Raw genomic sequence first — 121,680 nt, forward strand, 5'->3', positions numbered from 1 at the left:
AGTTGCTCCATTTTACACCAAACATTATGACTATATTACATTGCTTTCACTTGGCAACACCTTCTGTCCAAAATATACCTTTTGCCACACTAGCAGCATGACTCTGGATGATGTATCCTGCTGACTTTAGTTATCCTCTGATGTTTCCTGCCCACATGAGGTTGACTTTTTTTTTTGTTTTATGAAACATCTTGATGACTATTGGATGAATTTGCAATCAAATTTTGTATATGCACTTATAACACCTAAAGGATGAATCTGAATAACTTTGGTGATCCCTCAACCTTTCATCTAGAGCTGTCATCAGATCAAAATGTTAATTTGTTCAATACTTTGGTTTATGACCAAATATTTTGTGTTTGGTGGTAATTATGTTTGAATGCTAAGATGCTAAAACAAGACAGTGAATGTGGTAAATATTATACCTGCTAAACATCAGCATGTAGATAAGGTGTAGATTCTCAGTCTTGTTTCCTATACATATGTACATTGAGAGCAATTTGATATTCAGTGTCTTGATCAAGATTTTTTTGACATGTGGACAACAGGATCCAGGGATTGAACTGCCAACCTTAGATTGATGGCCAACCTGCTCTACCATCTGATCAATTTCCTCTCTGACAAGCACCCAAGGACAGAGAGAGGACAGATGCTTGATTATAGTAAGAATTCTTTATCAACCTTTCACATCTTGCCAAGAGAATAATAAACAACCAAACCACAACCAAAACTGCCCTTAAGCTAAAAACAATCTGTTTTACAGCACCGAACAGGTAGGCACACACCTCGATCAAGTAGATAAACAAACAGCAACACTGTTGTAGGTTTTTTTGTCAGGGAAACAAGACTCAGCAAGAAAAGGAGCTCACGCAGTTTGTATATCGCAGCAGACAGGCACAAATAATGTCTCAGTGATTAAGTAAGAAAGATCTGACACAGGCTGAGCCTCAGTGCTTCCGACTGACAGCAGACATTTCAGTCAGCATGAAACTCTCTTCAAACACCTTGGACAGCTCCCGCACTGCTGACAGCTCCACCATCAGCACCACGGACAGAGACACAGCAATACACCGTCTGTTCTGTCCTCGGCAAAGTGAAATAAAGTCAAAAATCTGTTGACTTATTTCTGACCTCTTCAGCAACATTAAAGTGAAAATTTTTTTCCCCCCATGTGTTTGCAGCAACAAAGACTGTGAAAAAAGTGGGTGAAAAATTAAAACAATGTATAATGTTCTGGTTGGCAGAGTTGGAGGGATTAAAGCTGAAATCCTTATCCAGTGTACAGAGCCAGTTGGGAGCATGCATCAGACCCCATGGAAAGTTTCCTCTTAAGAAAAAAGAAATACTTTGTGCTCTGTGCCTCCTGTTGAGTCTCCAGTTTTGCTTTTTACTCCTGGTGAGAACATAATTCAATACAAGGATTCATTCTCCTTGTAGCATAGAGATTAGGGCTTTTCCAGTCTATGTGATGTTGTAAAAAATAAGTCAGTTCTGTTGAAAAGCAGCAGCGTTCACTACACCTGCATGGATAACTCCATTTTTAAACATCTATGTGGTTACAGCTTGATAATTTATGGCCTCAGAAAACAGTGCTGAAAGGTCGAATTACTCAACCGGAAGACATGTTTGACGTTGACAAGTACTTGAACAAACTGCCAACTCAATTTTATTTGAAAACTTTGAAAGCGCACAAAATCAACCACAACACGTCATATTTTTTAGCCACCTAACAGGTTGGTATCTGAGGTTGTTTATAAATGGGCCATTAATTAGTCATTTGACTGACGTCGAATCACCGTAAATACAAGTTATCCAAGCAGCTATTCTGGAGCTTTCAGTTGTATGACTTGACCTTCCTCAGTTTGTCCAGTTGTTATGAATAAATATGTTATATGTAAATGTTATATATAAATTGTACATGTTCAAATTTCCATTTGTCAGAGGATTTTATGGACTTGGCTTAAAAGTTGACTTCAATCTGCTTTTACTCTTAATAGATAAGATAAGTTTACATGACAAAGTCAAGATAAACGACATTTCAACCAACTTTTATGTCACCTATCAAACTGGAAACAGGTTGCATTTTCCAATACAAAATAGTGTATTCTATACATGTTCAGAACGCAGTATCCTCAAATCTCTTGGATACTTTGCATTTTTGGTGATTTATAAGTCCAGTTAACAACCAGTTGATGTACCGTAAAGAAACTGCAAACAACCTCAGATTCAACGCCAAAAACGTAGAAGAGTTGTGTGACAAGTTTATTTAACAGAAATACAACCACCAATGAAAAAATATGTTGCTTCTGTTGTCACTCTTCCATCAAATATGAGATTGATTTTGAATTTACCAAAAGCTAAATGGATGGATGGATAGATAGATAGATACTTTATTGATACCCAAAGGGGAAACTACAATAATCACCACATGCCAACACAAATACGAGGTAAAAACATAAAACAAACACAATCAAAGCCAAGATAAAACAGTTAAAACAGTCTGAAAGACAACAGAGAACAACAGAGAGCAACTCAACCCTCCACAAGCACGTCAGGTCTGGCCGCACTGCTTCACTGTGACCAAACTGTGTACCTGTTTTGCTTTCTCTGCTTTCTCAGATTCATTTTGGTTAGTTATAAGTAAACTACACTCATAATATTTATAGGAACAGAGTCCCCAGAGTATCTTAAATACCACCTTCGTAGGGTTGGGAGAACTCATGATGACCAGCAGAAAGCTAGTGTTGCTGACTTGTGCTTATTGAAGTTTAAAAGTAATAGTTTGTTATTTTGGGAAATATGCTTATTCACTTTCTTGGCAAGAGTTGGATGAGAAAATTAATATCAAGAGTCAAGTCACTAAATGCCCCATGCTATCAAACACGGGGTGGTTCTGATCACCTAGTAGTAGGGAGCAAAAAATGCTCAGATCAAAGGTAACTGTGTAGGGACGAAAAGAACAACAATTCATCAGTTTGCCGGAAGTTGACAAGCCTGATTACCCATCAGTCATTGCGCTTCGTTGGTGCGCCACAAACAAATAATGGAGCAAATAATGGAGAAGACAACAAGGTGCATGAGACCTGGCATTAATTTTGAGCATCGTTCATAATGATAAAGGATGACATAACATTAATATTACATTATATTAATCTGTAAGTAATCTACATAATATTTATCTCTTTAGGAATGACATTATACATCTTGTAAATGAATCAAATCACATTTATTCATAAGTTACAAACATTTTAATAGATGTTTTGTGGACTCCTGTTTTGAAGCCTCAAGTTTTGCATTTTGACCGTTGCTATCTTGGATTTTTGTGACCATATTTGGACAAGAGGGTGGAGCGGACCCTAATGCTAGCTGCTAGCTCGGTTAGCATGGTGCATTTACAGTCTATGGTTAACTGTGATAATGCTAATGCTAACTTTGGCTAATGAAAAACAGGCTTAAAACAAAATGTACTTACCGGAATAGAAGACCAAAATGTTAGAATTAACTTTCATGAACTGAAAACACACTAAAAAAGTGACAGCTGTTGTTGCCATGGTGGCGGCTTGTCAATCACAAGGTAGCCACGCCCTAAAGCATAGCCTGCTTTATCATCTTTTACTGTAAACAGGACCATAATTTATAAAATAAACATCACGTGATTGAGACCATAAATGTTTATTGAGGTAATAAATCAAATGAGAAGCAGACTTCCATACAATCAGTCTTCTTTTTGCAACTAGTGGAGTCGCCCCCTGCTGGCCATTAGAAGGATGCAGGTTTCAGGCACTTCTGCATCGGCTTCACTTTTCAGACCTGGAGCTTGCCACTTGCTTTATAAATACTAAGGTAATAATAAAGGCAACACACTCCTTATTTGGACTCCTTATCTGGCTCCAAACGGAAAAGATATCACTGACTGTAAGCTGTTACTCTGGGCTTCAAAGCAACTCCAATGCAAACCAATGGGTGACGTCACACTTCACTACATTGATCATTATGTAAAATCTATGGCTTCAGTCCATATAGGATTTTACTGGGATGTTCAATGCCCTGTTCATAAGATAGAGCAACAACACCACACTACTCCACAAAGTCTTCGAGCCAGAACCAGGAGGTGATTAGCTTAGCTTAGCATAAAAACTGGTATTAGGAGGAATCAGAATCAGGTTTATGGCCAAGTAGGTTTGCACATACAAGGAATTTGCTTTGGTGTTGTGGTGCATAACAGTCAAAACGTAGAAGGTAGAGAAAAGACAAGTACCTTTACAAAGTAAGAGAAAAAAAGAAAAAAGACAGGGGATATAAATAAAATTTACAATCAAAAATAATATATAGTAAATTTGGTAAAAATATATTCTAAGTGAAAAGAGCTGTTGAATGTGCGAATGTCCACAGTATAAAACAGTAAAAACGATACATGTGATGTACGAATGTAATGTGTGATTGTTCAATGTGATGGTTTCACAGCTGTGCAGATGATGACATTTTTATGTTAATACAATGTGTCCATGGGCGTGAGAGAGTGCATGTCAGTGGGGGTCCCCGAAAAGTGACTTCTAGGAGCTAAAGTGGGTCGCCAGGCAACCAGTGGAGACCCTGTACTGGACAATTGGACGAACTGTAGAAGAAATACTCAAAGCCTCTAAAACCATAAACTGTCAGTTTAACATTTCTTTTTGTGTAAGAATTAAACATACGAGATACAAGATGTTAATTAATGAGTTTTAGAGGTGCTGGTAGGACGATTTTTTAACTTTGGACAGAGGCAGGCCTTGCTGTTTTTCCCCCTTCATCCAGTATTTATCACCTCCTGGCTCTGGCTCTATACTCAATGTACAGATAAAAGACTGCTTTCAATCTACTCCTCTAACTCTTAGAAAGAAAGAGGATAAGTGTATTTCCCAGAATGTTCCTTGAAAAGGAACACAGGTACTTGTTTCATTCAGGTTCTGTGCTGCCTTTGCACAATGAAAAAGGTCAAATTATGGCTTTTGGGAAACTTGAATGTGAAAGCTTTTAATCTAAGTAAAATATGTATGTAATTTCTTATCATTTAGGTTTTTTTATGCTTGATTTCTTATTTCTCATTTCTCTCTTTCTCATAATGTCCCCATCCTCTCTCCCTAACTGTTGGTAACTTACTGTAAATGAGAAGTTATAGAGAGATTTACCTTCTCTGGCCTGCAAATTACTCCCAAAACTTTGATTTTACTCTGCAAGCAGATGACAAGAACACTAAATATTATTGTTGCTTGGTCACGCTGATCACTCACAAGGTCAGTAATGTTGTAAACAGGATTTTTTAAAGAGATGAAACTGCCAGTAATTTATAGTAAGAGCTCTGACAAATGACTGTTCCCAGGAAGGTAATGAGTAAAGCAACAGCATTTAAAATTAATGCCATCTTTTACAACAAGTAATGACTAATATATTACTTTTTATGGGTGACAAACTCAATTCTATCCATAAAAAATACACAAAAACAACAAATACAATGAAGCCTCCGTGTCCTCTGAATGTTGGAACATGGTTTTCCTTCATTTTAGCTGCATACGTGCACAAGCTGCCCTCGTTTGTGTGTCGTGGGGCGTTATGGTTGGGGGAGGTGGGTGATGCTGAGGGGACGATGCCCAGCGGCGAGTACTCCCCCCCGAGGGAGGGCTGAGTGCCTCGCTCTCTCCCGCCTGAAGCTTCATCATTTATAGAGGAGACAAAATAAAACAAACACAACAAAACAGCGTGAAGTCTGAGAGCTGCGGCTCTCACATATACACGCGCTCACATGTAGAGAGGGTAGCTGGAGATACTCACTGAGCAGAGTTTGTCCAACTCCTTGTTCCTGCCTCCCAGCATCCCTCACCTAGCAGCAGTCAGGTGGAAAGCCTCTATTAGAATAACAACAATGCTGCACACTGTGTATGTGTGCGTCAGACTGGATGTAACATTTACGGTGTGATTAGCCAGGTTATTAAAGCTAAATTTACTCTAAATGCTCTGCGTCTATTTCCGCACCTGGAAGTACCCTGATTAGCATACAGCTATTAGCATAAGCATAGCCTGGCAGAACTATCAATGTGTGTGTGAGCAAGAGAGAAGGAGAGGAGGTGAAGCAAGGACTAGTTGCCATCAGTCACACATGACATCTTTCCACTGTGCTCTTATTTGAGATTTATAGCTTTCTACAGGGGAAGCCTTGTTGCTTTGGTTGATCAAACTGAGCTGACTGACAGAGACTGTGGTGTCAATCAAACATCAGCTATCAGCCTTCACTAAAGCCCAAAGTCCACCATCAGAGCTGTGAAAGGAGCCATTTATCCCAGATATTAAAAGGCGCTCCAGTGATTTAGTACTGCACTTATATAAAGTTGGAAGACCTACGAGACACAGATTTTTCAAAGAAGATGGTCAAATTTGATGTAGAAGATATAAACGTCAAGTTGAAAAAGTGCTGAGTCCTACAATCTCCATCATACAACTCAGTAGTTTATTTCATTAGATCCAAAGCTTATGTCTTTCAAACTACACACCCTCAGTAATCCAGACTTTCTGTAAAAAAAATTGAACTCTAAAACCCACGTCTGGTGACATTATCAGGGTTATTTTCTCAGCTCTAGACGTTATAAAACTGCTTAGTAGTACTCCTCATGACAAATTAACTGACTTTCATGTGTAAAACTGGTGGTGGACTGCCAGTTTAGCAGCTTACTGCAGAAAGCGAGAAACCTAAAACTTCACCACTTTAATAAGCCATCGAGTCTGGAGTTATAAATGTTACTAAATCATCCGTTTAAAAATGTGTCTAATCCCTAAAGTATCAACAAATATCTATTAAAGCTGCACTGATCAATATTTTAATCTTAGCAATGAATCAAATGACTTTGTGTAATGTGACAAACCCACAGAATTATCACCTGACTCTGCAGTTCTCCTCAGCTTTACTGGAGCGTTTTTGCTTCTTTCAGCTCATTGTTTTGGTTTTCCAGCTCACAACTGTACTGTTTTGATTCAGTCTCTAAAAATCCTCTGTACACCACCTGCTCAGCACCAAACTGCAGACAGACACAGTGAGCGACTAGCTGGTGAACATAGTGAAGCATAAAGCAGAGAGGCAGATATTTCCTTCAGGAGTTGGTAGAGACCAAAAACAGAGCTATAAGAGAGTGAATATTGGACTCATCACTCCAAGTAAATGCTAATGTTGCACTGTGTCTGCTGGATGTTTAAATAGGAAACTGTTTGCTAACATGTCTGTTCACTATAACAACTTTGTAAGGCAATAATATGTCAATCTTGTGTTTACAGCTTGTTCCGATTCCCCTAAGTTGCCAGAAACACAACTCGTTTAAACCTGCATTAATCAGTTTTTGGCCACTTGGGGGCAGCGAAAACAAGTTGTGAACTCAACACTGACATATCATCACCGTTTAAACATATAACTTGCTTATTTACACATCCAGCAGTTACGGAGCAACATTATCATTCATTTGGACTCTTGTTTCTGTCCATCTGGTGAATGCAAGTCCCATATTCACTCTCTTTTAGCTCTGTTTTTGGTCTCCACCATCTCCTGAGGGACATATTTGTCTCTTTAGCTGCTAAATGCTCCACTGTGTTCACCAGCTAATCACTAACTGTGTCAGTTTGAAAACAGCTGCCTGCTGCAACCAAAAACATAGTGAAAGTGCTGAGAGTGAACCAAAACAGTAAAGTTGCAGCTGGACAGCTAAACAATGAATTAAAACTCGCTATAAAGCTTAGAGCTGCAGAGTCGGGTGATAATTCTCTGTGGGTTCATCACTATACGAGCGACTCCTCTCACATTACAAATTGTCATTTGATAGTCTGCCTTTTGGCACTTGTGGATGTGAAAAAAAGATATATTTGGCTGCTGTTTATCCACCTCCGGCATAACTTGCTATGCTTTTTTGGATTATTTTTTGGCATATTTGCATTCATTTGACAGCTTAAATTGCAGAGAGACACTCTCTTTAATTTATCAGGTGGACAGTAGCAGAGCACCTGAACATGAAGCCATCAAATCTGCTGTTAAATGTAAATAAGTCACTAAAAAGCTCATTATTATGTACTGTAGGTTAGATAGATAGACTGTGTATAAGGCTGTAGTGTCAATCAAACGTCATCTGTCAATGTTTGTAAAGCCTGCAGAAAGTCCACCATCAGAGCTGTGAAAGGAGCCGTTTCGCCCTGATTCAGACGCCCATAACAAGATGTCTTTTTTTGACTATACTGTATATCAGTCCTGAAGGCAAAATCAAAATCAAAACTGCCCGTCCCTCCCACCCTTCCTCCCTGGTGGATGGATGACTTTGACGGTAAAAGGCTGTCAATCCCCATCAAATCAGTATGAACACACACACAGACACACACACAGAGGCTTGAATGTCAACATGTTGAGAAAAATTGGGTTTCGAAACTGTTTTTTTTTTTTTTTTTCCTTTCCTCTAGCTCATGATATCCAGGGAAACACACACACACACACACACACGCACACACACAAAGCGAGAGTTGACCGCTGGAGGCTGAGAATAGATGTTCCAAGTTGGATGCAGTTGATGGAACTATTATTTCTCCTCTCTTTCTGCTCTACTCTCCCCTGGTTCATGTTACAGCTATCTCGTCTTCTCTCCCTCCTCCTCCTCTGCTGCTGCTGCTGCTCTCTCATTTCTCTCTATTCATCTCCTCTCTCTCACTCTTCTTCTTCCCCTTTCCTCTCCTCTGACTAGGCTCAACTCACTCCAGTATTTTTAGTATTTGTGAGTAGGCGTCGCCAGGTCCTTATGAATTTTCATGGGTTTGTTTAGTGTGTAGGCTGACACGCTGCTCTCTCTCTCTCTCTCTCTTTCCCCTCTCTCTCTTCTATCTTGCTCTCTCTCTCTCTCTCTCTCTCACACACACACACACACACACACATACAACCACAACAGTTTAAGAACACAAGTGTACATGCAAACACACACATGTGTTAAGTGTGTAGGCTGACTGCTGGTTAATGAGGATGTTTGGAGTCTTGGGAAGAGCCAACAGCCTACAGCAGGCCTGTCAAAGTCAGCCCTATCACCCTCATCGTCCTCCATCATCCTCTCTTCTTCTCTCTGACTTATGTCTCTTGTTTTCCCTCTGTCTCCTCTCCAGCCGCGGGGTTGCTCAGATGGAGACGTTCTTAATCCAGGAAATTAATTATCCTCATTTATCTGCTTCATCTCACACCCCTACAGTGTGTCTATATGTGGCCCAATCTGATGTGTGTGTGTGTGCGCAGCCTTGAGATTGCGTCTGTGTATCAGGGGGGAACGTGCACATGTATGTATGAGTGTGTTGTGTGCTGTACGTTCCTGCAGGGGTACAAGGAACATGTATTCTGCTCCTGTGTGTTACAGTAATTGCATTATAGCCTGACATGTGGGGCGGCTCAATTCTATTAATTAAATAAGAGGCAGAGTGTCTGAGTGTGTGTTGTTGCTCCGTCCATTAGATACGAGCATATGGATCATGTCAGGAAGAATTAGGCCGCTGTGGTCCTCACACCCTGTCTCAGAGGAAGCGACACACACATACACACACACACATGCGCATCATCACACACTCTTGTATGCAGAAACAGAAGTAAAGGCCCGTGTAGATGTTCACTTCATGTGTTTTGTGATGTTTTCCACGCAAGCCATATGTGTGTGTGTGTTTAGATCAGTGTTCTGGTAAAAAGCTTTATTTTTATATTTGTGTCTCCCTCAGGAGACGGACGCTCTAATCTGGGCTGAAGTGGGACAGGAGAGGGGAGCAGAGAGGAGCACACACACACACACACACATACATACACACACACATACACTTATACATGCTGCAAATCAGCACACACAGAGGCTGGAGGATCTGTCACAAGCCGTAGACCAGCTATAGTCAGGGAGGAAGGAGGAAGGAGGTGAGGGGAGAACAAAGACACAAGGAGTCCCGCTCCAGCCATCCAGACTTTCTTTACACAAACACACACTCGTACACATATTGCACTAACACACACACACACTCATGCTAAGGGTGCGTTATGAAAGCCTACGGAGAGTGAAGCAGAGAGAGTCCTTTTGCAGCAGAATCCCAAAAAGCCTTTTTCTCTGAGTAGTCAGCAAACTGCAGAGATGGAAGGAGAAAGATAAAGATAGATAGGACGCAGAATCTGATGGGCCACCAAATACGCTGTAACACCGGCAGTCACTGAGCTCAAACTCTGGAGCAACGGGCCTTCGGAGCAGTGGGCTTTTGTTTTTGGGATAACGGGCCATCGGACTACGGGCTTTCAGTCCAATGAGAAATTTTTTGAACTATTGGGGTTTCGTAATAATGTGCCTTCGGATGAAAGGGCGTGTGAGCGAGTGACGAGCTAATTGAGCTAAGCTAGCAGCTACTAGCTGACAAAATAATGTGTATTTTCTAACCAATTATAACATCACAGATCATTAAACAAAAGCAATCTACATGCACCAATTCAAACATGACTTTCTCTCTATTACTAAGATGTAAGTTATGTGTAAACATACTTGCACATTGATTTCCTGTCATCTCCATGGACTTCAAAACTCCCTCTCTCACATTTACTAACTGTGGATGTTGCCAAGCTGTCACTCTGATCGAGACTGGCCAATAGAGATGTGTCTTACATCTTTCAGCGTAGGTCCAGTCCACGAGAGTCAGCTCAACAGCAAACAAAACTTTTCGATTCGCAAACAAAAGTTTTTGATTTGCATTTTAATTGCAAATTTATTTTACTTGCAGTAAAACGTTTTTTGATTTGCAGTGTCAGTTTTGCTCTCAAATCTATTTTTTGATTGCAAACCTGTTTTGTTTGCATAATAAAGACACAAATGTACCTTCATATTGACAGCACTTCTAAAGGACACTGACCGAATCACAAAGGTGCAGCTGAAAATTAGATCATGTTGATAAAATTAATCAAAATCTCCTGACTCTCTGTGTCCTGTCATAAACTCATAAACTCGAACAACGGTTAACATTTACAAAATTCTACCAATTGCAATCATTTAATTAAACTAAGTCACGGACACGGACCGCTAATGTTAGCTAACCCCCTACTAGCTAGCTACAACCCCACAAAACATACTTTTCAATCAGTAAGTCAAGAACACCCACCTAGTCTGCAGCCTTTGTGCCTTTTACAGAATGAAACTTGATATGAAGGTTGAGAATTTTTAGTCTTCTCTTTTCTTCTGTTGAGTTCCCTCTTGGTCTCGATGCTTCTACGCGCTCTCCACACAGTAACTACTCGCGCCTGCGCAGTGTGTTTATGCAATGTTGACTGATCTATGGCGTTACTGCCCCCTATCGACAAAAATACAAACTGCTGTTATTTAAATAATAATAATGCTGGAATATCCAAAAACACATGGCAGGGCATCTTTTTTGCATTTAAAAATGTTTTTAATGATGTCGATATAAAAATATGGAGTTTAGTTGCTTGGTCTAAATGTGGACTATAGTTTTACGGACAGTCTGTCTATGCCCAGCTCTCATCTAGCCCACAATCTGTAACTATAGCCAAATTCTAAACCAATCAATTAATTAATTCATATTTGTGCATCTCTGGACTTTAAAAGTTGTTTAGGTGATACTAGATATGTAATAATGTTTGAGTTAAGGTGGACCATATCTAATCTTCACATAGCTGGACAGATTCAGAACCATCAAGAAATGCCAATTAAAATTATTTTAGCAATATATGAACTTCAGTTATGCATTTCACACTTATTTGTGTGATATATAAATATGTAATGAATGATTTGAACTGCTTGGGCTAAAAGGGATTTACATTTTGTCCGACATATTCTGCGCTAGATGAGAGCTACGACATAACCGCAACATTGAAATGGGGTCTAGTGCTCACCGGGATACATCAGTTATCGGCCATTAATAACAGCTTTGTTTTGGATGCCAGATTGTGAAAAATCCTTTCAGGCTGTTGTTTGTGTTCCTCCGACATAACCTGCTTTGTCTCTTTTCTTAGCGCTTTAATAAGACCCCCTCCAGTGGATCTTTTGACCACCTACCTTCTGAAAAAGAGCTGCAGAACATCTGGACCAAAAACAGTTTAAAAAGTGAGAAACCTTTGACTTACCAGTGAATCATCCAATCTGCTGTTATATATGTTACTAAGTCAAAAGTGGAGTGTGAAAGCTCATTTTGACCTTATAATGTATAATCTAATACACAATATAATATAATGTAATGTAATGTAATGTAATTATCCTGACTCAAGGTCTACTTACCTGCTTCTTCCATACATTTTCTCTCTCTGCCATATACGACCATCTGTTATCACATGACTGAGGAAAGTATATCCCCTGATGAAGACCTTGAGATGCAGTTTAAAGCTCCAGAAAAAAGCTTGTACTGTAAGGGAGCTTGAGCCAGGATTATTTCAAACGACCTCACAATTGTCAATGGCTTATTAGTGATCCATAAAGCATTCATAAATTCTTTGTAAACAATCAATAAATTTGTTACAACTCATAAGATCTTACCATAAACAATTCATATTAAGTTATATTTCTGTGTATTATGTTATATACAGTATATGTAAGTAATGGCAGTATTAATGTTTTATAGATCAGTAATAAGATATTAATGACAAATTTGTAAAAAAAATTTCTTCGTAACTTGCTTCATGTTTTATAAATTATCTTCTTAAATTAGTCAGAAAGAAGCTTCCAGCTTAGAGAGTTTCACCACTTTAAGAAAGAAGCTGCAGAGGATCTTTAACAACTTCTTAGAAGGTGAGAAACCGATTGTGTAGCCTTCGTCTAATAAGCATCAAGTCACTTATAAAAGACACCCTGGGAAATACACTCATTTGCTTTCTTGCTGAGAGTTAAATGAGAAGATCGATACCGCTCTCATACAACAGCGGTATCGATCTTCTCATCTATCTTTCGCCAACAACGAGAGTAAATGTTGAACTGGCCCCAAAGTTGTCCTTATTATTGATCTATTACTAACCTACAAAGCATTAATAACTGTTTTATGAACCATTTAATGCATTGGTACTGAACTTGAAAGCTCATTATTATGTATTATTGTATAGATAGATAGATAGATAGATAGGTAGATAGAGAGGCAGATGGATAAAAAGACTGAACAACAAGACCCAGACAAGTAGAAAAATGTAACCTTTACTTATTTACAGATTGTACAGAGGTACTGAGTGACAAGGTAGTATTTACAACACAACTAGTAGCTTAGAAACCCCTGAACTTATACACAAGTGAGATACACAGCAGGACCCACAGGACTACACGCCAACGCGCACCTTCCACCCAGCACTGTATGTATATGAGCACACCTGGACCAAACTAAGAGCTGTGCTGAGCCCGGGAACATTTTCCACGCGTTCCTCAGTGGCTGCTGGCGTTGTGCGGGGCCAGCTGGGTACCATATTGGTGACATCACAGGCCGGGAGCCTGGGGAGGCAGGGTTGGGAGTGGAGGGAGGATGGGGGGGGAGGGTCCAGAGCTCCGGTCAGATGTGGTGCCCTAACCAAGGGTGGAGGGGGAACATCGACGCATGTAGCCCAGCAGGTCAACTCAGGGAGAACTCAGGTGTTGCAGCAAAATAGGTACCACCAGAAACACGAGCACGTCATGCAATTTAAAAAATCCAAAATAAAACAAAAGGTTGGTGTAAAAATCTGTGTGATGGTGAACATACAAAACTCATTCTACATGCTCTCTTCACCACAACAGTACAGACGCAACATGTGTGTATGTGTGTGTGTTTGTGTGTGTGTGTAACTGTATTTGTGTTATATGAGTAAGAGCCAGGTCAAATGTTACGTGTGGGACGAAGGGAAGAGAGTACAGAAAAGTACACACACACACACACACACACACACACACACTCACACACACACACACCACAAACAAACTCTCAATACACATATCATCCTCTGTCTTATATAAATGCCTGCACGGTGTAAAACACACACATACACACACACACACACACTCGCTCACACTCAGAGGTGAAACAGCACAGACTCGTAGTGGAAGAGAACTATGTGGGTGGAGGGGGTTCGTAACCACACAGGCTGGACTATCATTATTCATTGAGTGATTCAGATGAGAGACCCAGCGACGTGGAGCTAGTTTACTGGTTAGCTGACCAGGTGAGTGTGTTTGTTAACCCAGCAGTGAGGACTGTACAGTGAGGTCCCAACCAACAACACACCAGAGGAAAAAAAAAAAAAAAAAGAATCAGTTTCACACAAGAATCTAAAACATGCCAGTCTTTTTTTTTTTTTTTTTTTTTAAAGAAGCAGAATAAAAAGCCACGTTGTTATTGAAATGAATTCAACACGTAATACCATTCAAATCAAACAAATGAAATCAATTTCTAACATTTAAAACAAACAAAAAAAAAATCTCTGTACATAAGTATAATATTGCAACCTGATATTGTGCATATAACTCACACACCAAACCTGTTAAGTTTACCAAAGAGGGGCAGCGTTCACCGTTCAAAGGTGCGGTTTTTTGTTTCAAACTGTCTTGCATTCTTTGCAGCCAATATATATATATATATTTATATGTGTGTGTGTGTGTGTGTATGTGTGTGTGTGTGTGTGTGTGACAGGGAGAAAGAAAGAGAATAGAGATAGACACTCAGCTAATGGGAAATCAAGTCCTTTTTCCATCAAAATCCTTGTGCTCAAAAATCAATGCCCTTACTCAGTAGATTATGGATTTCTAGAACACTCATACACACATTGCCAGCTTGTCGAGTGTGTGTTTGTGTGTGTGCGCGCGCGCATGTGTGTGTGTGAGTATTGCCTCTGTAACGAGTCACTTTGCAAACTCTCTGCTTTGCCATGTGACTCTCTGCTGAAACATAGCGCTGTGTTCTCGCCAACAGAGAGCCGCAGAAGTACCAGCTATTCTCGCCAGGAGTATTAATTTGATGAGTAAATCTGCAACAGTGATGCACTCAGCCTCTTAATTCACTACGGATACATTAAACCGGGCCTAAAGTTCCTTTGTTCAACATAGAAAGTTATTAGAAAAAAGTACTGTATCCTACGAGAGCTGATGTTGAATTTGATGAACTCTTACGACTACTGATATTAAGTGATTTCCAACAATATGCTGAATTTTTTTTAAAACACCACGACTGAACTTTATTCTTCTGATACGCAATCTACTCTATAGAAGGAAGCATAGGGAAGGAAGTGATAGAGAGAATAAACAAAAACAAGCCGATGAAGGAATTAAGAAAGGCTAGAAGGAAGAGTGAGCAAAGCTAAAGTAAAAAAAAAAAAATAAAAAAAAAAGAAGAGAGAGATTAAAGAGTTGGTGTTGTGTATACTGTATGAAGCTGTGCCCATTATCTAACACTGTAAAACTTCTGACCTCACAATGAAAACCGACAGCGCTTTGCCTCAACGGTGCCCTAAAAACCCAGTGTCAAAGAGAAATAAGAGAAAAAAGAAAACATCTATCCAGCGAATGATCGAGAATATTCATATTGTTCAGTATAAAAGTGTTTTTGGTCAAACGTCTGTGTTAGGTGGCAGGGTATAAAATCTACAAAGTGCACAAAGAGAGGCTATCTCGTAACCTCGACACACACACCCACCCTAAACTACTACCCTAGACTACTGCGTGTGTGTGTGTGTGTGTGTGTGTGTGTGTGTGTGTGTGTGTGTATGTGTGTGTGTGCATATATGACCCTGTATAGGAGTTTAACTGTTACACAGGGCAGTAGGAAGCATGCAGTATGACCTGAAGGCTAGCTAAGAGAGGAAGCAAGAATGCTATACTGTGTGTCTCTAGATCTAGAAACACTAGAACACACACTCTCATCCTGAGAGGCTTTTACGGGCGGCCATGTTTGGTCCACTTTTTTTTTGGAATGTTCAATTAACTGACATCAACAATAACAAACAGTCGGTAGCTTTTACTTCCCCTAAAAAACAGACAAAGTATGTGTGTGTTCGAGTGTTTGTACGTCTGCGGACAGCAGCTGATACACTTCTCAGACCTGTGTCCTGACCAGCTGCCCGCCTCCCAGTCTAGTCTATTACATAGATAGTAATTTCCATTCAAGTCAAGGATTACTCTAGTGTAGTTTACTAATCTTTAAGCCATGCTGGCAGTGCAGTTTGGAGGCTCAGACAACATACGGGTTGACTGTAGAAATCATAGTGCAACAGGAAAGTCCTGGAGAGGGGCGGCTGTGTTTAGGTGAAATGTGTGTATTCTCCGAAAGAAAGGGAAGAAGGGGGGGGGGGCGCGCGAGGGGGGGGAGGTTGTGTCCCCTCCATCTCCAAGAGGCTGGTGAGAGGGCGGGACAGGTCGGCTCGTCTCAGTATCTTCCATCAGATCCCACTGTGGGTGTTTGACTCCATGTACAGTGTCCCTCTTATTCCGCCAGGAATTTGATCTGTCTGGTCAGACGTATTTGTCAGTTTTTAGCCTCGTTGCCCACAGCTTGAGGCTAGTACACACACTGACACTCACACACACTCTTCATCTTGTATTGTGCCTCCAGGTGTCCCTGTGGCCCCCAACCCTGCCCTATAGAGGGTGTGATAAAGAAACAATGATCTATTTATTTATTCAGCATCACCATTAACCTTTTAGTCCAGAGCAGACCTTCCTGTAGCTCACCTGTGTGTGTGTGTGTGTGTGTATGTGTGTGTGTGTGTGTGTGTGTGTGTGTGTGTGTATGTCTGTGTGCATGTTTCTGTATATGTGCTTAGAATCAGAGCTGCCTGGTCCGGTCACACACTTTCTTTCTTGCATGCGTGTGTTTCAGTGAGAGTAAGTGAGTGTGTGTGTGTGCGCGCGTGTGTGACTCTCAGACGTCAGACTCGATGCTGGGCATGCGGCGGTAGAGCCGGGGCCGGTTGCTGCCTGCGCTCGAGGCTCGCGGTGCTGTCACATAGCTCATTGGCTGAGAGGCAGCAGGTGGGACCATGTAGGCCACCACAGGGGGCTCCTGCTGAGGGTAGAACACCTGTTGGTCAACATGGCCGCCATGCTGGTTGAATTGATGGCTGCCATGGTTACCGAGGGTAAGCGACACTGGCATCCGCTGCTTATAGAGCTCGTGGGCAGAACTTCTCTGCGGCATGCGTGTGACAGCCTGGGAGGCGGGGTCTCGTTGTGTCGTGCCAGGAGCTGACTGGAGGAAAGGGTTGTGAGAGGGGCGATCAGGGAAGAGACTCTTTGAGCGCCGGGGGAGAGGCATTGGGGCGTCCAGGCTGTGGTGGTGGGAGGGTGATGGAGAGGGGGGGCTGCGGCTGCTGAACGGACGATCAGAGCGCATTGTGAGAACGTTAGCATAGGCCCCCTCGTCCAGGGTCAGCTCCCTCTCCCTATCTCTGTCAGGCAGACTCAGCCCCCGCAGGTGGGTGTGCGACTGCGACTGCCGCTCGGGAACGCCGTCCGGAAGCACGTTCTCATAGGAGGGCTGGCGACTCAGCTGGAGGTGCTGGGCCGACGAGGAGGTGGGAAGAGGAGATGGGGAGGTAGGGGAGGGCTCGAAGTGGCTGACTAGCCCGTCCCCTTCGCCCACCAGGCCCAGCTCGTTCTGGGGAAGGTAGTGTGTAAACATGTCCCCGCTGTGTGGGTGAGTGTGTGTGTGGGAGTAGTGTGAGTGCAGGTGGTCTTCGCTGATGTCGTACAGGTTTCCCAGGTGGGCGCAGGCATCACAGCGAGCCTGTGGCGAGCGGACAGTGTAAAGGCCGGAGTAACCAGTCAGCTTGGTCAGGCAGGAGCGACAGTGGCCGGGCCTGGCGCTCTGTGTCCCCGAACCCGCAACTGGGGCATCGAATGAACCTCCAGCCTTCTCCTTCACACTGGAGGGAGAGAAGATGACACTTATTACTCAAAAAAAACCAACAACAGCACTTACAACACGGTTTTACGTTTATTTCCTAATGAATATGATACCTGCTGTGTGTGTAGGTGCTGTATTTCTTGTCCTTCAGGGAGTGCAGGTCGGCCTCAGCGCTGTGACTGTGGTGCAGCAGGCTGGCACTCAGCTGTAAAATGGGTGCGTCCGCCTGGTGGGAGTGTGTGTGACTGTGTGAGTATGTGCTTTCAGGTGGAAACAGGTCAGGGGGGTAACTGTGGTCATCACCTCCCCCTTGGCTGTCCCGCTGGTATGGAGGAGCAGACTGGAGACTGGCCTGGTCTGAGTCAATGGAGTAAATCTTGGATCCTCCGCCCCCACTTCCCCCTCCTCCTCCTCCCCCACCCCTTTTCCTCAGCTGATTGATTGGCTTGAATCCGCCCCTCGCCGCCATGGAGTCAGAATCTTTGTGTGATGGCGGCCGGCTGGAGCACTCTGATATGTCAGAGTGCGGCGGCTCTTCAGGAAGGTAGCGCTGGCTCTTCATTTGTGGAGGTCCAGGTCCAGATGCCGGGGTGGGGCTTGGGCCGTGGCCTGGAGATACGACAGTGGGCTGGGTCTTCAGGGTCTCCACGCTTTTCTTCCAAAGGGCTCGAGGCTTTGATGCAGGGCAGGCCGGCCCGGGAAGGCGGGTCTTGCCGTTGTCGTTGGTGATTGACAGCTGGGGCTTGTTGGGGCTGGTCTGGAGAGCAGGGGCTTTTTGTTGCCCGGGAAATGGCGCAGCATTGTTAAGGAGGTTTTTGTGTCGCCCGGACAATGACAGGAAACTCTGTGGACCAGCGGCGTTGCTATAGAGACCAGGACCCTTCGGAGGCAGACTATGGAGGGAGTTACCTAGGAGACAAGGAGAGATGGACCTCAGACAGCTGATACAATAGATGGATGTTTGGATGGATGCTCAGCCAGTTTGCTGATACATTATCTATTGCCCTGGCGAGCGGTGTACGCCATCTAATGTGTTTTTTAATCATGGGGCTAGCTTGTACTTGACAGTCAATGCGATTAAAGTCTGGAGTCCACAACAAGGTGAAGCGAGTCACCTTTACTTATGCATACGTAGACTGTATAGAAAAGGCAGGGTAACCTCTGTATGTAGGCATGTTTGCCTGCTCTGTGACGGTAGAGTCTATTCATTTTGACCTCTATATCTTCAAAATATACACTATATGGTGTACTGTGTATAACAGGAGGACAGTACCTTTCCCTGACACCATATCTAGGATGCTAGGCTGCAAGAGGACTGTGTTGCGTTTGGGAGAAGACAAAGCCATGGACTTGGCGGACTTGAGCAGGTGCAGCATGTTGGCTTGAGGACTGAAGTCAAGCTCAGGAGCCTTCTTCTTCATATCTATATGAACTCCATGGATACAGCTCCATATACCCTGAGAGGAGAGGAGAGGAGAGGAGGAGAGGAGAGGAGATGAGAGGAGAGGAGAGGAGAGGAGAGGAGAGGCAGGCAGGAGGGAGATAAGAGAGATTATAGAGTTAAAAAGAGTTAATTCCCAACCCAGTGACTTCACCGAAAAAAAAGGATCAAACATGCATAAGACTAATTTCCTTGCAAGGTAAATTAGGAAAGACCTCTGCATCCTTCTCTCAAGCCTGTTCACTGCAAACCTTAAAGGGACAGTTCACCCCAAAACAAAAAATACATATTTTTCCTCTTTTACCTTTAGTGCTATTTATCCATGTAGATCGTTTTGGTGTGAGTTGACGAGCTTTGGAGATATCGACCATAGAGATGTTTACCTTCTCTTGAATACAATGGAACTGGATGACACTCAGTTTGTGATGCTCAAAGCACTAAAAAATACATTTGAAAGACTCAACAGCAATGTCGCTTTCCAGAAATCATGACCCGTTTACTCAAGATAATCCACGGACCTTGTTGTGAGCAGTTTCATGTAGGAACAATTTTCTTTCTACAAAACTACACCCACCAACCATGAGTAGATGCACGCTTCCTTCTGCGCAGTGAGATGGTTGGTGGGTGTATTTCGGTAGAGGTCTGTGGATTATCTTGAGTAGCAGGGTCATGATTTCTGGAAACAGAAACATTTTTTTGGCGCCTTGAGCACCACAAGCCGAGTGCCATCCAGGTCCATTGTATTCAAAAGAAAGCAGGCATCTCTGCAAACCTTGGCAACTTACACCAAAACGATCAAAATGGATAAATAGCGCTACAGGTAAGAGGGAAAATATGTGTTTTTGGTGGGGGTGAACTGTCCCTTTAACCGCATTTTGTTTTGTAATGTGGCAAGGAGAGATAATCGCCACTTTTTTAGATGAACTGCCCGCAGAGGCGCCAAGAAAATTTAATTCAGGTGATGATGTCACTGGAGGGGGGCTTTGAGTGCAAGTAGATGTTCTTCTTAAAGCCACTTAACCTCCAGCATCGCTGCTCTAATGGCATGCGCACACCGAGTGGCGGACACACACACAGCAAACACGTCGCACTCTTTTTGTAAAACACTCAATGTGTGAAATGCAGCTCGTCTGGAATAAAAGCCCTGCCTAACACAGAGACATGACACATGAATAATGAAAGCGTGGTCCGTCTGGGTGGGCCCATTTATGTTTTGTGTATGTACATTTAGGTTTATGTGTGTGCATCTGTCTATCTGTCTGTCTGCGTGTGCGAGCGTGGTCAAGTCACGTCGCCGCACCTGCATGTGTGTAACCATTTTTAACTTTGTCCGACCAGACTTGTGTGTGCGTGTGTGTGTGGGAGAGTGAAAGAGAGAGAGAGAGCAAGAGAGAGAGAGCTTTGTGTATATGTATATGAGTGTGTGTCCACATCATCCTCTTAGCTGTTTGATTCCTCTATCCTGCCGTCCATATGCACGGCAGTAAATTCAGCTCTGCCTCAGCTGGGCTCTATAATCATACTATCCCCCGTCTTTCCTCTTTTATCAGACACACACATAGAGAGATTCCTTCTATATCTTAACAGTAACTATTGTACATGTTTCAGATATATGATTCACAAATACACACGCATGCCCGCAGATTTTCCCTTAACTGTGACAATCGTGTAAGTTTCAGACTCATTTCAGACATTCACACAACAAAAAGGCCCTTTTGCGCCTTCCTGTTTGCATTTTCACCGCATCTGAAGAACCGTGAAGATTAGGCAAATTAGACAGATAAAGGATTAAAAAATCAACAGCTTTGTTTGAGATGCAATTTTGGGAGGCAGCAAGACAACAGCTACAGAGTAATCGTTTTTGTAATTTATATATTATTTGAGTGGATGTCGTTAAACACCGGAAAGGCTTGACGCCTGTCTTCAAAGACGCAACAATCTGCTGAGAGTTTTTTTTTTTCCTTCTATTTTTCTGCTTTACTATGTAAATGTATTGAAACAATTAGAAAATATAATTAAGTTTTGTTTCTCTTGCTGATCCTTTGTGTGTTTTGCCCACTCTACCCCTTCATCCCATTCTCTTTTACAGCAGTCTTAAAGACAGCTTTATTTTTTAAACATCAATAACATTAAAAGAATTCCCCATCCCAAATCTTGATATTGATATTGCAGCCAGTGCTTGCTGTACATCAGCTTTTGCACTCTTGAGGATGGTGTTTGATCAGTAAGTGGAGAAATTTTGGAAACACTGGAAGATTTTAACAGCAGCAACTGAAAGTACTACTACAGAAGCAAAGGGGGCGAAAACTGCTATCTAGGAACCAAAACTGGGCCTGGTTTCTGATGTCAAAATGCAGTTAAAGTTCCTAATTTACCAAAAAAGGGTTATTGGATACATTTCCTTCTCCTCACCCTGCTGATAGTGAAGAGCAAACCCGGCCTTCCAGAACAGACACCAGTGAAGCAGTATCTCAGCCTCCAGTAGAAAAGGTGCTCAGAGATAAAGGTGAGGATGGAGAGGCCCATGGCTGTGGCCAGCATGTAGAAGACCCCTGCCATGTTGTCCACATCCAGTTGGCTGGACATCACCTCGTTCTTCTCATTGTGGCAGATCCCGGTGAGCCACTGCGCTTCTAGCTCCTCCATTTCACCTGTTGGAAAGGTAAGGAGAGAGGGAAAGTGAGAGGAGAAGGTTTAAAGATGGCAGAGGGAGGTAGAGGCGAGGAACGAAGGAAAAAGAAATTGAAAAAGGGAGGAAATAAAGTAAAGCGCCAAGCAAGAGCGGAAGGGTTGGAGGGGATGGGCGCTGGAGGGAAATAGAGAGGTGTGGTGGGAAAAAGGGGTATCATCACGAGGGAGGATGGAGAGGGGAAGGGAGGAGGGGAGAGAGGTGAAGTAGCAAATAGATCGTAATGAAAAAGGAGACAGGAGGTGGAGTGAAAAAGGGGTTGTAGGGGGAGGGGGAGGAATTGATGGTGATTGAGTGATAAGGACAGATGGGAGACTGAGTGTGTTTGTGTGTCTGCGCGCATGCGTGCGTGTGTGCTCGCGCATGCGGGTGCTTGCCCTGAATAAAAAGGCCGGGTGTGAAGCGAAGCGCTTTAGTGGTTTCAGCAGTTTGATTTCTTTCTGGCTCATTTTCTGTCTTCCATTCGCACCATCTCACAGCTTATTATACAGAACAATCTGGAGGAGTAAACATAACAGGACACGGTGGACACACACTCACACACTCACTCACACACACACACACGCACACATTCACACACAAACCCACACAGAGTAATGATGATGAAATGGTGTGTTAAGACTAACCCCTGATAGCTCTCTGGCAGAGGGAGAGAGGAGAGAGGGAGAGTGTTGGAGGAGGGGGAAGACGGAAGAAAAGCTGAGCAGCGGCACATCTGTAATAACACTAAAGACCTGGAACAACTTAGCAACTTAAGCTTCACTGTAGTGTGAATGAGATGATGCGGGATGCGTGCGAGCGCCTCACCATCTCCTATGATGCCCAGTATAGCCAGATCAACGAGACGTTTCCAGTAGGAGCCTTTCTGCAGGGCGATGCCATAACCTGTGGTGGCAAAGATGTAACCGCTGCCGATGGTAACCAGCTTACAGCCGTCATCTCTGCCAGCCATGTAGTTCAACACCGCAGCATCGTAGATGAAAGCATCCAGCTTTCTGTAAGAGAAGCACATGTTCTGGATTTACTATTAAGCCCGGTGCTCATGAAATGATTAATAGGAAAATATAGAAGACACACATTTAACATAGCATATTATAAACATATTATATAACATATTTCTGCTACACAAATTTAGGTTTATTACTTCTCACTTTTCTGAAATCCTAAATATTTTTACCTTTTCTTTTTACCAAAAAACTATTCAGCTGAAACATTACTGATAGAAACAGAAACATGCGACGAGAACATTTTGAGAAATAAGCTTATTTAATTTCTTGTCTGTTAAATATGAGGCCCGAATAACGGACCGAAAATTGCCTATTCAGTCCAATAAGAACTGCTCAGCTGGTGCATACGCCACAAAAGTTTCTAGCTTCTGGGTTTACTTCTGGGGGTATGCGGCCCACTGAATACGCCCAGTAGAGTTTCTCCCGTTGGCCCCGCCCACGAGTTCCTGCTTCGCCCATAGACTTTATATTGTGATGACGTGACAGATTTTTAAATCACTTTTTTTGGCTTGAAGAAAGTTCTAAAAATATAAAAACTCCATGGATCAAAGATTCACAATAGAAAGAGTCATAATTAACCTTGTTTGCAATTCAAGATGTCTTGTCAACAGTTTTACAGACGTCTCTTTTACAGTGGTGGTTTATGGGGAAAATGCTTTTTGGGCTGCAGGGGGGATTTTTGGCTGCAATACTGTGAGTGGCCACTGGGAAAAACTGGCTGCAAGGCAGCGCCGTATCCAGCTCTTATGATACATCCATGATGGGGCTACAGCCAACTTCTTAACACAGTGAGGTTGCCAGGCAACCAGGGGAAACTCCAGCAATTTACTGCACCCAGCCAAGAAATAGTCCTGCACATAATCCCCTGTTGAACTACAAATTGTAATTTTTACACTCTGATTTTTGTATGGATTTAGATTAAACAAACAAGACATAACGTGTTGAGTTGTCAGCTTAAGAGGTGGTAGGCAGATTTTTTTTATTTTTGGACAGAGCCAGTCTTGCTCCTCCCTCCTGTTTCCAGTCTTTATGCTAAGATAACTAGCTGCTGTGCTGTAGCTTCCTATTAATCATGCAGACGTGAGAGTGGTATGAATCTTCTCATCTAACTCTCGGTAAGAAAGTGATTAAGCACTTCCAAAAATGTCAAAATATTTTAAGTAGTGGCTCCAAAGAAGTGTGAAGTTAAATCGGAGGGGTCACACGAATATTATAGAAATAAGAAAAAGAATATTTCTGTTAAAAAAATGACTGTACACTATCATCAGGCTTCAGCAGTGAAGACCTCAACACTACTGAGTCTTCACTGCCAAATAGTGACTGTAACAATGTTCCTCTGATCCACGAACAAACCAGATGGATTACCCACAAGGCTTTTTTTTCTTGGAGCTATAATTTCTCACGCAAATCAGATTTGGACTCAGGCAGTGACTGAGAGTATTCTCCAGTGTGCATGCTGGTACAGTAAATGTTCACGTCCACGAGGATGCCTTTGTTCGCAGTGAGCCACACTCTTTACTTGCAGGTTTTGTCATTATTCTGACATGACAGGTTGAATTCAAACTAAAGGGCCACAATTTATATCTGACGCAACAATCCCCCTTTGTAGGCCCGATATGTCTAAGCTCAGCAAAAACAGAAGTTTGATGTATGACTGTTAACCAAACACAATGTAACCTGGAGCCAATATCACCAGCCTTTATAACAGCAGAACCTTGTTTTTAACTTCAAAAAAGCATAAAAGTGTTTTTATATAACACAATGAATAGAGCATAGTGTTAATAAATCCCCCCTGGGGCCCTCCATGTTAAATATGTATGCATAAATATAAAGCTCTCTGAATTTAACTATTCACCAAAGGGCATATGTTAAATGAAAACATGGAGTAGCTGTTGTTGCTATAGTTGGATTTTTTTTCTGCGCATAGAATTTCAGACTAATATTCTTTCATTTAAGTGTACACAGCATTTGAGAACAATATAAATCCATTAAAAAAATATGGAGCATTTTAAATATGTATTTTGTGTTACGGCCTATCTTATGACTTGAGTGAGATTTCGACTAGAATTCCAAAGCGTTTATATTTTATGCCGTCTGAACGACTAGTTTTCCTGAAGAATTCAATTAAACACTGATGACTCTGCTGAACACGTTCATTATAAAGTTTTGATGTTGTAAAAACAAAACATATTATATGAGAAACAAACCTTATCTATTTGATATGCAGTATCAATAAAGTAATTGCAGAAAGGAAATAGCAAAAAGTAAAATTATGTTTGGAGAAAATACCCCAAAGATCAAAGCACACAAAATTAATGAACACTGCAGTCATCCTTGCATTAGTGTGTTTAGGAAGGAGAATAAAGGTAGCGAACTCCAGAACAAATTACACTCTCCCTGTTTTGGCAGCTCCAGTAGCAACAAGACTCCATAATGAGCACATACAGACGGCATCTGCATTTTACCGTTAGTGACAGAAACACTCAGTAAAGTTACAGTACTGCAGCATTATACCATGAGCTGCTGCTAGGCCCCGTGGGGCTGGGATTGTGTGATGAAATGTCTTTTTTTTTTGTTTGTTTTCACACATTCTTAAGCATATATGCTGTCTGCAAACAGAATTATCCTCTCAGGTATAATAAATCTCAACTTGATGTGAGTTGGCTTGACAAGTTTACAGTACCCAGTCTTGAGGCTGACCAGCGCATCCTGGACTCCACTCTGATGGTATTTGGTCATGTACTGATGCATATCTGGATAGTTCTTCCTGATGTTGCGCTCTGTGCTGCCGTTGGGAACCGTCCCAAAGCGAAAAGGAGGGGAATACGAGTATGGACTCTGGAACTGGAGGGAGAGAGAAAGGGCAAGGCAGAGCGAGACAGATTGTTTAAAAAGGGTAGTGACAGGAGCACAAAAAAAAAAGGAAAACAGAGGTTCAAAGACAAAGAGAAGAAGGAGTGAGAGACGGTGGGAGGAATAAAAGACAAAGTGGAAAAGACAAAGAGGAAGTGAAGAAAGGGAGTCAAAGCGAGAGAGGGAGAAAAAGAGTGAAAATGAACGGGAGACAAAGGCAGAGGAGAGAGGAGGATGATTGGAGAGTGACAAGAAGAGACAGAGGAGATAGGAGGAGGGAGAAACAGTGAACTGGACTCATCAGTCATCATCATTGTGTGTCCAGTCTAGCGTAAGACTGGCTGAGGTTCTGCTGACACTGCCAGGCTCTGCGAACCACACACACATACACACACACACACACACACATCCAAATACAAACACACACACACACACGTCTTTGATCTGTGCAGCCTGTGTGTGTGTGCGCCCCTGGGTCTGCTGTGCTGGCAGTGTTAGTGTGGTGACAGCTACGGCCAGAGGGTTTAGGCTGTTGAAGCCCAAGGGCGCTCCCTGGAGAGTCCTGTCTGGCCGCAGGGCTGGCATCCATTACAAGAGCAACCCTGACTGTGAATGCGTTTAGTTTCTTCTGTGTGTGTGTGGGTGTTTCTGCGTGTCCATATATGTGTAATCCCACCTTCTTGTCAGACAATCCAGTGACTTGGTCCACAAACTCCTCCTGGATCATGAAGGCAGCCAGGTTGGCAGTATAGGAGGCCAGGAAGATCACGGCAAAGAAGGCCCACACTGATACGATGAACTTACTGGTGGTTCCCTTTGGGTTCTGCACCGGTACAGAGTTGTTGAACACCAGACCCCACAGCAGCCAGATGGCCTTACCAATGGTGAAGGATGGACCATGTGGGTCTGAGAGAGAGAGAGAGAGAGAGAGAGAGAGAGAGAGAGAGAGAGAGAGAGAGAGAGAGAGGCAGGGGAGCAGAAAAAAAGCAGTAAAAAATGATGTGCTGGAGAAAAAAAAAAACCTGGAGGGCAAGTACAGTGGTAACCTTATATCTCACATTTTCAGCTAAAGGTCTGATGCATATTATGGAGTAAAAAAACAGGCAGCCACGTAATAATTTACATTATAATACATGTTTTTTTTTTCCTGCTGCCTGCTGTACTGTTGCCTACTAGCAGCTGAATGCTAGAAAGCTGAAAAGTGACAATTACAAGTTTTGCAAATTATCGTACATCATTCCAAAAAAGTTCAAAACTCAGTTCAATTCAAACTGAGTTGTGATGCATTTGTTATTAAACTGGCACTGTAACATGTAGCTGGACATAATGTGAAGAGGGAGGAAAAAAAAGGATAATTAACTTTATAGGAGGATAACTGAATGATACTGAGGAACGTGACCCTATTATTTAGTTAAATATATATACATTTATATACATCTTTAGCCCACATCACAAATTTTGAGATGTTCATTGTGAAGATCAAAAAATACAATGCTGCTGTTAACTGAGAGCATTGTAGCAAGTAAATCACTGTCCACAGACTGTTCTGGTTCTCCAACTGAATCTAAAATGATGTGTTTCAGGCTTATGTTTGATAGTGAAAAAGAACAAAAAAAAAGGCGAGATTTAGGGTTGTTACTGTGAGACATTTGTGGCTGAAATGCACCACGAACAGCAAGTCAGGCTGTTTATTTCAGGTTGTGCCATGATTGTCTAGGTACATTGCTGCAACTGCAAGAAAAAAAAAGCACTACAAGTTGAAGTGAACTCTAAATGGGATTCAATAATGTGTGATGCTTGTGGCTTATAATGCATTTTAGCTGCAAATGTCTGCACTCAGGGTAAAACCATGAGGTAACTATTAAAGGAATAGTTCAACATCTTGAGAAATACTCTTATTTGCTTTCCTGCCGAGTGTTAGATGAGAAAATTCCACTCTCATGTCTGTACAGTAAATATGAAGCAACAGCCAGCAGCCGGTTAGCTAAATTTAACTTAGACTGGAAGACTGGAAATAGGGGGAAACAGCTAGCTTGGTTGGTTGAATGACAACCTCACAGTGACGACAGAACTACCAGAAAGTTGCTGCTCCCGGCTAAGAAACAGTCCAGCACATAACCCCCCATAACACTGTAACAAGACGTTTTTACACTTTGGTTTTTGTACGGATTAAACAAGTGAGATATAACATGTTAATTAGTGAGCTAGAGGTGCTGGAGGGCACATTTTGTTATGTATGGAAAGATCCAGGCCAGCGGTTTCCTGCTGTTTCCAGTCTTTATGCTAAGCTAAGCCACTCCTGGATCCAGCTTCATATTTGCCATACAGATACAAGGGTGATATCAATCTTCTCATCTACTTCTCAGTGAGAAAGCAAATATGAATATTTCTCAAAATCTGAATTAATGAGATAATTATCTCAGAATTCGGAAAAAAGTTTTCATGAAAAAAAAAATCTGCTCTGCTTTTCTGAATTAATGACATACTTCGAAATCCTGACTGAGATAATTATCTCATTAATTCAGAAAAACTATCTTAAGTAAATGCATTACGCTTCTGTAAGAATTCAGTCAGTGTGTAAGATTAAAAAATAGCTAATTAAACTTTGGATTTATTGAACTGTGTTCAGATGCACTTAAAGGGAAATCAAAGAAAAACGTGATTCACTAGCACTAGCTATATCTGGACTGGGTTTCATCTCATTTAAAGGTTAAATTAAGCTAAAAATCTAAGCTAAAATTCCTGCTTTATTCGACAGTGACAGTATAGATAGACGGGGGGACGGGGGAGAGAGCGGGGATGGCATGCAGCGGGGGGTGTGGGTCAGGATTGAACCTGTGCTGCTGCGGTAATGATACTCTATACAGTGAGCTGCCGGAGCGCCCCAAGGTTCAGCTTTTTGATGATGCCTCAGATTGCAGTTTTGGCGAGTAGCTTTGGGAGAGAATTGTTAATGCTCTCCAACATTAACTGAACTGTCCAAAGTTTGAGTTATAATAGGTCACCTCTTTTGCTTCTGGGGAAGCTTGTATTTGTGCTTTTTGCTCTGGGGCGAGACGATTGTTGTGATGTTCCTGACTGTGTGTGTGTGTGTGTGTTTGTGTGCATGTGTGTGTGTGTATATGTGTGTAAGCCTACCTTTGCCTTGGGCCAAGTTGCGGTTGAAACCCAGCGGGCTGACAAACTCAAAGAGGAAGACGGCGATGGCTGTGACAATGAGCAGCATCACAAACATCATCACCCAAACTGATGCACTGAAGGGCTCTGAGAGGAGAGAGAGAGAGAGAGAGAGAGAGAGAAAGTTAAAGAGAAATCAAGTACATGAGACAGAGAGACACTGTGAATGGGGAGAAAGAGGATACAGACTCTGAGAAATAAAGAGGGGGAAGCAAAAAAGCGAACGGGGATGAGGGGGAGATAAAGTGAGGAAAACATAATAGGGAAGACACAGAGAGGGGAGGAAGAGAGACAGGCGGAGTGGGAAAGAAGTGAGGGAGGGATGGACGAAGAGGGAGAGTTAGTCACAGAGAGTTTGACGGAGCACATTTCCATATTTCTCATTATTCCCTTGGATGAGAGCTGAGAGAGGGAGAGGCCTGGGGCGTGGGAGATGGTAGAGGAAGGGGGGAGAGAGAGAAAGAGAGGGAGAGAGAAGGAGGGTGAGAGAGGGAGAAGAATCAAACTCTGAGCGATCTGATGAGCCCTGCTGTGGGCATGTGTATGTGATCTACTTGTGTATGATCTGTGCATGGGTGTGTGTGTGTGAGAGAGTGAGTCGGCATGTGTTTGGTGCGTAGCAGGGCAGGAGTTCAGAGAGCGGGATGAGTGCCAGAGACGCTGAACCCAGACAAATTGTATGTGTGTGCGTGTGTCACTGTATGTGTAAGTATGTGACTGCCAGGGTTAGCCAACCTTGAGAGATTGTGCGCTGAGGTGCCTCTAATATGAGTGCGAGAGATACTGAACCGTCACTGATACCCAGGCCCAGGCTCAACACACACACCCGCTCACATGCACACATACAGTGCGCCTTCATATAAAAAACGCACACAAAGCATTCACCCTTTAACATACATACGGCCAAAGCACATTCATTCTCCTCACATCCTAGATTCAATACACAAACGTCCTAATATATTCGTGCAGTATCACACACACTTTTTTTTTTTTTTAAACACACACGCATAGTGACACATGGCTTGATACACAGGGACCAACACACGCATGGTACAATACATCCCCTCGCTTCCTGCCTCGCTCCAATGACAATACAAGACATTAGGCAAGCACAGAGGAGCGCTTCAGTTTCTAGTCAGCTGAACAACTGGAGGAGAGGAGAGAAGAAGAGAAGAGAGGAGAGGAGGCGAGTATCAAGAATGCTTTGTCTGAGCTGACTTTTCAAAAACAGCTGGCACGCTCCACTTCCTCTGCTCTGGTAGAAATATTAATGTGCTTAGGGTGTTGAGGCCCAGATAAAGTCAGAGTACAAGTGGAATTTGGCCAGCATATACTGTCTGAATAAAATATTCCATTTTATGTGTGGGGTTTTGCCAACATGTAAGCACCTCCCTTTTTCTGCCCCCACTAGTCAGCTCACTGGGGGACAGACGCAGAAAAAGAAAAAAGGAAAAAAAAAAGGAAATTAGTGTTTGAGGAGGACAAAAAGGAAGAGTATGATAAATTTACCGAGGAAGGCAGAAGGAGAGACGGTCCCATTGCTACGTGAGACCATGACGCTGATTCCAGTCTCCACAAAGGGCACGGAGAAGTCAATGACCTCTGACCTCTCCTCATTGATGGTCAATGAACCAACTGCCATCACTGCCTTCTTATACACCACCTGGCAGACAGAGAGAACAATGGTTACATTGTACATGACTCACTACCTACAGTGACGGAAATAAATACAGTGAGCTCTGTAAATATTTGGACAAGATCATACGATTCGTCTTTATTGTCGAAATATCACAATAACTGAGGGTATAACGCACAATGTCAGCTATAGTTTGAGGGCAATTTCAGCCATATCAGATGAAAAAGTAAAGATTCAGCTGTCTTTTTCATAGTGCCACCGATTCTGTGTGTCTGAATGTAGTCTGACAGACAGAGATTCAGCTCATAAAGATGTCATTTTTAGTAAGTAGTAAAATGTTATTTTTTTCTGATTTTACTGTCCAAAGGCTTCTAGCGGTCTGTTCACATAAACATTACCACAATCTCTGGATCATATTGTCAGGTTCCATTATCAGACGTTTTACGTCTCTATTTCACCCTTCACTGTGACAGCACTTTAATTCAATACATGATTGAATAAATAATTTCCAGAAAAGATAAGTGGCAGCAATCAAGTAGGTATCCTACTCCTGTTGAAGAGCTTCTTGACTTGAATTTAACACACTATACCAAATACAAGTTGATACATAATTTAAAAGCCTATTCAGTTGTATTTTTTGCCATAAAAACTACAGGTATAATCAGGTATGAAATTGTAGGACGCGAGCATTTTTGTGATGGTGAATATCTGATCATAGATAGACACATGAATAGATATAACCAGATTACAAACTCCCAGAACTTTAATATCTTAGATTACTTGCAGTGTAATGTTGGTATGTGTATCAAAAGAACTATCAATCAATTTAAAAGAGATGACAACATCCATTCCTGTATTTTGAAGTTTGGTGGTGGGACAAAATTTGGATCACTGATTGTGGCTTTAAAGGATAAATGTGGTGATATTCTTTAATTTTCTTATTGTCAACAAACCCCACAAAAAAAACAACAATGAAGTTATCCTACTAAGCAAGTAGTCCCTGTGTAGCCAAGCCCTGATCTAGCTTAGTCCTCTGTGCCATAGACCTCTGTTGTCCAAAAACTACTTAAACCTATGGATGAGCCGCACAGTTGCACTGGGTTACATGTTCCGTCATTACCATGAACATGGGAACTGTGGCTTATTTTGAGTCAATCCCACATAATCCATCCTGATGATGTGAATACTCAGTGGTTCACCAAATGTGTGTTAATCTGAGTCCCAAAATAGGTATAAAAACAGTCCCAAACAAAAGGCACCATTTACTCCTGTTTGAGTAACATTTGCTAAAAAAAATACAATGCCCAAAAGATTCAGGAAATTATGTATGTAGCTTTAAAAAAAAAAAAAAAATCCTCATTAGGAACCAATGGGCTTGGGGCTGAGAGCCACTTGCAGGGTAGTAAAGTTGCAAAGTATTGCGAATCAACCTAATGCATTTTTTTTTTTTATTGGATTTACATTTGCATTTATTCATTTGACAGATGTATTTATCCAAAGTGATGTACAAATGAGGTACAATCCAAGCCACAGTAGCTCAAGGAGAAGCCTTCGAGGATAAGTGCCTCAACACTCAGTTCCACATTCCTCGTGTACCACAAGGCTGCAGGTACATGAAGTGACACATAAGTGTGCAGAAAAACGACCTTTTTCTTGTGAGAGGGATAGAGAAAGATCGAGAGATAGAGAGAAAGAGAACATTAAGTGAGTAGGTACTATCAGAGGAGGTTTCCAAGCAATATTTGTTGACAATATGAGAAATATACTGCACAATAACACCAGCTTTATCCTTTAATCTTTACATTTAACAATAAGATTTCAACAGTAGGAGACAGACCAATATGGTAGTGTAGTGGGATATGTAGGTATTACCTCTCCAACCATGCCGTTCCACACGTTGTTGATCTTCTTGCCGTGTTTTCCATTGGTGACCAGATAGAGGTCGTAAGTAAACTTGACGTTCCTGGCTATCTTCTTCAGAATGTCAATGCAGAAACCTTTGCAGCACTGCTTGATGTACGAACCTCCTGATGTGCTGTTACTGCAACACACACACACACACATGTGCAAAAACAATGAGGTCATATTTTTTTATATCAGAGCACATTTCAGTGTTATACAGTGAGTTTGTTGACTGTAACAGTAACTGTACTTTAGCTGCCTGCTCACTTCACATCTGGTGGTTCCATCAAACTGTAAAACTAGAATTATGACAGTGCAGAGTAATACATAAATACTGCTGAAGGGCAGATAACGCTTGTAGAGTGTATGTGTGTGTGTTTCTCTTAGTGCCAGCTAACCAAACCAGATGAAAACACAGGGGTACTGAGCAGATGCTGCCGGGCTTTAAATAGAGCTAGGCTCTGTAGAACAACCAACCCACATGATTAAAATATCAGCTGTCCTTTCCTGCGTCTCTGTCCTCACTCTTCTAGTCTGTCCCTTTCTCCCTTCCTCATCACTGTTCCTCTCTTCCTGTCCATGAGGAGGTACTTCTCCGAAACCCACAGTATACCTACACACTCTGCAGCCTCTCAGACAGGACGCGCAGGATGAAAACGGATGTTTAAGTAAACTTTTCTGACAGCCCTCCCCAAGGACCTCGGAGCAGTGAACTAAACTGAATTGCTGGATCAAATGATTCTCATAATCTATTAAAAGGTATCAGCATTTTCAAAAGCATTTCCATAAAAAGTTAATTCCGTTCCCATGTCAGCCATCTTTGATGTAGCCTATATGGATTGGAACAATAACTCCGTGACCTTTTCACTTGCCATTTTAGCTGACTTCAATTCAAGAGAAAGTTTATAAAGAACTGAGGGATTCACATACCGAGAACACAGAGAACGACTGTCAAAGAACTGCAACATCAAAGGATTAAAAGATTTTTCAACAGCAGTCAACTGTATTGTGGCGCAGCACAATGGTGTGTGTATGTATCTGCGTGTGAATGTGTGCGTGTGTGTGTGTGTGTGTGTGAGAGAGAGAGAGAGAGAGGGTGCATAGTATACTATACATACAGTATGTGTGTGTGAGTCTGTGTATGTACAGTATGTGCCCCAGGTGTTCTAAAGCACACAAACTGTATACATTAGCTCTCCCCAGCTGAGCCCCCTCTGTGTCCTTATGTCACTATGTAAACACACACATATTTACACATAAGCGCACACACACACACACACACACACACATGCACACACACACACACACAAACACACACACACACACGCAGAGCGACAACAACGGACTCCCCGAGGTACACATATAGTACATCTGTTTGATTTACATCATACTTTTATAACAACAAACACACACAAATAAGATGGAAGTAGTGACTGAGAAAATGTAGCACTTATGGATGGTTGGATGTATGTAGGCGTGTATGGACACATGGATGGCTGGACACACAAACAGCAAATGTAACATAATCGCTTTGCATAAAGGTTGAGAAATCTCGGGTCAGGTCACAAGTTAAACTCTCCATGCATGGTGATTCAGCCATCTAATTGTCCGTGCCTACAGTGATGCATTGTCATGACATGTATCAGAAACTCGGTTGTTGTGTTGTATCTCTTCTCTTTATGTCTCCTGTCTGTCTTCTCAAGCCCTTCTGACAGAAAAGTGAGGATTCTGTTTCTTAAAAAAATGAATACATCTTCAAAGAGAGTAATTACAGTTGATGTTTTTGCACTTTTTTGTGGCTCGCAATAACTATCCTGTCCTACCTTATCCGATTCCATCTTATACTAATGATAATCCAGAACAATTTTGATTATTTTCTATTGTCTGGTTGAAATTATGATGTTTATTGAAATTATGGCAGTAATGCTGTCAGTCACAAGTACAATAATTGAGAAAAGATGGATTTTTGTTGTGCTTTTATCCAGTTATAAACCAAAAATACTGAGACAGTGTCAAATCAACCTTCTGAAATTGTAATTAGTGTTTACTCTGAACTAGCCGTATACACACAAGCTCGGTAAATTGTAGAAATTAACGGAGAGAAAAAAACCTGCTTTGTCTTGTCACGCAGGGGACTTTATTGAAGCGTCCATATCGAGCGGATAATTGGAGCAAAACACTAAGATGTCAAAGAATCCGAAGGGAAGTTTCTCTGAGAAAGTTTGAAAACTTACTTTCACTTTCTTACTTTCTGACTATTTGAAAAATATGTCTGCATTGTTTAGACAGGCCTGCAACATATTTCAGCCACTACAAAAATGCCTTTAAAGCTTTTTCAAAGGGAAAAGTCCATTGTATTATTTGACGTGTTGATGATGAAAGGAAGGCACTACAGCTTCCTTTTGGGCTGATTTATAAAAGTTTACCTTACCAGAAAAAAGTTTGGACACAGCTTCCCATTCCCACTTCAATGAGTGTGTCTAAACCTTTGACTGGTAATGTACATCATACATGTAGAAACACACTGAACTGAAATCTTAAAGTATATATCATGTGCCAAAAATCGCAATCAAAAAGTGAAATTATTGAGTAAGTTACATGCCTTGAATCTATATAAATGCTTAATTTGTGGCACAGTGAATTAATATGAAATTTAGTTTAAATGTGATATGAATTCATATTTGTAATTATGTTTTAAGATATTCAGGTCACTGCTATTGTTGCAATAGAGAAAGTGAAATAAGTAAAATGAGAGGCATGAAGAAAAAAATATGCATAAAAAAATACACCTATCATAGCACAACAAAATAAATATGAATTTGTGAAATGTTTCCATTCCATTAGCTGATGCTCTTATCAAGAGCGGCTTACCGTGCTGATAACAGATAACAAAATATTCCTGGGATCGTAAAGCGATCATGTCAGATAAACCATGCTAAAAATAAAAGATAAATCTAAGTAAACAGGTACAAGGGACTTGTTTAGTGTACAATGGGGATATGGGAAATTGGGATATTCAGGGGAGAGAGTTTTCAGCTTACAAAAAAAAGTAGGGACTAATTCTGCTGTCCTGCCTGGAGTAGGAAGGACATTTCACTATTTGGGAGCAGTAGAAAGAGGAGTCAAGGCCAGGTGAAATGATGACGTGCCTGCCGCAGGGAGTTGAGAGCTAAGTGGCCGATTGTAGCGCAGGACAGAGCACAGGCTGGCGTTTACAGCTAGACCATAGCCTGCAGATATGGGTGTGCGACTCCCTCAGGAGCCTCGAACGCCAAGATCAGAATTTTGAATTTGATGTGAACAGCCACCGGCAGCCAGAGGGGAGGGAGCGTGGGGAGATAGAGCGTGGGGGCGGGGGAGTGGTGGGTGACAAAGGAGAGCTGGCTTGGTGGGAGTCAGAGTAGACCAGAGATGACAAAGGTTGGGCAGCATCCCACATGAAACATATTTTTATTCTCAGTCTCCAGGTACAGTTCAGGCTGCAGTTTTTTATTTATTTATTTATTTACTGGTTTGTTTCAAGGTCCTATATTGAGGAAAGGGATTCTCCCTTTCTCTTTTGATTATAAAGCAGGTCTAGGTGCTACATAAATACTGTGAAAGTATCAAAATGCTCAGTCCACAGAAAAATGCACACAATCCATATTCAGAAGATATGCTTTTAAACGAGCCATTTGGACTTTCATAAGTTTGTGATGTCACAACTATACGCTCAGCGTTTGCCTGGAAGGGGACCCCCCACCCCTCCTGAAAGAAACAAAATATGTTTATTTATGTTATTTACCTAATTTATGTACTTGTTTCATTTATCAGTGTGGGAGTCTCGACTGCGTTTTGCTGTCATTTATGGTCGTGCTAGTTTCTCTCCTCTCCTCTGCTCCCTGTGTCTCACCGTGGGCGGGGCTTAGCGCCTACACACACACAGAGCGGAGCGGAGGAGAGACAGACAGCGGAGAAAATGCTGCACAGTTGTGGGATGTCAGGAAGCAAATTTGTCATTGCACAGCCTTCTAAAGGTTGGATAATATTATCCTCAGCGGTGGACATCACAATTTACAGGTGAGTTTTACCCACAGCCCTGGTTTTACCTACAGTAGCTACTGTAGGCTACAATCCATTACCTTTAGTTGGCCTGGGCATGTGTCACACAGAAAACAGCCAATGGAGCCAAGAGAATTGAGCTGACACAAAACAGCCTGTTCTTGCTAGAGCTCCAGAGAGAAGTTTGAGAGAGGAGATGTAAAGCTATATTGAGATGGTTTTTGGTACTTAAAACCACAAAAATATCTTCTTATGACTATCAGAACTTCAAATAAAACACCGGAAAAGTGTAAAAATATAGGACCCTTAACAGTGCACATTCATAGACATTACTGTAACATGCCAGATATAACTAAAAGGCTAGTTTTCATCTGTTGCGGCCAAATTTTAATTTTTTGATGTTTAAAGACAGTATGTACTACAGAGGAAAACAATAAGCAGCATTACTACATGTTACATCTAAAACAACACATGCAACACACTGAATTACTGGCACAATCAAACAAATACCACAATGGACGATGCAATTACAGTGGTGGCAGAAACAAAAATCAAGTACACTGACAGATTGACATTAGCAAGCTTACAGCAACAGAGAGTAATTCATTTTTAATGCTGACAGAACTGATTATCCATAAATCAAATGAGAACTACTTAGCTGGTATGTGATAAGCTCTCTGACAGAAGTTGGGATAGAGTTTTATTCTTGTACAACGCTGACAAAGAACACAAAATAATAAGTAATGTGTTGGGAAATCACTGAAACATCTTGGCTGCCTCAGTTGGCAGGTACAGTAGTTACATGTGTATCTGAAATTTGACTGCCATACAAATTGTTTTCGCTCAAGCCTTAAAGGAGAAGTTGAAGTCGACACCTATAACACTTTGGGCTGCACAGGAGGTGTTTTTCTTTGTGAAAAATATACATACTGTACAGTTTCGACCAAATTGTAACATGGACAATGTTGGAGTCCAGTAGCAACTTGTGTTTCACTACTACCATGTGCACACAGTGCCAGCAACATCCATTTGGATTTGAGTCTGAAGGACTTACAGGTGGTGAGTCATTATTATATAAAGTAAAATGAGTGGGTCCAGTATAGATGTTTGTCAGACAAAGTGGAAATGCATGATTGATTATTATGCTCTCAGACAGATTGAGACCTATTTGAGAGGTGTGATTCTATTCATTTAGGAAAATCTGAAGAAATACAAGTAGATAGATGGGACAGGGCAACTTATTGACAATGTCTATATTTACATCAACCTACATATACTGTACACTATCCGCTGTATACACATAAGTCACTTATTACATTTCACAGTAGATTTTATGATATTTTTTTCACCTACTTGCCTGTGCACAATAGCTATATTTATATGTCTGCTTATCTCTGTCTAGCTTGTTGTTCTAGCTTCATGTCTTCTGTGTTAAAAGCCACTGGAAACCAGAGTCAAATTGGATGCCTCACCCTCTTTAACACCTCCAGTTCAGGGAGTGTGAGCCTTTTCTTAGTGATTTTGTGTGACTTTCAAATGGTTCTTGAGCAGTGGGTAGGTGCTGTGTATGTGTGTACTAACACATTGAGGGTGTAGCTACTTACTCTTTGACATGTTTGCGGCAGGGCACAGAGTTTCTCATGCAGGTGCCAGTAAGGATGTCCACATTGTCAACAATAACAAAAGGTTTCTCCTCCAGAGTGACGATCGAGAGATGGTTTTCATCAGCATCCTCATCTCCGTAGGAGTTATATCTCGGCCACACAGGGAACATCAATGACAACGTCCCGTTCTCCCAGCGGCCCATCTGTATGAGCACAAGAACACAAAATCAGCAACACCGATCTTAATTAATGTGTTTTGACTTTTTAATTTCCTTGATCGTCGGCAAAAATGCTGTGTTCATTTGTTACCTTCTCCCACTTCCTTTCACTATTCAGGACGATGACAACCAATTTGGGGTTGGCCTGGTAACCATCTGGAGTAAAGGATAAGTCTCTGCCCTCATTCCACACATGCATCATGTGTCTGATAAACATGGGAGAAAAAGAGAGGGGAAGGAAGCTGTTATTTTCTCTTGTTTTGCATGTGTTAAGAGTGTTTGTGCACAAGAGCAGATAAGTTTGAAATAACAAGTTAAGCACTCTGTAATCACTGCAAGAGTATCCTCTTCAAATCAATGCTGCGTTCACCCACTGTGTGTGCACACACGGCTGAGTGTCTTTATGTGTGTGTGCATCTATTTGTGTGTAGGAGGGGGAAGAGTCAGAGGCCACATATCTCTCCCATCAACATTCTGCATTGATTTCTCCACAGATATACGCCTGAAAGACAAGCCACTGGTGCAACAAGAATGCCCTCACTCTCTTACTCACTACAGTTATCCTGCATACACAAACAGATCCTTCGCTGAAACATTTACACACTCGCTAAAGTGAAGCAGCAGAGAGAAGTAAATGAAACCGTATCACGCGCAGTGATATGGGATTAAGAATACACTCACTCGCGTAAAACAATTTTCAGAAAGCGAGGATGTTCTGACTGTTAAGACTGGGATAATAGCATGAATTCCCACTGGGAAAAGGAGAGCTGTCTCAGGAAGTTTACTAAAAAGACCAAATCACAAGAGGGACAGCAGCTGTCCAAAACAGACAACACTTATTCTTCAATGCCTTATGTTCTGTGTAATTAGAAATGGTTTGATTCATTTTGACATTGTGTCAAACACGGTTGGTCAGACGACGCTATAAGACTGAAATATCATCTGACTAAAATAGCATATTTCAAAAGCCAAAAATATTCAGCTTTGCATCTGCTTTACAAACATTTATGAATTTGGCACATGATTCAACTTTCATATATACAGAGAATTATTTTCCTTACTTGTGAGTCTTACTATAATTTTATGTAAACACACATTTAATGGATGCATTCAAAAGATGCTCTAGGTATTCATAGTTTTATAGCTTCATTTTTCTAAGAGTTAAAAAAGGAAACAAAAACAACACTTCTGTTTTTTTTTATGTAAGCAGGACATGAAGGATTCATGCATAAACTCAAATATTGAGACAGGAAGTCAAGATGCATAAAGAGAATCATTTGAGTGCTGTTTAGCATGCGCCCTGCAGGTGAAAACCATGATAATTACGCTCGAATTCAAACAGGTGGGATTTTATGTTGTCTCATCTGCAGAAGAGGAATTAGAGTCGACACGTAAATATTGTTGTTGGACAGTGGATTAGAGAGAGGTACATTAATCATCTGTTTTTACAAAGACTTGGAAACAGGCCTGTGCTCTTTCAAAGCGGCTCCACTCACACTGACTAAAGAGTAAATAAAAGGTCCCAGCATCCCTTGCATGCAGGCACTGCAAAAATACCAAAACAGCGCTGCCGTGGGTATACCCTCTCTCACAAACACAAATAATTAAATACAAACCCTCAAAGTTACACATAAGAGACACTTCTGTGCTGTATAATTGAACTTGCCTTTGTGTCATAGATTGCATTGCTTTTAACTGTTATTGACACAAATATATATTTTTGTGTATGTGAAAAATCTTGGTGCAGCAGGTGATGCCCTTGTCACAGTGCATTGCCACGGCTGAATACATATAGCGGAAACACTGTTGCAGTCTATTCTTGGTAACTGCTGTCTCCTCCTGTTTCAGGTTTGATACCATTTCTGGGAAAATGGTGTGTATCTGAGACATGTAAAATAGGTGGCTCACACTTCACATTCATATGCATATTCATGTCATTTTGTGATCCCATGTGATGTTTTTAAAACAAAGTGTACAGCTACATTAAAAAAGGCTTCAATGATTTCTAAATTACTGTGTGCAAAATTATCTGCATTAACTATATCAATTCAATGGGGGGTTTTAATAGCAGCATGAGCTGTATCACAGATACATAAAAATATTTGCTATTATAAATGCCATCTTTAATTTGTGGGGTCCTGCATCTACTATGTGTGTGACATTTTCTATTATTAAAGTACTTGGGTAGCCACTGTGTGAGTAGTTTTCTTAAAGTATGAATAAAGAAGGAAGAGAGGCTCTTCCCAAATTCTGTGTTATGGCAGGGAGCATCTTTTGGAGAAAAAAAAGTGACTGCTTAGGGGTTTGCATGGTACAGTGGTTCCATCAAATAGAATAACCTTTTGAAATTTACTACAAGGACAAACCTCATTAAAACCTGTACCATTGTGGAAACCAAATATGCTGATGTAGAATCTGAGATATTAATTCTTGTCAGGCAAGAATGACAGGGAAATCTAGCTGGGATGATGGTGTCCTTTAAGTGCCAGATTATGTTGTCCTATTCCTCTCCACCTCAAGTTGTTTATATGCACACTGCGGCAAGATTGTATCTAGACTAATGTATGCAGAATTCTGATCACAGCCTCACCACTTCCAAATCAGGGTAGGGAAATCCAACCTGTCAGTTTATTATCACAAAAACTGACTGCAGTTGTTTTGACAAATATGCAAATTATATCTAATAAGTTAGTGAGACAAATGAGGTACCTCTGACAGAAAGAAAAGAAGATTGTTCCGAAAAAGGTTTGAGCTTATTGAGGTCTGAGTAATATTGGATCAACCTGTCAACAACTGCGATATTGTGTGTGCTTTGATATATACTGGAATGCACTAATAAGAGAGAAAAATGGGGATAATAAAGTCATAATAGTGAACATCACACTGTGGGTCTCATTCTAATGAGGCAACTCATAAGTCACCAAAGATATGAAGAGCCTTGCAACCTGGCCTCCATGTTTTCAGTCAGTTTTATATAGATTTTCTGAATTAATAGTTAGATTTTAGCCACTGTATGCTCTACGTTCAGGATGTAGTCACAATATCACACTAAAAAACATGGCAGAAAGCTACTGTGTCTGTGCTTTTAATATGTGTGTATGTTCAGTGTGTATGTGCTTGCTTATGTGTCTGTGTGTGTCCATTTGTCTTCCTGTTAAGTTTAAAGGATTTGACTGTATCTTCATCACAGAGACTTCAGAGGAGAATGCACACACACACACATTCTGGTATGCATATGTGCATGTACACTCACACATACACACCTACCAACATATACGTGCCTCCCACAGAGCCACATAACAAGAAAAAAAGAAAGAGAGAACAAAGCTAGTAAAAGCTGCTTTAATCCTGACTTAATGACAGTGAGTCCAGTCATGTGAAGTCATACTAGGCTTTAGTTAACACAGGGCAGCAACAACACGGAGGTCTGCCTAAAGTTCAACTCTTTGTCTCTCGACTAGGGAGGTAGAGTGAGCTTGTACAAGCGAGCAGCCGTGTACACAACAGCTAATAGTGTTAAATGTCATTCGACATCACTGTGTTTAACACTACTGTCATTCCTGCTTTCTATCTCCCTGCTACCCCTCTCATTAGTACATTAAGAAGAGTTATGTAAGGCTTCTCAACACTCGGATAGAAAGACAAACAGTTATGCAAGTCCCTAGACCTCGATCTCCTCTTACTCTCAAACACGCATGCACATACACACCTGCGTAGGGCACTAGGTGGGAGCTTCCCCGGGCTCCTGTCTGATGCTGTGCTGTAGCAGCTGCTCTGGGCCTCTGGTAGCTCCCCCTTCTCCCGCAGCATGGAGGTGGCTGCAGTGGAAATGATGCCCACTCCATCCCGTACCCGTGTCTCCAGCGGGTACTCCCAGTCATCATAGGACACGGAAATCATACCCAGGGGAAACATCTGAGAGGAAAGGAGAGGAGATCTGAGTAGTGCAACATATGGCGTGTAAGATTCAATTTGACTTTAATTTGACATTTTTCGTCCAATTTTAAACATCCATATGTATCTCTCAAAGGTGCCAGGCAGATGGTTTATTGGTGCTTTACTGAAATAATTCATAGCTGGCTATTAAATAAGTATGGGCAGCCTGTATGTCCACAAAGTAAATTTGCTCATTCAGGTATTGCCCACACTTTCCAGCTGTTGAAATAAAATAATTTTGACAAACTAAATAGCTCGCTAAGTTTATCTCTCTCAACCAGACTGAGCAAACATCAAAAAATGCTGGCACGCTAGTCTGTCAGTCCACCCTATTATATTTTGTTTTCACATTTTAATTTGGCACTAAATGTAGATCTTTGTCTAAGGAGGCTGAAGCATAAAAAAACCCAAATGCAAATAGAAACATTAAGTAGAGGAGAATGATGGACAAGGGAAGGAGGAGAATAAACATTTGAGAAGCTTTTGCGAAAAGGTAAGCAAACACTGGATATGTTTCCATTTTTAATGCAAGGGGAACATTTGAGCTGATTATACTTTGAATTATTTATACACATATCTATATGCTATTTGGATAATAGCTACCTTGCTGTCCTACATTTTGAGACTGAATGTGTATGTAATGCTGTCAAATATCCTATTTAGGGGCTGAGCAAATGTTGTTAGGTACAGAGAGATTGTAAACAAAGCAGTGTGGGAAGTGATTGTTGCAGGATTCTTCAAACTATAGAGATGATGATATGAATTATAGCTTACCAGTCACTGTGATTTGTCTCTATACTGTGACATTTTTGTGAAATATGCTTTTTCGCTTTTTCTGTGGAGAGCTAGATGAGAAGATCAATACCACAGTCATATCAGTCTGTTTAATATGAAGCTACACCAAGCAGCTTGTTAGCTTAGCTTAGCGTAAAAACTGAAAAAAAAAGGGGGAAACAGCTAACGTTAGCCTGGCTCTGTCCAAATGAAATTAAATCCACCTAACACCACATCTAAAGCTTATCCCTCATTTGTTTAAAAAAGGGTTACAGTATGTGACAGAGTATTTCTTGGCTGGGAGCAGTAACTCCCTGGAGTCTCTACTGGTTGACTGGCAACTGCTCCAAGCCAAGAAATAGTCCAGCAAATAACCCCCGTAAATTGCTGAATTTTTGTTTTTACAAACAAACACGATCTAACAGGTTAATTAGTGAGCGTTAGAAGTGCTGGTCGGTACATTTTGTTTCCTTCTGACTGAGCCAGGTTAGCTGTCCCTCTGTTTCTTTATGCTCAGCTAAGCTAACTGTAGCTAAGTGCTTCATATTTAATGGATAGATATGAGTGGTATTGATCTTTCCTGAGAATAAAGGAAAGGACAAATACGGTAAAAATAGCAGATGACCCGAAACAGCCTGGAATCAAAAACGCTGCCTGTCTTGTCACACCACTCAAAAGTGGCCACCTGTTACTACATATGGGAGCCTCATTACCTCAGGGGTAAAGTCTGGGTTGCCAGTGGTGAGACTGGACACGATCCAGATGTAACCAGCTCCTATCAGGCCCAAGGACCGCGCTTCCTCGAGTATATACCTGTCAAGGAGTAGAGACTGAGAGTTAATAAAGATTCACTGCTGAAACCTGGCAGTGTATGACAGAGAGATGGAAACAGCAAAAGAAATTGAGAAGAGCACTCACAAAGCTTCATCCTTGGAGCAGTACAGCAATATAACAGGACTCTGGATCCTCTTGAGGGCAATGTGTGATTTAGAGTTTGGGTCGCCATCTACAGCATCTAGAGTCACCACACTCTGCAGGTCCCAGCGCACAAAGCTGTAACAATACACCATTAAATAATACACGGTACTTAATCTTGTCAGCTGTCGTAAATACAGGATAAGGATGAAAACAGGGTATGTGTGTAGGAGTGTATTCATCACCTGTGATCCACAGTTACCCTCAGTGTACTGATGAATTCCTGGTAACCGGGAAACTTGGAAGTGACGATAGAAAAAACATGCCAGTCATACTCCTCCATGATGGCAAGCATGAGTAGAGCCTCCTGCTGCAGAGCTGCGCCGAACTGGAAGAACGTGGACTTCTCATCCTGCAATGACACACAGGCCAGAGACAATCAGCCGATTTGTCTGAGGAACTGAATTAATTGTGAAAAAAAAAACAAAAAAAACAAGAGCTGGAGTGAGTGAGGACGAATAAGACTCAAAAACCCGATATAATTATAATCATTTTCAATTTTGCAATCAGTGAGTCAGACTGAGATAAGAGAGAGTTTAAGTGTTGTAGAAACGGAGAGGAGGAAAAATGGGAAATAGAGGAAGTGGGAGCGATGCTGAGCGAGCAAGATTCAGTCAACAAGGTGAACTACAGTGCAAGTGAGTGACTGCTGGCAACAGGGGGCCCTAATGGTTAGAGATAACTGCCTCATAACTCACAGGTTTGATTCACTCCAACCCTCAGGAGCCAGTATAACAATAGCCATGCACTGGCTTGAATGCTAATTGAGCCAAATACTGACGCTTTACCTATAAAGTGTTGTATTATTGAATTGGCTCAGTGCACACAGGTGAAGCACTAAAAAAAAAATCACTCATTAATCTTGAATTTCATTTTTCTATAGTACACTAATTGCAAGAGTATGGTGTCAGTTTATAGCTGTCTCATTTGAAGTCAGAGGACAACCTTTGTAAACTGCGACTCCAAATGTTCACAATTTTACAGCATTAATTCACAATGCCATGTACAGTTAAATCATTTAGTCTCAGCATCGGAAGAAAACTCAGTGTGACAGTAAGAGGCAGCAGTAAGCATTACCAAAACCAAAGCAGCTATTAAACAGAATGAGATCCAAAGTGAGTGTGAAATAAGTTGCTAATGATTGCAGAATGTATGTTTGCATTAAGTGTAAGCTGAGTTTCCCCCTTGGGACACAACAAATAGACAGCAACACGGCCTATTCACCAGAGAGCAGAGAGGAAAGGAGAAAGAGGGAGGAGGAGTAGACGGAGAGAAAAGAAAAGGCTGAGGGGAGAACGAGAAGGAGGAAAAATGTTGCGCTCGTCTGAGTGAGATCGAGGTACCTGTTGCAGAGAAAGAGAGAAGGGTGGAAAAGGAGTGAGAGTCTTGGGAGAAAAACTGAGAGAAACACAAATGTCAAATCTCCTCGCAAGGTCCTTCTGTCTCTTTTACACACACACACACACACAAATACACACACACACACACACACTGATCTCATGCACACATACATGCACTAACACCCCTTCCGCAGAGGGCATCAAAGAGCGTGACACATTAAACATCAAAGCCCTCATAAACACACATGGAGAATCAGCTGTCAGCTCCTGTCTTTCTGCCCCCGCCGCCCTCTCCTTCACGTGTGTGTAGGTGAGTGAGTGTGCGTGCGTGTGTGTACGTGTGAATGTGTGTAAACCTTACATTGTGGCTCTAGTTGTGTCCTTTAGTTTAACAAAAACCTCTCAGCTTTGGCCATCACACAAGCAGACCCTGCAGAGATTTAACTCCCCCCCCCCGCCCCCCTCCCGCTGCTACAAAAAAGTGAGAAAAGTGGGAAGGAGAGAGGATGAAATTGTACTTCAAAAAGATATATCTCCCTGTTTCCATCTGTGTGTGTGTGTATGTGTGTGTGTGTGTTTGTGTATCTGACTGTAGGTGTCTGTGACTTTGTACTTTACTCAGGTTTACAGAAGAAAAAAGGAAAAAAAAAAATCCCTCTGTGTGGCAACAGGCACATCCTCACTTACGCCTAGATAACACCAACACACAAGCACAGTTACTAAGATGCACCCAACACCCACATACTGAACACCCTCACAAATGTACAACTGCACACTCACATACAAATCAGTGCTGAAACAGTCATGTTGATTTACCAAAAAATAAAAATTCATTTTTTTTGACTATCTTTGTCATTTTTTTCCTACTGCTTATTGATAAGATTGTACTCATCGCAGTAATTGTGGAGATCTTGGACCACAAACATGAGCAGTCAGCTGATCAGACAGGTTGCAAACATACTGACGGTTAACAACCTTATTTGAAGGTAAAACTGAAGATTAAATGTACAGTACCAGTCAAAAGTTTGGACAAACCTTCCCATTCCCTTCAATGAGAAAGTGTGTCCAAACTTTTGACTGGTCCTGTATATTCATGTATATTTTGACATTCACCTTCGCTTTCTCTTCTCAATAAGTTTGGCTAAGCAGGAAGTCTGTTTACAACCTATATGATCAGTCTTTCTTGCCCTGTCTGCCCTCTTTTCATCATGTCGCTTCATTCCTGGATGTCAGTATTGAGTCCAACATTATCAATAAGAGTGTTACTATGAAAATAGTTGTAAAAACAGTTGTAATAATGGACTATTAAGATGTTTTCATAGCTAAAATTCCTAACCTTTGTATGAGGATTTGTTCATTTCTTGCTGCTATACTTTTAAGTTTTTGATTGTTTTGTTGGATATAACAAGAAACTTAAAGATGTCACCGGGGACTTGATGGATGATGGACATTTTTCACAATTTTCTGGCATTTTATGAATCAAATAAACAAACAAATTATTGATGATGAAAAAGAATCATTAGTTGTACCTCTAGGACACACATACACATTGCGTTACCTTCAGCTAAGAGTAGCAACTCATTAACTCTTCAGTAACCTTAAGTAAAACTAATCAATACAAACACTTTGTGATGTAAGACAAGAGTACATACAACTGAACCTTTATCAATTAAACAAACCCTTCTCATCAAGAACTTCTCTTGGATCTTGAAATAATTGTGAGGAATAATACAGTATACGCACACATATACAGTGGCCCTTATAATAGTGGCATCCTGAAGATACGGAGGCGGTGCTTCATCTAACATGTCATACATGTTCATAACGTCCGTATAACATGTTTAATATTTACACCTATCATCATCGTCTGACTCACACACTTCCTTTTAAATACCCTCATGTTCTGAGGAGGAGAGGAGAGGGAGAGGGGAGGGGAGGAGAGGTGAGGATGGAGGCATGTGGAGAATTTAGAATGAATGAGGAGAAAGTCTTTTTAGAAGACTGAGGGGTGAAAGGGGAAGATGATAGTTGCTGGTGGTTGCTAAATTATAAAGGATAAAGAGAGACGTTGACACAGACCTGCATCTTCTCATCAAATCACACAAGTCCACCAAGAAGCTCACGAATGAATAATGCAAACATATAACGCACACGCACGCACACACACACACACACATACCACACAAATGTATTTCTACATTATAACCCACATACCTAGAGATTTACTGATGACATCGTGCATCAATTATACAAATACAGTGAACTTCATGTGCAGTTTCACATCCACCCACATGCATGCACACAGCACATATACATGTGCACATGCACAAAGGGCCCTCAAAATATAGCTTTACTCAGGAGCCAGCATACCAATAAATAATACACCACCAAAACCAAGACAGTATCTCTCACTTATTCTCTCTCCCCCTCACACACACACACAGACACATGTAATTTCATGTCAAATTTAATTTTTGTTTACAGCAATCAGATTAAGAAAATATGAAAGTGTGGAGAGAGCTGTACAGATCTAGGCTAATGAGAGACAAAGTGACACATTTCTAGAAATTATTGGGAGAGGATGTCATGCGGGCTACAGCAAGAGGAGCTGAGTCCTACAAGTAGTGAAGGTGGACGGAGAGAGAGCCGTGCACCAAAAGATAAGGAACGCTAATTGAAAGGCTCGAAGAAGAGTATATGACATGGGGCGACAAAAGAAAATGATGGAGAAATGCAGAATAATAAGAAATAGATGGGGTAAGGAGGAGGATGGTGATGAGGCCAGCAATGTGCTGTATTAATATTTAATGCAGTAGGTCAGTCAGGATGGAGCAGCTACATTAAGTTGGCCTGACAAAGTATGGCCCCCAGATGCTGCTAAGTACCATCCCACTTAACTCTGCACAAAAGTGCAAACAAACTAGCATGGCTAAATAAGTCCTGTGTCAACAAAGTGAAGCTTGCAGCAGCTTCACGGGTCACAGGCAAAATGCAATTTATGTCAAACACAAAAACACCTGCACAAAAAAAAACAGTTTTTTTGGCAGTAAGATGTGAACCTGCCCAGGTTCAAGTTGAGTCAAGCTGGAGAAATATTAAAATACATCCCCACATTATTCTGGCCACCGCATAAGAGTGACGTCAATATGTTTCTCCGAGATTAACAGAAAATAACACAATTCTAAACATCCAAGTAAATACATTTGTGGAGAGTTCTGGGGTTGAAGATTCTCAGTCATCCAGGTCATGATATCAGACATAGATTTTCTCATGAAATGTATGTTTAGCAGAAATTGAAGCTTTTTAAGGTGTTTTGCAATAACTAAGTGTTCCATTAAGATACAGCATGTAAGAAACAAAGAATGTACAGTTTTAAAAATGTTATCAGTAGGATGAGAGAATTCCCGCGCACCGTCCTTTTACTTGCAATAAACCTTATTGAAGATATGTTTCGGTCCTTAGACCTTTATAACCTTTATTACCTTTATAAAACTTTTTTTACCTGATGAAGGACAGTGTGCAGGAAATCTCTCTTCTCTTGCCTATTTTCTCCTACACACCTGCCTACAAGAAACTCAAGGTGTGCATGAGCCTTCACAATTTAAAAAACACTATCAAAGAAATATTTGAATTGTGGTTTATAAGAGTTTGACCGGCGAGTGTGTGAGTTCAGGACTGAAAAACAGAATGAAGAAATGCCTTTTACGAGAGATATTATTCATCTTAAGTTTTTTGGTAATCACCAAACAGCTGAATCTACCGCTAATTGCAGATTATCTTAGATCTCTTCCCCAGACAGAATAGATTATAAAGTTGGTGTACGTGCCTACCTTTTTTATTCAAAACATTTCATATCTCAAGCAAATCTTTTTCCACAACCAGGTGTTGCAAACAAATGAGTGCCCTTGTAACCAATGTTTTTGTCTTATTCATTCTATATTAAGATTAACAGGCAGGCAAACCAGAGGTGTAATTAATAACATTAATTATTGTAGCCACTTCTGTCTGCTATGATGAGAGAAAATGACTGCTGCTAAAAAGGCGTGTTTATTCAAACCACTGCCATAATACACAGCGCCACTGAAACAGAAACTGAATATAATTAAAGTAGCAAAGCATGTGATGTTATATTTAATACATGCCCTGAAGAAAAATAAGTGCACATGAGGTGCTACATAGCTTATAATCCAGTGTTGAAAAACATGTAAAAACAAGCAAAGAAAGGTGGCCTTAGGTATTACTGTCGATATTTTTTATAAGCTAACCTGTAATGTTGGACCTTATCAGTGTAATTAGGATTAATTAAACAATGCAGGTTAGTATGTTAGGAGGGTGAAAACAAGACATATTAAACAAGGGCCTGTAAAACATTTAAACTGCACCAAAGAGCTTCACTGGTAGACAAGACACACATTTTCCATCACAGTCTAATTCTCTGTAAATGCTCAGCAGATGTGCTGCAAACCCAACTGCTAACAAACACCGTTTGTTAAATCCATCTGCCAACAAAGAATTAGCTCAGGAAAGCCACTTACAAACAAACACCTAGGGTAGCTTCAGAGAGGAAGCTGTTGTCACTTGACCGGCGTCAAGTAACACAGCCGAAGACAATCCATCCGCAGTGAGCTGTTCATATTATGAAAGCTTTGAGATATCTATAATAGCACTTCACGCTCAAAAAGTAGTCTACGCATTAATATTAATTTCTTGGTGTTTGAACTATGCTATGACAAGTAACCGTTTTATCAAATATATATGCAGCATAATTGTCAAAAATGTAACATTTAAACATCATTCTTCCAACATGCTGAAAGCTGTGAATGGGGACAGCAGCTAGTCAGCCTCTATAGAGGAGACATAGCATAAAAAAATCTCTTGACACTAACTGAATGTAAAGGCAGGTCCCTCAATAGCTAACGAGCAGCGGTCCCCGAAGCACTGAAAGCTCTTCAGTTTTAGAACACAGAGACAGGTCCCAAAGCCCACATCCACTAACCGAGCATAGACTTTTTACATTCCCAGGATTGACAGAGAACTATAGCATTTAGCTTGCAGACACTGGCTCCCAATGCTAACAAAGACTACTTTAGTATTTAACAAGAGGTAAGTCCCACTGCTTGGGTCTACTGTAGTATTTAACAGCCTCACACTCCCCAGGCAAACACAGAATAGCATTTAACACAGCACAGAGCCCCCAAGCTAGCATAGCCTAGCTCAGACTGGAGAACCATTAGGTCTCACCGCTAACTCAGACAAGCATGTAATGGACAGCGCGGCCCTGGACTGACAAAGCGCAAAGCATTACGGCAGCAAAACCTCAGAATTTAATATGGGGCTGGAATACAGAATGTCTCCTGGCACTTGAAAACACATTTTCCTCCTCCGACCTGACACTTACTTTTTCCTCACAAAAATTTAAATGGCCTGATGTTATTTTACTACCGGATAACCCGGTGCTCTCAGTCAAAGTGTACCTACTGTAGAGTCCTGTATTTTTAAGTACAGAAGAAAAGTAAGGCTGTAATAATATGAATTAATCTGCGGTAGAACAGACTGTATTAGTTTCTGACTGTGACAAATACAGTGATGGATTAAGAGTTTTCATGGCCATTAATGACAACAGGAAAAAAAGAGGTATTTCCACTGGTATTACACTGAAATGTTTTGCACAAAAAAAATCACAAGGGAGCACATCCCAGACACAAATTAAGTGTGTGGATGTGAGTTAAACTGCTTCTCTATGGAGGTAAAAAGGGCCATAAGGATTTGAATAAGCCACTGAACTGAAGCAATGTCAAATTGAACGTCTACTGAATACTTGATACTGAAATTTAAATACTACTGAACTAACCCTAACCCTAACTAACTTACATCACCCGCCTCTTCTTTTGAAATGGGTAATTCCAAGTTGTGCAGTTTCAAAAACAAGTTTTTGTTGTTTTTTTTAATGGTTTTCACAAATTCAGATTTGAGACTTCAGTAATTCAAGTGTGCACAGTTTCGGTCTGATCAGTTCCATTCAAGCTCAAATGCTTATCCTTGATAGCCCAAATGTTCAAGTTTGATGCAAATATTACAAATTAAATTTGAGCAACTTGAAAATACAGTAGTTTTTGAATTTTGGAAATTACTTATTGGGGGGAAATTCAAACCTCATATATTCACATAGATGGTTCTCAAAGTAATAATTACTATAAATCAATTTGTATTAAATTTCAACATTAAGTATTTAGTGTAGTTTATTGAAATTGTTCAGTTCCTCATGAGATTCAAATCCTTACGGCCTTTTTTTCTTTTTGCTTCCATAGAGGCAGCACACGTCTCATTTGTGTCTGGGATGTGCTGCCCTGAGCATATTATGTGCAAAACTTTTAAGTGCAATACCAGTGTAATTTTACTTTCTTCCCATTGTCATTAAGGGCCATAAAAACCCTCAACCCAACCCTGTATTTGCCACAGTCGGAAACTAATACAGTCTGTTCTACTGCAGGTTTACATTCATTATCTCAGGGAAGTCATAAGCTCACATTTGTTTTCAAAAATCCATTAAAAACAGCTCGCAGACACATCGCTGCCTTGAAGAACGTACAATAATCCATCTTCCCCATGTAATATATTTCTTTCCTGTCAACTGTCAGTCGAGATTTTTTTTAATAGTTTTGTTAGGATTTTGGGGGTAGCAAAACAAATGACAAATTACCAATACATGATGAGATTAGCAAGAGATTAGTGGTTTATTAATCCAGTGTCACACTCCTGGTAGTGTGCCAGAAACATACCTACAGCAACTGAATCATGTAGATATCTCTTCCCCAGACATCAACATGGCCTTTTATTTACTGTGTCTGTGGGTTTATTATAGATAATAATGTATATATTGTGGCTGCTAATATATTGAGTTTTTCATAAATTTTACCATCTGACACCTGAGACCTATCTTAACCATAAATTGTGTCATTTTTTGATGTTTGATGAATATTATGGAGTAGTTAAGTAACAACGAGCATGATGATTGGATAATTTCTTTCTGAACTATTGCTATTTCATCAAATTGGTATATTCTGGTAAAAAAAAAGTGGGTGCAAAAAATATATTTGCTGGTGGATATTCAATAATTACTGTACTAAAAGGGAGCTGTTGGATAAAAAGAGAGCTGTTGTCAGACAGTGACAAATAAGAAGTAGAATTATGCAGACCAAACAGCCTACTTTTTAGTGTGTTTGTGTGAAATTTAATTAGCAAAACTTTCCAATGCAGATGTTCTTAGTATGAGTATTATTCCTAATTGGGACTGCAAAGCAAGCTGAGTGGTTGTTTTCTTTATATACTGCAGATTAATCAAAATGTAATCCTCTTGATCTTTCACTAATGTCCGAATACCTGCTCAGGTTGATTGATTTGATACTGTAAATCGTTGATAAATACCACACGCATAAGGAGTCATGCTTTTCAGCTTCCTTAAAAAATAATCAGTGTGTTCTCAGGGACGATCCATCAACCCTCCTCTATAAATCAAAAACACTCTGCCTGCGTTGGCTCTATCAGATATGGTGCTGCATCAGCGTGCAAAGAGTCAACTAGAATATTGTAAAGAAATGACATAATTATTTGGCTGAGGAAAAATTAATTTACAGCAGAACTTCAACAAAGCTCATTGTATTAGGTGGAAGAGGTGCGCTTGCCAAGCTCGGTCGGTTAAATCTGTCTCCTGAGTGGTAGCCGATGGTTGTGTGCATGGTTGGCCTCGCCTATCCAAGTGTCAGAATGCTCACGGCAGAGGCTAATCACAACACCTGTTTAGGAGAGATTACAGCAGGATCCGCCAGAGTGCTGAAAGGCCTCTGCTTTATTAAAACTGAAGTGTCTGTTCAGGCTGTGACATCCACATACACACACACACGCTCTCCGTGCATCTGTGTGGCAGAAAAATAATAGGATGTGTGCCTATATATGGTATGTGTGTGTGTGTGCTGTTGTTTGAGTAATAATAACTGTCTGAGTTATAGAGCTTCAGAGAGAAAGAGATGTTAACGTTATTTCATCCCCCTACATGGAAAATAAATGACACAGTCAACCCTATTCCTCCCTCAGTTTCTCTCTTCCCTCATCGGTGAATGAATTTAAAACAGTTCAAGAACTGAGCAAGACCCTACATCCTCCTCCCTCCTCTGGCAGTCTTCATTGGCAAATCAAAGAATTGCCAGTTTGATATTTATAGCGGAAGTGCCTTTGGGTAAAAAAAAAAAAAAAAAATCCCACTCTCTCTCTTTCTCTCTTACTCTCTCTCTCTCTCGCTCCCAGCCCACTGATGGTGACTCTGTTGGACTTTAGAAACCTTAGGCCTGGTGTAAAAATGGCAGCAAGCTGTGAGTCAGCCCATCCCGGCTGACTATCTCAGCGTTGATTGCTGGACCATGCTAAGCAGGCCAAATGCCGCAGGTATGAGAACAGGACAGCCAGTCGGGGTTGGGGTCAGGGCACTTGTCCAGCGCCGATGCAAAACAAAAGGATCTGGCTGGTGTAGGAATACCACAAGCCAGATGATTAATTAGACAATTCACAGTGTGTTAGTCTTTCTGCTTTTAGAGAAGAGCTGCAGGCCCTGCTGAATACTAAAACATTGGTTTATCTCCGTTTTGGTTAAAATTACATTAGCCCGGTGTTTCTTAAGTGAGTTGTTGACAGCTGAGGCATTATGTTTACTAAACACCACCAGAGTAAGTTTATGCAGTGACACAGCCTTCCAGGGGGCATGTCTGTTGGGCGAAGGGTGGATTCTGGGAGGAATGCTGGAAAGTGGTGAAGGGGTTTTGCAGAGATTGTTTGCGGGAAGAGGAGGGGTGGTGGTGGGGGGGTGGGGTTAGACAAATCACTAATTCTGCAGAGGAAAGAAAAAGAGCTGAAGGGGGATTCATTCATTATATATAAGCCTTACTCAGGTCTGTGTAAGCCTTTTTATACCAAAAACACTCCCACAACACTATTGTACGCAAGCTCTCGCTTCCCCAAATACACACACAAAAAAAGTCTTGTTGCTACATTTAGTTAAACCAGCAACAGGCTAATCCTCTCTCTTCCAGCCTTTGCTCAGTTTGTCCCTGTGTGAGTCATTTCATCCAAGTTCGCACCACTGGTCTGGTCTCCTCTATTCCCCAGATCTTACCCCTCTTTCCCTCCTTCCCTCTCCAATCCAGCTACTTGTTCTCATCGCTTTGTTCACACGACAGTCACCATCCACTGTTACCATGGCAAATCAATGGTCAGTCTACAGATGGGAGCAGATTCATTTCTCCCTAGCACACACACACACACACACACACACACACACACACACACACATGCCTGAACACACGATGTGTTTGCTTCCCGCTCTGGCATTCCACTACAATGGTAATGGATAGGTGTCGATGTGCTGTGTGGTTGAGCGCACACAATCAGATGTGTGTATGTAAGTGTGTTGTGCATGTGTGGCCAATGTGTCAAAGATCAGATAAGTAAATCTATTTCCTTTACTAATTAAGGGAAGGCAGTGCTCCCCAAGGAAAAGAGAGCATACCGAATGTCAGGGCATGGTGTGTTAGATGTGATAACCGCAAACACACACACAACACAAAGTATACACACACACACACACACACACACACACAAACGCACTTCTGCGTGCACCCACACGTGCACAGACACACTCACATATGCGCAAATTACTTTTGGCGGTGTGTATATTATCTTTGCTGTGCATCTGTGGGGGTGGGTTGTACATGTGTATATGTGTGTGTCTATTGGTGTATGCGCTGAGTTGCTAAGTGTCCATTGGGGGAGTTAGAGCTGCTACATGGCAGATGCTTAAAGCCACTGGCTATTAGACAGCAGAGCAGAGATAATAGGCTACGGCTGCCATTACCTACTACGCCCTATTAGCCAGTACCCAACCTGGAGACAAACAGACAGACACACAAACGGGGCAAATCTGTACTTCTGCGTATGTATTTTTATGTCTCTATCTGTGGGTGTGCATGAGTGCGCTCTATTGGGCAACGCACGCTTGGAGAGATAGATGAGAGAAGAAGGGAGGAGACAGGAGCGAAAGAGAGGAAGGATAGAAGGGCTAATTTACCAGGCCTCCTATTAGTGAGACAGATCTTTTCCAGATGGGGAGGGAGGGGTGGAGAGGTAAGGGAAGACTCGGAGAACAGGAAGAAGTAGATGAAGTGCTAACATTCAGAAAACAAAAGTGCATCATACAGTCCATATAAGCAAGAAGATGAGCTGAGAGTTGACAGGGAGAGCTGAGGGGAGGGGACGCAGAGGGAGAGAGAGAGAGAGTGACAGAGAGAGACAGAAAGAATGGAAGAGAGAGAGAGAGAGAGATGCGAAAAAACCCACTCCGCGTGGCATTCAATAAAAAGAAACAAGAGAGAAACCTCAGTCAATATCTGACTGTCTGCGGCTGACGTTTCCTTGTGTGCATGTGTGTGCTGAGGAGAGTGCGAGTATGACACACATCACATGCTGGCTCTCTATATCCATCTGTCTATCCATCCAGCCCTCCTTCCATCGTTTTGTCACCAGCCAGTTTGATGCTGCAGCTCTTGATGCAGACTCTGCCAGCGCGGTTGCTCCTGCTCGATTGAAAAGCTGTGCAGATCAGGCAAGGATGAGGCTCTGCTGCTGCTGACTAGGGGGGGTTACTCTACTACTCTCACTGTGTGTGTGTGTGTGTGTGTGTGTGTGTGTGTGTGTGTGTGTTGGTGATGACGAAAACAATGATGATGATGATAATGATGATCAGGCACTGTTCACTTTCACATCCTCCTCTCCCTCCCCCCCATCTTCCCTCCTCTCTGTCTCTCTCTCTCTCTCTCTCTCGCTCTACCCCCCTCTTTCTCTCTTCCTGCTCAACACACTTTACAGAAGTTTGAGCCACTGGGAGATCATTAGCACAGGATCAAACCCTAACACTCACTGTCCACACACACACACACTCTCTCTCTCTCTCTCACACACACACACACACACACACACACACACACACACAACACACACTCACACAGAAACACACAGGCTGACAAAAACACACACTTAGAGAAAGAGTACACAGACCACACACAAAAACAAGAAATGGGGGCACACAGAAGAGAAGTGCAGCACAGTGAGGGAGACACTGTGTTACTGTGCGTATATGAGTGTGTGTGTGTGTGTGTGTTTGTGTGTGTGTGTAGTTGGGGGAGGGACATTGACATCCAGCCTGGTGAAATGGGCTGAAAGAGAGGATTGATTGAGCACACTTTTTGAAGAGAGAAGAACAAAGACTAACTGAAGCACCTAATCTGTGATACAGAAGATACACATTTACTTCAACAGACTTGACAGACGTGTGTGCACACTTTGCCACATGCACAAAAACTGAGCAACCACCCACATATCACAAGCCCATTCAATGACTCCACGCAGCCTATCTCTCTCCTACACTCTTTCTAGCACACCGATAAAGAAAAAGTTGTATTCACACACACATGCACACTCATATTCTCTCTCACGCTCTCTAGACAAATGCAGTCACGCACGCACGTACATGCACACATGCACCGGAGCAACCAGACATGCAGACACACGAACACACACACACGCACAGTCACAGTCTCTCCATCAGGAGTGTTTTGAATAATTCAGTCTAAGGGAAGTACACAAGACTGTTAGGAGTGTATTCAGCGCTGGCCTGAGGGCCGGCCTCTGCTCTAAAAGCATGATGTCACCGCAAGCTTTCTCCTCCTGTCCCTTTTCTCCTTCTTTTTATCCGCTGCTTTTTCCACCCTCTCCCCCTCACTTTCGTCTCACTGGTTAAATTTGGCTTTGATGGAATATTTTATGCTTAATTGGGTCCAAAAATCACGATGCGTTTATCCAACCAAGCATGTGTGCACAAAAATTAGAATGAGAAAAGAAAATATTCAACAGTATTAGGAGTTAATATCCTATAAAAAAGTTTATTTCAACAATGTGTTTGGAGTCAGAGTAACCACATTTTTCTTTTCTACTACATTCATTTCTGTCTCTCCTAATTTCTCCCTCATTTGTTCCATCTCATCCTCTATTTCAACCCGATCCACACCTCCTCCTTTTCTGACAGTCCTCCCTTCCTTCTGCAGGTTTGCCAGATGTTCTGCTGATCCACCGAAGCCTCTCTCAGATGTAGGTCACTCTCTCAATTAAGGCAATTAGCAGCAGCCGGGCGAGACTGAGAACGAGCCGCTCTCATTACAGCAACAGGAGCCATAGGCCTGCATCACATGGCTAGCACTTAACACTCCACTTGGCACCTGCATTAGCCTTGCCTAGCGCCAATCTGCCAGTATTTACTTCTACCAGCACTGAATTGGCCCCTGCAGAAGAACCAAGCCAAGTTGTCAAACTGTAACACTATTCAAACTTACTCTGTGTGTAATTTCACGGATCATTCATACAGAAAAATGTATCTCTGCTCTCATAACCCCGATGTAAAATGTCCTGGTGGCTTCTGGTCCGTCAAAAAAGCACACCTTTAAAAAGAAAACCCATAAAATTCAGTCCTGCATGAGAGAGGAGACACTTACACCTAGCGGGAATAATGCTTTTTTTTTCTTTCTTTCTTTTTTTTTGAGGTCAAAAATCTCACCGCCTCTAGTATATGTGTAATGACAATCTGCTGGCTACCACACAGGAAATCCATTATCAAGATTATGGTGGTGTCACTTCAGACGATTGCTATAATCAGATGACATTTGAGATGGTTGATGCATGTGTTTTTTTAAACATAAAACATAAAAAGTCAAGACAAGGAGACCGCAAGATGCTATTGAACGCTCCAAAAAATCTAGTAAGTGGAACTTTGAGCTTAGGTTGTTTTATCAATCATACTGTTTATAGAGGTCAGTAATGTACTTCAATGACAAGAATATAATATCCTTACAATACTGATAACAATTGCACGCAAACAGAGCTTAAAATAATCAAAATAATGCTAACAAGACTTGTGATGTAAGCATCTGCAGTGCGCTGATCTGTGCTGTATACAATCTTTTAGAATGTGTCAGGCTCGTAGCACCGCTGGCCATCATTAAGTGGTGATGTAGGCCTCTCTCAGACTACTCCAATCCAAATTTTCTGCTAGCTAGCCTCGCACCAATAACAGCTGATTAGTACTGGTCTGGAGAACAATGTTCTAGGATGCATCACCATCAGCTAGCCTAGCAACACCTCTGGCCATCATTAAATTGCTGTAGCGAGGTAGGCCACTTTGTTCCATATTGCTCATTTCTTACATACACACACACACATGCACACACATACACACACAGACGCATACCGCTGGGGTGCAATTAATAATGGATTTTTTTATTTTTGTTTATGACTTCTCATGTTCATGTAGTATGATGGCTTTTTTCCTCCAAACAAGTTTTTAGAAACACATGACACTTTTACAATTCACTAATCAAGTCTGTTAGAATTTAAATGGTTTATATTATAAACACACAACCAATTACTGACGCTCTATTGTTTAAAACTGAAGAAAAGGTCGGCTATCTTTTTTTTTTGTTTTTGACTTATCGCACTCAGCAGACTAATCCTGCAGGTATGAGAAGCATGGAGAATAATTATGACGGAGGATACACATGAAGCAGATTGGGAAATGCTGTGGTTTAAGGCCTAAAGATAGCCAATTAATACACAATTTAAGTTGTTACAATACAAATAGTTAATTAGACTCCATGTTCCCTGACAGTCCAGATATCAAGAAGGTTGATGAATGTATAAGCCATGTAATTGATGAAAGAAGTTCTTTGAGCCAAACTTTGTGTACTTGGAGTCTAACCAGAGGGCTTATTTGTTACTTCACAGCAATCACTGCTCATTTTTGACAGACCTCTCCAGGAGTGTAGAGAGAAACAAGGGAACTGATATCATGTCTTGCTTTAGAGAGACTTGCATGCCTGGAGTATTTTAGATCATTTCTAACATGCTTTTTTGCTGTATAACCTAATGGGGTTTAATCACTGTGTCACTGTGACTATGCTGACTTAATTGTTTGGAGATCTCGTGGCAGCTATGGTGAGAATTTGGTCACCATGCGGGTGGCGAGCACAGTTCTTATCTACTTGTTATAGATCAATAAAATTGACCTGAACTGAAACGGAACAGAATTATGATTGGGTTATTATTTTCCACTATAGTCATAAAAAGTGAGTGATGTATCTATCCTTTTAACGTCATTTTCAGTTGACACAGTAGCTGCAGTAGCGGTCGCAAGGAGTTAATAACTGTTTTTTATGGCTATTGAAGAAGCTGATTCACGGGTTTCGGTCAACATACAACAACCTGTATAGCTGCATAATTGTTGTTTTGTGAGTTTTTTGGAAAGTCACAATTTCAAACGATTTGAAAACTAACCTGAAAACTATACATTGCTATTTTATGGAGGGTGAGGGAGACGTGTGTGTCAAACTGTACATGTATAATGTATGTTCAATATGTGGAGGTGGGAATTCAAATAGAAATATGATGTGAAAGGAGTTAGCTGTTGTGCATGTAAGCAAAATGATTTGAGATCTGCTGTTTTTGCAGTCATAAGCTGCTGCAGTATCTTTACACTATTAATCATCTTCCCCATGACTAACGCTGATGGTGTCATACAAGTACCGCCTAAGACAGGCCATCTCATGACACCACACACACACACACACACACACACACACACACACACACACACACACACACACACACACACACACCTCTCTCACTCTCTCTTTGAAGGGCTCATACTGTACATCTTCACATCCATTTCTCTCTCACACTTGTTCTTTCTCTCTCTCATCCTCTCAAATCGCCTCATACTTAACTGTTACCATATATGGTTCAATTATTCTACAAGCCCTCTCAATCTCCTCTCTCTCTCTCTCTCTCTCTCCCTGCAGTTCTTTTCTCTTCGCTCTCTCTTCCTCTTGAGCGTCTAATATCACTCTGATCAACTGTGTTTCTCCATCCTTCTTTTTCTGTCTCTCTCTTTCTCCCTCTCTCTCTCTCCCGCTTTGCTTTCCCCATGCGTCCCCCTCTCCTCCCTGTCTCTCTCACCATCTCTTTCTCTTCTGTTATTGCCTCCCTCGTCCTCTCTCTTTCTCTTTCTCTCTCTCTCTCTCTCTCTCTCTCTCTCCCTCTCTGATCTGCTCTGAGAGTGTTATTTATACAGCAACAACCCACGCAGAGTAGAGCAGAGCAGAACAGAGCAGTGAAGGGAGTTTGACTTGCCAAAGTGGGCATCACCTCAGAAACACAACAAAACTCTTCTCCCTTTTACTCCATCTATCCTTACACCACTCAGTTTCTGTCTCTTCATCTTATCACAACTTTGCTGTAGCTACATAGTTTCATATCGAGGCTGTGCACAAAATATTTAATAGTTTAAGAGGGAGCAGCTCAAATGTGGAAGAGAGCATCAGCAGCACCTCCACAGCAATGGAGTGGATAAAAGATGAGCTTTATTTGTTAATATAGAAGGAATTCTCGCAAAATACAATTTCAAACAAAACACAATTCTATTTTTAAGATTATTTTTAATATTACACAGCATCAACAGTATAGCTGTATAGCTGCCATATTCAAAAAATGTTTTTTTAGAATGTTTGTTTAGCACATTTTTCTGATTTGGATATTGAAATACCATATTATGTAAAGTGAGTCAGAGCTCTGCATGGAGGTCAGAGAAGTGGGACTTTGACTCAAAGGTTGCTGGCATGAATTGTTGAGGGAAGGGCAGGGAAATTTTAATGAAAAATAACAAGCATACTCACTCAGCTTTAACTGGATAAAAACAGAAAAATAAATCCCACTGCCTACCCTGACTCCCCCTGTCTTACCCCCTGTAGAAGTCATATAAATCACCTTTAGTTCTCAAGATGTAGATGCAGCCAATTAACAGAAGATAGATGCTGATGGGACACTAAGTAAGATAAATTGTTATTGAATTAAACTTTAATGAAACCACATTTGAGGCATTTACTAACATTACATTTATTGCAGATAAGTAGCAAGAGCAGTTATCAAGCCTGGAGTTGAAATAACACTGTCATATGCAACTAACACTGAGTTGGAGCAACCGTTTAAAGCTTATTGCCAATATATTGTGTTTCAGTCTCAGCTTTTTGTTTACACCAACAGATCTGCTGTTAAGTGAGCTCACATATAACTACTACTGCTAATGCACAGACTGAGGACAAGCCTTCTGACAATGCAGTTTAGCAATTTGCTGGCTGCTGATCTTATTAAGGGTTGCAGTGAAATTCGATGCAGATATGATGGAGAAGATACATTTTTCCTGGATAACTTCCTCCACTTCCTCCTCAAGGACCTAGTGGCATTTGCAGGCTAGTTGGAAAATATGCACAGAGTCTCTTCCAAGGTGACACCTCTAATAATAGGCACCAAGGACGCTCTGCCAACACATGTAAACCATGTTGGCTGATCTCATACAGCAAGGCCAGAAACCCTCTGGAGGGACCACGATTTCATTCTTTCGGATGAGATCACAACCATAAGTGAGAACAGAGGTGCATGTCAGCCAGTACATTACATACTAGAACATACTTTACCACCTCAACCTAGTATAGATGTACCACAGCAACAGTACCTGGCACCTCTTTCACTCCTTCATGAGTATGACCCCAAACTGTTTTAACTGCTCCATCTGATACAGCTGCTCCCCTCTCATCTGAACACAGCAAGCCACCTTGTTTTGTGAAAGAATCATGACCTCAGATTTGGAGGTGTTAACCCTTTTCCCAGCCACTTTACACTCAGCAGTAAAAAGCTCAAATGCACATCAGAGGTCACAAGCTAATGAGGGCAGAAGGATAGCACCATCTGTGATTTTCAGGGAAGATACTATAATGGCCCTGAACTAGAGTTTTACCACACCACAGCTGTAACTCACTACTCTTCCCATAAAAGTCAAGAACAAGAGAAGGGACAATGCATTTCCTTGATCTGCCTTGAACACGTTCAACTTAATGGAGACACAACTCACTTTCACGTCTGTATAGAAGGACTAAATGACTTGGACCAGAGGCAGTGGTACCCAAAGATCTCTGAAAAGATACGTCTTGCCGACAGCGCCCATTCAACCTCTGTCCAATAACCTGTAGACATTGGACCTCATGCAAGAACATTTTGTATTCTTACTCTGAAACACTTTTTTACGAAGTTTTCAACAAACTCTCTTAACTGCCCAAAACTTGTCATAAATTGCTTGTTTCAGCCTGATGAGCATCATCTATTCACGAGTAGGAACGTGTTTGTGAGATTTGATTATTAGCATAATCAATACCCCTAACATTGCCATATAAGGCTGCAGTTTCCGTTCCACTGGCGGGAAAGTTTCATTATACGACAAATCTGGACTACTCGTAAATTTCGTTTGTAGTAAGAGAAAATTTTCTTAAATCACTAGTATATGCCACTTAGGAACGAATTTGTTCATACAAGTCAGTGTCGCCCCTCCTGAAAGCAACAAAATATGTTTATTTATGTTATTTACCTAATTTATGTGCACGTTACTGCAAGTGCAATAAAAGCTTCACGAGTAAAAAGCCAACAAGAGTAATTTATTAATGTCGTCTGCGCAGTAGATGGACAGACAACAACCCCAAACCTCTGAAATCCAGGCCAAAATAGCGAGTATTAGTCTTCCATTAAGGCGGAAAGTAGCGGGTGCGCAGTCGAGAGAGAGAGAGAGCGTGTGTGACAGTGAGGCTGGTGACCAGAGCAGAGAGTATGAAGTTAGCAGTATAGCTGTGAACTTAGCAGTGCAATGTGTGTACAGTTTAGGCTATTTGTCAGTGAATAAATGCTACAAATCCTCAAGACCCAAGCCAAGTTCCTGTGTCTTGCTTGCCACCTACTGATTAAAGTGAAGGGGGTTAGCCCAACAGTTAGCAACTATGGGTTAGCCTAACCTGACCAGGCTGACTTAAGGTGGACTGACCCCCCCACCCCCAAGCAGTAAACCTAGGGAAAACACTGCGAGTGTTTCTTGCATGAGGCCCATCATTGCCTCTGACTCCAGGTGGTGAGGCCACAGAGCAGGGATTTCTTGCTGCTTCTACTAACTGTACCCAGAGAGGATATGGGGGCTGCTCGAACAACAGCTTGGCTATGAGCTCCACTCTCCACCCTGGATCCAAGAGTGGGAGATAAAATGGTATACACAATAACTGCCACAATTACAGAATATAAATTTTCCCTGATATATTGTATTTATATTATGGAGAAGATTGATTCAACAAGCAAAACTCCATTAAAGAAAATTCCATTAAAGAAGCCCCATTTACACATTTGTTGTTTTTTTTTCATGTAATTATCAGTGATGTCCATTTATTTGCTCTGAAAAGATATTCTACAAATTTGCGTGCTATATAGAGGGAATACAAGATGTAAAACAGACCATATAGCTACAGGAAATACAGATAGATATTTTCCCACCTATTGAATACATCAGGTGATTTCACTAATTAGTTGTACCCTCTCAGCTTGGAGGTAGCTAATCAGTGATCTCAGCTGCTGTGGGGTGACTATCAAATCCCAGAAAGCCAAACTACTGACTTAGTGGGGAAAAATAATCCATAAATCTTCCTGGAGAAAATCATCTTCCCATGAAGACAAGTACAGTGATATTTCCGCACATTTAAAGATAGGCTGTGAGCTGGATATTGTACACTATCACTGACTTGCCATTTCAACTCTCTCTGCACTGTGAGCTACAGACTAAATAAAATGTCATGGGGGACACAAGAGCAAATATTGAGAAAGAGCTCTGTTGTTTAGTTGAACAGAAATGCTGCACATACAGAACTTGGTCCTCCATGGCACATAATTGGACATCACTGCTGTACGTACAGTAGTGTTATGTTAACAAATCTATTACTTTGGGTCTGTTTTTTCTATCTCCTCTGGTACCTGCACTTGCCCCTCTATTATTTCTATTACTCTTTTCTCATTTTTTTCTCTCTTCGCCTCTCTCTCTCTCTCTCTCTCTCTCTCTCTCTCTATCTCTCTCAGGGTCAGTTGGTATATTTTCCCTCTGAGGGAGAGAGAAACTTCTTAACATGGAGGAAGAGGAGTGGAACTGACACCAACATGGTGTGCCTCTGACACAGGCTTCAGTCAAATCTGCTTTCTCTCCAGTCTTTGTCTATTTCCCTGTCCCACCTTCTTTTCCTCTATTCCTCTTCTCTACCTCTACCTTCCTCCCAGTAGAACACGTGAAGCACATGGATGGTGGATGCCTCGAGGCATGTGCCTATGCTCTTAGCACATATGGCTGCCTGTTTTTACACTAGATGGGGGGGGGGGGGGGGGGGGGGGCACTAGTATGCATGTATGCAAGTGTAAGTACTTATTGTATCTGACTATTATGTTGAGAGGCATAATTGCTTATCTGTGTAACTACTTATGTCAATATAATGTATGCTTGTGTAACTGCACATATCATTGAGCTGATTCAGCAATGAACTGATTCTACATATATTACTGTAGCAACATACCACTTTTTAACATATACAATGTACTGATTAGCATGTGTGAGTAAAGATGAGGGTAAAGTGTTACATACAAAACATGATTAAAATTGTTTTTTAAAATAATTGTTAATTATATGTTTATTTGCTATAACATTATTTATACAGGACAGTTAAGCTGAGCACAGTGTACAAGCTCTTTTACAGCAATGCCCAGTACACAACAGTTTGACTGAGAAATAAATGAATAACAAGAAGAGAGAGAATTATGGAGAGCAAGAAAGAAACAGCTCAATTGCATAAAGCAGATACAGGCAGGGGAAGGATGATTATTAAGAACTGTCATAAAAATTAATTGAATTTATTATTCCACCTGCAACTAGCTACAGCATATCGAAAATCATACTCTTTCTCTAAATCTTGCACTTGTTTGCACTCGAGAGATGATTGATGTGAGACAGTGAAGCGGCAAAAGCTACTGGTCCCTCAAGTCCGGTAACTTTGTCAAACAACTCCCTAACTGTGATTGATTGGGTTGTACGCCTGTCGCAGTAATTGGCTTATTAGCCACCTATCTTTTTTCTGGTAGTTACAGAACTTGTCAATACTTGAACCTCCCTGCAGACGGTTTTGTTGCTTAAATGGGCCCCTCGGTTCGGCCTCTGTCTGAAACAGGCCGTTTTTGGACCTGTTTCTTTAAGGCCCCCCCTCTCGACGAGCTCACTCGCTTCTGATTGGCTAGCTCCCTGAAACTGTCCCTCGGCAGACTTCCTGCGGTTCAGGAGGCTATGTAAACTAACAGTAGAAGTAGGATTTCACATGTGTCATGTTCAATCCTCAATCCAATCCAAAATATGCAAGTGGACAACGTGAACAACCCATAGCAACAACCTTAGCGACAAAGACTACAGAACAGGCGGCTATTTGTGGGCATGCACGAATAATCACAACATCATCACAAGGAAGAAGTGTTCAGAGCAGACTGAAGCGCTGGCTTTTGACTTGCAGGGCAGATTTTTACATACATTTTTACAACCCTATGTTTTACATAGACACCCGACACCATACCAGTATAAAATAACAGAAAATCACAAAAAGCATATGACCCCTTTAAAGTATGTTACTACATAAAAAGGAGCAAAGGTATATCCATAATGCATAGAAAAGCCTTACTTCTGATGTTATTTTGAATTCCATCTAGTCATTGTATACAGCAAAATCCTAATGCTTGCTTAGCTGCCTCTCGTGCTTTATTGCAGAACAGTAAATGAGTAGCTTGACCCCAAATCCAACACTGCTGCTGCTTGCTGCTGTTAGTTGTGGGCCTATCCGTCACGAAACATTAAGCAACCAGTGATCTGACTGTAAATATTATCTGATACAAGTAGTAGTAACCATAACACGACTGTTACTATTGAGTTAGTTAACCAACCATCTCACCCATATAGACAAAAGCTTTGCAAAACCTCGCCCACCCTATAATCATTATAATAACAAACCAGCAAGCAGTTGTGTAATTGAATCAAAACTGACTCACTGATGTATCACTCTGCCGCAGAATCATTGCGTTCAGATGCAGACCTCTTGTTGGGGTGTCATGGTGACTCAGTGGTCAGCACTCACAGTTATAAGAACCTTAGTTCAATTCTTGGTGCAGGTCCAAATTGTGTGGGTTTTGTACGTCTTCCCCATGTTCAAATGAATTTTACCTAAGTGCTCCAGTTTTGTTTCACAAGCCAAGTACAAATCATGTAGATTGCAGTGTAAAATGACAGGTAAGATTGTGAGTATCTGCATTAAATCTACAATTAGGATGTTAGAAGAAATGAATGGAAGACAAATTGTATTATGAATAGGTATTCACTATGGATTCACGTTGTTGGTTTGTCTTGATTTTAATTTCCATGAAAATCCCACATCACTGTCAAAACAACTTACTTGGAAAATGTATTGTCCCAATAGTGATGCTGTGGGTAATGCTGTTTTTCATCTGCAGTACTGAGTACATGTTAACACAAAGACATATGTTTCTTGAATGGAATCACAGCAAGTATATTCAGACAGTAACACTGAATTAAAACAAATTCTACATGATTATATTTTGGATGATAATCAGACAATGCAAACACTGGAGTGAACAGCTTTGTTTTTCAGGGAAGAGCCACTTTAATTATACAGCAGATGTTTACATTATTAATGTAGATGCTATTTTTCTGTATCTATGTTTACTTTTCATCAGTATGTTTCCATATAATATAAATATTGCATGGAGACATATACAATCCTTTTTTAATAAAAATCTAATTACAAACAACTACCTCCATGCTACTATGATAACTATCACATCCCTTTTCCCACCATCAAAGATAAAAAGGGCTCTCTGGTCTTCAAAGGAACTCAACTACTCATCATATTCAAGCATTCATATTGTCATCGGTGTTATTATCATTGTCATCAAAGTCATTATCATCTTTGACATCACTATCATTATCATCACAATCAACAACTGAGACTCAGAAATATGAGATAATCCATATGTCCAAGAGTTGGCTGAGATTGTGACATAAAAGGCTATTAGGTTTTTTGTTCTGATCGGCAGTGTCAGTAGTATGTAATCAGCAAAGCTCTAGAGGAATTCTTCTCCTGCTGTCTCAGTAGATAAACTAAATTCCCAAATATTACAGGAGTTTTCAATAATCTACACAAAGCAACAGTAAAGGTGTATAATCCATGAGTTTGGAAAATCAAAGGGCCCCATGTAACATGAACTAAGGCCTAAGGTCTAAGGGAAGAAAAAACCCTTCAGAGACTCAATAACAAACAGAGTGTAGTCTTGCAATGCCAGACCTTACACACCACATTTGTGCAGTGGCAGTGCAGGAGAGAGATGAAGACAAGCCAACAGGGGAATGTGGTCTACCTCTCTGGATGCATTTGTAAGCCTGGCAGTGATGTACTATTCTGGCTGCACGCAGGACATGGAAGAGAGACTGATCCATATGTGCAAGGAGTTACAGTAATCTGGTGGAGATAGAAGGCACTGGCCTCAGAACTGCAACTGGGTCTTAGATGTTGTGCTGTAGCTGCCCGCTGCTCCTAGAAAGTTTGAAATGGGTCAAACGCAGAAGATGCAAAGTATAAACTCAAGAAATGCAGGTCCTCCAAATTTAACGAAAAAAAAATATAACGGCCTTCCAGAACAACACTATGGGCAGGACAACATACTTTGTCAGTGCCTTCAAAAACTGTTACAAATCACCGTTGCAAAGATAAAACCATTTTCTGGTTTGACACAGCTAGCAAACAACCGAGCAGTTGTTTCCTGTATCAAAGTCTGATGTTTTGTTCATCCATCCAACCACAATGACCTCTGCAGATTCTTTTGGCTCATAGAGAGCTACAACGTCACATTATTTCCTCATTTCCCAACCAATAAGAGTCATAATTCATCCTGCTATTAGAGGCTGAAGTCACTTGAACATGGCTTTTGTTTAAAAACAACTGATACTGTAATTTTTCTCGAGAAGACAGTCTCTTCTCCTTACTTTTTTTAGCGCTGTTTTTATTGAACTTGGAAAACACAACTTTCTACACAAGGTGCCATATAAAACATGAAATTTAAAATGATACATTTATAATAAACAATATATGTCATACAATTCAATTCAAATATACAATACATGGAGAGATTTTAAGCCATATCAACAGAGAAAAAGAAAACAATGAATCTAAAAAAAAGGTAAATAATAATACTGAATAAAATAAAAAATATAATAAAATGAAAAGTACAAACTAAATAAATAAAAAGGGGTGGATGTCATATCCTTTGTCAAATTGGTGTATCTATAGAAGGTCGGTCTGTATTCTGTTTCTATAATCAAGAGGAATTAATGAGAGAAAAAGGGTAATTAGTAGTAAATATGGCAGTAATTATATTTATTAATATTTCAGTCTCTCGTCTGGTTAAAGTGATTAATAAAAGTCGACTATATCCACTAGAATTTACCCTCCTGTCCTTTTAATGAAATTTTTATTTTCTCTAAATCTAAATGCATCATCACTTCTCTCATCCAACTTGCATGAGTAGAGGCTCCTGCCTGCTTCCAGTTGAGTAATATTAATCTACGCGCCAGCGGACTGACAAATGTTATCTCTCTTTACTTTTTTAAACGTAAAGCTGGTATCCCTAAAGTTTTAAAATAAATCTATTTTATTACATATATTCATCTGTATGTGTTTAGGCAGCACAGTGGCTCAGTAGTAACTCTGTTGCCTCACAGTAAAGCTGGATTCATACTTGACACAAGATATTACTACAGTACAGCATAGTCCTGCATCAGACTCAACCAAAAAACTAAACAGGTGTATCATATGTGATCAGGTCGTATTGTGCGTTATTTATATGCCCCACAATAACTGCGTTTACATTCCCTTGTTCACCCTGTAATATGAGCTTCGTAGTCGGGAAGGTCCGACTTGTTTCATTACCGAATAGGAGACTGCTGCCGTGCGGTTACTGTTTCATTCACTTTGATAGAGAACGGGGGTCGCGGGGAGCAGAAGGTTTGCAATGGAAGAGTCTTTGTTTGGTGTGTTACTGAAAAGGAGAAGATAACTGGGACTTTTTTCAATGTTATATTCACTCTGATCATCTCTACTGACATCAGAAACATGTAGGAGAAAACACAGCTCATGCAGTCCCGACATGGTATCCGACGTGTAGTTACATTTTTGAGGAGGCACACGTTACACACACAGAATAGGTATGGCGTAACCCCTTAACACAGAAGTATAAATCCAGCTTTAGAAGGTCCTGAGTTCAAACTCCTTTTTGTTTAGTGTTTGCATGTTTTTGCATGGTTTTCCTGTATTTGCCTCCCACCCCAACAATATTCATGTATTAGAAATACTTTAACCACAAGCCGTGGTCTCTAGGCGCTGCACTGTGGCTGCCCATTCCGCCTTTATAGTTAAGGGTCAAATACAGAGGCTGAATTTCCCTGTGGGGTTTGCTAAAGTATGACTTTAATTAACTTAGTTGGACACTCTCTCCATACTCTTAAACTTTTAAGCTGAGTATGGAGAGATGCATTTTCCAAGTTTTTCAGTGGCTGATTAAATAAAAGCCTTCCACAAAACTTTCTATAAAAACACCACGGTCTTTGTTGTAGTTCAAACATCATCTCAGTTCCCTCTTGACACCAGAGAGGGCGACAACATGTGGAAAGTTATAGATTTCAATTAAGGATTTTAGCACAACTTGCGCTCAAAGTTATTTTTAGATGAAAAACTAAGGTATATTTGAGGGATGCAAAACCCTCCGTATCTTATTTGTCTGGAGCATTTACATATTTTCATAAAGACAGTTTTTAAATTGCACTGATCAATGGGTTTCAGCAGGACATAAGGCTGAGTGTCTACAGAACAGTGAAAGAAAATGTAAATTTCCATAATATTACTCAGTGGTGGAGCACACAAATGGAGAAAAGAAATTTATTCAAAATTGGGTCCTGAGATGCTGTATAAGGCAGATGAAAAATTGCCTCAATGGTTCTGCTCCTTAGTTATGACATGAGCAAAGCCAGGGCAGGGCAGTTTACACTGGCCCCATGCTCAAGACAGTCATGATTTATCATAGTGAAGGCAGCATTGAAGTCTATGAGGAAAAGAACAGCACAGTTAGAAACAGCTGTTAGAGAAACTTTTCAAAAGAATGACCAGACAGATTTCCATATATGTTGTTACCACACAAAAAGAACAATTTAGACAGACAGCACTGCGTATGAAAACAGCAATTTAGACATGGTTCTCAAAAACTGCAGAAAACTGTATAATTTTTACAAGAATCAGACCCATTGCATGTATTGAACAGGACAGAACAGCCCCGGTGGCCATGAAGCAATTTACAGAGTGGAGATGACACTTGGGCTGACAATATCAAGAAAACCCTCGGGGATAATATCAAAAGGCAGGCCATAGAGAAACAGTCTTGTAGGAAACGGTCTCTATTAAGAAAGACAGGGCTCAAAACAGTTCAGGACAGCACCAGTTTTCTGGTGAAACAAAAAGGCTGGGGACAGGTGTAGGGCACACACCGGTGCCAGTATGAGGAAGGAGAGCACGACACATTTATTAGTGTGGAACAGGACTCATGAGACTGTCCACTCCAGAGAACAACAGCACTGGTCATTTGTTTACACAGCTTAAAACAACCTACGAACTGTATGTTTATGCAGCATGGTGGAATACAACCAAGTGCAAGTACTGTATTTAAGTACAACTTTAAGGTACTTTACTTAAGTATTTCCATTTTATGCTACTTTATAGCACTACTCCACTACATTTCAGAGGTAAACATTATACTTTTCTACATATATCTGACAGCTGGAGTTACAAGTTACTTAACACATGAATAATTTACAGGTAGCTGCATCTCAGGTGATATAGCAGGTTGTCCTTTGAGCAAGACACTGACCTCCAACTTCCTCCCAATGTGTGTATATAGGGGGGAGGGTATATACAGGGTATATTTACCTTGTGGCATCTGGTAAATGAATGTAATGTAATATAAAAAGCATAATGCATTACCAGCATATAAAATATGATTCAATTTGACATATGTAACAGTGTGTGAAGTGGTTTAAACTAGTTCCAACTTGACCAGCTATAACAGTATAATGTTAATCAGTAATAATAATCCAATATTATGATATTTAATGTATTATATTATTCTGATGTTTGCTAACACGTTCACCATATTAACATGTCAATGTTGTGTTTACAGCTTGTTCCACTTCCTAAGTGGCTGAAAAAATCTATTCATTTATTTCTCATAATCTCTAACCTTATCAAAGCAGTTTTAACTGAGTAAACCTGACGGCACCGTAAACCCCAGAGGCGGCAGATCATCCAACAAACTATTTTGTTCTTCAGCTCTTGTTGAGATCCGTGTTGATTTTTTTTTTTTTTACCCTTATCAGAGGTGAGGTTAGAAAAGCATATTTCTGTCATGACCTTGACTGTCTCCTGATCTGTTTCAGCAGGCCATAAAATAAGTGAAAATGTTTCCTTTTTCACACCTTCTTCCCTCCTAGGAGTCCAGGTGCAGGCACTGAGTCCACACTGGCTTCTCTGTTCATGATTTATAAGATTAAAAGGGGCAATCAACTCGAAAATGGAAGACCAAGTGCCACTGAGTAGGGAGAATAGCTCCTCTGTGCCAGTAAGAGATTTACATATGATGAAAGACAAGAGATCAGACAGTTCAGGACTGGAGATATTATATTGCCGTGGCAATAATGAGCATGCAATATACTTTGAGCCAGGTTTACTGCCAGGTTTATTGTCTGTTTATTGTCTGGAGATCCTGCCTGTTTTATTAACATGACATCAGCTGTGCTTTTAAATATTGAACTTGACTTCTTTCCTTGATATTCTAACATTTCTGTAACCCAGCAGACAGGAAAATGTGCAGGTGAGGGTTGGGAATAGCCCTTGAAAATAATAATACTGAACAAATCCCAAACTAAATTTAAATTCAAAACAGTGCAGTCAGGGGGGACTTTTGTTTTCAAGCTATACATATCTGCTATATCAAAATAGGTTTTAAATTAATGTTTTTATGAATTCTGACATGAACCATAAAACTGCTAATAGTTGTGTGATCAACTGGTCTGACAGAAAAATAAACACACACACACATACACGCAAACATACCTATACGCTCCTTCATTCACTCCTTCTTTCTTCCCAAACACTCAGTACACAGTACATGGACAAGCTTTCCCCTTGAAGCTTCTTTGAAAAGGTTTATAGAATCTTAAAATAGCAGTATGGTCTGTGAGCACAGGGATTAAAAAAGAGAGAGCTACTATAGAGCTTCTGTAGTGTGACATCACACAGACAAACACACGCACACACACACACACACACACACACACACACACACACCACAACCCTGCCATTGCCATCTCATTGTACTCCCCAACTGGGGCGTGAGAGAAGGAGGAGAGCAGGGAGGATGACAAGAGAAAAGGAAAGGGGATAAGGTTGGCAGGAGGTGACGTGAAGAAAAGGAGCAACTAAAAGACATGGAGGATGACTGAAAAATAAAAGGATATAAGAGAGTGATGCAGGGGAAAAAGCTGGTAAGCGTAGAGTGTACGAGGGAGAGCGTGTGAGAGATGACATTGGTGAAGGAAAAATAAAGTAAGCAAGAGAAAAAAATGAAGGCATATAATCATACAGATGGCAGGTTTGAGTCGGACCATTGCTGTAATGTGGTGTGTTTGAAGCTGAGTGGGAATGACTGCTGACAGATCTGAGTGATTCGTGAACACTCATCCACAGAAGCACTTTTTCATAAACATGTACACACACCAACACAGGTGCACAAACAGCAGGTCCAGCTAAGGTAATTCTCTCGTTGTGTGTCTGACAGAGGGACCTGTTGGCACACACAGCACAGCGCAGACAGACAACAGGACCCACCAACACAGCCTGTGATGTATGCTAAACAGCTGCAGCGGCTCTGCTGACGAGAGATTGACATCTCCAGCAGCCGTTTCCAACAAGCAAACAACAATCACTGAGACTCGCTGCTTACAGACAGATAAACAGAATGCAGAGACACATGAACAGACAGTTACACAAGTGCTGTTACACTGTTAAGAATGTTTTCCAAAGAAATTTAAGTCGGAGATGTGTTGCTTTACCTTGCAATCACTATGTTTAGACAAAACATACCCAAATAGAGTCTCAAATTAAGTTAGACATGGATTTATGTGATATCAACTGGTTTGATATGTGAACTGAAGTTTGTTTTAGTTGAATTTGATTGGGATCTCATCATGAATCTGATCTCTCTCTTCCATCTTGTAAAAATCTGAAAATAAGTCAGTACCAGACAATTTCACTTTCACTCCTGACTGTCAGGATATTTCAAGTAAATCAATAATCCTCTCGTTTCTTCCATGGGTGCACACCTTGTCATTGATAATCCCGCAGCAGAATTCAGTATTAACCTTCTCTGCTGTTCTTTTTGAGATTGGTCTGTCTCTGATTTAGAGCTCCGTTGACACCAGAATAATTGATTAGTGACACATAGCTCACCAGACTGCAGCTGAAATAAGACAAGTCAATTTACTTATACACTAGAGCACATTTAAAACAACAAATGTGACACAATAATAAACAAGCAAATGACAATAAACGACTTAATAAAAGTGTGAGCATCCATAATTTTATAAAACAAAAGGCGTATTCCACAGAGAACCAATAAATGATAAAAACAGAGTATGACATCTTCATGATGGCTATCAGAAAGGTAAAGGAAGGAGATGAGTCTTAAGAGAGGTTTAAAATGGACAAAGAAGATCTAATTGTGAGAGGAAAACTATTCCACAGTTTAGGGGCAAATGCTCAATCACCCATGGATGAATTAATTGGTAGTGTGGAATAATAACGAAAACTCTCGTCAACTCTTAAAAATGCAATAATGGAGAAGTTACAACACTTAGCATAACCTGTCACAAAGTATTTAAGTTTTATAGTGACAGTCTGTTGCAGAGCAGATGGGGGGTAGAGGGGGGTGGCTGTCCTGGGTCAACGGTGCTCTCCAGTTACAAACAGGCCCACTTGCGCCCAATCTGCCTGACTGAACATGCATTTTTGTTGTTTAGTTGAATATTTTGAATAAAGTTTGTTTGTGTATCTTGATTGTGGCAAAAAAATAAAAAGTCAGATTCAGACCACGTCTGTCTCTTCTGCAGAGCAGAGATGAGCCAAAACCACAGCCAAGGGTTTTCGTCTTAGGCTGTATTTGTATGTAGACTAAATCAGGCAGTGCGGCGAAAATGCCAGTCCTCCCATTTATCTGAATTGGAGTAGTGCGTTTCGGCTGCAGTGGCCAATCACAGCCAGAGATCAGACTGATCACAGCTGTAAACTCTGCCATGGGGGAGTACAAAGATGTTACTAGGATGAGGGGAGGACATTTCTCTTCGTTTGATAACGGTAAAAGTAAAGTAATTAAGTAAGTAAGTAAAGTTAGACTTTGCAGTCAGCTTCACGACTCATTTTAAAAAAGACAAGAGAAAGAGAGACGGAGAGAGAGAGCAGCTGTGGTCGAGCGAGCAGGAGAATGAATGAAGAGAGGGAGCGCTGGTACTGAGAAAGCTGGTGAATCAGATCAATAAAACGTTATTTTCTAGTTGTTTCACAGCGGTTACGTTCTAGAGCACAAATAAACACGCCCACACCCCCACACACGTCTGCTCAACCCTGTGGTGGTGGGCCGCACCGACTGATTTGATCTGAATACGGCTTTATGCAGCAAACAGCACCAGCGGGGGCACTGTGGCCTGTTTGAACTGTCGTGAGTCCACCCCCCTAGTACCACCTAAATCGGGCCCCCGCCACTCTATTTGGCTGCCAGGAGTTTTAAAAGCTAGCAGCCTATGTATCTGTGAATGCGTCATGTTGTCACATGCTGTCAAGTTAACGATCAAGGTGATGTGTTTTTTTTAATCTAGCTAGGAGGTAAAATGGAGAGAAAATACAAATCAGCTGCATTAAAACACAAGAGACAAGAGTGTAAGAAAACTCAAGCTCACGTTACTGCTAGCACTACTAGCCTGACAGTGGCCAGACTATCCAACCTCACTGTGCTGTGTGTTGAGCGGGACATAAACATTGACAAAGATAAAGTGGTTGGCAGGTTTGCCAACATGATGGAGAGGATGATGAAGTTTTAAAAAGGGACTGTGATATGTACAAGGTTGGTTAACCTGTTCAGATTATTTTGTTCTACGGATGATGGTGGAATTCATAAATGGACTACATTAAATTACAGCACGCTGAGCAGGGACAACGACTGGTGAGTGAAACATGTAACTTCCATAACTTATAGAAGTTATATTATGTACTGGATCTTGTACTGGGACTGACAAGCCCGCCGAGAATTTGAATAAGGTAGATTTTCCCATGTTTTGCATTTATAAGTAGTTCAGCGTGGTTTGAGAATGAGCCTGTGCAGAAGCTCTGTCTGTTTGTTGCTTGTGAGAATTCATTCATGCATATAGAAAACATGAGTGAGTAAGTTGTGTATTTGATACATGCAGTGATACTTTTTGACATGAACAAAAATCATATGTGCACTGTTTCTTTTTGATGAGAACAGAAATATGCTGTCTAAATACCAGCCTAGACTCTGTAATTGAATGTAATGTGGTTTCTTGTATCACACCACTATGAAACACTCTAAATTTGTTAACTGTTTTGATAAAATGACATGTTATTCCTACTTAATACCTTATTTCTTTATAACGACCTGTCTGACTTGGCTTCTGACCACACCACTGTTATTATTATAAGTGTTTAATTTCAGACTTGATTTAGCTAACCTTGATAAATGTGTGGAGTCACAAGAAAAAAAAACATTGAAAAAAAGCAATTTCTGTTAATTTTATCAGACTTTTCTCTAATTGCACTGCTCTTTTCTTGGAAAATACTGGGCTTTTTGGCCTTTTCAGGTTACCTTCCCTGTCAGAACTTAAACATTTTGATGATTTTCAACTTTATTGCTATATTTAAGTCAATAGGGTGACACATCTTTTGCCTGTTATCACTGTGGCCAGATGTAGCTTGTAGGAATGGTTCAAATCCAGTTACATATTTGGACTTCAGTGGATGGTGAAAGAACTGCAGGGGGAAGCTTTTTGAGATAACATTCGTTTTCTTCCCTCTAGCTCTGATGAACTAAGGGCACTCGAGTTGGCATTTCGGACAACCAAAATGACTTTCCACTATAGGCACACAGATGACGCTATGGATTATTTCACATTTAATAACGTGTAGTCAGCAGTGTCTTGCAGTGGCAGTTTTCAGGGACATGGACAAAAAAAGCCCAAACTCTAACTCAACTGTGCCGGAAAAGGTCATGCCCTATGAAAGAGCTAGGGCAGGGCCTGAAAAGTTTTGATTGCCAGTTGAAAAGGGCAATTTGCACCCAAGAGGAAAAAGGGCAACCCATTCCTGCCCCCATGAACGCCACTGGTTGTCAGTGTCAAAGCTCTGACTTGTGTGAGCCACAGTCACCACTTACTGCAGGAATAAAGCAGAGGCTTAGGCTGTTGTGACTGGGCAGCAGCACCGCTAGCCAGGGCCATAAAGACTGAGCGATTGGATAACAGCTGTGACTGACAATATTTTTGCTCCAGTTGCCCACTACTGCCAACAGAAACAAGCTCACTGTGATGCTGAGAGTTTCACCAAAGGCTGTTTTTGTTAGATTGTGATTCCAACACCACTGCGTAGGAAGAGCGGTTGTCTGTAACAATGTGTGACATAAAACTTTCTTCAAAGATTAACTAGAAGAAACAAAAAATAACAAGAACAATTAAGGCCTGGCGACAGTAGAAAGTGACAGCTAATTCTCAAGAAAAATCTTCAAGAAACATATGGCTCTAGATGCTTGGTGACTTAGTGACTACTTGTGGGCCTAGTTGGCAAACTACTGTGGTTAGAGGGTTAAGAGCTAACATACTAGCAAGCTAGTAACATGCTAGTGCTAGTCAGTCACAAGCTCTCTGAGCTTCTTTCTATTTTCTCTGTACAGCATAGGCCGCAATTCTCAACATTCAAGATAATTTCATTCAATTTAGACTTATTGATAAGAAAAATAAACTCTCCGCACTGGCTAGCTTGCTAACTGACAACTAGTAAGCTCGTTAGCTTGGTCAATACTGTGTGATAAGTTAACATAGTTTGTTCAAAACACATATTTATACCAGCAACTAACTGTCTGCAAACATCATGTTTGTGGAGCAGTTTACTCTCCAACAGAGGACGGTTAAATAAAAGCGGATGGTACAGCACACCTAATAAGCTATAATGGCTTTCTCCATTTTAGACTCTCTGGTTCTCTGTTCAAAGTTCAAAGGTCAGCTCTGTCCCGACAGCTTGCTATTGGTCAATCGTGTAAATTCGCATGTCAAAGTTTATCAATGTTGAGACAGATTTACTGCCAATCCAAAGATCACAGCAGATTCATTGGAATGAAATGATATCGCCATGAAAATTATTTTAAAGGCTTGTGTGACTGGGCCTTAAAGCAGCTGACTACACAATACTGTAATGCTGTGCATGTTTCTGGAACCCTAACAATGTTTATATATGGCCAGAAACATAATTGGTAATTTAATAAGGATGCCACTGCTACTGTAAAAATGGCTAATGCACATCTGACCCTTCCCCAGCAAACAAAAAGTGGCCATTGTTTGGTTGCTGCACATGGCTGCAGTGCATGCATTACCAATTGTGTTTGCGTAATTGCCATGCAAGCGTAATGCATGGCATTCTGTCTATAGGTGGACATGAATAGGAGCTTAATCTGAGAGATAGGTAAATACACAATACACTCATTCTCCAAATTGGCCTCGTCTTGATAATCTCACCCACCATAAATACTGCTACACTTAGGGACTGAAAGACAGGCTCTTTGTGCAGGTAAACTGTGATTTCTCTGGCAGTATGAATAGCACCAAAGTGGTAACAACTCTAATGGATTGTGTTGACCCCTCAGACTGGATGTCCACATTGTAAGATGCAAATTTTTTTCCCTTAAAGCAATAATGTGCTAAAGGGTATATGCAGAGTAGGAGGAGTGGTGTAATTTTGCCTGCAGCATTTTTTTAAGTGCATGAAAACATTGCTGTTATCACATCCTCCAAGACAATGATCCATTCACCAGCACTCAGATATAATGCAAAACAGTTTTAAAAATTCTATCTATGTCTACGATTTTCCCAGAACAAAAAAATGTTCAAAAAAAAAAAAAAGCTGGGTATCTCATTGTTGCCTGGGCAAGGTCTGCACAGACACGTCTCCACTTTTTTTTTCCAATCACAACATTTCAGTAATAGCTATAGTACTATAAAAATGGAAACCACTTCAGTGATAGCAGCAAAGAAGATTACAGCAAATGAATGTGTCTTAAGTGCTCTTAACAGAAGCTCTTCATCCAGCCACAACACAAACCAAAAGAGCAGATAATTGTATTCTTTTTCACAAGGGTTTTTGTCATCTTAATGCTGTCCCTAAGTTGCCTTCTACTTGAATTAGTATTTTTTTGGCAGTGAAATATGATGGAATCAGCAAATAATATATGTATAATACTAGATATTGTTTATCTTTGCAGAGTGGTAATCTAAGTAAAGGTGATACACAAATAATGTATTTTAATTCGGTGTGTTTAAGTATTTCAAGAATCAAAAATCTCCCAGATTGAACTTGAACAAATCTTGTCAATCACCTGTCTGTTGGTTGAAGGCTTATCCAACAGCTTGTAACGTCTATTGAGCCTCCGAAAACCACAACGTGCTGTGACAGCGACCAAGGCTGATGAGAAAGATGAAAGGGAAACCAACAGAGTTCCAACCTCATCAACAGAAAATCTCAAGGATAAAGAAAGAAAACTGTGCGCTAAAAAATTAAAATGATCGTCTCCATGCCAAAAGTAGACTGAACATCAGCATCCAAAGATGAAAAGCACTCAAAGTTAAAAAGGGATGATGAGGAGCAATTGTCTCCAAGCCAAACTACAGCAAATATTTCAATTGCCCTCCAAAGATGAAAACAACTCCCAGACAAGACAACGTGATGAGGAGTGAGACTGCAGCTCTTTTTCCTTCAGGAACGGTGAGCTCCACACAGCAGCGTAGCGTCATAGCCAAATCAAATACAAATCTTCTAAACACAAGCAAGTAAGGTGTTGATTATCTTCTGTTACATGTTTTCCTTTAGTTTTTTTTTCTTTCTGTTTCACTAATTTGACTGGAACTGCAAATTAAAACGTGTGTGTTTGTGTGTATTTTCAGGGGTTCTCGCCACATTCACCAAGGCTCCATTTACACCGACTGGTAAAAGTGACCTAATTATTTGCTCCTACATAACATATATATTTATTAACATATCAACAAAAACAAATGAAAAAACACATGGAATCAGATATTTTAATATCCTTCTTGTTCCTTTTGTTTTTTGTTTTTTTTCCCTGTTTTTTATATAGCCAGTATTTATGATGCAACTTTCATTGTTGATATTAGAAACAGTAATATGGGACACATTCAAACATCTGACAAACACATTTTCTGCTTGATCTGTCAATTATCTGTTTCCTTTAACCTACTCTGATCACTCATCTTAAATGTCAATATAACCAATCACTCAATATAGGTGTTGCCATTAAAATGACTGATTTGATCGACATCCCAGCACACAGTGCCTGGTTAAGAGTAGCATTTCTGACCTGCAATCAAATCAATATTTTTTGCTCATTTACCTGTCTGACAACAGAGACAGAATAATATGTAAATACAAGCAACTAAATTGTGATTTTGGCTGTATTGTAACACAGTAAAGGTGATCAGGGGGAGGCAGAACACTGGTCCAACTGGCTTAGACTCATTAGAACTGGGCTGTGTCTTTCCCACTCATCACCAGATGTTTGCCATGAAGTACAGTTTGCCAAAATAGGACGAAGAAGACATTTACCATTTTCTTGTTGTTCAGACATTTTAGTTTGAACAGAGATCTTCATTAAAATGATCTTGACACGTTAGTCATTTTCACAGGTAAACAACGTTTACAGAATTATCTGACTTATTGTGGATATAGTTTTTAAGTCACTAGTGCAGTGAGAAGGACGTGATCTCTCACCAGCTTCACTTCGACAGCCAGTTATGTTCTATGTGGTGCCCAGCCAAGCTGGAAGTAACTGGGCATCAAGACCTGTGGTATAAATGCAGCCAGAGAGCCTCAGAGCAGAACAGAACTAAATGCTGTAGTCGGGTTTAGTCACCATAGTAACTATATTAATCCAGCTACTTTCTCCCCCTCCCTCTCTTTCTTTCACACAGACACACAAATGCATCACCCAGTCTTGCTACACAGGAGTTCAAGGATAGCAAGATTTCCCAAAGCCTTCTAACATAGCTGGCTGTTCTTCTCACACCCCGAGAATAAAAACCGTGGATGCGAGAGCGGAGAGACATGAGAAGACTGAGAGACACGGCAAAATGAAAAGACAGAAAAGAAGGATGCGGTGGCAGTGGAGATGGTAGGGGAGAGACAGGAAACAGACACAGGAGAGGAAGACAGAGAGACTGAGCTGGATGACACAGGGAGACACCATGGAAGTAAAAGCAAGAGAGCAGGTGAAGAAATTAGAGGTTAAAGTGGGGAAGGACTTAGTGAGCGAATGACACAGCAGTGGATCTTCTGCGAGTGACAGCAGGTGAGGGGAGCAGGTGTTAAATATTAAAGGGACTCAGCAGAGAACCTGGGCAAATGGCCCCTACTGATATGGGACATCCCAAGCTGGGACCCACACAGTCAAGCGCACACACATACACATACACTCACGTACACATATGCGCGCACAAATACGCAGACACCAAGAGTAGCATCCCACCACAGTGGCAGAGCAAAGCAGAAAGAACATGCATGTTTAATTTACAACTTTCCATTTCAGCATGTTCGTGTTCTTATGCTACACACTGTGACCCCCAACCCCCACCCTCTATCCCCCACACACCGGGTAGGAAGTCAAAAGAAGAGATGAACAAGACTGGCAGAGTATGAGTGAGCACATATGGGGGTGAGGTAAAGCCAACAACATTTCTTATTTCCCAAAGTGGCTCCTCTGTAATGGAAGTACAACATTCAAAACTAATCCTGTTCCTCTCCTGGGCTTACACATGCCCTTTCTCCGCATCAATTCCGTGTTCACCCAACGTGTCTCCCTTCTCACAGCATACCATCCAAATTCCTATAGATTATTCCTGAGTGCTCCACACTGACATGCATTATATGGGGATGATGAGGAGGTAGAGACTGGGAAAGAGTGGGGAGGGAAACAGGGAGGGAGACAGGGAGAGAGAGACCCTTACATATCGGACAGCGGACCTGTTGTGACATTGATCCATTTGTTTTCATTTTTGAAAATATGGGCTTGGCAAACAAAAAATGGATGATTCTTTGATTTGTTTGGGCTGGCTTATCCAACTGGGGTGGAATTTATTTTGAACATTGCCCATTCTGGCAGAAGTACAAGCAGAAGTACAGTGTAGGCAAAAACAAACACTGTATTGCTAAAACAGTATTGGTGTCAGGAAGATTTCCAGGGTTCATCCCAGACCAATAGATTAATCTTTCATTTTAAATCACATACAATAAACCTCTTATGTATCTTTAACTTTAAATTTGTTTTCTTTGATTAATTTATTACTTATGTATTACTAATAATAATATGTGGATGCGCATATGTGTGAGAGTATGTGTGTCTGGGAACATTTCCACACTGAGCTTGAAAGAAGGTTTTTTTTCATCCAACATTGTTAACACTAAACATCTGTGAAAGCCGTTTATATGGGGGTCTTGGGTCTAGTTGATGTTCGGTCTACAGCAGGCACGGGCTGAGTGGGACTTAATTTCAGCCCAGATCCACCAGGTGTGAAGCTGTTTCTTCTATGGTGTATATTAATTAGTTGCAATTATTTTGGAATATTACAAAACTGATATTGGTGGTTTTGATATAGTGGGGAAATTAGTGGGCAGTTAAGAAAAGCACCTCGAAGCAAAAATCTCGACTACAGCAACAAAAACGCTGTCCTGCCATAATTGGAAACACACAACTAAGCAATAAAACCCTTTGTTTGACACTACTCCAAACCAAAACCTTCATCCCCAATTGAGAAGCAGCTAAAAAGGATTCTTGTATGTGGGAGAAAACTCACACAAATTGTAAGTGAGCTCTGAGGTCTGTAAACAAAATCATGACAAATAAAAACTGTGCTTTTACAAACATGAGGAGTCATAGCAGTAAGTTACTGGCCTCCATAATCTTGTTTACCACCAGTTTCAACAGTTTTCAGAGATGCCTGGAATGCCTGCTCCTGTATTTGTGATGCAGTATGATGGCTATGCAGCCAGCTACTGATAAGATGACAACTGGGGAAAGTCTCTACTTGAAATGTGACATAATCATGACAGTTATAGTTTGCATTTTGACAGCTTAACACTGCTTTAACACCTCAGTATTTCACACTTGCACTGCCCACCTTCACGTATATCTATTATTTTAGAGCACTTGCCTGCTGAAGTTTTTTTTTTTTATGCTTCTTCTTTCTGTATTTCCCTGGCACCATCTCCTTCCTTCTGTGTTTTACTCTCCATCTAAAACATGATGTGTAGAATACTACTTAACTCAGCCAGGATACCCAAGGTACCGTGGTTTGAGCGGCTCAGTTTTTACTCCTCTTCTAAAGCCTTGATTGCGACATTACCAGACAGCATGTGTGTGTATGTAGAGACAGAGAGCGCAAGGCTCTACCAGCTCAGCCTGCAGAAAGCACAATATTTTTTGTTAGCCCACAGTAATCAAGCTGAATTGTTACCAGCCCACTGGGATTTCTTTTGATCCTCCAGATTACCACTACACTACTGACAGCAGGTATCAAAGCTACTGTCCACAGACAAGAGGTCTTACATAAAGCCAGGATTTTTCATAAAATAATATATTTGTTAGGGTTTTTACTACCCTAAATACTCACATGGTTACAGATTATATGTGTATCATATAGTGAAATCATTAAGAGGGGCTAATACTGCTGAGAAAAGCACTGGATTCAATTTATCAAGCAAGAATGCCAAACATTTGCTGGTTGCAGCTTCTCAGATATCACAGTGTGTTTGTGCAATTTGTCTTAAGCGGTTTTATAAAAAAAAAAAAACTGAGGGAAAATGCACACCTATTCTAGTGAGGTGGTAGCTTACAGGCAGACATAAAAAATATTGGAAAGCTGCACGCTCGTTTCTACTAATGAAGATCATTTCGGCAAACTGCGTTCTTCAGGAAAAAGGAATTAATTGGTTTTATATCATTATACATTTTAGGTCTTTGGGTTTTGAAGGGTTTCTTTCATCCTCTTATTGAGACTCTGAGTAATCCTTCCATCCACTATATGTATCCAGTCAAAAACAAACACACAAACACAGCGGGTATGACGGTGCAGTCTTTAAAAATCCAAAATTAAAAGATCTTTCCTGCTATGTATAACAATATTCCAATTAGCTTTGCATCATGGTTGCATTTGCATTGTCCACCTTAGCTAGTAATACACATTGAAGGGGTGATAACATCAAATCATATCAAGGTGATCACTTCATTTCCCTACAAAATTTCTGCATTCTTGGGCATTTTCAAAGCGTGCCCATACATACCAATGCCTGTATTACATTCAATAGATTGAGGAGAGTTAAAGCCCAGCTTGCCTCCCAATAACAGGATATATAATGCAGCCTTTGTAGTATTTCAAACTGTGAAGGTGAATGTATTCCCTACAACTGATTCCCATGTAATAACTTATAATGATTGATGGGCAGTTTTCAACATTTTCTGACATTTAGACTACACAATTAATCAATTCATCCAAAACATAATCAGCAGATAATGAAAACATTATTCAAATCTAGAGCCAGGATGCTGGAGAAGAAAACCATCTCGGTCTCCTCACACTCTTGTCACAAATATTTAAATACGATGTCCTTTGGGTAGTTGCTGCAGATTATTGAGCTCTACAACAACCACACACACATCATCAAAGCTACAGAACAGAAAAGATACCAATCAACCGAACAATTCTTCTACAGTCATTTGCTGACTCACTGCACTTCTATACCTGCCTGCCAGTGGGCTGCTAATTTAAACCAAGCAGCAAGACTTTCTTATTTACAGCACTGGCCTGCAGGAACAGTTGCAGGGGGGCTGGTTAGTTACAGGCTTCACGCACTCACGCTCACACCTGGGAGCTGCCAAGAATGACCGTAGTCTTGTACTTTTGGCCACTGAGCAGTTCAATTAGAGCAGTTGGGGGTTAAGTACCTCATTTAATGGCACATCAACAGCAGCGAGTGAAGGCAGGAAAAACACAATTCATTTATTTCCCTATCATTATATAGTCAGTGTGGGTTTTAAGACATTGACCTTCATGTTGCAGTTTCACTCCCCTAACCTTTCAGCCAACTCTGACTGTCTCTTTTACCTTCTTCGTCTTTTTTTTCCCATCTTTTCTCACATACACACACACACACACACACACTGCATCCCCAGTCAAGCAGTACTTCAAAAGGCTGCTGTATTGCAGCAGTTGTTGGTTCCTCTGTTTTGGCTGCTGTGCCCTGAGAGATTTAAAAGCTAAAGAACCAGTTGTGTTTTTATCAAAGCTTCTTCAGTCTGTCTGTCAGTCAGCAAGGTCTACAGAGTCAGTACCAGAGAGAGAATTCAGCTAAGAAAGAGATGTACATCCCTAACTTTGCACTGAGCATCACACCAAAATAAAACAAAAATCCAATCTTAAAGAATTTTTTTTTTTTTTTTTTTTTTAAAGCAATGAATCAGTTTTTTCTGGCAACCCGCTGAGCACTAGACGTGATACAGCTACATACAGCCCAGGATTTAAAATTTTTCTCTTTTTTTGGCTTTGCATAGCCCAGTTTTATACCAAGCAGAAAGTACATTATTACATATTTAAACAATGCATGAACATCTTTTAAAACACGAATGATGTACCAGACAATGCTGTATTTTCAATGCAGATTTCTACTGACCATATGAATACTGTACATTAAAATGTGGCCAAAACATGGCTAATTAACATAAAACTGCAGCCCAAAGGCTTAATTTAAACAAAAATAATTTGACAGATAATAATCTGACAGCCCTGACAGCCCAAAACAAGCTTCCAGAAACCTCTGTGTCATTTTTAAATCTACAACATGGTGACTGCAACATCCGAGGATGGTTTATATATGACATAAGGGAACCATTTTTAACTCAAACAACCATCAGAGCTTAAAGTAGCTCACAGGAAGCAAAATATAGTATTTATCAAAGGCTGTGGTATACCATTTTTTCATTTTCCCACCAGCTGAGGACAAACACTGTATTTCTAAAATGGGCACTTTACACAAATATATATTTTAGGTAGTTTAAGGGGCTTGTTATTTTTCATGCTGTAGCCTTGTGGATTATGTTGAATTGTGAGCTGCATTTCAGGTGGAGTGAGTCTCTAAATGCCAAGTTTCTCAATGAAATACGTTTCTGGCCTAATTGCTAACGTGCCAGGACATCTGAAAAAGGTGTAGGTTGAAAAGCATTTTCCTTCAACATTTAGAGCTAGCTCAAAGCAGGGATTACAACTCCCTAATCCCACTTCCAAAACACAAACATTGTGTATCCAAAGGCGTAGGAGTATGTGCTGTACGTGCGTGCGTGCCCGTGTGTGTGTGTATGTGTGTGTTCCTGTCCGTGCTTGTGTGTGTCAAGGGTACTCACCTTGTCAGCCATAATCATAGAGGAGCCTCCGTGGACTCCCAGGACTGGAAGTTGTGTCTGAACAGAGAGGAAGTCAAGGATCTGGGCAATGGCCTCCTGATCGGTGCCATCGGCAAACACAATGCCATGGAGACGAGTGCGTGACAGAAGCTCACACACCTTGGGACACAATGAAACAAGCTCAAGTGTCATACAAGGTGTTTGTGTGCGATGAGTCAAACAGATAGTGTCGAATGTGTCACTTTTCCTCACCTGTGTGATCACAGACTTTGGGTCTGTCTGGTTGATCCTCAGTATTACCACAGAGACGTCGAGGGCATCGTCAGGGCGACGCGGTGGGCGGAGCTCCTGATCAGAAACAGGGCGCGTCTGGCCCATGATCACACCCACGCTGAGCCCTGGAGGCTTCTGGGACGCCACAGGCACCATGATCTGGGAGAGTAGGAGCAACATCCAGCCCACTACACCCATCATACCCTAAAAACACACAAACACCAAAAATGGTCTAATCAAGAGAGTTAAACAAAAAATAGCTTGTGACCGTTTGCGTCACAAAACCAAAACAAATCAATCTCAATCCTGAACTGATATTACCAAGCTCATATTCTAAAGCTGTAACAACATTTCTTTACCTTGACAGTTTCTGCCAGTTGAAAGTACAAGTGAAACATATGCTGTCAGTTGGTTATACGTTAGCGCTGTAAAAAGACCTGACCATTTTCTCAAAGATTGGCTTGTATTTACCTTTGAGAAAAACAGTGTGGCTCAAATATGTGATTCCAATGCAATAATGAGAAATGATAGGAACAAACTGGGGCTGGGAGTTTACTTTCCGTCCTCCACTGTTCAAGATTTACTTAATTCAGTCTCAGTTTCAAAGCGACCATTAGAAGACCACAGTTAAACTTAACTTTATTTCTGCTAAACCGCTAATCTGGCTTCAAGAGATGCCCTAAATCTCTCTTCCACTGTCCGCCTTTATTTGAACACAATCTATGCCTGTAGGCAATGTTCACAGTAAAGTGCCAGCTATTAATGGATAAAATAACCCTGAAATAAATGCGATCAGATTTTACTCCATTCATGGGGGTATGAGGGGAAACATTCTAAATCGCTAAAGGCACATAAATGTCTGCATCAATCAATAACATTCACTGAGAGGAAAAATAACATTTCTTTAAACTCTATATCTTAATCAAGTTTCAGTCTAATACAGAGGAGTCTAAGCTCCATGTTCCCAGTTTAAGCTCAGTCTGTGTTACCTTTTCCCGTAATATGAGCAGATCTAAGAGAAGCAGATGAGTAGAGGAAATGCAGTGTGAAATGCCCTGGGCTGAATGAGAACTAATGAAACCATGATGTGAATGCTACGTTGCATCTTAGCCAATTTCTTACACCACCACAGTCCAGCAGAGCTGAAAAACACCTCAGGAGGAAACCGTCACATCCAGAAAATTAACCTACTGTCTCTACATCTCTTCATCCTCCCCTGTCCTCATTTTCTAACTTTGCGTTACTGTCTATTAATCATCTTTATCTCTTCATTTTCTCATAATGTATTTCATTTTTTTGAAATCTTTCTCTAATTCTGCCAATCTGTCTTTCCGGCTGGGTTAGTGTGTGTATCTGATCCATGTCATCTCACACCCGGTCTAATCAGGCCAGTTAGTCAAGTCAGTACTTTCCCAGCTTGCTCTCTCTGCCCTGGTGCCCACAGACTAGCCTGCAGCTCCAGCAGCACTTAGCATACGCCGCTAAATCACACACCGCTACACTCCTGTCCCAGGGAATTAGCGTCAGCTCCGACCAATGGGACAAGATTACACTAACTTTCCCTGGAGTTAGCATCAGAGCTAACATAACTAGGAGGAGTGTGCTGTGCCACAGCTTCCAAAATGGTCAACGTAGCTGGAAAACTTTGGGTCACTGAGTGTTCTTGCTGTCTTATAGGATTTGCATTTGTGCTTAAAATCATATCCACTGACTCCTGTAATTAGCTTCCAAAAGAGACGTCATGAGGGGTTACTGTATCCCCCTCTGTGTTAGCATTTATGCTAATATTTCCACGATACTGAAAAATGCAAAATCTTAATAATGCAACAATATTCAGCAGGCATAATTCTCTGGTATCCTGACAACACTAAAAGGGTTTTCATTCTTTAAAAATATCTTAAAATAGAAAAGGTTTTTTTTAGCTGACTTCCTGGAATAAAATCAACTGAAAATGGACTGAAAGCAGTATTTATTTTTATTTTTGCTCACTCGAACATGTTTCCTAAATAGTACAAATTTGCCTTTAAGCAGCAAATTAGCCTTGTCCAATAATATTTTTATTTTTGTGGGTGAAGTTGAATCTAGACTGTCTCTGTCAAAGCTAGAAACAACACACCCGGTGCTCAAATGGGAGACAGCATTAAGAGGCCCTCAAGCTGCTTCAGTGAAAATGAATCAGAGGACGTCATTGTGCACACTGTAACACAACCCAGAGTGATTTTCCTCGTATATAAGCACATTTTTTGGTTCAACAATGTTACCCCTAACTCCTATTAAATAAAGCTCATGTGGGAGTAATTGCTTAAATCTATCAGTCCACATTCCATTCCTTCATTCATCGCCAATGAAGCAGCTCCATAGTGTCTCTAGATGACAACACAAATTAGACTCTCGCTTATGTGGGTTTTGTTTCCCAAAAATATCTTAAAGCGATACTCCACTCAAAATCTATGTTTGAACATCGCACTTAAACTTAATAGGCTTGAAATAAGGTTGATAACAGTGGCTATTGTCAAACTGAATTCAGGCAGTAACGATAGATTCCAGTGTTGATATATTTTTAGGAAAAAAGTATTAAAACGTCTGATAACGTCTCTAAAACTGCAACATAATCCACTTCACTGTTTTCCATCTGTATGCTCAATAAGTTCAAGTCACTCATTCATTTGCGAAAATGTGGCGAAATTTACAAATCTATCTGGGTGGATTGTAACATCCATCACACGAAGCTTGTTGTTTATAACGAATTTCCAAAAAGTATCTTAATTGGTGACAACCACCTGTGACTGGTCCAATACCGCTGTCTAGTACTGCTTCATATTAAATGTTATTTAATTTGTTTTCCTTTTTCTTATCTTTTCCTACCAATGAACAGATATTCTACCACTAATGATCTGTATAAAACAGAGAGGTGTTCAGTGCAATATGAGAGCTGAATATTGAATTATTTAATTAGATTTTAAAACATCTCTAGATGCTTGTGGCACCATTAAAAAGAACACAAAATAGGCGGTCAGCACTCAGCAATAAATCCAACTGCAGTGGTGAGCTTGTATTTTCATGAGAAAACATTTTGCTCTGAGAGTATGTAGAAGTCATCACTCTTAAATCTAGTTATTAACATTTGCACTTGGGGCAAGTATCTTGAGCAGCAGAAAAAGTCAAACTACAATTTAACATTAAACCCACAAACTTATGCCTATTGCGTTGTATGAGATAACAGCTGACTGTAAGCTCTCTACAGGCTCAGGCTTGAATAATGTAGTACATCATATCATCATTTCTTTTGTGTGCTGCGGCACAGCCACTGGGGTAGCATAAGATAGCAGGAGCCACCCTAAAATAATGTCTTGTCACCCAATTTTCTACCACAGTTTCTACTCTAACTCACATAAAAGCGTTTTTTCTTCATCAAATGTTTTTTCAATTTGGTGTGTTAATCCCCATAATACCCAGTTCCAAACTCTGAGTGTCAGGGCCAGATTTATGTACATATTTGCGCTTGCAATCTGCATGAAATTAGCGTCTGATTTACTGAGGCAGTAGCTAATTATCAGTAACTGGGACTGTCTTTTAGGTGTATTCTGCATGTAAACGAGAACTCAAAAGATGCAGTTCAGTGGTGAAGCAGGGATGAAAATAGGGTACTACAAGATAGAAATCAAACCCAGAGAGAGAAATCAAAATGTCTCATTAAATAAAACTTTAACTTTTCAAACCATTTATGAAGGTCTTGTAAAACTGATGCAGTAGGACCCATTTAACACATAAAATGTTAAGGAAAAAAAAAAAGCCATCTCACCTCAAGTGTCAAGAGTCACCAAAACGCATTAGCTCAGAGGATGTCAACTCACCATCCCATTTTTGTTTTGGTGCTAAAAATGGTGCGATATTGTGTTTCTTTATTATAACTGCACAACTTTTCTTTCTAAGAAGCTGTCACTCCAAATACAAAATAATTAACTGTAGCTCTCCTACACATGTTTCTGCTGTCATGGTGATTTCTACATTTTTATCTTCCCTACTGAAACCTACCTTTAATATTCCGTTTCAAATCTGCACCCGTGTCGCAGAGGCATTGAGTTTTCTTTGTAAAATTGACCCTTGAATGTTGGGTGAGCCTTAATAAATGCACCAGAATATGCAGTCAACCACATTTCTCAAATCTATCCCTGTTATCTGTGCAATTCTCCTTTAAACGCTAAATGCATTTGCATGAAGAAGAGAGGCACACTTCACTGATCGCACGCAAGCTGTGTCTCAGATGACAGGCAAACTGCGCTTCCAGGCCGGTGCCCCTGTTTGATAAATAACATGCACATCAAATGAATTTTATGTCGTCAAGTGCTGTCTGTTGTGTGGCTGCTAAACAATGTAAGTTGACAAGATTGGCAAAGTTAGCAGTCTTGCCCTAAGTAGCTAGCAGCCAGTGTGCAATGCGTGTTTGATTCTCACACAAATGCATAATATGCAAGGATATATCATGTATATAGAGAAATATGCGAATAGTAAATAATGTCTTCCTATTGATGAAATGTTTTATAATCGTTTATGAATTATTTCATATTAGAAAACATACATTGTTTTGATTTTTGTTCGTTTTTTCATCAGTTAACCAGTGAGTGCCATATCAAGGGCCATCCCTCACAGGATTACCAAACATTAATGATTATAATACAATTTCCAGCCAGGCTGTTCACAAATGAAACTAAGTAATGACTCCTCATCCACAACACAATAATAATCACCTCTTAGTGATAAAAGGTTTTCCTTCTGAACTACCATGCATTCGCCAAACAAGTTGCCATTTTAAAGGCGTCTTTTTCAAACATTTTCAGTCGCTGTGAGTCACTCATATCCAGCAACTCACTTGTATCCTTTATGTCATTACACAACATTTACGATACAGTAAAAAAACAAACCCTCCTCACTCATAGTGCGGACTCCTTGTCTCTTTTTAGAGGAGAGAAGTTCACTATAATGGCTGTCAGGCAACATTTGCAGCGTGTATAAGTTAAAAGAAGAGTAGGCCAGCCACCTTTATTGTTTCTTAGTGTTATTTGGCTGCAATAGCATTGTGAGACACTAGCCAAACTAGTCCCATTACCAGGCATTCTGTGATAAGTGGCGTCTGAGTTGCATACTGGGTAAAATTACAACGTTGCAGATGGTGGTGTGATGGCGTCATGGACATATCGGAAAATATTTTAAAGCGTTGAATCCTTGGTTTCTGTGTAATTTTCACTTTTCAAATTGGCAGTAGTTTTACTTTTAATAGAGTCCATCAGCAAATGTATTGAATCTTTTCAACAAAGTTTACAAACTTGTTGTATACTAACTTTACTACCTTAATACGTTTCTAAAGAGATTCAAATTAAGATTATACTTTCGGAAGTTTATGAGAAATATATGAATCCAAGAAGGAAACTTTTCTTTTCCTCGCTGAAAAAATGGAATTTGTGAACATTTGGATGAGATATTTTCTGTCTCATCATTGCACAGACTGACAACCATTGTTGTAGTGTTGTGAGTATACAATATTTACACTGAATATGCTTGTTAGTTTATGATATATAAGCCTTGGAGCAACATGTTTGAAATGTGAGGTTTAGAGAAAGAGGTTTTGGAGAGAAAATTAAACAGACGAACAAATATTGAAGGAAGCCAGACACACACATGTACACACATATACACACACACACACCCCTCATTACAGATACATTTATTGGGTTTGAATAGAGTCGGATACTGACAGCTTAACATTCATCCAGCTGTCATTTAAAATGTAATGAATTTTAACTGATAAAAATATTAAACCAGAAATATTGCACCGGCAGCTGACACATTCTTGCTTATTATCAGCATCAATTACAATTATCTTCTGACAATACAAAACGTATGAAGTGAATATTATATTATTTCACTTCATGTGAATACTTCATGCAGTTCATTTACTTCAGTATAGCTACCTCAGTATATTCATCCTTTGTGTATTTCAAGCATATAAATCTTATTTTCATGACTACAGCTAAAGTTATGTGTGTGAAAGATCTTTTTTTTAAGGAATATGTGTAATGTCAGATTGTGGCCTTATTTTACACTTGGGTTAGACCAAATCTATCTTGTTTGGATCAAAGATGAAGCTCTCTCAGTTACAGTAAATACTTGTGTTGTATTCTTGACAATAACCTATGAAGTGATGCTATGGTTTTAAAATTACTGGGCGAGGTAAATGCCAGACATAGATATCTGGCAGGAAAGGAGCAATAAATTGGACAGGGACAGTCTAAAACTATTAGTCTCTTCCCTGGTCCAATGTCATTTCGACATAGTGTTAGTTAATGGAACTGAGCCCTTAGAAAAACTGTGAAACACAAACTTCAAGTAGCATGAAACAAAGTGGTTAGGGTCCTCCTCAGGTTTGAGCCAAGGAGTCATAATAGTAGGTGTCAGTTCTTACAGCTTCACTGGCTTCCGAGGACCGAGCACATCATATTCAATTAAATATTGTTTGAAGGATTTTACATGTAAGGGCTCCCAGCTACTTTCACAATTATTTTAAGAAGGTGGACAAATACTAGATAGTATTTCCTAATAGAATGTGGATACATTAATATGTTTTTTACGTTTTACTTTTTAATTCATTTGATTTTCAATTTGAACCTCTATATAGAGACATTACTCTCCATTTACTCTGTATTGAGTGACGCTGCCTCCTTGTTACTTCTGTCTACTAGCAAACAACAGAAAAATACCTAAAAGGTGCTGTGTGGTGGGATGCACTACCAACAGGGTAAAGAACCCAAAACTAACTAATAAGCTGCCAAACCGAAAAACTCAGCCTATTAGAAGACAAAAGTGGAAGAAGTTTAAGGGCTATGTGTTGTGCATTGGAAGAGACAGACCTGACCTGAGCTGCATGGACAGCCTGCAAAACCTCCATAAACAAGACACATATACTTGGACACACTGCTAGACAGAGAGAACACAGATGAAAGTAAAAACAGAACAGCTGTTTAATTGAAATGTTTGTGGTGTTCGTAATAGATAAATCACAGAGTAGTTAACCCGCATTCAGCTGAAATGATAACTGTAAAAAGAGCCCAATGATAGCATGTCTGTGCATTTAATTTCTGCGCTTATCTTTCCAAACTGCATTCGCCATATCAGCTGTGCAAAATGTGTGAAAAAGTTTGCTATACAGTTGTGCTATCTCTACTGTAGACATGATGTCAGCCCTTCCATTCATATACTGCATCTTTGCGTATACACTGTAACAGGTTTCAGCTGTAAACTACCTTTTCCTCTCTGGTAGACACAGGGTGCTAAAATAGTGATTTGACATGCTTAAATCTAATGTTTTCAGCTAGTTACAGGCCCTTTGTTAGTGTTTCAGCCCTTGGTTGCATATTATGGCGCCAGTTGTTTTCCCCTCTGGTGACCGTGGTTTTCAGAGTATGACACGTTGCGCTCTGTCACACATTTCTATGATTTCTCTTATGGGTGTCCAATTTTTATCTTGTCTGCTTCTTGAAAAAAAAAAAATATAGCAATTTTCTGTTCATGGTTCAGTTTTATAGTTTTTTAGTTGTCTGACATTATTTTCAAATGTCAGACAATGAATACATGTCCCCATCTTAATGAAGGTTGGTGAACTGTGTCAGCACCAGGGACAACAATGAAAGTAAGTCAATCGCTGACAAATAACTTGTATTTTATAAATGTCTGACAATGTTGTCAACAATCCAAACCAAACCCAAAATATCTGATACTGAATCAAATGACTCCCTGCAGGATTGCTCTGGTAGCCGAATGGTCACTGCGAATGCCACATAACCGCAACACCACTGGTTTGATTCCAGCCAGGGACTTTTGTTGCATGTTATATCAATCTCTCTCTCTCCCCTTGTTTCCTGTCTGCTTCTTCACTGCCCACTATCCAATAAAGGCAAAAAAAAAAGCCAAAACACTAATTAAAAAAATGACTACCTGCACTGTGTATTTTGGCATAGCATATTTTGGAACATCGTACCAGAGCAAGGTACAATTATTGTGTTTTTTTGAAGGCATACTTGAATCAACCAAACAACAGTGCACTTAGATGTAGGCAATGCCAATTTCTCAGCAACTGAGCAACAAATACAACATAGCCCACAATCTTTTTTTTTTTATTTAAAAAAAAGCCTTTTTACCTCTACCGCAACTTCTATCATACAGTACGAAATTGCTTTCACCTTAATGCAATTGCAGTGCATCACCTCTGAGTAATCTTAAACAGGTGCACTTTCACATCAAATAATAAATATGTTTTTTTTGACCTGGGAGTGTCAGGGTTTATATTTTCGAGAGATTGCTCCGCATTTATTAAGACACAGTGTGTGTCATTATCCACCCACCCAGATACTGAATTGCAAAACACAAATGTTTGTTGTCTTGATTCAGGGCAGCAGAATATAGTGAAAAAGGTCTTGTTTGAAATATCACATTTTTATTTGTTTAACACTGATGCAAGTTCCAAGAGCCTTCCTGTTTGTCCTCAGTAAAACCGCCCGCCTGCTCCCTGCTCCCCTCGACACAGCCTTTTAACAGCCCAACAGCCTTTTTCCACATCAAAATTTCAGCAATGCAGAGAAATGTGTGTACATGTGTTAGGGGCACACACTTTCGGCCAATTCTATCTTCCTTTTTTTTTCAGTGCTTGTGGTACATGTGGAACCAGGGGAACAGAAAATGTCCGCAAGAGTTCTGTCATTCATATTTCATTGGTAATAAATATGAATAAACAAGGGCAATGCCAAACACCAGAAAGGGCACACGCTGACATTCATTGGGGGACTGCATTGTGAGTTTTTGTAACTGTGTTTGTGTATATATATCTGTGTGTTTATGTGTGTGGCTTCGAGGGCATTTGTGTTTTTTTTTTTTTGTTTTTTTTGCAGCAGGATGTGAAGCAAGAGAAAGAAAACCCCTGGAGGAGGAGACTAAGAGGCAACAAGGTGAGGATGGGGCAAGACGAAGGAAGAAAGGGAATACAAATAAAGTTATTATGAAGCTGTGTAAAACGTGGGTGGGGAGGTGTATAGTTCTGATCTTGGAGAGAGAGGGAGTGGTTACTAAACTTGTAAACTTGTATCGCTTAAAAACTGTACGTTAAAAGTGCGGCTGACTCCAAGATGTAAGAACACCGGGGTTACAAGAACATGGCACAGTATGATGAGTCGAGAGTGGGCCATCCTTATGAATACACAATGTGATTGTTCTAGCTTTCAATTATTGAAAAGACCTGAAACATTAAAATGACACAGGACGGTTGTAGACAGTCACTCGTAAGCCTTGTTAGACAACCTGATGTAATGATAGACTAAATTCACGTTTTAATTTTTAACCAAAAACAGAATTTGTACTCATTTCATGCATAGCAAGTGCGCCAATCTCTTAAACAATCTATTATTGATGAAAGTGAAGACATTTGTTAATCCATCAAATTTCTTCTAAAGACTACATGTCACTGTAATAAGTTAAGAAAATACTGATATGACATTTCTCAAGACAGATCCACATATCTAGAATGATAAATGGCTAATACCTGTAGATTAATTAAACTATGCACTTAAGCGCTGGTCCTACTCTTGTTTGATGTCATATATGGAAGATCTGGGACTAACTTGGCTCGTGCCAAAAGCCATTACTTTAACAGTTTGATGAGGCGAGCAATGTTCCAGATACAGTGTCTAAAAGGGGCCTCAGATATGACTTGTAAATTGGACTTAATTTTATAATGGTGATATATAAAGATTGATTGGCAACGTTCACTTTGGACCACACAAAAAAAAAACATGAGTATATTACAATTAATCAAATCTTAAATAATTGAAGTTTATGGCGAAGGCATAAAGTATATTTGATGGCAGCTTTTTAAAACCCTTCAGCATGGGATCTATCTTTGATCATACATCTCTGGGCACCAGAGTCTGGTCAACATATGTTTTTTGATGTGTTGCTCATCGCTGTTAAAAACCGCACTTGGCAGGAGGAGACAGGGGCTTCAAATATTCCCACATCAGCGGATGCCCCGTCTGGCTGAGACGGCACCTGTCGCGAGTGTGGAAGGGGGTATTTTACCTGCAGTACATAACACATTTTGGATGATTTGCAGATGTTTTGGGAATATTTTTGGCTTCTGCATCTTGCTGCCTGGCAGAGCTCTCAACGAGATCATATAGGGAAAGAAATGTAAACTGACTAGACGCTGAGACACTAAATCATGGAGTCATCGAGGTACTATTCATGTTGAAATTTGTTTTAAAAAAATCAACACGTCAAAGATTTCTCAGCAGAAAGCAAGATCAGTTCATCTGTTAATGCCTGAAATACTTACACACATTGATGGTAGGACATATCATAGCTGCTTAGCTGTCAATTTACTTTTAATGTTCCAAACAATAAGATGCCCCCCAATCGTGTTGTATGGTGTTATTTTTTTTCATACTTCACAATGATTGATTATCATGTTATTTGTATTCCAGTCTCTTCTTCTTAAATTAGGAAACCAACTACACATATTGCAGGTTTTTGATTACTTATTTATCAAATAAGTGTCTGTATCTTTAAGGTAGGCAACTCGTCTTCAACAAAAATTGGTGCACCGAGGTGTGAATCAGACCGCACACTGTACTGATAGCTCCCAGCAATTTCAAATGAGGAACATTTTGATCTACCCTAGATCTTCATCAGGCATTATCAAAAAAAAAGAAAGAAAAGCACATCAAGGTGAGAGGATAAAATAATATATCACTGTGCACCACTTAAATTAAAGTTTGGGCTTTATAGTTGTACTACAAATGCTCTTACTACCTTACAGATTTGTCACCGTTTGATCTACAATTATATAATTACAGTAATAATCTTTTTCACATTGCACTTTTCAAATCCTAGTAACACAGCGCTTCACAAATGGATAAATACCACACACAGAAATCAACAGCAGAATCGATAAAAGCAGAGTCAGTGCTCCAGGAAGTCTCTTAGGTGCTGCGTTTGTACAAACTGGAAACAAGAGAGAGACCTTTGACTGAGGCAAAAACACTGAGTTACTAAGTGAGAAGAGATAAAAGCATGGATGACTTTCACAAAATCAATAATGGATAAAACTGCTCAAATTTGAAACATCTGAAAACATTTCTTTCTTCGAAGAAACAAGCTTATAAAAAGACGAAAATTTATATTTTATCATTTTTCGTCTAATGAACGTGTCTGTATCTCTGCATCTACCCGGAGGTATGCCCATGGGTATCCATCTATGTAGGTGGAAAACTCATTTGCATCAAAACATTTTATTTTAAACTACATTTGCATTAAGCACTAATGTCATTCTTTTCTATCACTGGCATGACAGTGACTGTGAGTGACAAGCTGACAGCAGACTCTGACACTGACATAAAAGAGCCACGGATGTATGGCAGCAAACCAAAGCTTGAAAGCCACAGTGTCGACAACCGTGGACATGCACCCTGGCTTGCTGAACAAAACGTTTTGGCCTAGCCCTTCATCTGGAGCCAAACAGAAATAATCGGTTAAAAACCACTTTATATACATTTTTAAACATCTAACAGAGCATCCTATAGCATAATTACATCAGTCAGTGATCAGGATATCATCTGTTTCAACTGTATTACCCATTAAGAGAAAATTATCAGCCCGACAAGTTGAAATGTCACCTAACTCTGTGCTACAGGAGAAGGAAGCAGCTCCTGTACAGCAGCATTGCACTGCTTCCCTTCACCTGGGACACACCATTGACAAATCCACCAGCTGCGCCTACCTCATTTGCATATTGAGATCCAATCACAGAATTGAGGTAATGAGAATACTTAGTAATTTAATACCAAATTTAGTTAGTGTCAGGCACAGGCTGGGCTTGGCGAGAATGAACTGGACCAGATGGAGGTTTGGCCAAAGATTGAGGCCTGTGCAGTAGTTTACGCTGAGTCTCTAAGCTGCTGAAAGCAGTCAAACATGGATATCAGCCCACTGAGGGTTGAAGAGTAAAGGCATAGCTCCAAAAAAAGGATTTTATTCATTTAAAAAATGAAAACGCTTTACGAGCAATTTGAAAATCACTTTAAAATCGTTTGGCTGCAGCAATGGACGAGGTTTATGGTGTTGAATTACACTCAATGCTTCATAAAGTCTCTGGATGCGATTCCAAAACCATGAATGTAAACCCCAAACCATGAGCAGAAATGTATTTTTGAGACATAATTTGTTAACAACAAATCTAAACTAATTTTACAATTAATTTGTAACAAAGTTTAAGATTAGTCTGTTTTATTTTATCTGCCTTCGTGGAGCACTTTGTAAAATGGGTTTTGAAAAGTGCTTTTTAAATGAAGATTGTTATTATCTAAGAAAATATGGTCAAGCAACTGTTATTGGCTAGTTACGTTAGCAAAGCACATGCCTCTCACTACAGCATTAAGTGTGCAGGTTAGCTGAACATTTAAGGAGCAGAAATAGTTTTTAACTGACACACAGAGAGTAGGAGTTTAATTTCAGCTAAAGTCAATTCACAGACGTTTCTGCTAGGCAACATTAAGCATGTCCTCACTGACAAACTGTTACTCTTGAATCTTTTCACAAACTTTATCCCATTATAATCTGTTTTTTTTTTTTTTTAAAGAAAACCTGTAATTGATTGAGTCACTGATTATATAACACTCTTTAATAAAAAAAATTAAAATGGCTGTATTAAAAAAAAATAATTGCCTTCAATATGAATTTGAGGAACTTTGATTGTCATGAGTAAAAATAATTTAGAGAAGATAATACAGCCATTTGACTTGCTCTGTAGCTGAGTGATGAAAGTCCTCATGGACTTAACATCACTGGCACAGTTAACACTGAGCACAATCTGCCAGACTTTCAGCTGCTGGCTGATCAAGAGAATTACAATCACTATTCTTTTTACACCCTCTTTTGCCAATAGAACGATGGTGCTAGTAGGATATTATTGTGAAGCTCCACAGCGCCATTGTTTAAAGAAAGCCCTGCTGTGCATGTGTTATCTCTTATAGAATAATGATGTCTGGTTCATTATAAAAATGTATTAACTGTCTCAGTGATGCATTGAGCTAATTGTGGCGTAACATATGTAATACATAAAATTGTGAAAGTGGAGGGCAGCCATCTTTCATGGAATCAGTAAGAGCTCCTCCACTTACAATGATCAGTGTTGGAAACAAAACAATGAAATATTACTCATACATTCATGTGACTGATCTGCTCTTTGTAACCATGGAAAACTGAATCAAATTGGATTTTTAAAAGCTAAAGAATGTCTTAACTAGGACAGTGTTATATCAGTCTGAACTGAAATCTGGTGTCTGTAAAAGCATAAATTTGGAATATGGATTTTGCATGTTAAATTGACCACGATAACATCGCCAGACTGGCCGCTCTTAGGCAGCCCCTAAGCCTCTTTCTGAGCTTGGACTAGTACTCAGACTGACAACGTGTAAAGGACATCATTTAAGGTAACAACTAAGCCTCCTATGAAGCTGGAAATATTCACACTCTCAAAGCCACATGTTGTGCTTAATACTAATCAAGCTAATTCAAAAGCACACTATTCAATGGACACAGTGGGGGGCTACAATCCAAAATGAAAGATCCACCATCTTGAAAGCCTTAAGCTTTGAACTGAAAAATGATTGCTGACATCAAAAGGAGAGCACATCTGTGTGCATCTTCCTCTTTTAACAATGACCACTGACTATCAATGTTGAGGTCTGATTATTTACTTTTAAAAAAAGGATCATAGAGGATTTAAATGTGCACTAATCAATATTTTCATATTAATAATGGATCAAATGAGTGTGTGTAATGTTAAGGGCGTTGCTCGTAGTGTTAGTAGTGTAATTAAAGGTTGTGCTCTCAGCTCTATGTAGCGTTTTAGCGTCTTCCAGCTCAATGGTTTTCAGCCCCTAAATTTACAATCCTAGTTTGAACATTTAGCAGCTAAAAACACAATTTCCTATTATTCTTCAATGTGTTATATTGTAAAATAAACCAATCTAATCTCGTAAAAACATCAATTCAAAGATCCTTATAAAAAAATACAAGTCTGAAAGGCCATTTGTTTGACCATCCAGCTGGTAATTCCATCTGAGACATTTTAGATGAGAGACTGTTTTGACGAATTTGTTGATTGAAATAGAAACATGAGATGCTGCTCTTAATTCAAACTCAAGATGTATAGGTAGCAATGTCTTAGTTACATCTCTATTTTGCTCCTCATGTCTCTAAATCCACCCCGAAACCACGTTTCAAGTAGGATCAAGATTATCCTGATTTTCAGCATCAAATCTTTCTGCCTTTGAGCCATGAATAACAAAGATAAAAGTTTTAAGATTGATTAAAGGTAGGATTTGATTTCCAAATCCTAGCCTGAGCGATGAGAATTAATATTTTTCAAGTTTGAAAAAACACATTTTCAGATTTATTTCAATTCAATAACTTAAATCCTGTCAGTAAAGTTTAGAAAAATTCAGCTGGAACTGGATAAGACTTATCTGGAATCTAGAGTGGATAAAAACTTTGACAGAATGATTAAAAATACACAGTTTCAAGTGTGTACTGGCAATAAGTATTTATCCCTTGTAAAGGTGAAGCCACTACCCAAGGCAGTGTTAACGATGCTGCAATGTGCAAACTGCAGGACCATAAGGCTGCTTCCACTACTCACTGTAATGCTTTATAGCACTATGATGCCGTTCCAGGGATTTCTTTATCGTAGTTATGAATGTGAAACCACAATGTTTTGATTGCTATGCCTGAATAGGGAGCTTCATTGTGGGTTGATGAACATCCACTTATTAATCTGAGTTTTAGTTTTCCCATAGGGTAAACGCATAGACAGAAGAATTTTCAATATTCAAAATAGTAAAACAAAAAAAAAACACTATATACTCGTGTCTTCAGGCAAATTTACAGATGTAGAACATCTTCATAAAACATGAGCTACTGCTAAAAATATCAGTCCCAAAACCTGTATTAGTCAAACCCCACTTAATATCACTATGGCTCACTAACTCATTAAATGAGACCACCAACTGTGTTTTGATTAAATGATTAAACAGTGCACGTTCGTAAGAGGCTTTTGGGTTATTAACTTGTGTCTGAGACTGCACTATCACACATCAATATACAGAAGATCAGCGGGGGTCAAATGAGTCATTATCATATGTCACTCAGTCCTTTTCACTGTTAATTGCTAGGAACAGGAACATGAAAACACTCATTTTCATCCTCTCAAGCATCATGTGAGCAGCGTTTGACCTGCGATTGTATGTGCAAAGACAGCAACTGTGAAGGCAGGGCATCAGTTTTTCACATTCTTCTTTCAGTTCCTGCTATTTAAAGTCAAATGTAACCAAATTTAGGTGGTGGAAGTTCTAATGCAACGCTGTTCAGGCACTATCATAGGTTTAATTGACTTTAAAGAAAACACTCATTCGGCAGCTGACAGCTAAAGGCCACGCCAGAGGCGCCAGTGGCTGCACGTGGTTGGGCTGTTAATGTTCCCAGAGAGAACCACGCCAAAAAAAATCTTTATTTTTGATATACACAGTTTGTCAACTTCAGTGGATGGTGAGCTCTAACCAAAAATACTGAGCAGATAAGGGGATTATTTGCTGTAGCTCTTATCGCAGGATATGTCAATATCCTTCAGGACAAATACAGCTACAGTGCAGGGCAGGAAGGTACACGTTGCACCCACAGGTTCTTTGGCTTTTCCCTCTTTTTTTAAGCATCTTTATAATTATTCTTCATAAGCTCTAGAAAGCAATCATGTGTGTGTACTAATACCTCAAATCCTCTATATGTTTACACAAAAAGGAAGAGGGAAAAAAAGGATATGAGGATTCTTAGTTTTATTCTATCCGTTGTGACCAAAATGCTCTAACTGAGCTAAACAAAACAACATATCACGTACGAGAAAATAACCTGAAAGATACCTCAGCAATATTCTTATGGCTCAGAAATTATGTGTTAAAATCAAACTAACAATTTTCAGGTAGAGATATTTGCTGATAAACTATTCTTTGAGACTATGCCACAGTCACTATACAATAATAATTGCCATACTTTTTGAATGACTTCAGTAAAACTAGTGTTTCAACAGAAGAACAAACCCTCTATGTATCTTTCATGAAAAGAAAGAGACTTCTGCATGGTTGCTCTCAGAACCTTTCCCCACTTGCAGGCATATGTAGATTTGGAGCTAATTTTGGGCTCTAGCTCTAAAAATGTCTTGCACACTATTAAAAACCAAAACACTGAAACCAGGATGACACAGAGCAGTCTCAATGCTCACCTTCTGCAGCCTTTTATCTGCAAGAAACCCTCCTGAATAATACCTTCCTTCAAAAATGTTTTTTGGAAAAAAATAATATTTAGCAGAACCATAAGAAAGAAAAATACCTTATGGATCTTTGTTAGCAGGTACAAGCACTTGATGTTTGTGTGTATATCTCTAGTTCCATTTAGGTGCCATAAAAATAATCTCAAGAGGGCCATCTCGTTAAAGGCGGCACAATAACATATTGAGAAGAGAACATTTAATGTGAGGGATTAAATAGCTTTAACTGCAGCGAAACAGGACAACACAATCTCACTTCAGACTACACGAACATGCGGCTTCGAGACAATGGGCTCTGAACTACTGTACCTGCTTTGCCAACAATAGAGATGGTTCAGTGAGCAGCTCAGTGAGATGCAGCTCGACACATAATTTCAACACTATGTCATGCAGCAGCCAAAATGGGACTCAGAATATGGTATGCATCGCATCACTGAGAATTTCTCATTTTTATGGATTTTTTTTCCTGTTTAGCTTCGTTTCAGAAGTCGGTTAATAGCGGACTGTGAAATGTGGGAAATACAAGGCCCAAGTGAGTAAGAAATGCTCTCTGGAGGGATAACAACAAAAAAGAAAGTGAACACAAAAGTCGGCCTACTATAAAATACTGTTGAGGGTTTTAAAGGTGTTATGACATCACACCCAGAATTCACTGCAGCTTTGCACAAGATATTTATATTAATGAAGATAGCAACTGCTCTCGACATTCACTGCTGCTCACTCTATTGCGTTTATGCCCTACAGAGTTGATCTCCTTTTGTGTCATCCCACTATTCAGGAAAATAGGCTACCGCTGAGCACATCGTCAGTCTCTCTCCACTGTTCTCTACAACACCACAATGAGTATGGTATGGCATGAATGATAATTTGCCCTAAATGATCATGTGAAATGCAAACAGAGACACACAATATTTAACATTACAAATGGGCTGCTTTACTTTGTCACCAGAAATGATTAGTCTGATGGAGAATTATGGGAATTAGGGCTATACTGTGTATCCTGTCATGTCAGACTCCTATACTAAGATATGCTAGACTCTTATAGTTACCCCCCATGCAACATCTGTGTGTGCCTATGTGTGTGTGTGTGTGTGTGTGTGTGTGTGTGTGTGTGTGTGTGTGTGTGTGTGTGTGTGTGTGTGAGATAGCTTCCATGTCCCTGAGAGGAGGAGAAGACACTTCGTGTGTCAGACTTGGCACGGGAAGCGGGAGGAAAACGGAAGAAAATGTGTTTCTACAACGTGACTGCATTCAAAGGCTGAAAACTGTAATTTGAGATATGAATTCATTACATGGCCTCTCATCAGCAGCCGGGGGATAATGTGATGCAACAGCGCCGCTTAGCGTCTCGCAGCGCTCCGTCTGAGCCGCTTTGACTGTGTTTTGCTTCCCCCCTCCACCCCCCCTCCACCCTCCAACTGATCGTCGCTGCCAGCCGCGGTCCTTACCTTCGGTGTCACAAAGCGTGGCTGCTGCAGGTTTGCGGTCGCGGGGGTTTTGCGCCTTCTTCTGCGGAGTCCGTGCGATGAATGTTGGGTGTTACTGCCGTGGTGCGAGGGCCCGTGCGGGCAGCCACCATCACCTGTCCGTTTACTGGCATTTTGGTTCCTTCTCAAAGCGTCAGTGAAACCAGAGGAAAAGTGTTCAAACTTGATCTGAAAAAACAAGAAAGAAAAAAAAGGTTATTTCTTATTGCATTGCAGCTCTCAAAAACGACTTGTTGAATTTGGACTCTGCCCTAATAAAAGGACGCGCTCCTTACAGGCTGGTGCCTATATGAGCTATAAACATTATTACCCAATGTCATTATAGTCCTCATGACTCATTAGTATTTTAACAGTTTGAATTACATCAAATAGCAGCTGATTCCGAGTGCCTGTGTGCCTGTGTGTGTGTGTGTGTGTGTGTGTGTGTGTGTGTGTGTGTGTATCTACGCGTGTGTGTAAGGCTATGGTTGTGTTGGTGTGTGTTGGTGCGCAACTGCGTGCGTGTGTGTGCGTTTCTTTTAGGGATGATGAGATACAGGGTTATTGGATGCAAAGCTTGCGTGACGAAAACACAAGTTAAATTCAAAGGTGTACGGTGAGAAAGAAAAAAAATAGTTCTCTCTTTCTGTGTGTGTGTGTGTGTATGTGTGTGTGTGTGTGTGTTGTCAGAGAGGCAGAGAGAGGGAGCGTTAAAAACAGCCTGTGGCTCCTTAGCGAATATTCCCCTCACGCTCCTCTCTCCGGTGCGGGGCTCCTCTATGTAGGGCATGCAGCAGGTTGTGTGTCGGGGGGTGGAGGGGGGGGGGGGGGACTCGGACGAACGAAGGAGCGAAGAGGAACACAAACCAAGCCACCCCACCACCCCTCCTCTGCTCCACTTTGAGAGGAGAGTGAGGAGTGTGCGGCAGATATTAAACCACTGAACCCCGACAACAATTGCTGCTCAATTTCCGCGTCAACCCCCCGAGAGGAGAGAGTTAGCTAGTTTTCAGCTAAGCGCCCCCCTCCCAAAAAAAAACCCATAATAATTAGGCTAACTCACCCCATTCCCGTGACACATCTCTCCAGGCGGCCAGGTGGAGATGACATTGCAGCCTGTTACTCCATTCGGGTGCCCTCGGCAGGAGTGGGAATCACATACGACTCTCCTCCGTTAAATGAATCCATCAATTTCTCCTCCATCCAAACCCCCCCAAAAAACACACACGGATAAATCCACCTGTCTGTCTCTGAAGACCTCCCCCGTCCACCACCACCACCACAACCACCTCTCTCCCAGCAGATAGGTATTCCTCTCGGTTAAGATGTTAAACCGTCCATTCAGCGGAGGAGACGAACTGGAGGGGGGAGAAAAAAAAGAGGAAGGGGAGGTTTAAAAAAAAAAAATTAAAAAAAAAAAGAGCCGTTGACGTGCGGGGATCAGTTAAGACTCTAGAATCCAAAATAACCGTTGGTTTGGAATCTCCAACGGCAGCCCCGCGCGTTCCGCAGTGAGGGCTCGTGGTCAGGTCCGCGCGCCTCCACCTCCTCCTCCTCCTCCACTGCTGTCCTCCTCCTCCTCGCGCCGCTCGCGGATTCTTGGAGACTGAAGGGGGGGATTCCGTCACAAATAACATCAAAACACACACACACACTCTCTCTCTCTCTTCCTCTCTCTCTCTTTTCTCACTCACCCTCTCACTCTGCGTCTCCCTCACGCGCTCTCCAAACGAGCACCGCGCGCTCCAAAAGCCACCCCCCTAAACAATTGGGAACAAGTTTAAACGGGTCGAGTTATATTTGTAGCTTTCTACGCTGCACGGCAGAGGTGATGCTCCGGCAGTCGACCGAGCGCCCGGGCGGATAAGAAATAAGGAAAATATTCTCCGGCAGGCTCTTTACCCCACAGCCCGCCCGCCCGCCCACGCTTCGCTGGCTGAAGGTACTTACACATCAGCCTAGTTAATTAAACATATGGGCACCGGGACTGAATGAGAGAAGGATGGTGTGGTGGATGGGAGGGGGGGCGGGGGGGTTAGTGGTGAGAGACTGGAGTGACTTCATCTTCCCATTATAAAATATCAAGAAGATGTGGCGAGTTGAGAAGGGCGCGCGCTAGGGTAATATCGCCATGTCTATCCCCCTCTCCCTCCCTCCAGCCTCCAAAAGAAGCGACTCCAACTTCACAGTTCGTTAAACTGATGGCCTATATCTCTTCCTTCCTTCCTTGTCTGTCTCTGTCGGGTTTTTCTGCCTCTCTGTGTGTCGCTTTTCCTGTTTTGTTTTGGTTTTCTCTTCTTCTTCTTCTCCAAAAAATGAAGATGCGAGAGCGGTATGGTGCACCATCATCTGTCGTTTGGCATCACCTGGTGCCACCTTGCCAAACGAAGCCGAGCGCGCGCGTGTTTGTGCAAACCTCTCTCTCTCTCTCTCTCTCTCTCTCTCTCTCTCTCTCTCTCTCTCTCTCTCTCTCTTTTAGTGTGTGTGTGTGTGTGTGTGTGTGTGTGTGTGTGTGTGTGTGTGTGTGTGTGTGTGTGTGTGCACGCGCGCGCTGTGTGACGACTGTCTCGGCGTCAAACTCTTCTTCTCGCCGCGTCGTGCCTCCGCTTCTCAGAGCAGTCACTGCGCACACATAAAACATTTCATTATCCGCTGATCCTGTTGTTGTAGACCGGTCTTGTGGTCCCCGTGCAGACACCTCTCATCCCCCCCCCAAAAAATGAAGATACCGATCCCTTTTCAAAAAAAAAAAAAAAAAGATTGCACCGAACAGATGATGTGTCATGTTTCCCTCGTCAGCGCCAGAGTTTGTGAAAAGCCACGGGTGAGATAAGGGAAAATAGAGGCGACGCTTGTGAATTACACAGCCTCAATTAAACATAATTAGCAGATCAAAACTGCAGCACAGGGGGTCCTTGGGGAGCGCTGACAAAACTCCCCCCACCGCCCCCCCCCCTCCATCCCTCTCTCTTTGCATCTCCCTCTGAGTGTTGCCTTGGAGTCCCATTGCAGACAGATGGTGTAGATCCTGCATGGGGTCATGTTAGCAGGCCTGGGCTCTACTAGGTCTGGCTGTCATCATAAGCTGAGTTACACTTTGAGGGCAAAAAAAAAAAAAAAAAAAAAAAAAAGCTCAGTGTTAGCAGACCAGAGGGCTTATTATTAAAGAACACTTCACTACTCTCCTCTTCCTCCTCCTCCTCCTCCTCCTCCTCCTCCTCCATCCCTAGAATAAAAATCTCCACCTGTTGAGGTCCTCTATCCTCCTCCGTCAGAGCCAGAGCCTCCGAGGCTTGGAATAAAAGAAATAGACAATTGCATAACGTGGACATAAAAGAGAGGGAGAAAGACTGCACGATGAGTGGATGATGGTCTACTTTTCTTTTGAGAAAAAAAAAAAAATCCCGGGGTTCCAAATATAATAGCTCCGCTGCTTTCTTTCATACCATCCTACCCACCACCATCTCCTCCTGTTACTCACCCATTAGAGGCGTCCTGTTGGGACCGGCCAGACCCAGGACACCCCCTTGGGAAACTGTTGATGCTGTGCAACGCCATTAACGATGGCTTTCATTTTTGGTCTGTTAACCAAAAAATTAGCCCCAATGGAGCATGGCTAAAGCGTGTGTTATATTCTATATTTAGACATTAAGCTGTTGCCAAGGAAATAAAATCATACATTCTTCTGAGGCCCCCATAGATATGTTTTCAAAAGCTGTCCTTTTCCTTAAGTATAATCTCATTCAAGGGTATGCATGCCTGCAGACCTCCCCATAGACATTTCTGGGATGTGACCTTTTTCAGGACTATGTGTGCACATAGACTTGAGGACATATATCTCTCTCTCTCTCATTTAGTATTCATTTATCTGGTACACACCAGCACAACACTTGGACAGTATGGTGAGTCATCTCTTCCCAGTCTGCGGACAGTTGTAGGTACAGTAGCCTATTTAGGCAGCAGGAGAAGAGTCCACAGTGTTGCGTCCCTGTTATTAAAACTGATTTATAACCGCTGGGCTCAGTCATCATGCATCTTTCATGGGGCCAACAGCACATTGAACAGAAGTTACCCGGGCATGTCGTGCTTCAGAGATGACGCCTGGACACACTCACACATGCAGACGCTCAGCTCAGGTTCAAATCTGGCTCCCAGCATCCAAACACCCCAGTGAGCCAGCTGCCTTTACTTCTTCATTTCTGCCATCTGATTAAATTTCACAAGGCTGTTACTAATTGCTCGTACCAGTGTGTGATTATGAAATATTTGAAAGACAAGGGAGACCCATTATCACTGTGTAGTGCGTCAACAGTGTGCTAACTATTTTGTTATAACTCCCTATAATTACTGAAGATAAAAACTCATTCTGCTAATGTTGTTTGGCTAATAATCAAAGCCCAGTAGTCCAATAGTGCTGGAATAAACCAAAGGAAACGAAAAGGAGTCCAATTAAAGCAGTCCCAACTATGAAACCAGCAGGCAGGCACGCAAACAGACTGATAAATAAATAAATAAATGAATAAATAAATAGATAAATAAGTTACAAGGAAGAGAAAATGATTACACAAGGCCTCTGACAAAAAAAAAAATGATGTGGGCAATTTTTTTGTATCCATGGTAACTGACTTCATCAGAGTGTCACCACTTTTATTATGGCAGAGGCACAACCCGGTTACATATGGTCTGTGTTTTGGGAGCTGTCCCGGACTATACAAGTGCCCCATTCATAAAGAACCGGTCACACTAACTGCTACAAGATGCCGGCCACTCATTCACAGACGGATGTACACCGGCCCCACTGATCACACCCACCCAGCACACGAAGCCCTGCTGTAGCCAGCTCACTGCTGATGCAACTAATATAGAAATCTTTTAAAGCTGAGGATTAGCCGCATAGCCAACTGAAACTCAGTCTATAAAAGCCTGTAACTGACAACTTTGCTTAAAAATCTTTTTAGTAAAAGACATTGTTTCCATGACAACAAGACCTGATAGCACAGTTGTATGTTGTATTTTCACAATCAATTTGTATGTTGTTGTTGTTTTTTTTAGCATAGCACTGTGGATTTGATGCTTTTAAGTGTTTAATTCAAAAGCATCCAGTCACAGTCTAACACATGATACCTGCTGCCATACAGTCGTTTCAGTAGCAACACCGACTTGCCCAGTTTTTATAATACATGGGCAACTTCATGCCAGCACACACCAGGGCTTATCTGACAATCATGGAGACTTTGATTGACAAGCAAACACAATAGAAATCCACAAGAGCATGATTCACTTGTTATGTTTCTATGCAACTGGAAGTAAGCTGGTTGGTAAAGTAAGTAGGTGGGCTGCGTTCAGCCTAATGACTGTGTGATGAGCTCAGAGGAGAGGCAAGCCTACAAGACAAAATTTCTGTCTTTTATACAATGATCTTTTTTTTTTCTTTTTTTTTTCTCAGACTGAGGCACTGCCATAGCAAATACATTGCGTTGTAGCTACAGTACATGTCTTTATATAGACTCAGGAAATGAATCACTCCGTCAATAAATGGCAACAAAATAAACAGAAATGTATTCAAGGCTCTCTATCTGGAACAGAACGGTGTGATAGCTGGCATTTACCAAGTTATAGATATTCTCTCTCTCTCTCTCTCTCTCTAGTCTGTCTTTTTACTTTGTCTCCCTCCCTCTCTTGCGTTATCCACCCTCTCTCGCTCTCTCGCCCACAGAGAGTGGGTGACCTGGAATGAGCTCTCCTACAGACGAGAGTTGCTTCCTACAACCAGACAGGGGCAGTGTGTGTAGTGCTTGGATCACAGGAAAGGTTTAGGCTGATTCTCGAGGGGTCTTTCTAGGCGGTACCATCAACCCCATTCAAATTTATAGGCATCTTTGAAAACCACTCATGTAAAAAAATGATGGGTGATTACTTCCTGTCACAGTGCTGATCACAGTGAAAAGTTCATGAGTGCAGCAGCCAAATCAATTAGGTGGAAGTGATGCACTGCGGTGTCTTTTTCACTCGGCCACATCAGCAATTATACTTAGTCTGAAAAGGTCACTCGATAAATTAATAATTAATTGCAAGTAAGGATTTAGAAAGTTTTGAAGCTTTAGTGAGACCTGTCCTCATGAAAATCATCTGTCCTCATTTTCACAACAAAAACCAGAACCATTCTCAGGTGAAATAGGTGAACAAAATATGCATAAATATGAAAATCTCCTCATTAATTTGGAACAAAAATGTGTCTTTTTTTTGATAAAGTAAGTGTACTTTAAGTTAATCAGCACAGGTGAGTTTAAGGATTTGAATAATTCATATCTTGAATAAAGTTAGAGCTGAATAAAATAATATATATTACAACTGAACCTTTTAACTTGACTTTCCAAATTCATACAACTTCCATGGAAAATGTCCATCCATGCAAAGGGCTCAGCTTGGGGAGGTTAGCATAAAATAAAAGAGAAGCGTATACAGAAGCGTGAAAAGACAGTGGCAGCTGTTCCCACTCATATTAAAGGAATAGTGTGACAATTTTTGGAATTACATTTATTAGCTCTCATAATTTGAAAGTTAGATGCGAAGTTTGATCCCATTCTTGTATCTGTCCATTAAATATGAGACTAAAGCCGGAAATTGATTAGCTTAGCTTAGCTTAGCACACAGACTGAAAAAAAGGGAGAAACAGCTAGACTAACTTTGTCCAAAAATAATAAAATCCACCTACAAGCATCTCTAAAGCACACTCATTAAATTATTATATCTCGTTTGTTAAATCTGCACAAAAATTGAAGTACAAAAAATGACATTAGTGCCTTTTGATGTGCTGGTAGGAAGGTTTACATTTGGACAGAACCAGGCTAGCTGTTTCCCCTGTCTTACAGCCTTTGTGCAAGGCTAAGCTAACCAGCAGCTGCTGATACTGTAGGTTCATACTGACTGTACACACATGAGAGCAAATAAGCATATTTCTTAAAATGTCAAACTATTCCTGTAACTCTCAAAAACTAACCTGCAGGTTTAATGAAGACTTGACTCCAATTTAGGCATCCAAGCATGCACAATCACTACAGTGAGATGGAGGTCACAGTCTAACTCTCTACTGCTGCAGCGTGAGGCATTAGGATTGCACACATAGATATGCAGAGAGGACACCGACTCCTCGATATGACCCACCTCGAGTAGCAACCTAGAAAACACACACACGAGTAGCTATGCAGAAATAATGTCCTCCAGTTGATCTGAGAGAGCACTCTTTTAGACTGTGTTGGTTAATTTGCACTTGAAGCACCAGGGCACACTCTGGTTACCAGAGTCTGGTACCCAATTTGACAGCTTGGAAATTCCCAGCACTACAGGGACTCCCATTTGTATGCTCACAGTGTTAAATTTGTGGGGTTCTCAGGTTGTATGTTAGGTACTTTGGTGCTGTGGTCGAGGAGTTGGTGCAATAGAGCGTTTCCATGTTGGAGGCAGTAGTCAAATCAAACCAATTGACAGTCTGTACAGAACAATTTAAACCAGCTCATCTTGAGGCTGTAACTTTTTATGGCCTCTCTATTATCAGGGTAGCAAGACGGGGCATTAAACACCTTACAACCAATAACAACATCCTGACTGAGATTGAAGCATTATTCACTCTCAGATTAACTGAGATCTCCTGATAGAAGGACAAACTCTATGACCGCTAAATACAACATTTCCTGAAAATATTTAAGGGTTTTTGCATAAAGTATTAGGAGTTCAAGTTGGAAGCACCTACATGAGAGCTGAGTTGTGTTTATTCATCAGTGTTGGTAAAGTGTCGGTGAGGCTGCAACACAAAAGGTCAACACCAGTGAGATAAAATTGGGAATGAGCGAACCTGCAAATATTTACTGCTGAACTCTGACAATTTCAGTGATGTATTTTTAGGTGCCCCTTGAGCTCCTAAAATCCACAAGCACACTTGTTTCACTTGTTTTCCATTAACATGAACAACTCAGAAACTGAAAAAAAAACATGCAGCAATTTCTATCAAGAGACTAGTTAACAAATTTTGTGTTGTTGATTAAAGATAGATTAGATCTTCACATTAACTCTATCTGGAGATTATAATGCCCAATTGCGGATATGAATCCAATAATCAGCCAAAACATAAGCTCCCAGCTTGGCCATGATCAGCCAACTGCTAAATGAGTCTTTATCCTGGTGCTGGTAGTGGAAGTTGTTGCTGTTATGCATAAGCATATTGGGTTAATGAAGAGAGAGATGATCAGTTATTGGCTCCTATGTGGGCAAGAAAAAGTTATTTGTTTGGATGATGTGAACCAGAGGGACAAGCCTCTTGCATTTTTTAAAAAAAATACTGGAGGGAATAATTATTAAAAGAAAGAATTGAGAATTAAGCATTCTTATTGATTGAACTTGATGCAAAAAAGACTCTTTTTTTTCTTGCTAAGACTGCTGAAGCTTCATATTAGCCTCAGCTGAACTTTAGATTGCACAGAGCGACAACTGTGGATTTTTCTTCCAATTCATAGGGCGACATTGCTTTTCAGAGGTTGAATTCTTTTGAGCCAGTTTGAACAGGAGAAACAATCACTGCAAACACAAACTCTTTCAATGTTCTTTTGGGTATGTGAGTATTGTTTTAAGACACACCTGAAAAAATGTGAACCTATCTTTTAAGTTCATTTCAGTTAAGAAATGTTGATTTGACAATTTAATTTAATAAAAATTTATGATTTAATAAAGTAATGAATACTATAAATCAACTGATAACTAAAAGTGTTTTTTTTGAAAACGTAAAATTCTTCATTCATTTATTTATTATTAGATTTTTTTTTATCCATTAATGTCTGCATTTATGATTTTTTTGAATTAAATAATTATTTATTTGTCATTTAATTTAGTAGTCAAGAAATCACTTGATATGTTCAAATGGGAGCTCGAACTGAATGTGTGTGTGTGTGTGTGTGTGTGTGTGTGTTTGTGCACTTGTATCTTTTAGCCCAAGTCCCTATTTGGTCATTTTGTAATCTGATGCAGGCTGTTTTTTGGGCCATTTTTCTCCTGAATGGGAAACTCCAGCTCTGCAAGGATATTGTCCATCTGCTACATCTCCTAAAGGACCACTACAGGAGAGAGCGGGTGGTTAAATTATGCAGTCTTACACACACAAACACACACACACACACACACACACACACACACACACACACACACACATTTGTAAGGTGACGCTGTAGCATTTTCTTGGCACATATGGTCTGGTCAATGTGATCAGTGAAGGCCGCATTAACATGGTTGCAGCGGGACTATTTGTCTCTCATGGAAAGCTACATGTTTTCCACCTGCTGCGTAATCTTCTGTGACACTTTGTCGTCCGATGCTGACTGACCAATATTATCCTCGTTACACCACACCCATGAGAACGGCACAAACAGGCTGTTATAGACTGTCACGTTATTAGTGTCATAATGACTCCAATATTGTAGACAATGATGTCAGTTGGGGGATTTAACAGGTTATGATTGATAGCAGTGAAAAATGAAAACTAAATGAAAAACTGTGTGTGTGTCTCTGCATGTACAGGACTATGTGTGGGTGAGTAAACTTGACTTGATGTCCATTTTCCTAACATAAGGGCAGCATTTTTCAGATCTTAAACAGTGTTTTTTTAAAATATGGAATACCACATCCACTGCTGGTAAACTCTGTTAAACATGATGACAAACACATAGAGTATGAGCAGCAATTAAGTATTTAGTTTGCTTGAATTCACATGTGACACAGCAACATTTTGCAGAAATGTGTGTGCATGCATGTGTGTGTGTGTGAGAGAGAGAGAGAGAGAGAGAGCGAGATGAGTGAACAAGTGAATGTGTCATACCTGAATGAGGTGAACTCACTCCAGCTGTTTCTTGACTTATCTCTGACTTTCTCCCGTTGCTCCCCGCTCCCTGAAAGTGAAGTGAAAACAGCTTTTGCAAAATGTTTATGTTAATCAATCATGTTCCAGTGGTGTTTGCATATGCATGTGGTATGTAAAACTTTGATAATAAATGTGGTTCTCCTCTGTATCCTGACTATGACTGTCTGCCTGTGGCAACAACACTCCGAGGCGTAGGTGGGCTGACCATCATGAGTGGACGACTGGGACTTGAGGGCCAGCAGTGAGACGAGAGAGACCCATGCCTTCCCCGTATAGAGCGAGTGTGGGATGTGGGGATGTGGGGGTGGGGGTATTAAGTGCATCAGTGATCAGTGTTTCTCCCTTTTCAATATTGTTTAGATGCTGTACACAGAAAATAACATATAACCGATAAACATGAAAAACAGTGAACCTTGAAATTGCAAGAAGGAATATCAAGAGGAAAAAAGGGCATTTCAAGCACACAACAATTGCAACTAATCAATGGATTTAACACGAGTGCAACAGGTGTCAATTGTGTCTGACTGCAACAGAATTAAGTGCAGTCAAGTGTTGCCTTGAGGTAACACACTTACAAACTGGTAAATACTGATAAGAATGTCAAAATTTTATCTTAATCTGATTAATTATCCTGTTTATCTGTGTACTAATCTCAGTATATTTGCACTGAGAGTTTATATAACCTCAGTATAAACTATATGTCTCTTCAGTAACCAATAATTTTCCAGATTGTCTCTTGTAGCCTTGTTTTCTGTATCTACCTTCTCGCCTGCGAGTAACGTTGACCTTAGTTAATTTTTGGACTTTTGGCTGCTTGCCTGATACCCTCTAGTCTTTCTTGCCTCCGCTGACTGCCTACCTGTTGTTGAACTGAAGTATATCCTGTTTTTTGGACTAGTAAAGCCTGCTTTTGTACTACTACTCCTACCTGCTGAGGCTGCTTGTGGGTCTCACTCCACTGTTACAGTGATACCTAAATCTTAAGGTTTAGGGGGCAGAGTAATGCTGTAAAGTGGTTTAGTCTAAGAATGTACTGTATATTGATTTTCTTCCATCCTCTGCAGTGATTTTAGACACTGCCATTCCTCTTCCATCCTGACCACCAGTTGCCCTCACTGTCTTCCCGCCTTTGCCTGTCAACCTATCCTCCACCTGTCTGCAAACCTGAATATCATTAGCCCCACACTACCTGCCCAGTAGTTTTCCACATCGTCTTTTGCAGCTTTGTTTCCTGTATCTCTACCCGCTTGCCTGTTTTAGTGACTCTGACCACAGTTAGTTTTTGGTCTTATTGGCTGCCTGCCTGATCCCTTCTGGTTTTGTTTGCCTCCGCTGACTGCCTACCTGTTGTTGATGTTATTCTGCCTTTTGACAAGTAAAGCCTGCTGATAACCCTAAAGTTTGAGGCTCAGAAATTCAGATGTTTAGGGGGGCAGAGATCATAGAACACCATGACAACACGGAGGGAGTAAAGAAGTTGAGTCTTAGAATGTACTGTATAATGATTTTCACCCAGTCATCCATCATTGTGTCTGGGTCTGGTTTGTGGTGAAGAACAGGCCAGCGGTCTGTCTCCCCTGCCAGATCCTCCACTTCCTCCTGGGGATTGATTTTCAATCTTTATTTAACCTTTAGTTGTCACAGACTGCCTATAGGCCTGTAGGATATAGGCTACGGTATCGTTTGACAAATAAATTATTTAAGTTAATATAACATGCATGACATCATAAAACAAATTCAGGTATAGGATACGCTTCTGTTTAAGGTATTTTTCCAACCAAAATTGTTTGGGCTGCGTGTGGTATTTACAGCCTCTACACAGTGAAATAGAAGCTTATAAAGACCACTGGAGGATAGTGTTATATCCTTCCTGTTTTACTGCAGGCTGTTAAGGTTAATTCAAGATAATCCAAACTCATCCAAATGTTAAATTTCACATCACCCGTTATTGAAATGTCAAGTTTAACCATTTCGTTTTTAGTAGATTGTAGATTGTAGATGATCTTTGTAGACAGTACGGAAATACTTTATTTCTGTGTTTCCACAGTGTAAGTGGCAAAATGTGTGGGGCTACTGCAGGTCTGTTGAAGTCAGCCCTTCCGAATATAAATTTGTAGAACCTGCCTGCTCACAACACATCAGTATGCAGAGAGCAAGAGACAGTTGTGCATCTTACACATAATGTATAATAAGAGTAAATGTCTCAAATTGCTACAACATTAGTCAAACAACAAAGTCCGAGGCCACAGGTGTCCCCTCTGCTGCCTATCTTCCTTTTTGCTTTGTGTCTAAATTGGAAAATATCCACTATGGTTGGACTGCCTTCTTTGCTCTATTTAAAAAGATCTTAAATTGTAATTTGGCTTCATCTAACAGGCTTATGAGATGCATTAGCTTTCATATAAATTACATTTCTGTTCTAAATTGCCAAGACAGGTGTTATCTCTGCGCCACAGCATCATCCCAACATGAAAGCATGATCTCAGAACCAAGTGGTTCTTGATGATCAAATAATCACCTGCTGTGCAGAAAACATGATAATTTCATCTCTGTGGCCCCTTTTCTCTCGTATACTTGGGAGTGGGGTAGACCTAAAGCTGCACTAAGCAAAATCCTCAGAGCTGTTGTGTTTTCAAAACACCCAGAGGAAAGAAATATTAAATTCTTTAAGCTGTGTGACAGAGTGATTATGTTGCCTTACTGTCAAAAATTTAACAGCTATCTAAAGAAATACTTTCACATTAGATCAGGTCTAATGAATATTTTGAATGTGAATAAATACCACAGAAATTTTATAAATGAAAGCCCATTTCTGAAACCTAGAGAGAAGACAAGTATTGCCACTTTGTATTACTTACATTTTTAACTGTACCTGAATGGTTAGAACTTATTCATTCCTAATAAGTGTTTTAATATAGTCAGTGCTATTTTAGTACTTTTATCCAGATCATGGTGACTTTGTGAATCTGTTGATGGGAGGTTGCCGATCAGTAAAAAAAAAAGCCACATTGACATATAACATGAATGTTGCTGTGAAGCTGCTGGATATCCCTTTCAGTTTCCCGCCCTCCCCATCTGAACGCAAGTTTCTCATGCTCAAGGTCAAGACAAAGATATTCTTAATTTAATTCATTCCCAGGAGCCAACAGAATTTTAATGAACTACTAGTGTGGAATAGATAGACCTTGCATCATCGTTTTAAAATATATTTCGTATCAGCTGATGATAGTCAACCTTATACACTTTCTGCTCATCTTTTATTTTTCTTTATGTATGATCATTTGGTGATAGAAATTACCCACAAAAAAACAAAAACTTAATTTGTAAGAAGCATATATAGATTATAGATTAGATTATAGATTATATATAGAAATTGACAGGAAAAACAGTGAGAGAGAGGAGTATGACATATGTATGACAACAAAGGTCTGCAGCAGGACTTAAACAAGGGACATTGTGGTTACACAGCATATATCTTAATACTTTTAATATTATTTATAATTTTTCCACATAGTAAAATTCTTACGGCTTACAGTTTGAATATCTTATTAAATGGTTGCAGGTGAATTGTTCTGTGATTTCTGCTTTCCAAGGACTCACAACAGAAGCACAATAACAAAAACATGTTTTATTTTATTACATTTAAAAAACTTTTCGTGAAGCCAAATTGTCTCATTATTAGGTAACTCTCTATCTGATGAAGAGGGACTTCTGTACGCTGATAAAGAGTCAATTTGAGCAAGAAACATACCTTTACAGTTTTGTGAGACCTTGGGTAGCAGAAATCACAACACAATGTTTGGACTCAGTGCTTAGACAAAAAAGTTCACACTGATTACAGATGAATTGTACCAATATCTGTGACAAAATTAGATCCAAGGATTTTGGCACACTAAAACACAACTTTAATCAGAGTGAGAAACATATATTTTATTTTTATTTATATGAAATATATACATATATTTCAACATTATTTTAGTGAATATTACTATATGAGCTAAATACTTACACCTACAGTGTATATGCTAATTACCTCATGTGTATAGGTTGTGTATGTGTCATTTATATTTTGTGCTGTCCACTGAACAGCCAAATCATATTTTATACAACTTACTTATGATTTATAAGTGCAAATTAAGAGTCACATGCTTTATGTTTCATATATCATAGAACTCTATATGTATTGTACTGTATTTGACCTGTATGTTATTTACAAAGTATGATATAGTGCAAGTTTGTGGTACTAGACTTGCATTGAAAAGTATGATAATATTTCCTTGGGTCACCAGGGAACAATGAGTGTCTTTCTTCATCTATTCATCCAAATATAAAAATGTGTACTGAATTGGTTGTCTCATGTTTAGAATAATGTCCTATGTTGCTCTTTACAGCACTTAGAGAATTTGTGTGTCTTTCCTTGATGCAAAGATTTAACATTTCTGTCCCCGAACCTCCGATAATCATTATGCAAGTCCATAATTACAATCACTTGCTATACATTCCTATGATATTCTATCTAATTTCCCACAAATACAGCTTCTTATCCTCTTTAAGACTATTTGTCAGTGTCAACTAGCCCTTACCCCCTCACACACACACCCACTCCATCCATCTTGGAGTGGGTGTGTGAGTGGGTGTGCTGACTGCTGGCTGTGGGACACTGTAGATTCTGCAGCACTGGGTCCATGTATGTAGCTAAGCGGATCTGCTTAGATAATCTAAAAGAAAAGAAAAGAAGCATTTTTCTGAGTGGCAGAGACAAATTCCCTACAGTTTGGAGTGGAACAGCAGTCAGGTGGTTCCCTCAACAGGCAGGAGTTCAACATGTGACTCAAGGATACTTCAGCAACAGCAGGGATTATTTAAAACTGATAGACACACAGCAGGGCCCTTGCGACTCCAGCAGCCTCGCAATCCTCCACTATCCGGCCTAACCAGGTGGAGCGTCTATTAAATGGATGTGGATGGATGTAACCTGCTGCTTTTCTGTCTTTTGAACATCCAATTTCTCTATCTATCTGTCTATCTGTCTATCTATCTATCTATCTATCTATCTATCTATCTATCTATCTACTGTATGTGTCTTTTTCTTTTTGCTCTCTAACGCACACACAAACACACACACACACACACACACATGCACAGGTCTGTCTGTCCCACTGGGAGCCTTCTACAGTCACCCTCTGACCTGCTGCAGAGACCGGGTGTCTCGGAGCAGCTGTTCCAGCTCAGGACTCAGCTGAGTCCTTATAGAGAAAAACTAATGTAGGTAATCTGCACACCAATTTATCACCTGCTGTCCGACCAGCAGAGTCTGGTCATGGGATACCTCACAACTGCATCAATTTCAGACTCAGAAGTAATAAGCCAGGGCTACTTTTTCTGTAATTTCCAACTGTTAATTATAAATTTTAGCCTTCTTACATTTAAACTCTTCATTTCAATTATCTCATGATACATCTCCTCCGATATTTTTCTTTTCAAATAACTAGTCTAAAGTCTATCTTGACACCTGCTGCAACATTTTTCCTGCAAAAACATCACAGACTTCCCGAAACAGGGTTTTGCTCTATACTGTATGTTATTCCAGAAAAGCAGCTTGTACCTGCAGGGTGATGCCATTACTTTCCTTGAATGATTCACATGGCCCGGAGCTGGACAGGGGTCCAAGCACATGTCAAGCATTATAGATATTTACTGTTTCAGGGCCCTGAGCGAGCTGTTGTCAGGGGGCCACAATTTGTAGCAGCGACTCCTGGTTGTACCCCTTCAAAATAATCCAGATAATGCTGGCCGGCTTCAAGGGGGAACAAAATAGCACTGATGCCAAACAGTGTTACTACCTTTTAGCTCTGTAAAATTAAAACAGGCACAAACACACACATACACTCAGTAGAGTGGTGCCCTCGACTATAATTCATCTAATCCAGTGGTTCACAGCCTTTTTTGGCTTGTTACCCTTTTAAATAAAGCACTTTGTGAGTCCTTGTCACAGGTTGCACAAGTCGAACAGTCATGAAAAATTCAGATTAAATTAAAAGTGGTGTATTTTACTTCATTTCATTTGGATAGCTTTTAGAGTCCTGAATACATAAAATCATTCAGTAATTCACAAGGGAAAAGCAACAATAAGAGAATTAAGCACGACTCTCTGTAGCAGAAACATGTTTTTTCTGCTTTCTGAATCTGACCATCATCTCATGACCTCGCAGATTTATTCCCCAAATTGGGAACCAATGATCTAATCAATCACATAGTGTGACTAATTTAATTGCACATCAGCAGTTGTATTACCAAGGGCATTGTTTAAGAAGCCTAATATGCTGCTCAGTGGTCAAAACAATGAAAACAGTGTCTTAGTTTTGGTTAGAACAGAAGCTGACAGGCTGCAGAACTGACTGCGCTGACAAAGACTGGCTGTTCAGTGTTTGGCTGCCAGCTACAGAAAGACAACAGTATATGAAATTTGTTTACCCAAAACACTGCACTTGTGCCTATTGGTTGAAGTCTATGTAAGTCACTGCTTGAGGAACAGCGCTAAAAATAGCTCGAAGGAAGCCAAAGGCTTGTTTTTCTTAAAACCAGTGAGGTCTTGCTTCGTGGCTCTGCACAGTGGGTTTAATATCAAAGCCAAAACCTGCTCTGATACTGGCGGCCAGCCGGTCGTGTGGGGGGGGGGGGGGGGGGGGGGACGGCAAGGTCATCTGGGTTATACAGTGAATCCGGAGGAGATGCAGCAGTTTGTGGCGCTCTGCTATTTGTTTGCTGTCAGGCGGGTCCATCTGGCGGGCAACAGAAGGATTGCTCATGTGGAGACGTTAACGGTACGTTTTCTTGTACATCTCTCTCACCTACCTACATCTGTTATGCTCCATTTACCCCTTTAGCCATAAAATGACACACTTTCTCACTGAGTTAAGTCCGGATGAGAGATTTTTTTTTTTTTTTTTTTTTATGTCCAAAGCCCATGATAAAAACAATTAACACCAGTGAAGGGGAAACCTACTTTTTCACTTAAAAACAAAACAAAACAAAACAAACACATTATACAACCTCTGGTGTGGGTCTACTTAGTATTTGTAAACGCTAAAAAAAACATATGAACAATATTAAAAATTAAATAGCATTTAAGTGTATGTGCCTTGTTTGTTTACCATCGGTGTGTATCACAGCGTTTGACACAAGCAGCCCACCCGCGGTGCTCAGGTCTCACCGGAGTGTGTGGAACTCAAG

At 40.6% G+C, this 121,680-nt stretch overlaps 1 protein-coding gene across 1 annotated transcript; it reads right to left on the minus strand.

The window, feature by feature from the left end:
* Positions 1-13,174: 13,174 nt before the first annotated feature.
* grin2ab (glutamate receptor, ionotropic, N-methyl D-aspartate 2A, b) lies at positions 13,175-106,398 on the minus strand. The gene is made up of 20 exons (XM_044347464.1): positions 105,607-106,398; positions 104,526-104,732; positions 86,637-86,861; positions 86,385-86,543; positions 44,295-44,461; positions 44,053-44,187; positions 43,848-43,947; positions 42,134-42,339; positions 38,516-38,630; positions 38,207-38,409; positions 32,532-32,700; positions 30,533-30,686; positions 28,985-29,110; positions 26,523-26,752; positions 25,677-25,837; positions 22,794-22,981; positions 21,710-21,948; positions 19,130-19,313; positions 17,970-18,765; positions 13,175-17,875 (listed from the first exon to the last, which is right to left on the minus strand). Exons 1-20 carry the CDS (start codon positions 105,622-105,624, stop codon positions 16,873-16,875), a joined length of 4,785 nt encoding a protein of 1,594 aa, XP_044203399.1. The 5' UTR covers positions 105,625-106,398; the 3' UTR covers positions 13,175-16,872.
* Between the last annotated feature and the right edge of the window lie 15,282 nt (positions 106,399-121,680).

The sequence above is a fragment of the Thunnus albacares genome, chromosome 3, assembly GCF_914725855.1.
Source record: "Thunnus albacares chromosome 3, fThuAlb1.1, whole genome shotgun sequence".
Lineage (NCBI taxonomy): Eukaryota > Metazoa > Chordata > Actinopteri > Scombriformes > Scombridae > Thunnus > Thunnus albacares.

What these genes read in the sequence shown, in the direction of transcription:
- grin2ab (XM_044347464.1), bottom strand. An exon ending in TGCTCTTCACTATCAGCAGG is followed by an intron (nt 19,314 to 21,709) that starts GTGAGGAGAAGG and finishes CTCTCCTCTCAG; the next exon opens with GGTATATGGAGCTGTATCCA. An exon ending in AGCACCTACACACACAGCAG is followed by an intron (nt 17,876 to 17,969) that starts GTATCATATTCA and finishes CTCTCCCTCCAG; the next exon opens with TGTGAAGGAGAAGGCTGGAG.